General features: G+C 44.1%; 3 protein-coding genes, 1 long non-coding RNA gene and 1 other non-coding gene across 10 annotated transcripts; 4 read left to right on the forward strand and 1 right to left on the reverse strand.

The window, feature by feature from the left end:
• Window positions 1-2276: 2276 nt before the first annotated feature.
• Window positions 2277-24232, reverse strand: C4H7orf57 (chromosome 4 C7orf57 homolog). Of its 3 annotated transcripts, none has more exons than XM_060414934.1 (9): window positions 24161-24232; window positions 23766-23927; window positions 15689-15874; window positions 13776-13884; window positions 13183-13339; window positions 8411-8508; window positions 6696-6895; window positions 5335-5349; window positions 2277-3137 (listed from the first exon to the last, which is right to left on the reverse strand). In XM_060414934.1, the coding sequence occupies exons 2-9, from the start codon at window positions 23818-23820 to the stop codon at window positions 3091-3093; spliced, it is 867 nt and encodes a 288-aa protein (XP_060270917.1). In that variant the 5' UTR covers window positions 23821-23927; window positions 24161-24232; the 3' UTR covers window positions 2277-3090. The 3 variants fall into 3 exon arrangements, with proteins under 3 accessions (XP_060270917.1, XP_004007747.2, XP_060270916.1); XM_004007698.4 differs by having other exon boundaries at window positions 24153-24232; XM_060414933.1 differs by having other exon boundaries at window positions 23766-24232.
• A 179-nt stretch (window positions 24233-24411) lies between these two features.
• Window positions 24412-27105, forward strand: LOC121819381 (uncharacterized). Its single transcript, XR_006059586.2, has 2 exons — window positions 24412-24570; window positions 26777-27105. It is a non-coding gene; the product is annotated as an uncharacterized LOC121819381 (long non-coding RNA).
• A 2869-nt stretch (window positions 27106-29974) lies between these two features.
• Window positions 29975-78948, forward strand: SUN3 (Sad1 and UNC84 domain containing 3). Its single transcript, XM_004007699.6, has 10 exons — window positions 29975-32332; window positions 40671-40732; window positions 50318-50421; window positions 63837-63877; window positions 65392-65563; window positions 66851-66935; window positions 69389-69504; window positions 72546-72713; window positions 77535-77627; window positions 78636-78948. The coding sequence occupies exons 1-10, from the start codon at window positions 32211-32213 to the stop codon at window positions 78753-78755; spliced, it is 1083 nt and encodes a 360-aa protein (XP_004007748.2). The 5' UTR covers window positions 29975-32210; the 3' UTR covers window positions 78756-78948.
• Window positions 60986-61089, forward strand: LOC114114636 (U6 spliceosomal RNA). Its single transcript, XR_003589257.1, has one exon. It is a non-coding gene; the product is annotated as a U6 spliceosomal RNA (small nuclear RNA).
• Window positions 78949-88255: 9307 nt separating the features above from the next.
• CLDN12 (claudin 12) lies at window positions 88256-102152 on the forward strand. Of its 4 annotated transcripts, none has more exons than XM_012176286.4 (3): window positions 88256-88345; window positions 89774-89855; window positions 98806-102152. In XM_012176286.4, exon 3 carries the CDS (start codon window positions 98843-98845, stop codon window positions 99575-99577), a length of 735 nt encoding a protein of 244 aa, XP_012031676.1. In that variant the 5' UTR covers window positions 88256-88345; window positions 89774-89855; window positions 98806-98842; the 3' UTR covers window positions 99578-102152. The 4 variants fall into 4 exon arrangements, with proteins under 4 accessions (XP_012031676.1, XP_004007749.1, XP_012031674.1 ...); XM_004007700.5 differs by having other exon boundaries at window positions 89794-89855; XM_012176284.4 differs by having other exon boundaries at window positions 89815-89855.
• The last annotated feature ends 22449 nt before the right edge of the window (window positions 102153-124601 follow it).

A 124601-nucleotide genomic window follows, 5' to 3' on the forward strand; every position in this document is an offset into this window, starting at 1 on the left:
TTTGGAAAACTCAGCAGTGGCCACAGGACTGGAAAAGGTCCATTTTCATTCCAATCCCAAAGAAAGGCAATGCCAAAGAATGCTCAAACCACTGCACAATTGCACTCATCTCACACACTAGTAAAGTAATGCTCAAAATTCTCCAAGCCAGGCTTCAACAGTACCTGAACCGTGAACTTCCAGATGTTCAAGCTGAATTTAGAAAAGGCAGAGGGACCAGAGCTCAAATTGCCAGCATCTGCTGGATCACATGAGATCTTTCGCTGTGGCATATGAACTCTTAGTTGCAGCGGGCAGCATCTGGGCTGTGGTTCCCTTACCAGAGACCTAACCTGAGTCCCCGCATTGGGAACATGGAGTCTTAGCCACTGGGTCACCAGGGAAGTCTCATTTTAGGATTTAACCAGCTAATATTTTGTTAGAGATTTTTGCATCTATGTTCATGAGAGATGTTTTAATTTGCATCCATAATTTTCTTGTAATGTCTGTCTGAATTTAGTATCCAGATAATGATGATCTTGTGAATGATTTAGGACTTACTCTTTCTGCTTCTATCTTCTGGAAGAGATTTTAGAATTAGTATAATTATAATTAATTCATATAACTATAGATTATAATTATATATTTATAATTATAAAGAATTATATTTGTATTATATATTAATCATGTTTTAATTATAATTATTTATAATTATAAACAATTACATACATACTTATTTTATATATTATATAATTATAATTAAATTATACTATAATTTCTTCAATGCTTGGTACAATTCGCCAATGAATCCATCTGGACTTTCTTTTGCTTTTTAAGGTACAGTCTGGCCAATTTTTAAAACTGTTTTTTGGACTCGAGTTAAGCCCATTGAGGGGTTCGAAGAGCCTCATTCCCCTCCATCATCATGCCTGGTCTAACTCCTGACATTCACTTCTGCTTTCTCTCCATGCTGCCACACGGTGGCTTTCTTCTGCATTCTCCTCCTTGAAGCGCTTCTCTGGTCTTTTCACTTTTCCACTAATTTCTGCTTTGCGTCTCACAGCCCTATTTCAGGCAGTTCTCAAGGCTATGTATAAACAGAAAGGAAATCAGTTGACAGAGGTAGGAATCACAGCTTTTTCCAGGGATGCTGGTTTTCCTTTGTGAGTCTGGGGCTCCCTTCATGGGTAAGCTGACCACCAAACTGAGCACTGGATTTCTGAAAGCTGAGAGAATGATTGGGTACTGTGTCAGATGTTGTGTCCAGAACCTTGTTGAACCTTATTTTGGTTAATCCTCACAACAGCCTTTGGGTAGGAAGTATCTCTTTCTGATAAAGAAGGAAACCGAGGCTCAGAGCTAAGCTCTGAGAGCACTCTGTGGTGAGCTGAGGTTGCCAGATGCTTATCACAGAAGCATCAGGACCCTGGAAGCGTGCGTTTGCCCATGCCTGCATGCACATGTGTATAAAAGAAGTATTTCACTAAGCACTTTTTTTGCCGGTTGAAGCTGACAATTTTTATTTAGAATGATTTTGCTGTATTTTCTATCTTTTGGCGAAAGCCCTTTGCTTCAAAATAATTTGGATGGAATGTGCAAAACTTCTGTTTTCATCAAGTCTGTTGTTTATTACCAAGCAGGAAGTTCACTGCAGGGTTGTTTTTTACCAGTAACAGACACCAGAAGCCCTGCATGGAACCAAGGTCTGGTCACAGGTCCCCGTTCCAAACTCTCTCCTCTCCCTAAACCACAGGTTCCGTACTCTAATACCCTCAAAAGAGAATTAAACATCATAAGCTACTGTATGGGGCTTCCCTGGTGGCTCAGACGGTAAAGAATCCGCCAGCAATGCAGGATACCCGGGTTCGATCCCTGGATCGGGAAGATCCCCTGGAGAAGGGTTCTTCTCCCACTCCAGTGTTCCTGCCTGGAGAATCCCCAGGAGGAGCCTGGTGGCTCCTGGTGGAGCCAGGTGGAGCCACCTCCAGCCTGGAGCCAAGTGGGCATCAGTCATAGGGCCACAAAGAGTTGGACACGATGGAGCGACTAACACTAAGTAAGCTACTGTATCTGTTGCTGATGGTTTTTTCTTGGGGAGGGAAGGGTGAGGATGGGGTAGGTTTTAAAGAAGAGGAAGGAAAAGATGACAAAGGAAAGAAAGTTGGCACCTTCCCCTAAAGCGAAGTCTCTCTGTTCAGCACACACACCACTCACGTTCTCCCTATGGCTGAGTCAAGGATACAGATTCATGTGCTCAACTCAGTATCTTTAAATGAAGAATTAACTGAAAACTTCAATTTGAAGTGAGCAAGTACATGATAAGTTTATTCTGGGAAAGAAGCTAAAATATCTCTGACTTTACGTGGCTGTCTGAAAATCTTCCAGCAGAAAATTATTATTTTATTAATGAATTAAACGTACAAAATATAAAACTACATTTTATGCTAATTACTTACATTTAAATAGCAATGAAATTTATAAAATGAGAGAACTGTCTCTGTATTAAAACATTTTTGTTAAGACTACTAAATTAAGTATTTAAACATTTTTACTTAATGCAAAACAATAAATGTTCACTACTATGAATTTTGGTTGATGCAAAAAATATTATCAAACATTTAAAACTAGAAAATGTCTAAAACTTCAAGGTATAACAAATCAATCTTTTTCTTCATATAAAGTGTATCACAATATTCTGGAATTAAATGCTGGTTTGTAACAGAAAAATTATTTCTACAAAAATTTCAAGATCAAAACAGTGAAAAAGCTTTTGGGTGAGTTTTTTCCAGTTAAGCATCTAAACTGCCGATTTCAATAGAGTTAGAGCCCACAGAGGCTCACACAGCAGGAGGTGACGTGATATCTGCTGAGGATGGGGAGGACACGGCCCTGGGACATCCCAGGTCAGCAAGGCACAGCGGGGCAAAGGCCACTTGCCTGCCATCCCAGAGAGACGCAGAAACAAAACCCAACACCAGCACCGCCACGCAGCAGGGGGTTCACATCTGTTCTAAGACGGATCACTCTGTAAGAATTTGTGTTAATAAACCATAACAGGGGACTTGTGACTATAGCCGTAACAGAGATCCAGGATGCCCTTTATGTCCGGGTTTATTTGAGCTCCACGGGCGTTGAGTCAGGTGGAGGTGCTGCTGAACCTGCAATGTAAAACAAACAGTTGATGAGTAAAGATATTAAGATGGCCTGCTTTGTAAACTTAAAAATCTAACCTATTAATTGTATTTTATTTGCAAGCTAATTTTTTTAATGTGTACCATCTTTTTTTTTTTTTTTGATAGGTAAGAAGTGGGTTTATTTAGAGAGAAACAGGCTCCCCAGAGTGTGGGCCATCTCAGAAGGCTGAGAGGCCCATGTGTACCATTTTTAAAGTCTTTACTGAATTTGTTACAATATTGTTTCTGTTTTATGTTTTTTTTCCTTTTTGGCCAGGAGGAAGGTGGCATCTTAGCTTCCTGATCAGAGATCAAACTTGCAACCCCTGCACAGGAAGGGGAAGTTGACCACTGGACGGTCAGGGAAGTCCCTAACCTATTAATTTATTTTAAATAGAAGAAATCTCTCTGTACTGATTTACTAAAGTAGTAATCCTATTTACCGGATTATAACTGTAGTCTACATAAAATTCTAGTGTACTGCCCTATCCACAAGGACTAATCACATGTCAGAAACATCGGCTTCCAACTCGCAGGCAGCTGGTGGTCCCTGAGTCAGTCCCACATGTGCTGAGAAGACTCTGCTGACCAAAAAATGCTGAACACAGCGCCACTCATCTAAAGGCAGCTGTCTGGCAGTGTCAGAAACACCTACAGTGGCAGCAAAAATTGCAGTGAAAAACAATAATTCTGGTCTAGTTGAAGGAGAACACATTCAAGAAGCCTTGATATGGTCTAGGCTTGCACAGCTGGCAGCGGTGGAGGGCAGGTGGTACTTTCCATGGAAAGAAAAGGCGTGCTTTGGGTGGGCGACTGCTGTTTATCAAGTGAAAAGCCAGGATGGCCAGGAGAACCAGGACACCTTGGGCAGTGTGGCCGAGGTCAGCCGCAGCGCCCGGCAGATCAGAAGTCTTGGTGAGGGAGGATCGGCACCAGGTAAGGATGCTCAGCGACCCAGAAAATGTGCAGAAGCCAGTTGGCTCAACTGCATGGTGATTCTGCCAAGTTACAGGGCCTTTCCTGCCAACTCAGTCTTCCACTAATTTTGAACTGTGAAAAATTTCCTCTGAGGTTCAGAGGGTCTTGCTGCAAATTCAAACACATGGATATTATATAACACGTGCAATGATTTCTTTCCCAGTAGGAAGTATATATATAGGGAGAAGGCAATGGCAGCCCACTCCAGCACTCTTGCCTGGAAAAATCCCATGGATGGAGGAGCCTGGTGGGCTGCAGTCCATGGGGTCGCTAAGAGTCGGACACGACTGAGCGACTTCACTTTCACTTTTCACTTTCATGCAGTGGAGACGGAAATGGCACCCCACTCCAGTGTTCTAGCCTGGAGAATCCCAGGAATGGTGGAGCTTGGTGGACTGCCGTCTATGGGGTCGCACAGAGTCAGACACAACTGAAGCGACTCAGCAGCAGCAGCAGCAGGAAGTATATAACCTTAGGCTAATGTTCTTTAACCAGATAAGATATTTTGGTGGTGGTGAAGAAAATTCTATCTACTTAAGACCATGCAGAAAAACAATAATAAAACCCCTCGGAGACCCTCCATAGGTGGGCCTTGGTGCTTGCCACATCTCTATTGGGGTCCTCTCGTGGCCTTTCATTGTTTGTGCTCAGTTGCTAAGTCGTATCTTTTGCAACCCCATGGACTGTAGCCCTCCAGACTCCTCTGTCCATGGGATTCTCAGACAAGAATACTGGAGTGGGTTGCCAGTCCCTTCTCCAGGGGATCTTCCCGACCCAGAGGTTGAATCTGTGTCTCCAGACTGGCAGGCGGATTCTTTACTGCTGAGTCATCTTGGAAGCCCCTTTCACTTCTTTACCATTATTTAAACCCACATCTCTCACACGGTGCCTAATAAAATGTACGTCTCTAAAGTGAACTGAACTAGGCTTTATCTTGTGTGATCTGCATAAAAGACTAATCTTCTTGTAATAATGTAACTGGTCCTTCTTTTGCTGTCCCCAGACTGTGTTGCTAGAACTCGACTTTTTAAAGGGGTAGATGAAACCAGCTTTCGTAGTTAGGGCGCCAGCAGTTTGGAGAGGGATCTCACAGGCTTCTGAGATACATCAGCTTCAGGTTCAAGAACTATGTCCATCGACTGTTCCGTGTGTCTGAGACACGTTTTATATTTGGACGCAGGTCAGTTTCTCTAAAAATACTCACTCGGAGGAGAAGACTCTGGAATAAAGAACAAATACATTCATTTTTCAATTCAACGAAACAGGATAATTTTAAAAGAATTACTTTTAATAATTACTTAAAAATTAGTGAAAGGTTGTATGACTTAAGACGGCACCATGGTGACAGCGGAGGCAGGGTGTTATTAAGACAGTGGCTGGGACAGTGAGGCGCCCCCTGGATGGGAAGGTGCACAGAGATCACACTTACACATAACACATCACATAAAACACTCGAGATGCTTGAAGGGACATAACACAGCTCCTGCCTCCTTAATCGGAGAACTGAAGCCTCAGGGTGAAAAATACATCTACAGGTAAACGGTCAGTAATTCCTAGAGCTACATACTCTGGGAGATAGTGATGGACAGGCAAGCCTCGGCTACTGTAGTCCATGGAGTCGCAGAGTCGGACGTGACTTGGCGACTGAATAACAGAAACGAAACATAGGACTCGACAGACTTGAAGATGGATGCGGCCAAAACATAAGACCCACTGTCCCTGTGACTGCGATTGTTAAAAGCCAGATAGAGTCTCCGGATAGCAGACTTCAGGGAAAGGACTGGACTGTTGATGTTTAAAGCTTAATGACAACGTGTAGGGAGCACTGACAGTGGCGTGACTTCCATGTGAGCTGCTGGTGCTTTTCAGAAGCCAGGGCTTTTTCTGAAGCTGCCCCAGAGAAGACCAATCATTGCGTGGGTCAGGACCTTTTGGATCCAGGAGACTAAAATCGATATTATGCGTGTGGTACAACACAAGAAGCATCGGAATTTTCAACAACTAAGTCTTCACTTTCTCTTTTCACCTTCATGCATTGGAGAAGGCAATGGCAACCCACTCCAGTGTTCTTGCCTGGAGAATCCCAGGGACGGGGGAGCCTGGTGGGCTGCCGTCTATGGGGATGCACAGAGTCGGACACGACTGAAGCGACTTAGCAGCAGCAGCAGCAGCAAAGGAAAACGTAAAGCTACAGAAATAATGACTTTTGCTATTCATCCGAATAAAGAGGAAAAAAAAATATACATATTATCCTCATGTGTGCCTGTAACCTCAATACTTCTGTTTTTCATGTGGCTTTCGGATCACTCATTATGATACAGTTCCCTGGTGGCTCAGACAGTAAAGCGTCTGTCTACAACACGGGAGCCCTGGGTTTGATCCCTGGGTCAGGAAGATTCCCTGGAGAAGGAATGGCAAGCCACTCCACTACTCTTGCCTAGAAAATCCCATGGATGGAGGAGCTTGGTGCAGGCTGCTGTCCATGGGGTCTCAAAGAGTCAGGCACAACTGAGCGACTTCACTTCTTCTAATGAGACAAGGGCCCTTGGTGGCCGTGCTGCTCACCTGTGGCTTCCTTGGCGTCTCCGGGAGCCTCTGGGTCTGCGGGCGGCTCAGCGTCCGGTGGGGACGGAGATGAGACAGAGGACTGAGGGGTCTGCGGAGCCCTCTTGTCTGAGTCCGCTTGCTGCTGTAACCACTCATCCTTATATCCATTGCTAATCAGTTTGGAAAAGTTTGTAGGTGAACTGGGTCTTTGACCAGGTCTCAAAAAGAGAAAAATTAAGTACTTAAGTACAAAGGTGAATGAAAAACCAGGAGCAAACATATTCATGGTAAATTACATGTGTTGTTGTTCGTAAAGACATAACAGAGATGGTTCTCTTCTCTCCCTGCCTCTCTCCACCTCTTTCTCAATCTCTCCACTTTTAAACATAAAGTGACCAGCAAGCATGCCCTGGACGCTTATACTTAGCTCAGCTCACACTTAGTTCAGCTCCCAAAAGCCTTTCTTCAGAACAGCCAATGAGAAGAAGCCGAATTCCAGCATTCTCCAGAGGGCTTTCTCCTGAAAGCACTGCCCCGTCCCTGGGGGGTGATGAGTGACTCAGACTCTACCGCTTTGCAACAAGTTATTATTTTCTTAATGAGTTTTGCCCAGCGCACATTACTGATTATCTTCTGCTTCTTTGCACGGCTTTGCCTTCTCTCCATTTACCTCTGTGGCTGTCTTTACAGACCTTATCACAACCTACGTTCAGACAGGCAAGGAGATCGACATGGCCAAAGCAGCACGCTCAGGTGTCGAGCAGGGCGCCTACATCACCTGTTCCCGCTGAGCCTCGGGCTCGGGCTTGCGAACCACTCTGTCGTTACTAGGGGTCTTCCTAATGGCTCTGAATGGCTCTCCCTGTTTGTGTGTATAGACAGAGAGATAGACCTGGAAATACAGATATAGATAGATAACAGACAGATGGGGGTATGCGTGGGCAGAGAGGACAGAGAGATGGATAACAGACAGACGATAGATGATAGGGGGACAGACAGAAGGACGAATGGACAGACAGAGAGATGATGATAGAATTCTTTGCCCTCATAGTCTGAGTGCGGCGCTCCCATGACACTCGTCACGCCCACTGTGACTGATTGATTGCTCCCTTCCCCTCTGCCCACTAGCGGAGAAGCCATTTGAAGGATTAGTCAGACAATTAACGGCAGTAGTTCTGGCACTAAAATGGGGTTCTGGGAAAGTGAAGAGAAACAGAGGCATCAGGGGCCCTCTCTCCAGCCGGGCAACTACCCACACGTCAGGGCACCTGATGGATGGGAACACAGAGTCCGGGGCTCAGTTGGCATGGACCCCGGGGGCCCGGACCCAGGGACAGAAGGCGGCAGGACTGAGCAGCGCACACATATTAGGCCGAGTGGTCCCAGGTTGACAGGGTGAGCCTGGGTGAGGGGGTTCCTGAGAGGGGAAGGCAGCACTCGGGCTGATGGAGGAGAGAACTCAGCCCGCACTCACAGGCACATGAGACGACAAGGGGACAGAGGGGGCCACAGGGGCCAGGGGTGTCAGGAGGGAAGGGGAGATGGGAGAAGAGGCCAGGGGGCAGGCCAGGCCGCGTGAGGTGTGCAACTGCAGGGACGCCCCCGATGCCTGCTGCTGGGAGGTGAATAGCCTTAGGCAGCATCCATCTCTGATGTGGGAGGGTGGCTGTCACCTGGACCAAAGGCCAAAACCACACCGAATCCAGACTGCGCTGCCCAGCCCATGCACTTACATGGGTGGAAAGGACAGTTTGCTTCCTGCAGGCTCTCTGTGGCCAAGAGGGGTCCCCACTTTGCTTGGATACTTGGACTTGATGGCTGGCAGCCTCACCTGTGGAGAAGGGAATGGCAAACCACTTCAGTATTCTTGCCTTGAGAACCCCATGAACAGTATGAAAAGGCAAAAAGATAGGACACTGAAAGATGAATTCCCCAGGTTGGTAGATGCCCAGCATGCTATTGGAGATCAGTGGAGAAATAACTCCCGAAAGAGTGAAGAGACAGAGGTGGATGAAACTGGAGCCTATTATATAGAGTGAAGTAACTCAGAAAGAAAAACACCAATACAGTATACTAATGCATATATATGGAATTTAGAAAGATGGTAACGATAACCCTGTATGCGAGACAGCAAAAGGGTCACAGATGTACTGAACAGTCTTTTGGACTCTGTGGGAGAGGGCGAGGGCAGGATGACATGGGAGAATGGCACTGAAACATGTAAAATATCATATGTGAAACGAATTGCCAGTCCAGGTTTGATGCATGAGACAGGGTGCTCGGGGCTGAAACACTGGGATGACCCAGAGGGATGGGATGGGGAGGGAGGTGGGGGGGACAGGGTTCAGGATGGGGAACACATGTACACCCATGGCAGATTCAAGTCAATGTATGGCAAAACCAATACAATATTGTAAAGTTAAATAAATAAATAAATAAAACTTAAGAAAAAAAGAAGGAAGAGATGGAGCCAAAGCAAAAACAACGCCCAGCTGAGGATGTGACTGGTGAATTAGAAGTGGCCACATAAGAGATGGCAAGAGTGAACACTGATATTTTAGAATCAGTGAACTAAAATGGACTGGAATGGGCAAACTTAATTCAGATGACCATTATATCTACTACTGTGGGCAGGAATCCCTTAGAAGAAATGGAGTAGCCATCATAGTCAACAAAGAGTCCAAAATGCAGTACTTGGGTGCAATCTCAAAAATGACAGAATGATCTCTGTTTGTTTCCAAGGCAAACCAATATCACAGTAACCCAAGTCTATGCCCCAACCAGTAATGATGAAGAAGCTGAAGTTGAACGGTTCTAAGGAGACCTACAAGACATTCTAGAACTAACACCCCCAAACCCCCCCAAAAATGTCCTTTTCATCATAAGGGGACTGAAATGCAAAAGTAGGAAGTCAAGAGATACCTGGAGTAACAGGCAAATTTGGACTTGGAGTACAAAATGAAGCAGGGCAAAGGCTAACAGAGTTTTGCCTAGAGAATGCACTGGTCATAGCAAACACCCTCTTCCAATAACACAGGACACAACTCTACACATGGACGTCACCAGATGGTCAACACCAAAATCAGATTGATTATATTCTTTGTAGCCGAAGATGGAGAAGCTCTATACAGTCTACAAAAACAAGACTGGGAGCTGACTGTGGCTCAGATCATGAACTCCTTATTGCCAAATTCAGGCTTAAATTGAAGAAAGCAGGGAAAACCACTAGACCACTCAGGTATGACCTAAATCAAATCCTTCATGATTATACAGTGGAAGTGACAAATAGGCTCAAGGGATTAGATCTGATAGAATGCCTGATGAATTATGGACAGGTTTGTGGCATTGTACAGGAGGAAGGGATCAAGACCATCCCCAAGAAAAAGAAATGGAAAAGGGCAAAAAGGTTGTCTGAGGAGGCCTTACAAATAGCTGAGAAAGGAAGAGAAGCTAAAGGCAAAGGAGAAAAGAAAAGATATACCTATTTGAATGCAGAGTTCCAAAGTAGGAAAGGAAAGAAAAGAAAGCCTTCCTCAGTGATCCATGCCAAAAAAAAAAGAAAAGAAAAAAAAAATAGAGGAAAACAATAGAATGGGAAAGACTAGAGATCTTTTCCAGAAAATTCGAGATACCAAGAGAACATTTCATGCAAAGACGGGCTCAGTAAAGGACCTAAGTATGGACCTAACAAAAGAAGAAGATATTAAGAAGAGGTGGCAAGAATACACAGAAGAACTATACAAAAAAGATCTTCACAACCCAGATAATCACAATGGTACGATCACTCATCTAAAGCCACACATCCTGGAATGCAAAGTCAAGTGGGCCTTAGAAAGCATCACTACAAACAAAGCTAGTGGAAGTGATGGAATTCTAGTTGAGCTATTTCAAATCCTAAAAGATGATGCTGTGAAAGTGGTGCACTCAATATGCCAGCAAATCTGAAAAACTCAGCAGTGGCCACAGGACTGGAAAAGGCCAGTTTTCATTCCAATCCCAAAGAAAGGCAATGTCAAAGAATGTTCAAACTACCACATGATTGCACTCATTTCACACGCTAGTAATGTTCAAAATTATCCAAGCCAGGCTTCAACAGTACATGAACTGTGAACTTCCAGATGTTTGAGCTGGATTTAGAAAAAGCATAGGAACCAGAGATCAAATTGCCAACATCTGTTAAATCACAGAAAAAGCAAAGAAGCAAAAAAAAAGAAAAAGCTTGGAAAGAGATGGGAATACCAGACCACCTGACCTGCCTCCTGAGAAACCTGAATGCAGGTCAAGAAGCAACAGTTGGAACCAAACATGGAACAGACTAGTTCCAAATTGGGAAAGGAGTACATCAATGTTGTATACTGTCACCCTGCTTATTTAGCTTATATGCAGAGTACATCATGTGAAATGCTGGGCTGGATGAAGCACAAGCTGGGATCAAGACTGCCGGGAGAAATATCAATAACCTGAGATACACAGATGACACTACCCTTCTGGCAAAAAGTGAAGAGAAACAAAAGAGCCTCTTGATGAAAGTGAAAGAGGAGTGAAAAAGCTGACTTTAACTCAACATTCAGAAAACCAAGGTCATGGGATCTAGTCCCATCACTCCATGGCAAATAGATGGAGAAACAATGGAAATAGTGAGAGACTTTATTTTCTTGGGCTCCAAAATCACTGCAGATGGTGACTGCAGACATGAAATTAAAAGACGTTTGCTCCTCAGAAGAAAAGCTATGACCAATCTAGACAGCATATTTAAAAGCAGAGACACTACTTTGTCAACAAAGGCCCGCCTAGTCAAAGGCATCATTTTTCCAGTAGTCATGTATGGATGTGAGAGTTGGACTATAAAGAAAGCTGAGTGCCAAAGAACGATGTTTTTGAACTGTGGTGTTGGAGAAGTCTCTTGAGAGTCCCTTGGACTGCAAGGAGATCCAACCAGTCAGTCCTAAAGGAAATCAGTCCTGAATATTCATTGGAAGGACTGATGCTAAAGCTGAAAATCCAATACTTTGGCCACCTGATGCAAAGAACTGACTCATTTGGAAAGACCCTGATGCTGGGAAAGATTGAAGGCAGGAGGAGAAGAGGATGACAGAGGACGAGATGGTTGGATGACATCATCGATGGACATGAGTTTGAGCAAGCTCCAGGAGTTGGTGATGGACAGGGAAGCCTGAGGTGCTGCAGTCCATGGGGTCACAAAGAGTCGGACATGACAGCAAATGAACTGAACTGAGCTGAGCCTCACCTGTGCAGAGAAACACAGGACAGAATGGGCTTGCTCCCCACACTTTCTCAGCCCCTGCATGACTCTGTCCATGGTTTGGGGGCAATGCAGCAACCTGTGCACCAACCCTGTTTACCATCTATCTGAAGGCTCTGGGTATTGCTGGGAGGTGTTGCCAGGAACATGCGTGTTCCTGACAGCAGCTCATTCAGTGATCGTGCAAACGCCAAGACCCAGGTTCAGGGCTGGGGTGTCTTGGGGGCAAACAGCCACCTAAATATAGGTAGCTGACCGTGCACATGGGGCTCAATTTTCTGAGCCCCAAAATAAACTTCCAAGGTTTCTCCTCCAACTAGACAGTGGGAAGTGGGCCTCAAGGCTCACTTGGGGTGTGTGTGTGTGTGTGTGTGTGTGTGTGTGTGTGTGTGTGTGTGTTTGAGTGTGAGTGTGAGGGTGGCAAGGCTGGCTCATTGCCGGGACATGGATGCTAGTTTTAACATGAACATCACCAGCTCACCCACAGATCCCCACGTCCCGGGAGCCATGCCAGCCGTGACCAATGGCCTCTGAACTGAGACACCACCATAAAGCCACCAACCAGGGATGGCCTTCCACGCTCCCTTGACACAGAAATGCCTTGAAAGTGTGTCACACTGGAGCCAGCACTCCTTCAAGGTCAAATACACCTGCGGGGTTTGTGCAGCGGCGAAGCACTGTCTCCTCTTCCCTTCCTGCCCACACAGAGTATTCTGGGGAACTTTACCTTAAACCCTCAAACAGAAAGTGCTCGTTCAGAAACTGGATAATGTCCTTCCTATCTGGGCAGATAGGAAGTGGTGTCCAACTTTCCCCATGTCAGCTCCTAAAACAAAAGGCAGTCTCACCTCACAGGTTTGATGTTCATAAGGAGAAAAGAAAGCTAATTTATTTGGCCTCTGATCTTTGTATTTTCCAATACTTCGGCTATCTGATGCGAAGAGCCAACTCATTGGAAAAGACTCTGATGCTGGGAAAGTTTGAAGGCAGGAGGAGGGGACGACAGAGGATCAGATGGTTGGATGGCATCACCGACTCAATGGACATGAGTGTGAGCAAGCTCTGGGAGATGGTGATGGACAGGGAAGGTTAGCGTGCTGCAGTCCATGGGGCTGCAAAGAGTGGGACATGACTGAGCGACTGAACAACTGGCCTTTGAAAAAATCAAACGTAAAAGGCAGATTCCGGGGTCACGAGACACACACAGCTGAAAAGCAATGCCATGCTATCTATCTAGGGCACCTTTTTTTTCTCCTTTTCAAGCTCCTCGGCCTCTCTTTGCCAAACCGTCTTCATGTCAAAGTCAAAGGGGCCCATTCTGGACTCAAAGTTGCCAGTGGCCTGATCAGGGTTAAACTCTTCATAAACCATGTAGTCAGGTATGGACACAGCAGGGACCCTGCAGAAACAGAGGGAAGGGCCCCGGCCCAGCTGCTTAAGGCCACCTCCGGATTCCCCCTCCCCCATTCCCCGACTCCAGCACCCGGTACTGACCTCCTCCAGGCCCCGCCCACCCCCAGCCCCACTCCCACCCCCACCGCTCATTTTCTCGGCTCCTCATTCAGCGAGGATAAACTTCCAACTCTCAGCTGGGGGAAAGGAGGAAGGGGAGGGGAAGAGTTGAGAGGGGAAGGAAAGGGAGGAAAAAGACAGCAGCGGAGGGGGGAAGCCTCCGGGATGCAGGGCCCAGGAGAAGCTGGGCAGTCTGCAGAGCGCCAGGAGGGGTGGGAGAGAAAAGGGCTGCAGGGGGCTGCAGGCGGAGCGGCTGGAGCGAAGTCAGAGGCTGGGGGTGCTGGGCTGGGCGGTGGCTGCAACGCGGGGGTCAGGACACTCACTGTCTCTGGTCTGCCGTCGGCGGCTTGCTGTGGTGGATGTACCAGTCTGGCAAGGAGTAGGCCACCGGGGAGCCCTTCGTGGTCCCGGGGGCAAAGTGCTTCAACAGATCTCGAAGGCAAAAAGACGCAGCGGTGAGCATCACCACCCCCATCCGAGCCTGAGCATCACCAGCCAGCAGGTCGCTGCTGACAAGGGAACTGGGCTTCCTCCTGGGCTTCTCTGGGGTCGGGGGTGGGGGCCGGGGCGGACGTCGGGGTGTCCCTGGTTCTCACCTGCCAGTGCTGCCTGGTGCCAGAGAACACCCCCACCCTCTGCCCCCCACCCCTCCTCCCATCCAAGCGTCCCTGGAGGCGGTGGGGGGTGTCGTTGCTCCAGGCCAACGACTGTGGAGACAAAACTCATCATGGGGCCCGGGGGCCTGGGCCGGGGGGCGGCTTGCTGTCTCCTCTCTCAGCCCAGGAGGGTCCGTTCTCCGTCCCTACTCCTTCACACCCGGGGCATTTCTGGGGTAAGCTCCAGGTTTCTGGTGGGAAGCGGGCACCAGCCCCTCTAAATCATGAGAGTAGGGCTCCTGTTAACCCGCGTCCCCTTCAGAGCCAGGCAGAGAGGCACAGACTCCAGCTCCCGGGCCACCCACTGGCTGCCGGGTCTTCGTCCCCTTCCCCCAGGCCCGAGGCGGTTCACAGGGGGCGCTGAGGCAGGGGGTCGACAGGCCCCAGCTGGGAGGGACTGGTTCGCCTGCTAAGCAGGTTTTGCCTGCTAAGCGGGGCAGTGGCCAATACTATTACTACTAGTATTAGACATTTGAAACTTTTTTACTTTTCGAATTTTCCATTTTTTAAATATTTCAAATGTAGACAAAAGTTCCCTCAAATGGTCTGAATTCCGCTATACCCTTCACCCAGATTCCCCAAACACCATGCTTCCTTTCCAATGTGCTTGTTCTTTCTCTCTCTCCCCCATTAGTATTGTCACTGTCTGTTGCTCTTTGGGGGACCACGTGGGGTGTTTCCAGTGACAGTTATGACATAATCACAGTGCAGTGATCAAAATCAGGAAGTCAGTGTGATGCAATCCTTTTATCCAGTTACAGGTATTATTCAGATTTTGCCAGCTGCCCCACTGATGTTCTTTTAGCCCGAGGCTCAGAGTGAGGAGGGGACCCTGCTTCTGCGCTTCACATGCAATGAGTCACACAGTCTGTGCCAGGCTTTGTAGCATCACAGCCCAGATACCACCATCTGCCACATAGCCCACCTTCTCCGTGACAACCTTCACGGAAGGCACAGCGGCCAGAAAGAGAAAGGTCAGCGTTTCTCAGGGTCGCTCTCCCCAAAGGCCCGGCAGAAGGTGTTCCAGACGTGACTCCTAACCTGAGCAGCAACTTGAGTTAGCACAACTGAGCAAGACTTTCTCAGTGAAATCATGGATAAAGGTCGGATGTTCAACGTCACCACTGACACTCATCCCAGCCTCTGTCATGCAGAAGATATTAATATACCCCTGAGGGATGAGGAGACAGAGCAACAGAAAACAAAGATGCTTCACGGGCAAGTGCAGAAGGGGCAACCCCTTCTTACCCCCTAGAAGGGTGACTGCAGTGCAGACCGCGACTCTGCAGTTACACAGTGAGGCTGGCGTGGGAGTCACCCCAGGGTGTTGCTCAGGAGAAATCCAGAGAAAATCCCAATCTGCTGAATGCACAGTCTATTCAGTCTTTCCCATAAATGGCAGCACATCCCTGAAGAGTCTGCACCCTGGGCTGTATCAGGCAACCTTGGACGTCCTATGACGTTGAGCAAAATTCCTACACTTGACAGTAACATGTCCAGATCACAGATGGCATCTGGACGTCCAGATGACAAGGTCACACCACCTGCCCACCCCCCCACACACACATAAAAGCACTCACCAGGGCGGCCACCTTGCTTGGCCAGCTTCACGTACTCCGAGTCCGTCTCCTTCACCCAGTACCTCCGCAGCCCGAGCGTGTGCCCGCTGGGGGCTTCCCTCGGGTCACTGAGGCCGGGAATCTGTGATGCTGGTGGGGCATCCACAGCTTTCTCTGACTGCTTCACAGGAAGGTGGTAATACCAGTCTAGGGAAGAGGAGGCCCAGGGTCGGGATGTTACTCATGGAGCCCAGGCTGGTTTGGTCCCCTGCCCAGGAGACATCAAGGAGGGTGTCTCACCCTCCCCAGGACACCAGCAAAGGAAAAACTGCCCTCTTCTGAACACCTGTTACCTGACGCATCTCCCTGTGGTCATGTAGTCGGCAGATCCTAAAGGCCACCAGCAGCAGCCACAGTGCCCACCAGGAGAACACCCTTGGGGGGGCCGGCTGCCCTCTGCACCCAGCTGCCCCGCTGTCCCAAAGCAGTGAGACCAGAGCCCTTCCCTGGGGGTCTTAGCCTCCCAGTGAGATTTCCAAATTCCCTAATTGTCTATCTCTCTTCTCCTTCAATCCTCCCTGAATTGGGACTTGACTGCATTTCTGGATATGTTGGGGAGTACACATTCCTGATGGAGCAAGAAATGGCAACCCTCTCCAGTATTCTTGCCTGTAAATCCCATGGACCCAGATGGGCTATACAGGCTATGGGGTCGCAAAGAGTCAGACACGACTGAGCATGCATCATATACCCACACATTCCTGAAGGATCCAAAATCACTTAAAACATGGGCAAGTCTCTGGACTATGTGGCCAAAAGCTGGCCAAGATTTGATCAACTTAGACTCTTAAAACACTGAGATTTCATGAAAAAAAAAACTCTCACCAGAGTGGGCATAGAGGGATCTATTTCAACATAATAAAAAGCTACTATGACAAACCCACAGCCAGCATAATACTCAACGGTAAAAAGCTGAAAGCCTCCCCACTAAACTCTGGAACAAGACAGTGATGCCCATTCTTACCACTTCTACTCAACATAGTACTGGAATCCTAGGCAGAGCAGTCAAAAAAGAAAAATAAATCAAAAGTATTCAAATTGGTCAGAAAGAGGCTAAATTGTTATATACAGGTGACATGATACTATATATAGAAAACCCTAAAGACTCCACACAGAAACTACTAAAAATGATAAATGAATTAAACCACATAGCAGGATACAAGATTAACATACAGAAGTCTGTTGCATTTCTTTATACTAATAATGAAATATCATAAAGGAAAAGTTAAAAAAAATCCCTTTAAAATAGCATCAAAAATAAATAAATAAAATACTTAGGAATAAACCTGATCAAGGAGACAAAAGACACATATGCTGCTGATTGTAAGGGAAATTGAAGATGATTTAAAGAAATGGAAAGATATCCCATGCTCTTGCTGCTGCTGCTAAGGTGCTAAGTCACTTCAGTTGTGTCCGACTCTGTGTGACCCCCATAGACGGCAGCCCACCAGGCTCCCCCATCCCTGGGATTCTCCAGGCAAAAACACTGGAGTGGGTTGCCATTTCCTTCTCCAATGTATGACAGTGAAAAGTGAAAGTGAAGTCGCTCAGTCGTGCCCGACTCTTAGCGACCGCATGGACTACAGCCTACCAGGCTCCTCCATCCATGGGATTTTCCAGGCAAGGGTACTGGAGTGGGGTGCCATTGCCTTCTCCACCCATGCTCTTAGGTTGGAAGAATTAATACTGTTAAAAAGACCATACTACCCAAAGCAATTTACAGCTGTAACTTGATCCCTGTCAAATTACCCATGACATTTTTCAGAGAACTAGAACAAATAATCCTAAAATTTATATGGAATATTTAAAGATCCAGAATTTTCAACCTATCTTGAGGAAAAAGAAAAAGCTGGAGACCTAATTCTCCCAGACTTCCAACAATACTACAAACCTATAGTAATCAAAACAGTGTGGTATTGGCATAAAAACAGACAAACCAATCAAAGGGCTAGAATAAAGAGCCCCGAAATAAACCCACACACCTGTGGTCAACTAACCTTTGATGAAGGAGGCAAGACTATACAATGGGGAAAAGACAGTCTCTTCAGCAAGGGTATTGGGAAAGCTGGTCAGTCACGTTTAAATCAATGAAGCTAGAACACACTTGCTTACCACACACAAAAGTAAACTCAGAACGGCTGAGAGAAAAATATGACATGACACCATAAAGCTCCTAGAAGACAGCAAGCCAAAACATTCTCTGACATAAATCATAACAATGTTTTCTTAGGTCAGTTTCCAAAGGCAATAGAAATAAAAACAAAGAGAAGCAAAGGGGACTAATCAAACTTACAAGCTTTTGCACAGCAAAGGAAACCTGAGCAAAGTGAAAAGACGAAGTATGGACTGGGACAAAATACTTGCAAACTGTGTGATGGACAAAGGTTTATGTCCAAAACACACAAACAGCTCATATAATGCAGTAACAGCAGCATAAAAACCCCCCAAACAGCCCAATCAAAACTGGTCAGAAAAGCCAGATAGACAAGTCTCCAAAGGAGACATACAGATGGCCAACAGGCACGTGGAAATACGCTCAACATCACCAATCTCGCTAAGCCATATCCGACTCTACCCCCATGGACTGCAGCAGGCCATACTCCCCTGTCCTCCTTCACTGTCTCCCAGAGGTTGCTCAAGTTCACGTTCATTGAATTGGTGATGCCATCCAACCACCTCATCCTCTGTCACACCCTTCTCCTCCTGCCTTCAATCTTTCCCAGCATCAGCGTCTTTTCCAATGAATCAGCTCTTTGAATCAAGTAGCCAAAGTACTGAAGCTTTAGCTTCAGCACCAGTCCTCCCAATGAATATTCAGGGTTGATTTCATTTAGGACTGACTGCTTTGATCTCCTTGCTGTCCAGGGGATTCTCAAGAGTCTCCTCCAGCACCACAGTTTGAAAGCAACAATTCTTTGGTGCTCAGCCTTCTTTATGGTCCAACTCTCACATCTGTACATGACTCCTGGAAACACCATAGCTTTGACTATTTTGGCCTTTGTCAGCAAAGTAATGTCTCTGCTTTTGAATATGCTGTCTACATCTGTCATAGCTTTCTTTCCAAGGATCAAGTGTCTTTGAATTTCATGGCTGCAGTCACCATCTGCAGTGATTTTGGAGACCAAGAAAATAAAACCTGTCACTACTTACACTTTTTCTCCTTCTATTTGCCATGGAGTGATGGGACTGGATTCCATGATTTTAGTTTGTTGAATGTTGAGTTTTAAGCCAGCTTTTTCACCTTCATCAAGAGGCTCTTTAGTTCCTCTTCACTTTCTGCCATTACAGTGGTATTATCTGAGGTTACTGATATTTCTCCCGGCAATCTTGATTCCAGCTTGTGCTTCATCCAGCCTAGCATTTACCATGATGTACTCTGCATATAAATCAAATAAGCAGAGTGACAATATACAGCCTGACATACTTCTTTCTCAACTTTGAACCAGTCTGCTGTTCCATGTCCAGTTCTGACTGTTGCTTCTTGACCTGCATACAGGTTTCTCAGGAGGCAAGTCAGATGGTCCGGTATTCCCATCTCTTTAAGAATTTTCCACAGTTTGTTGTGATCCACACAGTCAAAGCCGTTAGCATCATCAATGAAACAGAAGTAGATGTTTTTTTGAATTCTCTTGCTTTTTCTATGATCCAACGAAGCATCTGATCTCTGATCTTTTGCCTTTTCTAAATCCAGCTTGTACATCTGGAAGTTCTCAGTTCATATTTTCAGCATAACCTTTCTAGCGGGTAAAATGAGCACAACTGCACTCCAGTTTGAGCATTCTTTGGCATTGCCTTTCTTTGGGATTGGAATGATAATTGACCTTTTCCAGTTTTGTGGCCACTGCTGAGTTTTCCAAATGTGCTGGCATATTGAGTGCACCAGACAGATGCACATCAAAACTACAATGAGGTCATTGTAGTTTTGTAGAATGGTCATCATCAAAAAGTCTACAAACAAAAAATGCTGTGGGTGGGGAGGAAAGGGAACCCTCCTACACTACTGGCAGGAATGTAAATTGGCGCAGCCATTATGGAGAATACTACGGTGCTTTCTTATGAAACTAAAATAGAACTTCCATACAGTCCTACAATCCCAGTCTTGGGTGTATATCTAGAAAAGAAGAAAACTCTAATTCAAAAAGATACATGCACCCCAGTGTTCAGAGCAGCACTATTTACAATAGTCAGGATATGAAGACAAGCTAAATGTCCATCAACAGATGAATGGATAAAGAAGACGTGGTGCATATAATGGAATACTACGGAGCCATAAGAAGAATGAACTAATGCCATTGCGGCAACAGGGATGGACCCAGAGATGATCACACTAGGTGAAGTAATCAGACAGAGACAGACAAATATCATGTATCGCTTATAAATGGAATCTTAAAAAATGACACAAATAAACTTGATTACAAAACGGAAATAGACTCACAGACATAGAAAACAGACTTAATGCTCACCAAAGGGGAAAGGAGAGGGGAGGCATAAATTAGAAGGTTGTGATTCACATGTACACACTGCTATATATAAAACAGATAATCAATAAGGACCCACTGTATAGCACAGGGAATTGTACTCAGTATCTTTTAATAACCTAGAATGGGAAGGATTTGAAAAAGAATGTATACATATATGTGTAACTGAATAACTTTGCTGCACGTTGAAACCAGCACAAACCACACTGCAAATCAGCCATACACTTCAATGAAAACACACGCACCGAGACAGAACTCACAGCTTTAGCGAACATGTTTGCTAATTTGACAGGAGCGGGACCGAGTGCCACCTCAGGAAGGCTGGATGGCGAACAACCTGACCTGACACCCACCCCCCGGGGGGCATCCTGGCAGGCGCATCCTCTCCACACAAGCCCCTCAGCTTTCCTTTTGCTCGAGGCAGGAAGCAGGACATCCTGAGAGGTCAGACAGGAAAGGGGAGAAGCACCCTGAAGGGTTGCTGAACAGAGAGGCAGGGGCTTTGCCCTGGGCAACCTCACACTGCGGGAACCCTCTCAGGCTGCAGACTGGTTGGGGGCTGAGTGTGGCTCCCGTGGAAACATCCAGTTGGATCCCACAAAACTGACGTGCGGTGAGTACAGATATAGGGTGTGTCCAGTGGTTAACAATCCGTCTGCCAATGCAGGGGATGTGAGTTGGATCCCTGGCCTGGAAAGATCCCTTGTGCAATCTTGGAGCAACTAAGACCATGCGCCACACTACCAAGGCCACGTGCTGCGACTCCTGAAGCCTGTGTGTCCTGGAGCCTGCGCTCTGCCAGCAAGAGAAGCCACGCAGGGAGATGCCTGCTCGCCACAACTGGGGAAGGTCCGTGCAAGCAGAGAAGAGACAGTGCAGCCAAAATAAACAAATACATTTTAAACAGTGTATGAGATTTCTAGGATCTGAGATCTGATAAAGATGGGGTGGGAGGGCAAAGGGGGATAAGAGAAGGCCAGCTTACTCTCTCACCTCCCTCCCCATTGATCTGTTGACCCCTACCTCCCCCAGAGAGTGGTCACGGGTGGTGAGCGGAACGGGCCTTGGCAGAGCCCTGAGGCCCCTCAGTGGGCACCTAGGACAGAACCTTGCAGGTGGCTTTTTTTTTTTTTTTTTTAGAACCTTGCAGGTGGCTTTGGTGACCACCTGTGAGGGTCCCCGCCAGGAGCAAGAGGTGTTGGCAGAAGCCCAGGGACCTGCAATAATAATCCCACAAAGAGAAGACACTCAGGCTGTTGGTGTTCCGTTGACACTTTGCATCTGAAACTGATGAACCCACGTGTCCAAATATAAGAACAGACATCACAGCTGACTGAGAGCTAGGGGAACAAAATCTAGGAGGGATGTGAAATTTAAAAGATGTCTCTAGAATTTAAGAGCTTACTGGAACCAGCTGTCCAAAATGCATGGCAGTCAGGGTCTAACACAGGACCAGCTCCTGGGAGGCGCAATGGGTGATTTCCTGTGTCCACTTGGCTAGGCCACAGTTCCCAGGCTGAGGTCTCCTGAGAAGGAAGAAATTCTGCCCCCAGATGGCCTTCCAACCCAGGACTGTAGCATCAGCTCCTTCTCGGCCTGCTCCACAACTGTGTGAGCCAGTTCCTTAAAATAAATCGATGTCTCAGTCAATCTCTCTTTCTCTTTCTACACACACACACACACACAGAGGCACAAATGTTGTTGGGCTCTGGAGAATTCTGAGTGATACAGCAGGATCACAGGAAAACAGGCTGAATAGATGGCTTTACACAAGCACACACGGATCCCAGGAACAAGAAGTCGCCTTCCTCCACAGCTAAAAGTTAGCCACGCAATTTCTACTTAGAACTAAAGGTGAGTCCACTGTGTAAAACATGAATGTTCATGAAAAAAATCTTTAAAACATCTAAACAACAGTAATGAGATGGACTCTATAGTGAAAACACAATAGAGAAAAGAGAAAGAGGCGGGTGGGGGGGGGGGAACCCCGACGGGAAAGCTTTCACGAAGTTTGCCTGAGCTCACAGAGTTAGTTTTAGAACCAGGAGGAAGGGCTTAGGAGCATCATATCTGATCATCTTCAGCTCAAATACTTTCTTTCAGAGGGAAAGCATTCAGTTCTTGCTTTATTTTTCCTCTCTGTGTTTTGATTACTAATTAATCCATAGAGAACAGAGTAGTTTCTACATCTCATTACTGGAAGCTTCGGGCAGGAACTGAGCTCTAATTTGGTTGGCCGTTTATGATGGTGTGCCCTGCAGAGAGTCAGCACATGAGTGACTGTGAACCAACCATCTCACACACGCACACACACGCGCACACACACATACACACATGGTTGAAGGAGTGAAGGAGTGAGAATTGTCTTGTCCTCAACCGTGATTAGTACTTGTCTGGCACCAGATCACTCACAACTGGGTAGATTTCTTTACCGGCTCCCCTGTCTCCTCCTGGCTTCCTTTATCTACAAGGAGCCCGGCTCAGAGATGACCGTAGGGTGACTCAGTCCTGCAGTTCTCTGGTCTTTGAGCCATGAGAGGCAACCCAAAGGCAGGGTCCTGGCAACCAGCCTCAGCCTTGGAGAATAGGGCAGCTTTTTGAAACTCTAAGCCTCAGGTTTCTCAGCTGCAAACCAGAGCTAACAACCCCTCAGCAGGTTGTCCTGAAGTTCAATGTTAGTGTGACAGTGTTTAGCACACAGAGGGAGGCTACACAGTAGGGCACTGAGACACCAGAAAACCAGGCTGAGAGCCTACAGTGGAGACTGGGACCCAGGCCTCCTGTGCCCCTTCCCCTCCATTCCAGCACAGCCACAGCCTCATCAACAGAGGTCACAGCAGAGCTCTGGGCAGGAAGCACGGGGAGACTGTGAAGGCCACACTCAGTCCCGCTGCCTGCAGTCCACTTGCCAACCCCTACCCTGCCTCTTCCAACAGAGCTTCGGGACCCTCTTCTCCATCCTCCTACTCCAGCCCTTCATGAGATGCGGAAGAATAACAACAAAGTTAAAATCAGACCACAGCAGCTAGGTCTTCTTTCCCTTCTTCCAACTTCACAATGAGAAGCCCACTGCAGTGCCAACCTCCACAGGAGGCCTACTTCCTGTGTTCATGAGCTTAAAGCAGAAGACACAGTTACCCTGGTTGGAGTCTAAATCAGGAGCAAGAGATAGGTGATCAATGAAATACACAAGGATGCAGCTGAAAATGAAAGTGTCCAAGTCAACACAGGGTTACTGTTACAGAGAAATTTTCAGAGATGCTATTGCTCCAAGAACTGAGTAGCTCTAACAGCCGCGGGTAGCCTGGCTTTCTTTTGTTGAAAATAGCGAAACAAACGAAAAAACCCCAGAAGTCAAGTTCCCCTCCACCCCTAGATCCCCACCTTACTTTTAAGCCTTACTTCCACCCTGGGGCACAGGGGCGGTGTGTAGCTTTCTTTGATGGTACCCCGTGTTAGTCCTGTCCCCTCCCCACCGCCTTCTCCACACACGCATGCAGGACACAGGTGAGCCTGTCCAGCAGCAGAGCAAAGGCGGATCCTCTCCTCGGGTCACTCACCGCAGGGAGCGTAGCGGCTCGCGGCCCCGTGCAGCTCCTTGCTGGTACTCCTCATGCCCTGAGACACGCTGGGCCAGGTGTTCACGGGTGAGCCAGGAACCGTTGCCGGGGCTGAGCTGCAGAGGCTGGGTCCGCACCCCTACTCGGTCCGTCCTCCTCCACCTGACAGGTATGCAGGAGTCTCACCATTCAGGTAGTGCGCGCACGCCCAGGCAAGGCATCAGCAGGGGCGCGTCCAGCCAGGGTATATGCATCAGGGGCACACACGCAGAGTAGCCGGCAGGAGACAGCAGGTTCCGAAGTCCCGCCCCTGCCCGGTGCTCCTCCATTTCAGGAGACAGGGGTCCCTCCCGGTCCCGACCCCACTGGCCGTCTGACCCCGCTCACCTGCCGACCTGGGGTCTGGGTGGGTGCCACCTGCAAAGTCCGAGACCAGTCTGTTCTCGCTGGCGGCTGAGACCAATCCCAAACTCCAGGAGAGGCGCGGAACTACAGTAACCCGCGTCGCCAGGGCAACGGCCGGCCTGGGCCAACCGGCGGCCGCGGAAGGAGCACAGGCAGCCAATCGGCGCAGTGTGAGGGCAGGCCAATCGGGTCAGGGGCGTGGCTTGGGTGCCTACAGTCAACTGCCCCGGGCTTGGGCGTTGTCTAGGTGGTGGCGCCGGCGTGGCAGCGCGGCTGCTGGGGCGTGCCAACCTCAGAGTTCTCCTGGTGAGACCTCCGCCCTCCTGACGTCCTGGAAAACTCAACAGCGGTTTTCTTGTCCATCTCGGGTTTATTTAATACATTGTTGAAAAGAGGACGAGTAAGTACCTGGGAAAACTCAAAAGACAGCCATTTCTGCCAGTTGTGTATTAGTAGTAAAATTACTAGGCACACGTCTTTCCTCATACGTTATTTTTTCAATATTTCTGGTTTGGAAACTTGGTTTGTAGTTCTCCTGTGATTCCACCAGCCCAGGCAGCAGTTGGAGCTAAGGTTGCTGCTAAGTCGCTTCAGTCGTGTCCGACTCTGTGCGAACCCATAGACAGCACTAGGCTCTGCCGTCCCTGGGATTCTCCAGGCAAGAGCGCTGGAGTGGGTTGCCATTGCCTTCTCCAATGCATGAAAGTGAAAAGTGAAAGTGAAGTCGCTCAGTCGTGTCCGACCCTCAGCGACCCCATGGACTGCAGCCTATCAGCCTCCTCCATCCATGGGATTTTCCAGGCAAGAGTACTGGAGTGGGGTGCCATTGCCCTCTCCAGCTAAGGTTGTCTTTTGCTAAAATAGAAAAATCACGATGTCTTAACGGTGGTCATTTGGCAACTTTAAACAAGGCTCTGCTTTTGCTACTACACAAGTTAAGCATTAGAAATCTAGCAGAAGAGAGGTGATGTAACCATTTGATAGGGAGAAGCGAATTCTTGTGATGGGAATTTACTCTCACTGTGGGTTATCCAGCTCTCATATAATATTTTCAGGATCCTCAGCTGACCCAGTTTTGAAAGTAAGCAAGACGTCACTTTTCAATGTCAAATGTTTGTCCCATTGCAGGTTGACATGTAGACTCTCACTAAGTATAACAGGGTTTCCTGTTGCATAAATCAGGGCATTGTTTACCCAGGGAATTGCGCTCCAAGAGAAGGTGATTTTTTAAAACAGTGTATCCTACTGATTGAAGCCTCAGCTTGGTTAACAGAAGAGAAGGAAACTTCCTCAAGTTGACAGCCCTCTTTACTAGTTGAAATCATGATTTGAGTTATAATGAAGAGTGATCATTCCTCAGGATAAAGTTCTGACTTTTGGAATGTGACTGAAATCACAAGTATTTGCAGATGCCAAATCAAATAAGAACGCAAGTGAGCTGCTACACAAATGAAACCATGGCACAAGAAAAATCTATTATGAAGATTTCTCAGTGTTTATTTCCTATACCTTAACACATATGATCTTTCTTTCATACAATGGCCCAGAGTTTTTAGAAGGATCCAGCCTTTTCTCATATACAATCTCACTTCATGTACACATTTAGTCAGCAGTTTATGGAAAAAAAATAAATTATTCAGTTATGTGTAGATGTTTGTTTAAAGTGTATCTGTGTTTTATATGTGGATAAATTCTTAGAGATTTATATCTTACAAAGATATTGTAAATGATTATAAACTGTTTATGAGTTTGGGGGAAGAGGAAAACATGTATTTGAGTATAAATTCCGATTTTTTTACAGCCCTTGGACCCTTCCTTCTTGCCTGCTCTTGGTTTGCTCATGTTGTTGACTGAAGCTAATATTTCTAAACTCCTGAGACACATCTTCAGGCTCAAGCCCATCCTTGTTTCATCTTCCAACCCAATAGATAAATTCCTTTCCCTAAACATCACACTCAGGAGACTCAATCTTCCATAATGCGCAGCATATTCCTTAGACTAGGGTTTCATACAATGGGGGGATTTCCAAATTTGGTGTTTTCTGTTTGATGATAATCTAATCCTTTCAAGACAAATGCTTCCTTTTCGACACATTTATTTCAGTATTAGGTAGTAGTTTGGGTTTTCAGTCCATTTGAAAAATAAGATTATCATCTGTGGAAACAAGATTATCACCTGTGGCTGGCTCAGAATGAGAAAGGATTTCTTTGTGTCCTTATCAGCATCTCCCCTCCATTGTGTGTTAAAGTGATAATGATCTTTCTCTTTGGTAGAAAAACTTCACATTTTACAATAAATTTAAACAGATTACCTTTCTTAAGACGTAACAGTAAAATGTTTTGGAAAAGTGACAGAGTAAAAACAAAATATACGAAAGTAACAGAACAATTTAAATCATTTTAATTTAAATTCCTATAATGCAACAATTTATATATAATGCTAAGGTAATTGTATTAGTTTTGAAGAAATACAAAATAAATACTTTGTATCTGAAAAATAGTAAGACCATTTATCATGTATGATTTATTATTGATAAAGCTAAGTTGTTACAGGCTATCAGAAACCAATGTTTTTTTAATTTGTTTGGCCATGCCCTTGGCTTTCAGGAGGAGCTCCCTGACCAGGGGTCGAGCCCACAGCCCCTGCAGTGGAAGTGCAGCCTTAATCACTGGAACGTTAGGGATGTCCTGGACATCTGTCTCCGTGTGCTGCCTGCATTCACTGCCAGCCCTGCTGTATGTGACAACTCCCAGTTTTTTCTGCCAGTCACAATGGGTTTGATCACTGGTGGGAGAACTAAGGTCACAAGTGGAGCAACTGAGCCTACATGCTGCAGCTGCTGACCTGTAGACCTGCACAGTGTGATGAAGGTCCTGCATGCTGTGACCAAGGCCAGCCAAACAGATAAAGAAATAAACATCTTAAAAATAAATAATTGCAAATAGGTTGGGGTCTTCTGCCAAATAAAAGCTTTGGGGTTGTGGTCTCAGTTCAGTTCAGTCGCTCAGTCGTGTCCGACTCTTTGCAACCCCATGAATCGCACCATGCCAGGCCTCCCTGTCCATCACCAACTCCTGGAGTTCACCCAAACTCATGTCCATCGAGTCGGTGATACCATCCAGCCGTCTCATCCTCTGTCGTCCCCTTCTCCTCCTGCCCCCAATCTCTCCCAGCATCAGAGTCTTTTCCAATGAGTCAACTCTGTGCATGAGGTGGCCAAAGTATTGGAGTTTCAGCTTCAACATCAGTCCTTCCAGTGAACACCCAGGACTGATCTCCTTTAGAATGGACTGGTTGGATCTCCTTGCAGTCCAAGGGACTCTCAAGAGTCTTCTCCAACACCACAGTTCAAAAGCATCAATTCTTCAGCACTCAGCTTTCTTCACAGTCCAACTCTCACATCCATACATGACCATGGGAAAAACCATAGCCTTGACTAGACAGACCTTTGTTGACAAGTAATGTCTCTGCTTTTGAATATACTCTCTAGGTTGGTCATAACTTTCCTTCCAAGGTCTCAAGTACCTCCTGTTTCCAAACTTATAATGGCAGTAGATGAAATGCAAATAGAAAATAATTTACAACACTGGAAGTCATGCTGCTGCTGCTAAGTCACTTCTGTTGTGTCTGACTCTGTGTGACCCCGTGGACTGCAGATACCCAGGTTCCTCCATCCATGGGATTTTCCAGGCAAGAGTACTGGAGTGGGTTGCCATTGCATGGGATCCCAATAAACACAGAGGATCAGAGAGAAACAAGAGTGAAAATAGGAAACTCCACTCAAAATAAAGTCTGCCGTGCACAACCCTAAGTCACTGTGGAAACAAGCCAAGGAAAGATGGTGACTCATCAGAAAATGAGTAATCTCCAGACAGATTTTATTTTTAATTCTGTTGCTTGAAAAGGGCTTTTAAAATAAGTACATACTTAAAGAAATAAGTATACACTTAAAGACATAAATGAGGGCTTCCCTGGAGGTTCAGTGGTTGGGAGACCACCTACCAACACAGGGGACATGGGTTTGACCCCTGGTCTGGGAGTATCCCACATGCAGCGAAGCAACTAAGCTTGTGCACCACAAATGCTGATCCTGAGTGCCACAGCTGCTGGGGTCCATGGGCCTTGGAGCCCATGCTGTACAGCAGGAGAAGCCACTACAATGAGAGGCCCACACGCTGCCCCTGGAGAGCGGCCACCCCCCACCCTGACTCCCGGCAATGAGAGAAAGCCCACACACAGCAATGAAGACCCAGCACTGCCAAAAATAACATAAATAAAAATTAAAAAAATAAAGACCTAAATGAAAGAAGGATAATGAATTTAAAAGTAAATTTCCAAGCCAAAGAAACAAAGCAAAAACAGGTAAACAGGAAAAGCAGAACCCAGGAGAATGTGGGTCTTAACCACGTGGGGAAAAAAGCTCAAACTCACTCATCAGAATGCAAAAAGAAACTCTCCTGAGGTACCGTTTTTAAAAAGCTATTCAATTGGCAAAGATTAAAAGGTTGATAATACACCAGGTTGGTGACTAAGAGGAAAATATCATAAATTCCAGTGGAAACTTAGCTGGCAGAGTCTCTGGAAAGGACAAAGGCAACGTTTATCAACATGACAGACACAGAGAGACGTGGGCCCAGCAGTTCTGCCTCTGGCTGTGCATTCTTGCGCATGCACTCGAACACGCAGAGTGACTGCAGCATGCGGTTAGGATTGCACACTTTGCAATACAAAAACGCTCCTCAGCGTAAACACATTGGTGCACATTCGTACACTGAAACCCTTGGCAGCCATGAAAGAAGGAGAAAGATCAACTCAGAGTGAGTCAGAGAAACTTCCAAGGACCTTCTTTGGGGGCCCAGTGGCTAGGGCTCCATGCTTCCAGTGCAGGGGCCCAGGTTCGATCCTTGGTCAGGGAACTAGATTCCACTTGCCGAAACGGAAGATCTGTGTCTATGCCACAGCAAAGACCTAGTATGGCCAAACAAAGCATAACAAAACCCAAGATATATTTTTTCCTAGTATGAATTAATTTATTTTGCTTGGCAGATTTTACAATATGTTTTTAAAAGGTTAAAAACTCTTTGGAACTTTCATGAAACATTTACTGAGAGAGAAAAGTTACTACCGTAAAATCAGAGGTATTTGATCAAACAGCTTTGATAATCAAATGATTTAAAACTTGTTTTTTCATCGCCACCACCACCACCATCTTGGTCACCAAGATATATTTTTACCTGAAAACAGCAAGGGGTGGAACATGGTTTCTAGCAGGCTTCCTTTTACTTTCAACAAAGAAGAGATGGATATATAGAGATAGACAGAGGCACACATATATATGTACATAAGTATAGTATTTTAGAGAAGGCAATGGCACCCCACTCCTGTACTCTTGCCTGGAAAATCCCATGGGTGGAGGAGCCTGGTGGGCTGCAGTCCATGGGGTTGCTAAGAGTTGGACACAACTGAGCGACTTCACTTTTCACTTTTCACTTTCATGCATTGGAGAAGGCAATGGCAACCCACTCCAGTGTTCTTGCCTGGAGAATCCCAGGGACGGCGGAGCCTGGTGGGCTGCCGTCTCTGGGGTCGCATAGAGTCAGACACAACTGAAGCGACTTAGCAGCAGCAGCATATGTATTTTACATATATATATATATATATATATATATATATATATATGTATTTGTACATATGTATCCATATAGTGAAAGCCTGGTTTTTTCCTAGTAGTCATGTATGGATGTGAGAGTTGGACCATAAAGAAGGCTGAGCATTGAAGAATTGATTCTTTCAAATTATGGAGCTGGAGAAGACTCTTGAGATTCCCTTGGACTGCAAGGAGATGAAACCAGTCAATCCTAGAGGAAGTCAACCCTGAATAGCCACTGGAAGAACCGCTGCTGAGGCTGAAGCTCCGATATTTTGGCCACCTGTTGTGAAGAGCCGACTCATTGGAAAAGACCCTGATGTGGGGAAAGATTGAGGGCAGGAGGAGAAGAGGGTGACAGAGGATGAGATGGTTGGATGACATCATCCACTTAATGAACTTCAGTTTGACTCTGGGAGATAGTGAAGGACAGGGAAGCCTGCAGTCCAAAGAGTCAGACACGACTTAGCGACTAAACAACAAATCATATCTTTGAAAAAAAATAAAACAAAATAGCACCATGGATGCAAGTAGAGTGGAGAAGTGATAGCTACCAGGCAGCAGTGGGTACGTACTTTGCTATGTATCATTTTGCATCTTTTGAATTTTGGATCATTAGGTAAAAAAATCAGAAATCTCGGGACTTCTTGGGATAGATCTAGACTTTGGCAAGTTAAAAAGAGAAGTAGTGTATTATAAAAATAGCTCTTACAAATTTACCCTGAAATCAGCATTAAAAAAAGAAAGAAAGAAAAACATCAAAAACAGATTTAAAGGGGCAGTTTAGCGCTATCTTACTAATGTCAGCAGGTGGGCCATCGTGAGAAAAGAATGACGGGGGTAGAGATGCAGCATTTAAAGAACTGACAGCCCAAATAAAAATCCCAGAATTGAAGAAATACACGAGCATGAAACAGCGTATGCTTTTTTTTCCTCCAAAAAGGAGAAAAGATTAAAGAGCATGATCACAATGTGGAACATTGGTGAAACTGAAGAACATCAAAGATGAACAGAAAACCTTGAAAATGACCAAAGGGAAAAAGAAAAACCAAGTTGCCACACAGTCACACAAAAAAGGAATAAGGAGAGATCAAGATTAAGGCAGGATTTTTATCCCCAACAGCCAAGTCCAAGACTATGGAATAGCATCTCCAAAGGACTCAGAGGAAAATAACTGTCAGCCTGCAGTTTTATGCCCCAAATAAGCATGCTCATCATTCCAGCAGTTCCATTCCGGAGGTTCACCCAGGGAAGCCCTTGTGGTGTGCACGAAACAAAGGCAGGCATTGAACTTTGATCGTGTTGCTAAAAAACCAAAAGCAACTGATAAAAGACTGGGAGAGTGAATTGTGATGTGTTGCCTGCTATTCCAGTAAAGAAGGAATGCTGCCCAACCATCAGGCCATCGGTCACTGCCAACAGGACTCACGGTGGAGAAAAGCAGGATGCTAGCTCTATAGAGTTAAGGTGAGGTGAAGTCGCTCAGTCGTGTCCAACTCTTTGCGACCCCGTGGACTGTAACCTACTAGGCTTCTCCGTCCATGGGATTCTCCAGGCAAGAATACTGGAGTGGATTGCCATTTCCTTCTCCAGGGGATCTTCCCGACCCAGAGATCAAACCCATTTCTCCTGTGTCTCCAGCATTGCAGGCTGACTCTTTACCACTGAGCCACCGGGAAAGCCCCGCCCTCAATAAGGCCGCCGGAAAATAACTCAACTTTCAGATTGTGAACTTGTCTGTCATCGACAGATGTACATATGATAAAATACTAGACAGCAGTTAAAATGAGGAAGCTGAAGTGAGTGTTTCTCAAGACCAGTAATCTAAGCTGAGAGTGGCTGATCATTTGAATTCACAGCGTGAAAACATTTATGGTCCCATATTTATGTGGTAAAATATAAAAAACATTGTGGGAATTTTGTATATCAATTTTCATTTTTCTGCGGGAAAGAAAGGAGGGGAGTGGTGTTCTGGGGTCTTCCATTATGTTCGTGATATTTAATTTTTTGAAAAGTACTGGAGCAAGCACAGTGAAACAGATTTCTTGTGGCAGAAGTGTGGGGCCTGGGGGACCCTGGCGTTTCGCAGTGTCTGGGAGCCGCTGCTGCGAAGCCTTGTGATACACGCTCGGGCTGGGCGCTGGCTGGCGGCGAGGCCGCGTGCCCCCTGCCTGGGCGTCCAGCCATTGTGATGTGTCATAGAAGGTGATGCAACAGAAGAGCCGGGGTGCCTCCTCCAGGGTTAGTTCACTCACAGTTTCCCCCTCGAAGGAGAAACAGCCGAGAAGGAAGAAGGCAAAACCCCAAGCCAATCCCAAACCATTTTGTATAGCCTCATGTTTTCCATCAAGTAGCAAGGAGGCCGCCAGCAATCAGCTACTCGGCTGGGGGAGATGAGTGGGAGACCCACGTCGAGGGGGAGCACCAGGCTCTTCAGGGCTCCCTCTGAGGACGCCAGCAGCAGCTCTAGCGGGAGCGCTGTGCTCCCCCAGCAGGAAAACCCCGACGCCAGCGGGTACGTAACTGCAGGGTGATCTCCTTAAGATTAGAAGGCAATGGCAGCCCACTCTAGTACTCTTGCCTGGAGAATCCCATGGATGGAGGAGCCTGGTGGGCTGCAGTCCATGGGGTTGCTGGGAGTCGGACACGACTGAGCGACTTCACTTTCACTTTTCACTTTCATGCACTGGAAAGGGAAATGGCACCCCACTCCAGTGTTCTTGCCTGGAGAATCCCAGGGACGGGGGAGCCTGGTGGGCTGCCGTCTATGGGGTCACACGGAGTCGGACACGACTGAAGCGACTTAGCAGCAGCAGCGTGTCATGTACCACCCGTGTTCTGTCCCCCTGGAAAATAACCTTCCTTTACAGAGAGAACCTCTGAAGACTTCTCTGGATCCCAATACTTTCTGACCTGTTGTCTCCTTCTGTGGTAGGGGTTAATGTTAATTACAGCAAGTGGGATGGGAAGATCCCCCGGAGGAGGGCATGGCAACCCACTCTAGTATTCTTGCCTGGAGAATCCCCATGGACAAAGGAGCCTCGCGGGCTACAGTCCACAGGATCACAAAGAGTCAGACATGACTGAGCGACTAGGCACAGCACACACAGCAAGTGGGGGACAAGGTCTGTGAAAGAGAAGATTTTTTTTTTTTTAAGGAATGAGTTTCACCAGCAGTGTGAAGTTATGACTGCAGCCTGCAGCCTCACAGGTCAATCATTTGTCAGTGGCCTCCTGCTCAGTCTCTGCCAGGTGCAAGGTCCAGCACCAGGCTTTACAACTCTGTACACGGAGGGCACTTGTTACATCCCTGGGTGAGAACTGGCTACACGGGTTGTTAGTGGGTGTACGTTTTGAGCTAAAAACTGTGCCTCCTCTAACTGGAAGAAGGGGAGAGAGCAGGAAATCTTGGACCACTTGGATGGGCCCCAAACCCAAGCCTCATCAACTGTGCCCTTGGCACTGCCTGCTGGTAAAACAAAACAGAGAGTAATGAAATAAACACCCCATGGATAACAGCTAAGGTTTAATGAAAAAGCTTAGTGAACCTTTGGTTAATGTTCATTTAAGCCAGTTCCTTGGGAGGGTCTTATGACCTTTGAGTAACTCTCTTTACTCAGTGGATCCCTCATGTGACCAGTGAGATGTGAAGGATGGTGGTTTCGAGATTTCATGTCCCTTCAGAGGAGACTTTTGGGAAGACCTTCTTCTCTGTTGCTTTTAGCACGTCTACGACAAACCAAGACAGTGTATTAAAAAGCAGAGATATCATTTTACCGACGAAGCCCATATAGTCAAAGCTATGTGTTGAAGCAATCCGAGCTGGGATAGGAAAAGGATTTCCAGACAGAGTATTGCAGAAAGGAGAGTTTATTAAGAACAAAGGACAGAGATAACGTGGGCTCTGCAAGTGCAGCGGGCCAACCTCCTGACAGACCAGGGAGGGTCGACAGTTTTTGTGGGTTAGTAGCCAATTTTTTTAGCCTCAAGGCAAAGAAAATTCCTACAGGAAGGCTGACACTAGTTGATTGGCTGGGCATCTTTGCCTAATTGGGAATCAGGAAGCTTGTTAGTGATTATTAGGGGCCTTTTGGCAACGGTTACAAAGGGGCTCAGTCAGCTTCGGAGGTGACCTTGATTCTGGGCTCTGCTTCTGTGGTCTTGGTGCAAAGCCTCCCACCTATGGCCTGGGGGACAGGACTCAACACTATGGTTTTTCCACTAGTCATGTACAGAAGTGAGAGTTGGACCATAGAGAAGGCCAAGTGCGGAAGAATTGGTGTTTTCGAACTGTGGTGCTGGAGAAGACTCTTGAGAGCCCCTTGGACTACAAGATCAGACTACTCAATCCTAAATGAAATCAACCCTGAATATTCACTGGAGGGACTGATGCTGAAGCTGAAGCTCCAATACTTTGCCCACCTCATTGAGCAAAGTGAGGAGCCAACTCATTGGAAAAGACCCTGATGCTGGGAAAGATTGAAGGCAGAAGAAGGGAACGACAGAGGATGAGATGGTTGGATGGCATCACTGACTCAATGGACATGAGTTTGAGCAAACTCAGAGATGGAGAGGACAGGAAATCCTGGCGTGCTGCAGTTCATGAAGTCACAGAGTCAGACACAACTTAGCAACTGAACAACAATAAAACAACACATTGGACAGACAATGGGCACTATTGCTTTTTTTAAGTGGGTGAGCTACTTAGAGATTCTGTATTGGGTGAAATTAGGTGGCTTGTGCTTCAGTTCAGTTCAGTCACTCAGTCCTGTCCGACTCTTTGCGACCCCATGAACTGCAGCACGGCAGGCCTCCCTGTCCATCACAAACTCCCAGAGTCCACTCAAACCCATGTCCATTCAGTAGGTGATGCCATCCAGCCATCTCATCCTCTGTCATCCCCTTCTCTTCCTACCCTCGATCTTTCCCAGCATCTGAGTCTTTTCAAATGAGTCAGCTCTTCGCATCAGGTGGCCAAAGTATTGGAGTTTCAGCTTCAACATCAGTCCTTCCAATGAACATCCATGACTGATCTCCTTTAGGATGGATTGGTTGGATCTGCTTGCAGTCCAAGGGACTCTCAAGAGTCTTCTCCAACACCACAGTTCAAAAGCATCAATTCTTCGGTGCTCAGGTTTCTTTATAGTCCAACTCTCACATCCATACATGACCACTGGAAAAACCATAGCCTTGACTAGATGGACCTTTGCTGACCAAGTAATGTCTCTGCTTTTTAATATGCTGTCTAGGTTGGTCATAACTTTCCTTCCAAGGAGTAAGCATCTTTTAATTTCATGGCTGCAATCACCATCTGCATTGATTTTGGAGCCCCCCAAAAGAAAATCTGCCACTGTTTCCACTGTTTCTCCATCTATTTCCCATGAAGTGATGGGACTGGATGCCATGATCTTCATTTTCTGAATGTTGAGCTTTAAGCCAACTTTTTCACTCCTCTTTCACTTTCATCAAGAGGCTCTTTAGTTCTTCACTTTCTGCCATCAGGGTGGTGTCATCTACATATCTGAGGTTATTGATATTTCTCCCGGCAATCTTGATTACAGCTTGTGCTTCATCCAGCCCAGCGTTTCTCATGATGTACTCTGCATAGAAGTTAAATAAGCAGGGTGACAATATACAGCCTTGACATACTCCTTTCCTTATTTGGAACCAGTCTGTTGTTCCATGTCCAGTTCTAACTGTTGCTTCTTGACTTGCACACAGGTTTCTCAAGAGGCAAGTCAGGTTCTCTGGTATTCCCATCTCTTTCAGAATTTTCTGCAGTTTATTGTGATCCACAGAGTCAAAGGCTTTGGCATAGTCAATAAAGCAGAAGTAGATGTTTTTCTGGAACTCTCTTGGTTTTTCGATGGTCCAGTGGATGTTGGCAATTTGATCTCTGGTTCTTCTGCCTTTTCTAAAACCAGCTTGAACATTTGGAAATTAAAAGTTCACGTATTGCTGAAGCCTGGCTTGGAGAATTTTAAGCATCACTTTACTAGCGTGTGAGGTGAGTGCAGTTGTGTGGTAGTTTGAGCATTCTTTGGCATTGCCTTTCTTTGGGATTGAAATGAAAACTGACCTTTTCCAGTCCTGTGGCCACTGCTGAGTTGTCCATATTTGCTGGCATATTGAGTATAGCACTTTCACAGCATCATCTTTCAGGATATGAAATAGCTCAACTGGAATTCCATCACCTCCACAAGCTTTGTTCGTAGTGATGCTTCCTAACAAAATTTGCCCCCCACCCTGTGTCTCTTTGGCCTGAGGGTTAATTTAGGCTGATTTTTTTTTTTCTGGTTTTTGGCCTCACCAAAGAATAAGAATAGAAAGCTAGCTCCCTGCACTGGAAATTCAGAATCCTAATCACTGGACTACCCATGAAGCCCCTAGGCTGATTATTTTGAAGAAATGGAAGATTCAGGAGGCCCTCTTTTTGTCTTCCTCTTAGCTGCCTAAAGAACTGGGATAAAGGAATTGTCTCTGGATCTGAGTGGGGTGGAGGAACCAGCAGGGCCCAGATATCAGAGTCCACTCTGTGTCCCTCTGTCTCTGCTTTTATTTACCATGCACTTGATTTCCATCCCCATGTGACTTGCCTTTCTCCCCTTTGAAGTCCCAACCCCTACACCCTCTTCCCGTCTTTAGCTGAAGATGGTACTTGAAGTGAGGGTTTCAGAGAGTGACTTAGTTTTCCTGGCCTCTCTCACCATACCTCCTAAAAGTTGTGTTTGGTTAAGCTGTATCCTGTCACTTTAATTCTAGACCAGCCAGAGAACCAAGAAGGAGAGAGGAAAATGTTTTCTTCCCAACAGTCCTGTGTTGGTCTCTACTCCCAGGGTGTTGAGCCACTTCCCCAGCGTGGGGTTACAAGCCAGTTTGACAGCACGGCTCAGGAGCAAGTCACTGAGGGCGTCATCTGTCCATTTGCTCAACCAACTCAAACAAACCGATGCAGGAAATGTTTCCTTTCACACGTGCATAATGTTAAACAGCAAAATATAAAGAAACACACACAGGTAAACATGATCAAAGCAGCTCCCAGACCTGAGGTCACTTTCTTAGCCATTCTGCATGCACCTGGAGCAGGGAATTCTGGCTTCCCATTGATGGACACTAGTTCATAAACAACAGGTCAAAACTCCAAACTCAAACTGATCAAGGGACTTGCTGAAATGCAGTTGTTCAGCTGCTCAGTCATGTCTGACTCTTTGCAACGGCATGGACTGCAGCACCCCATGGACTGCACGAAGCCAGGCTTCCCTGTTCTTCACAAGCAGCTGGAGCTTGCTCAAACTCACGTCCATTGAGTCCGAGATGCCATCCAACCATCTCATCCTCTGTTGTCCCCTTCTCCTGCCTTCAATCTTTCCCAGCATCAGGGTCTTTTCTAATGAGTCAGCTCTTCGAATCAGGTGGCCGAAGTATTGGAGCTTCAGCTTGGCCCAGCTTTGTCATAGGCAGGCTCAAAGCCATTATCGCAAGACTATGAGTGTGAGTCTCCAAGACACTGACCCCTGTTTGTGTGGCCTTGTGGAGCCTGAAGGCCGGTTGGGTGTTGGGCATCTAGCTCCTTCAGTGATGACAGCTGGGCATGGTCTGGGTACCTGGCCCTGAGGGTATCACCAGCTGAGATGTGCCTCCTCAGCCTGTCCTGGGCACTGGCCAGAAGTCCCAGATAGGGTGCTGGATGATAGCTCCTAGGCAGGGTGACCAGCCTGCACAGGAACCCCATCCCCTTGTTAGCCAGGGCCTGGACCTCAGAGTACAAAAGCCAACCCTTGGGACCTTGAATAAATAACATGAGAGGTGACATCGTTTAGCTTATAGATTTGTTAAAAGCCACAAAGAGGCTTGGAGACAGAACTTAATGCCTCCCCTTCCCTTTCTTGTCCATGACCATTAAGAGTCATGTATACCTTTATATATATACCTTTGTATAAAAAGTTTTAGAACAGAGAATAAAGTTTGTTTTGATGGAAGTTTAAAGGAACTTACGACCTGACTATTCTGACCCTTGTGGAGAGCTGCACAGAGGACCCAACACCAAGAAGTTTGCAATAACTATCCATGCCCCTCCTCCCCTTTCCTATGAAAAGGCTTTGCTGAAAGCCTTAGAAAAGCCCAGAGTTTTTTAAAGACAAGAGCCACCTGTCTCCTTGCATGACCCTGCAATAAAACTTTCTCTGCTCCAAACTCCACATTTCTGTATTGTCTGGCCTCACACAGTCGGTGACAGCTTCACCCCCTTTACTGAGCTGTGACCCAGTGCTTCTGCTGCTACATCAAGGTGCCTTCTGTAATTAATGAATGACTCATCGTCAACTGGTTTTTTATGTTTTAAATCAAAATTTCGATTTGCTGTCTTAGAATATTTTGTCCCAAAGCTCCTAGCCTTCTGTTTCAGTGAGATTAGTCTATTTTAGCCATTTTCTTTCTTTTTTTTTTCTCCTTCTTTTAAAAAAAAACTTTAAAGTTGGATGTGGAAAGGTCACTGCAATCACTTTGTAAAACTCTTTGGAAAGATCTGCTGAGATCAGATAGGCACAAACCCAGCAATTTCTGGTCCAACAGAGCAGGACCCCATGGTGCTGTCCCAACGCCCCTTGCCCTCCGCCTGCCTTTCGTCTGTGGAAAACTTGAGTCAAAGAATAAGTTTAATCAGGGAAATGAGAAATTTAGAAACAAAGGAAAACGAAGGAGACCGGATAATAATAATGTAGTCATTAAGCATAGTCAGGGACCTTTTAGTTCCTTCTCTTTTAGTTCCTAATATTCTGAGCCATATCCTGTGAGCTGTCTTATCATGAAACCTCAGATAGAAGGAGTTTAACTGCATAATGACCAGACTGACTTTCCAAGGTGAACCCACGACTTAAACTGCCGAAATTCTGAGAACTGACCTCAAAGACATGGGGAAGAACGGACCCTGAAACTGAAGATTAACTGTACCTAAAACAATCAAGATGATGCTGGTCAGACCACCTATGGCCAATTTGAAGACAACTGTCAGAGCCGACTGTGCTGTTTCTGCATGGAGCTGCCTCCTTCTGTCTGCAAAGCTCTTGTCTCACTGGTTGCCAGTGGGAGGGTGGAGTTGGCCTTTGGATCCACTGAGCTGTGCAATGTCTGTGGTTTTTTCTTTATGTATGTTATATTTCAATAAAAAGTGAGGGAAAGGGTTAGGATTGCTTTAGAGAATTTTCTCAGATAGTTGTTCATTGGCTTAGTTCTTTGGGCTTCTCAGATGGCTCGGCAGTAGAGAATCAGCCTGCCGGAACAGGAGACACATTTTCGATCCCTGGGTGGGGAAGATCCCGTGGAGGAGGAAATGGCCACCCATTTCAGTATTCTCGCCTGGAGAATTCCATAGACGGAGGAGCCTGGTGGGCTCAGTCCAGACTCTTTTTTCTTTTTTCTTCTGGACTGATGATACATTGCAGACCTGTAGGATAACCTCCTTTGCTTTCTTCTTCATGAGCATTTATAGGCATAAAAACATGCACCAACAGGGCAGTAATGTGTGTGAAAGAGAGGGATGTGTATGGTGTATGTATATGTGAATATGTATATATACTACTCTGAATACTGTTTTCACTCAGTTTCACAGATAGTGGATTCAGTTCAGTTCAGTCGCTCAGTCGTGTCCGACTCTTTGCAACCCCATGAATCGCAGCACGCCAGGCCTCCCTGTCCATCACCAACTCCCGGAGTTCACTCAGATTCAGGTCCATCGAGTCAGTGATGCCATCCAGCCATCTCATCCTCTGTCATCCCCTTCTCCTCCTGCCCCCAATCCCTCCCAGCATCAGGGTCTTTTCCAATGAGTCAACTCTTCACATGAGGTGGCCAAAATATTGGAGTTTCAGCTTTAGCATCATTCCCTCCAAAGAAATCCCAGGGCTGATCTCCTTCAGAATGGACTGGTTGGATCTCCTTGCAGTCCAAGGGACTCTCAAGAGTCTTCTCCAACACCACAGTTCAAAAACATCAATTCTTTGGCACTCAGCTTTCTTTACAGTCCAACTCTCACATCCATACGTGACCACAGGAAAAATCATAGCCTTGACTAGACGGACCTTTGTTGGCAAAGTAATGTCTCTGCTTTTGAATATGCTATCTATGTTGGTCATAACTTTTCTTCCAAGGAGTAAGCGTCTTTTAATTTCATGGCTGCAGTCACCATCTGCAGTGATTTTGGAGCCCCCCAAAATAAAGTATGGCACTGTTTCCACTCTTTCCTCATCTATTTCCCATGAAGTGATGGGACCAGATGCCATAATATTCATTTTCTGAATGTTGAGCTTTAAGCCAACTTTTTCACTCTCCTCTTTCACTTTCATCAAGAGGCTTTTTAGTTCTTCTTCACTTTCTGCCATAAGGGTGGTGTCATCTGCATATCTGAGGTTATTGGTATTTCTCCCGGCAATCTTGATTCCAGCTTGTGCTTCTTCCAGCCCAGCGTTTCTCATGATGTACTCTGCATATAAGTTAAATAAGCAGAGTGACAATATACAGCCTTGACAGACTCCTTTTCCTATTTGGAACCAGTCTGTTGTTCCATGTCCAGTTCTAACTGTTGCTTCCTGACCTGCATATAGGTTTCTCAAGAGGCAGGTCAGGTGTTCTGGTATTCCCATCTCTTTCAGAATTTTCCACAGTTTATTGTGATCTGCACAGTCAAAGGCATTGGCATAGTCAATAAAGTAGGAATAGATGTGTGTTTTTTTTTTAATTAACTCACATGCTCAGCCTAGTCATGTCTGTCAACTTGGTTGTAGAGGTTAAAGTTCAAATTAAAGGTTAAGAGTGGTGTATTGCTAAATTCTTTTTGCTGTTATTTTTCTTCTTTTTAGATTAACTCGATCATGGAAGACTGTCATGGGTATGGTGTTTATACTGACTTTACTTCTTCTAGGTGAGTCTTACTAAGTAATGATCCTTGAAGCCATTTCACAGGGTGTGTGTATGATGAGAGAGGTGGCAGGGGAATGACTCACATTTGCAACAAATGCCCCAGAAACGTAGAAGTGACTGCATGCTCTTGAACCGTTTCTTCCCCCCCCCCCCCCAATATTTATTTATTAATTTGTTTGGCTGCATCAGATCTTAGCTGCAGAACGAGGAGTCTTTGTTGCATCATGCAGGATCTTCCTTGTGGCTTGTGGGCTCAGTAGTTACAACACTCAGGTTCTCTTGTAAAAGTAATATGGGTTTCTTTGTTGAAAACTTAGTGAGAACTTTATTTCTGTTACCAGGTCTAAGCTCGTTCCGTTTGACACAGGACAGGTCAGGAGGCACGGTGTCGAGGCAAGAAATAGAGACTTTATTCAGAAAGCTGGGCATCCGAGAAGATGGTGGATGCGAGTCCTGGGGTACTTTATTATGGGGTCTGGATGCCAGTTGCTTTTATAGAGCAGAGAGGAGGAGGAGAAAAAGAAGTAAAAAGACCATGAAGCGAAAGTGTCAGTCACTCAGTAAGTCCTGCAATGCCCGAGGAGTAGTAGTAGTGGTAGTGATAGTCGCTCCGTCGTGTTCAACTCTTTGAGACCCTATGGACAGTAGCCCACCAGCCTCCTCTGTCCATAGAATTCTCCAGGCAGGAATACTGGAGTGGGTTGCCAATCCCTTCTTTCTCCAGGGGATCTTCCCAACCCAGGGACTGAATCCAGGTCTCCTGCATTGCAGTCTACTCCAGTATTCGTGCCTGGAGAATCCCATGGACAGAGGAGCCTGGCAGGCCACAGTCCATGGGGTCGCAAAGAGTCCAACACAACTGAGCGACTGACACTACCACTACTGCTGCTACTCCCGCTTTGCAGGCAAATTCTTTACCGTCCGAGCCATCTGGGAAATCAAAAGGCCATCCTGGTTTGGCCATCCTCAGGGAAGGGATGCACTCATTTCTTTTTCCTGCTGTCATTCACAAGTGGACAGGGTCAGAATGTCTCCCAGTGAGCTGAACAAAGACACTTCAGTTTACCATTCATGCAGAACAGAAGGGTTCCCCAAGGCAGACCATTATGTATAGACAATATCTTTTTAATGGACAAAAGCCATGGGAAGCAATGATTAAAGTAAAAGAGACGGATCCAATATGGAGTCAGATTTTTTTCTTCCCTGTTACAGAATCATGGTTCAAAATAAGAGAAGTTGCTTTGAAGTTAGGAATCCTTGATATTTTTATTGCAAACACATAGAATTGATCTTTTCTAAATCTGGGTGACTCATCTTGAAGGATTTTGACAACCAGAGACTGACTCATCACGGAGTTCTTGAGGAAATGCTGCTGCTGCTGCTGCTGCTAAGTCGTCGCTTCAGTCGTGTCCGACTCTGTGCGACCCCATAGACGGCAGCCCACCAAGCTCCCCCGTCCCTGAGATTCTCCAGGCAAGAACACTGGAGTGGGCTGCCATTTCCTTCTCCAATGCATGAAAGTGAAAAGTGAAAGTGAAGCCGTTCAGTCGTGTCCGACTCTTCCCGACCCCATGGACTGCAGCCCACCAGGCTCCTCCATCCACGGGATCCTCCTAGAAAACATGGCTTGCCATTTTTTGAATGTAAATATCACACACCATGAATCCTAGTACAACGAGGAATTGTTCTGTGGTACGTGGACACCTTGAATTGCAGAGTGTCCAGGGAAGTCAGAATTTCACCCAGTTATCGCCACAATGCTGTTTTCCACAGCAACGGGAGCAGTTCAGTCGGGCTTGCGCATGGATACCTGTACTGCAGGCTCTCTGAAGTCTGTACCGGCCTTCCTTCAGCTGCATGTTAGTGCCCTGAGCACCCATCCCATCTCAGCAGACCTCTAAACTTCATCTTGAAGATTCCAGTTCTACTGAGAACTGCATGCTGTCTGGCTCTGTTGCTTCCAGCTGTCTGGTCTTCACCTCTGCTGATTTCAGCCTGTGAGCCTCAGCAGCCCTCCCATGACCCCGTTGCTGCTGCCTGCTCCCGACTGAGCCCTCTGCCCTTGAGATTTCCCGCAGCCCTACCCCAGCCCTGTGTCCAGTGATGCATGCCTGCTCTTCTGAGGCTCCACCTCCCTGCCTCTGTCAGGAACACGCCCCCCAGTAGAACTGTTTGTGCTCAGAATTTTCCTTGTTTTGGAAACGAATGCCCTATATCCCTTAGACATTTTTTAATGATTTTTTTTGATGTGAACCATTTTTAAAGTCTTTATTGAATTTGTTACAATATTGCTTCTGTTTTACTTTTTTTTTTCTTTTTTTGGTTGAAAAGCATGTGGGATCTTATTTTCTAACCAGGAACTGAACCTGCAATCCCTTCATTGGAAGGGGAAGTTTTAACCACCGGACTGCCAGCAAAGGTCTCTCCTTTGACCTCTTTTAAGATTGAAGTATATACATCTTCTTAGTGCATGCAAACTGCTTCTTTGTCTTTGCCCACAGTAACGCTGCCCATTTGCCCACAAAGGTGCCAGATCCTTTTTAGCCTCCACTGATGTGTTAATGATTTCAATGGAATTAAACTGAACTTGCATCCATTTTTATTCGCTAGGGTGAAACCCACATAATATAAAACGAACCATTTTGACATGAACAACTCAGTGGCATTTAGTGCATTCACAGTGCTGTGCAACTACTACTTCTATTTCCAAAATATTTTCATCAACCCCAAAAGAAACCCCACACCCCTTAGTCAATCCCCAGCCCCGACCTTCCCCCACCCCCTGGCAACAACCGCCAATATGCTTTCTGTTTCTAAGGACACACATGTTCTGAATGTGTCTATAAATGGAATCATACAACGTATGGCTGTTTTGGTCAGGCTTCTTTCACTAAGCTCGTTTTTGAGGCTCATCCCTGCTGTAGATGAATCATTCCTTTTTGTAGCTGAAAAACGTTGCACTGTATGGATAGACCACAGTTCGTTTATCTGTTCAGCTGTGGATGAACATCCGCTGTGTCCATCCTTTGGGTGTGGTGGATAGTGCTGCCATGAACATGTGTGTACATGTATTTGCTTCAGTCAGATCAGTTCACTCGCTCTGTTGTATCTGACTCTTTGTGACCCCATGAACCACAACACGCCAGGCCTCCTTGTCCATCACCAAACTCATGTCTATCAAGTCGGTGATGCCATCCAACAATCTCCTCTTGCCCTCAATATTTCCTAGCATCAGGGTCTTTGCAAATGAGTCAGCTCTTCGCATCAGGTGGCCACAGTATTGGAGTTTCAGCATCAGCATCAGTCCTTCCAATGAATATTCAGGACTGATTTCCTTTAGGATGGACTGGTTGGATCTGCTTGCAGTCCAAGGGACTCTCAAGAGTCTTCTCCAACACCACAGTTCAAAAGCATCAGTTCTTCGGTGCTCAGCTTTCTTTATAGTTCAACTCTCACACCCATACATGACTACTCGAAAAACCATAGCCTTGACTAGACGGACCTTTGTTGGCAAAGTAATGTCTCTGCTTTTTAATATGCTATCTAGGCTGGTCATAACTTTTCTTCCAAGGAGTAAGTGTCTTTTAATTTCATGGCTGCAGTCACCATCTGCAGTGAGTTTGGAGCCCAAAAAAATAAAGTCAGCCACTGTTTCTATGGTTTCCCCATCTATTTCCCATGAAGTGATGAGACTGGATACCATGATCTTAGTTTTCTGAATGTTGAGCTTTAAGCCAACTTTTTCACTCTCCTCTTTCACTTTCATCAAGAGGCTTTTTAGTTCTTCTTCACTTTCTGCCATAAGGGTGGTATCATCTGCATATCTGAGGTTATTGATATTTCTCCCAGCAATCTTGATTCCAGCTTGTGCTTCTTCCAGCCCAGTGTTTCTCATGATGTACTCTGCATATATATTAAATAAGCAGGGTGACAATATATAGACTAGATGTACTCCTTTTCCTATTTGGAACCAGTCTGTTGTTCCGTGGCCAGTTCTAACTGTTGCTTTCTGACCTGCATATAGGTTTCTCAAGAGGCAGGTCAGGTGGTCTGTATTCCCATCTCTTTCAGAAGAGATGGTTTCCATGGTTTATTGTGATCCACACAGTCAAAGAATTTGGCATAGTCAATAAAGCAGAAGTAGATGTTCTTCTGGAACTCTCTTGCTTTTTCAATGATCCAACAGATGTTGGCAATTTGATCTCTGTTCCTCTGCCTTTTCTAAAACCAGCTTGGACATCTGGAAGTTCACCGTTCACATATTGCTGAAGCCTGGCTTGGAGAATTTTGAGCATTACTCTACTAGCATGTGAGATGAGTGCAGTTGTGCGGTAGTTTGAGCATTCTTTGGCATTGCCTTTCTTTGGGACTGGAATGAAAACTGACCTTTTCCAGTCCTGTGGCCACTGCTGAGTTTTCCAAATTTGCTGGCAGATTGAGTGAAGCACTTTCACAGCATCATCTTTCAGGATTTGAAATAGCTCAACTGGAATTCCATCACCTCCACTAGCTTTGTTCATAGTGATGCTTCCTAAGGCCCACTTGACTTCACACTCCAGGATGTCTGGCTCTAGGTGAGTGATCACAGCATCGTGATTATCTGGGTCGTGAAGATCTTTTGTGTACAGTTCTGTATATTCTTGCCTTCTCTTCTTAACATCTTCTGCTTCTGTTAGGTCCATGCCATTTCTGTCCTTTATTGAGCCCATCTTTGCATGAAATGTTCCCTTGGTATCTCTTAATTTTCTTGAAGAGATCTCTAGTCTTTCCCATTCTGTTGTTTTCCTCTATTTTTTTTTGTACTGATCGCTGAGGAAGGCTGTCTTATCTCTTCTTGCTATTCTTTGGAACTCTGCATTCAGATGCTTGTATCTTTCCTTTTCTCCTTTGCTTTTCACTTCTCTTCTTTTCACAGCTGTTTGTAAGACCTCCTCAGACAGCCATTTTGCTTTTTTGCATTTCTTTTTCTTGGGGATGTTCTTGATCCCTGTCTCCTGTACAATGCCACAAACCTCTGTCCACAGTTCATCAGGCACTTTGTCAGATCTAGTTCCTTAAATCTACTTCACACTTCCACTGTATAGTCATAAAGGATTTGATTTAGGTCATACCTGAATAGTCTAGTGGTTTACCCCACTTTCTTCAATTTCAGTCTGAATTTGTCAATAAGGAGTTCGTGATCTGAGCCACAGTCAGCTCCCAGTCTTTTTGCTGGATGTATAGCGCTTCTCCATTTTTGGCTGCAAAGAATATAATCAATCTGATTTCAGTGTTGACCATCTGGTGATGTCCATGCGTAGAGTCTTCTCTTGTGTTGTTGGAAGAGGGTGTTTGCTATGACCAGTGCATTCTTTTGGCAGAACTCTATTAACCTTTGCCCTGCTTCATTCTGTACTCCCAGGCCAAATTTGCCTGTTACTCCAGGTGTTTCTTGACTTCCTACATTTGTATTCCAGTCCCCTGTAATGAGAAGGACATCTTTTGGGGTTGTTATTTTAGAAAGTCTTGTAGGTCTTCATAGAACCATTCAACTTCAGCTTCTTCAGCGTTACTGGTTGGGGCATAGACTTGGATTACTGTGATATTGAATGGTTTGCCTTGGAAACGAACAGAGATCATTCTGTCGTTTTTGAGATTGCATCCAAATACTGCATTTTGGACTCTCTTGTTGACTATGATGGCTACTCTGTTTCTTGTAAGGGATTCTTGCCCACAGTAGTAGATATAATGGTCATCTGAGTTAAATTCACCCATTCCAGTCCGTTTTAGTTCGCTGATTCATAGAATGTCACTGTTCACTCTTGCCACCTCCTGTTTGACCACTTCCAATTTGCCTTTATTCATGGACCTAATATCCCAGGTTCCTATGCAACAGTCCTCTTTACAGCATCGGACCTTACTTCCATCACCAGTCCCATCCACAACTTTGTATTGTTTTTGCTTTGGCTCCATCCCTTCCTTCTTTCTGGAGTTATTTCTCCACTGATCTCCAGTAGCATATTGGGCACCTACCGACCTGGGGAGCTCATCTTTCAGTGTCCTATCTTTTTGCCTTTTCATACTGTTCATGGGGTTCTCAAGGCAAGAATACTGAAGTGGTTTGCCATTCCCTTCTCCAGTGGACCACATTCTGTCAGACCTCTCCACCATGACCCGTCCATTTGGGTGGCCCCACACAGCATGGCTTAGTTTCATTGAGTTAAACAAGCTGTGGTCCATGTGATCAGATTAGCTAGTTGTCTGTGATTATGGTTTCAGTCTGTCTGACCTGATACCCTCTCTCAGCACCCACTGTCTTACTTGGGTTTCTGTTACTTTGGATGTGGGGTATCTCTCACGGCTGCTCCAGCAAAGCACAGCTGCCACCCCGACCTTGGACGTGGGGTAGCTCCACTCGGCCACCACCCCTGACCTTGGACGTGGGGTAGCTCCTCTCGGCCGCTCCTGCACCATCGCAGCCGCTGCTCCTTTGTTTGAATACCTGTTTTCAATTCTATGCGTTATACACCTACTAGTAAATTGCTAGGGAGGAATTGCCACTGTTTTTCTGAGAAACTGCACCATATCACTTTCCCACTAGCAGTGTGTGATGGTCCCCGTTTGCCCACATCCTCACCAACACTTGCTATTCTTTTTTTACAACTGTAGCCATCCTGGTAGATGTGAAGTGCTTTTGTATTTTTTATTCTGTATTTTTATTTTGTCCTTTATATTTCCCTAATGACTGATATCTAGAGAAGGACATAGCAGCCCACTCCAGTGTTCTTGCCAGGGAAATTCTGTGGACAGAGGAGCCTGGCAGGCTACAGTCCATGGGGTTGCAAGAGTCGGACACGAGTTAGTGACTAAACCGCCACCACCACCAATGAATCATATAAACTAATATTGAGCAACTTTTTACATACTTGTTTGCCATTTATACCTCTTCTTTGGAGAAAATGTCTTCTAATCTTTTGCCCATTTAATTGGGTTTTTGTCTTTTTGTTGTTGACTTGTAAGAGTTTTTTAAAAATATATTCTGGATACTAGACTCTTCTCAGATATATAATATTTTCCTTCATTCAATACATTGTCCTTTCACTTTTTAAGTAATGTCCTTTGATTCATAAAAGGTTTCAATTTTAATAATGTCATATCTATGAATCCATTACTAAATTCTAGGTCATGACAGCTTACGCCTGTGTTTTTTCTGAGAACTTTATGATTTTTACTCTTATCTTTAGCTAATCGGTCCATTTTGAGTTGTTTTTTATAGATAATATGATTTTTTTCATTTCATATTCAGTTTTTGGCAGGTGAATTAAAAATGAACCACATTCATTTTTTAGCAAATGGATATCTTGTTGTCTCAGCATCATTTGCTGGAAAGATATTTTTCCCCATTTAATGGTCTTGTTACCCTTGTCAAAAAATTCAGTCAGCCGTAGATGTATAGGCCTAGCTCTGGATTTGCAGTTCTCCTCCTCCTCATCACACTTGATCATCTCAGTTGTTCTGTTTTCGAGTTCACTGGATCTCTCCTTTGCCCGCTAACATCTGCTGTTGAGCCTATTTGGGGACTGTTTTCATTTCAGCTATGCAAAGTACTTTGCATCTCCAGAGTTTGTACTTGTTTCCTTTCGTAATTTTTCAGTTGCTATTCTCCTTTCATTGCTACTTCATTTCTTTGGTTCTCTTTAGCTCTTTGTCTATGGTCTCCTTTAGTTTCTGAGCCTATTTAAGACAGTTGATTTGTAAAGTTTTTGTTCAGTGAATTCAAAGTTTGAGCTTCCTCAGAGATGTCAGTCAAATTTTTTTCCCTTTAATGAGCTGTACTTTCCTGTTTCTGTGTGTGCTTTGTAATTTTGTGTTGTGAACCAGACATTTCAGTTTTATAATGCAGTAACTCCAGGAATTGGCTTTTCCCCTTTTCCAAAGGTTGCTTTATTGCTTGTTGAGGGCTGCAGTCATTTGTTTGTTTAGTGATGGTCACTTTTCTGATATCACAGTGGTCAACCAGTGACCTGACAGGTTTCCTAGAATCAGTGAATAAGAAAGAGAGAGCAAGGATGTGAGAACCACTCTTCCAGTCTGGGTCACCATTTCAAGGCCAAACTGGGCCACCCACAGCTCTGTCATAATCTCCACCTCCTGCTTGCATGCAGCCCACAGATCCACCCAAGGTGCAAGCCTGGGGTCTTCCCTGGGATCTTTCTTGAGGATGCGTCCAGTGCTGGACACTCACACCGCGCTCTCCCTTCCTTTCCAAGCCCTTGTTCCCACATGAGCCTCCATCCTCTGCCTTCTCTCCCATGATGTTGGATCTGTCTGCCACTTTCTCCATCCACAGTCCCCTGCCCAGAGGGTCAGGGCCAGTCTGTGTCTTTAATTCTTCCAACAGTCATTATACCCTCCCAGTGCATGGGAGTGGATAGACACAAAGATTGACCTCTGCACTGGACAATCAGGGCAGCACCAGGCAGATAAGCACATGGAGTCAAGTCAGTTGAAGAACAAGGTCTGTGTTAGCTCCCTGGCACAAGCAAGCTGCACCAGAAATATTGGCTGCCACCCACACAGCCACTGCCACCATTCTGGTAGATGGTATGCAAGTGAGTGATAATGCCACACTGCTCTCTTGCCGAAAATAATCTGCCCTTTCCTTCAGTCCTCTGGTTGATGCAAGCTTGTGATTAGATTTTGGAATTCCAATAAAGTTGATCTTGTTAGTCTTTGCCAGCTGATGACTGTTTCAGTGGAGGAGCAATTTTTTGAGCACCTTTTGCTGCCACTGAAAATTATTGTCACTCAAGAACCTAATATAGGACTTCCCTGATGGTCCAGTGATAAACAGTCTGCCTGCCACTGCAGGGGACATGGGCGTGATCCCTGGTCCGGGAAGATCCCACATGCTGGGGAGCAACTAAGCCTCCACTACTGAAGCGCATGCACCGCAGAGCCTATGGTCTGCAGCAACAGGTGTCACTGCTGCAAGAAGCCTGAGCACTGCAACTGGAGGGGAGCCCCCTCGGTCTCAACTAGAGAAAATCCCCCACAGCACCGAAGACCAACTAGAGAAAATCCCCCACAGCACCGAAGACCCAACACAGTGAAAACTTAAAAAAAATAAGTAACTTACTAAAAAAAAAAAAAAAAGTAACTTGCCATAGCTTCCCTCCTTAGAGAAATTTCTATTTATATATCTTGTCAACAAAAATTCAACTAACAATCAAGAAGAAAATAGAGGAATTTTATCCAAGCTAAACTGAGGATTATATCCCACAAGACAGACTCTCAGAAGCTCTGAGACCTGTTCCACGTGTTAGAAGTTGAAGGCACAGTCATATACATTTTTGAGACAAAGGCTCATATGTCAAAATGACACACTGATATTTATGTAAAGTTCATCCCCATCTTTGAGGAGCTCTGGTTAATTAATGTACATGCGCACCACACATCAAGGAGGGAGGGAAGAGGCCCAAATGGACGCAGAGAAAGAGCTTTTATTTTTTCTTGTGCTGCCTGAAAATATAAATTGTTTCATCAATGTAAAATATAAGTATTTCCAGATAAACTCTTTAATCAAAGTTGATCTTTTCTTTAACAGGATTTGTACATCACATGAAGCATAAAGAGAAAGAGTTTCCTCAGAAATCCAGACAAATTTATGCTCTAATTGCAGAATATGGTTCACGGCTTTACAATTACCAGGTGATGTTTCCCTGAATCATTTTGTCTGTTACTCATTTAAAATCTAATGTGCTACAAAGAGAGTCCAACTAGACATGTGTTATATTGGTTTTGCATGTGAATATCTAATAGAACATCTAATAGGTGTTCAAGCTGGATTAAGAAAAGGCAGAGGAACCAGAGATCAAATTGCCAACGTCCACTGGATCATTGAAAAAGCAAGAGAGTTCTAAAAAAATGTCTACTTCTGCTTTATTGACTATGCCGAAGGCTTTGACTGTGTGAATCACAACAAACTGGAAAAATCTTCAATTGATGGGAATGTCGGACCACCTGACTTGCTTCCTGAGAAATCTGTATGCAGGCCAAGAAGCAAAAGTTAGAACTGGACAGGGAACAACAGACTGGTTCCAAATCAGGGAACAAGTACATCAAGGCTGTATATTGTCACCATGCTTATGTAACTTATATGCAGAGTACATCATGAGAAACACTTGGCTGGAGGAAGCACAAGCTGGAATCAAGATTGCTGGGAGAAATATCAGTAACCTCAGATATGCAAATGACACCACCCTTATGGCAGAAAGCAAAGAAGAACTAAGGTGCCTCTTGATGAAAGTGAAAGAGGAGAGTGAAAAAGCTGGGTTAAAACTCAACATTTGGAAAACAGATCATGCATCTGGTTCCACCTCATCATGGCAAATAGATAGGGAAACAATGGAAACAGTGAGAGACTTTTTTTTTTCTGGGCTCCAAAATCACTGCAGATGGTGACTGCAGCCATGAAATTAAAAGATGCTTGCTCCTTGGAAGAAAGTTATGACCAACCTAGACAGCATTTTAAAAAGCAGAGACGTTGCTTTGCCAATGAAGTTCCATCTAGTCAAAGCTATGGTTTTTCCAGTAGTCATGTATGGTTGTGAGAGTTGGACTATAAAGAAAGCTGAGCACCAAAGAATTGATGCTTTTGAAGTGTGGTGTTGGAGAAGAGTCTTGAGAGTCCCTTGGACTGCAAGGAGATCCAACCAGTCCATCCTAAAGGAATCAGTCTTCAATATTCATTGGAAGGACTGATGCTGAAGCTAAAACTCCAATGTTTTGGCCACCTGATGCGAAGAATGACTCATTTGAAAAGACCCTGATGCTGGGAAAGATGGAAGGCAGGAGGAGAAAGGGACAACAAGATGAGATTGCTGGATGATATCACCAACTTGATGGGCGTGAGTTTGAACAAGCTCTGTGAGTTGCTGAAGGACAGGGAAGCCTGGCGTGCTGCAGTCCATGGGGTTGCAAAGAATCGTACACAACTGAGCAACTGAAGTGACTGAGTGGCAAAGAATCCAGCTGCCAATGCAGGAAGTGTAAGAGATGCCAGTTCGATCCCTGGGTTGGGACAATCCCCTGTAGGAGGACATGGCAACCCACTCCAGTATTCTTGCCTGGAAAATCCCATGGACAGAGGAGCCTGGCAGGCTACAGTCCATAGGGTCTCAACTGAAGTGACTTAGCATGCAGGGTATGTATAACTGCTTCACTTTGCTGTACTCCAGAAACTAATATAGCATTGTAAATCATCTATACTCCAATAATTTTTTTTTTTTTAAAGAAATAATGTTGGGACCGGAGATCTACTAAGTGGTTTTACGACTGCTGCTGCTGCTAAGTCACTTCAGGAGTGTCCGACTCTGTGCGACCCCATAGACGGCAGCCCACCAGGCTCCCCTGTCCCTGGGGTTCTCCAGGCAAGAACACCAGAGTGGGTGGGCATTTCCTTCTCCAATGCAGGAAAGTGAAAAGTGAAAGTGAAGTCACTCAGTTGTGTCCAAATCTTCGAAATTCCATGGACTGAAGCCTACCAGGCCCCTCCGCCCATGGGATTTTCCAGGCAAGAGTACTGGAGTGGGTTGCCATTGCCTTCTCCAGTTTTATGACTAAGAGACCCTAAAAATTCTCCACAGTCTCCAATCCCTGGAAATTCCTGCCACAGATTGGATGTTTCTGATTCATCAAATTTTTCTGCTTCCTAGTTTCTCCCTTTTGCGATGGGCATGTCTATGGTATGCTGATCCCACTACTGTGTTTTGAAAGTACACAATTTGTTTGATTTCACAGCATCTTAGCTGGAGGGGCGGTTGCTTTGGAGGGATTGTACGTGGGGTCTCATCCATATCTGACTTGGATGATATTTAGTTGAGGCATTGAACTTTAGACATAAGTTGATGCTGGAATGAATGAAGGCTTTGGGGTCTGTTGGGATAAAAGGATGCATTTTGCATGCAAGAACATTAATTTGGGGGGCCAGAGTTAGAATGTCATAGACTGATTGCTGTGTCCCCTCCAAAATTCATATGTTGAAACCTAATCCAAGTATTAAGGCTTCCCTATTGGCTCAGTGGTAAAGAGTTCGCCCACCAATGCAGGAGACTCAGATTCGATCTCTGGGTCAGGAAGATCCCCTGAAAAGCAACCCACTCTATATCCTGCAACTTTACTATATTCATTGATTAGCTCTAGTAATTTTCTGGTGGAGTCTTTAGGATTTTCTATGTAGAGGATTATGTCATCTGCAAACAGTGAGAGTTTTACTTCTTCTTTTCCAATTTGGATTCCGTTTATTTCTTTTTCTGCTCTGATTTCTGTGGCCAAAACTTCCAGAACTATGTTGAATAGTAGCGGTGAAAGTGGACACCCTTGTCTTGTTCCTGACTTTAGGGGAAATGCTTTCAATTTTTCACCATTGAGGATAATGTTTGCTGTGGGTTTGTCATAGATAGCTTTTATTATGTTGAGGTATGTTCCTTCTATTCCTGCTTTCTGGAGAGTTTTTATCATAAATGGATATTGAATTTTGTCAAAGGCCTTCTCTGCACCTATTGAGATAATGATATGGCTTTTATTTTTCAATTTGTTAATGTGGTGAATTACATTGATTGATTTGTGGATATTGAAGAATCCTTGCATCCCTGGGATAAAGCCCACTTGGTCATGGTGTATGATCTTTTTAATGTGTTGTTGGATTCTGATTGCTACAATTTTGTTGAGGATTTTTGCATCTATGTTCATCAGTGATATTGGCCTGTAGTTTTCTTTTTTTGTAGCATCTTTGTCAGGTTTTGGTATTAGGGTGATGGTGGCCTCATAGAATGAGTTTGGAAGTTTACCTTCCTCTGCAATTTTCTGAAACAGTTTGAGTAGGATAGGTGTTAGCTCTTCTCGAAATTTTCGGTAGAATTCAGCTGTGAAGCCGTCTGGACCTGGGCTTTTGTTTGCTGGAAGATTTCTGATTACAGTTTCAATTTCCATGCTTGTGATGGGTCTGTTAAGATTTTCTATTTCTTTCTGGTTCAGTTTTGGAAAGTCGTACTTTTCTAAGAATTTGTCCATTTCTTCCACGTTGTCCATTTTATTGGCATATGATTGCTGATAGTAGTCTCTTATGATCATTTGTATTTCTGTGTTGTCTGTTGTGATCTCTCCATTTTCATTTCTAATTTTATTGATTTGATTTTTCTCTCTTTGTTTCTTGATGAGTCTAGCTAATGGTTTGTCAATTTTATTTATCCTTTCAAAGAACCAGCTTTTGGCTTTGTTGATTTTTGCTATGGTCTCTTTTGTTTCTTTTGCATTTATTTCTGCCCTAATTTTTAAGATTTCTTTCCTTCTACTAACTCTGAGGTTCTCCATTTCTTCCTTTTCTAGTTGCTTTAGGTGTAGAGTTAGGTTATTTATTTGACTTTTTCTTGTTTCTTGAGGTATGCCTGTAATGCTATGAACTTTCCTCTCAGCACTGCTTTTATAGTGTCCCGCAGGTTTTGGGTTGTTGTGTTTTCATTTTCATTAGTTTCTATGCATAATTTGATTTCTTTTTTGATGTCTTCTGTGATTTGTTGGTTATTCAGAAGCGTGTTGTTCAGCCTCCATATGTTGGGGTTTTTAATAGTTTTTCTTCTGTAATTGAGATCTAATCTTAATGCACTATGGTCAGAAAAGATGCTTGGAATGATTTCGATTTTTTTGAATTTATCAAGGTTAGATTTATGGCCCAGGATGTGATCTATCCTGGAAAAGGTTCCATGAGCACTTGAGAAAAGGTGAAATTCATTGTTTTGGGGTGAAATGTCCTATAGATATCAGTTAGGTCTAACTGGTCTATTGTATCATTTAAAGTTTGCGTTTCTTTGTTAATTTTCTGTTTAGTTGATCTGTCCATAGTTGTGAGTGGGGTATTAAAGTCTCCCACTATTATTGTGTTATTGTTAATTTCCCCTTTCATACTTGTTAGCATTTGTCTTACATATTGCGGTGCTCCTATGTTGGGTGCATATATATTTATAATTGTTATATCTTCTTCTTGGATTGATCCTTTGATCATTATGTAGTGGCCTTCTTTGTCTCTTTTCACAGCCTTTGTTTTAAAGTCTATTTTATCGGAGATGAGTATTGCTACTCCTGCTTTCTTTTGGTCTCTATTTGCGTGGAATATCTTTTCCAGCCCTTCACTTTCAGTCTGTATGTGTCCGTTGTTTTGAGGTGGGTCTCTTGTAGTCAACATATATAGGGATCTTGTTTTGTATCCATTCAGCCAGGCTTTGCCTTTTGGTTGGGACATTCAACCCATTTATGTTTAAGGTAATTATTGATATGTATGATCCCGTTGCCATTTACTTTATTGTTTTGGGTTCGGGTTTATACACCCTTTTGTGTTTCCTGTCTAGAGAATATCCTTTAGAATTGTTGGAGAGCTGGTTTGGTGGTGCTGAATTCTCTCAGCTTTTGCTTGTCTGTAAAGCTTTTTATTTCTCCTTCGTATTTGAATGAGATCCTTGCTAGGTACAGTAATCTGGGCTGTAGGTTATTTTCTTTCATCACCTTAAGTATGTCTTGCCATTCCCTCCTGGCCTGAAGAGTTTCTATTGAAAGATCAGCTGTTATCCTTATGGGAATCCCCTTGTGTGTTATTTGTTGCTTTTCCCTTGCTGCTTTTAATATTTGTTCTTTGTGTTTGATCTTTGTTAATTTGATTAATATATGTCTTGGGGTGTTTCACCTTGGGTTTATCCTGTTTGGAACTCTCTGGGTTTCTTGGACTTGGGTGATTATTTCCTTCCCCATTTTAGGGAAGTTTTCAACTATTATCTCCTCAAGAATTTTCTCATGGTCTTTCTTTTTGTCTTCTTCTTCTGGGACTCCTATAATTCGAATGTTGGAGTGTTTCATATTGTCCTGGAGGTCTCTGAGGTTGTCCTCATTTCTTTTAATTCATTTTTCTTTTTTCCTCTCTGATTCATTTATTTCTACCATTCTATCTTCTATTTCACTAATCCTATCTTCTGCCTCCGTTATTCTGCTATTTGTTGCCTCCAGAGTGTTTCTGATCTCATTTATTGCATTATTCATTATATTTTGACTCTTTTTTATTTCTTCTAGGTCCTTGTTAAACCTTTCTTGCATCTTCTCAATCCTTGTCTCCAGGCTATTTATCTGTGATTCCATTTTGATTTCAAGATTTTGGATCATTTTCACTATCAATATTCGGAATTCTTTCTCAGGTAGATTCCCTATCTCCTCCTCTTTGGTTTGGTTTGGAAGGCATTTCTCCTGTTCCTTTACCTGCTGGGTATTCCTCTGTCTCTTCATCTTGGTTATATTGCTGCGTTTGGGGTGGCCTTTCTATATTCTGGGAATTTGTGGAGTTCTCTTTATTATGGAGTTTCCTCACTGTGGGTGGGGTTGTATCAGTGGCTTGTCAAGGTTTCTTGGTTAGGGAGGCTTGTGTTGGAGTTCTGGTGGGTGGAGCTGGGTTTCTTCTCTCTGGAGTGCTATGAATTGTCCAGTAATGGGTTGTGAGATGTCAGTGGTTTGGGAGTAGTTTTGAGCTGCTTGTATATGGAAGCTTAGGGGTGTGTTCCTGTGTTGCTGGAGAATTGTGGCAACCCACTCTAGTCTAGTATTCTTGCTTGGAGAATTTCATGGACAGAGGAGCTGGCGGGCTACAGTCCATCGGGGTCGAAAAAGAGTTGGACATGACTTAGCAGCTAACCAACAACAGCAAACTCCAGGTATTAGGAGGTGGGTCCTTTGGAAAGTTATTAGGTCATGAGGGTGGAGCCCCTTGACTGGGATTAGTACTATTAAGAAAGAGACCCCAGGACTTCCCTGGTGGTCTGGTGGTTAAAAATCTACCTGCCAGTGCAGGGAACGTGGGTTTGATCCCTGGTCTGGGAGGATTCCACATGCCAAGGAGCAACTAAGCCCGTGAGCCACAACTACTGAAGCCCATAGCAAGAGAAGCCAGCACAGTCAAGCCAGCCGCTGCTCTGCTGGAAGAAGGGACAGATCAGCGAGCTCACCCAGTCAGCAAATTTGACCTGAGTTCCCTTGGGGCTTCTGAAGTTCTCTGTTCCCCAGTTCATCCAGCAACTTCTGAATCTCAGGGTGCTTGTCGTGAGGAGCCCCTAAAGGGGACGATGGAGCTCGTGTGGTCCCTGCAGCTTTCCAGCCTAGTGAGGATCATTCCCCGGGGAGTTCACCGGTCACGCCGGAAGTACCCGCTGGCTCAAGGATGCTGCTCATTTTGCCCACACTGAGAATCTGTAAGAATCAGGTCCCAGATGGAAGGGCGTCTCCTTGTGGGTTTGTGGAAACCCGAGATAACTCCTGCACCACGAGGTCCCCACATCAAAGCCAAGGCCCACAGGAGGAGCCAGAGAGAGCTCCTCACCAGAAAAACAGATGAGACGTGGACAGCGGCGACCTCCAGTGATTGCCAAATTGTGATCAACTGTATTGTGATGCCTAATTGTATGGGACATTTTTGCTAGGCTATGGTGCTCAGATGTTTGGTCAAACACTAGCCTAGATGTTACACAGAAGGTATATTTAAAGTAAGTTTAACATTTAAATTCATAGACTTTGAATAAAACAGATTATCCTCCATATGGTGGGTGGGCCTCGTCTAATCAGTCAAAGGTTTTAGGAGAAAAAGACCAAGTTCTCCTAAAAACGAAGACATTCCGCCTCCAGATGCCTTCAGACCTGAGCTGCAACATCAGCTCTCCTCTGAGTCATGGACCTGCTGGGCTGCCCCACGGATTTTAGACTCCCAGCCTCCACAGTCACACAAGCCAGTTCCTTAAAATAAGTCTCTCTGTGTAAATACCACATCCTACTCTGTTTTCCTAAAGAACCCTATCCTCCCTCTGCTTATGATATTCTGCCCCAGATCTTTGCAGGAGTAACTCCTCCCTGGCATTTCAGCCCAGCTCAAATGTCATCTGGGAGGCTTCTGTGGCCAGCCGCCTACTAGTGACAGTCCCCGTACATCACACGTCGCCTCTACTTCACTGTGGGCTCGTTGAAATGAGCAGAGATCTTGTCCAAGCCTGACGCCGTTCCTGGAACACAGAGGCTCCGCAGACACCGGCGCGAGTGGATGAAGGGATGAGTGAGCGTGCTGTCATTTTGAAAGGCCAGCTTCCTCTCCACTTCGAGGGTTTAGGTGGATCAGCACACTCGACACTGCCTTCTCCTTAAACATTTCTAAGGCTGAGCATCTAAAGCCGGTATTTTTTCATGAGGTAGCATTTTACTGGGTCTCCCTGGTGGCTCAATGGTATAGAATCCGCCTTCCAATACAGGAGACACAGGTTCCATCCCCTGCTGGGGAAGATCCCCTGGAGAAGGAAATGGCAACCCACTCCTGGAAAATTTACCTGGAAAATCCCATGGACAGAGGATACCTGGCAGGCTTGGGGTCTCAAAACAGGCAGACTTGACTTAGCAACTAAACAACAACATCAGCGTGTTACTATGATCAATGACCAATGGTTAACCTGTTTTTCACACAGAAGAGAGTTCTGTTAGAAACCATATGAATCTGTGACTCATTTCCATGTGACTTCTTTATAGATCCCAAGCTACATGCAATAGAAGCTGTTTCTTGGCCTTTTTTTAAAATTCAACTAACAATAGATTTTAAGATGTTGCCTTGTCTTTAGACATTACTATTTTTAAAAATATTTGTTTATTTATTTGGCTGTGCTGGGTCTTAGTTGTAGCATGTAAGATCTAGTTCCCTGACCAGAGATAGAACCAGGGCCCCTTCATTAGAGGCATGGCGTCTTGGCTACTAAGCCCCCAGGGAAGTCCTTAGATATTATTTTTAACAGCATTTGATCACTAACCAATATTCTTATGGATAAATAATATATTCAACAAATACTTATTTCTCAACAATCGAATTGTTTTCAACTTTTCAATATTATAAACATCATTGTTGCTGAATCTTTTCACTCATTCTTGATTTTTCTACTTAGGATAAACTAAAAGAAGGATACAGGAAGGATATTTACAATTCTTAGGTGACCGTTTAATAGTGAATCTTAATTAATACCGCTGTAAAAAAAAATTTTGGCCACAATGCATATAGTATTTTAGTTCCCTGACAAGAGATTGAATGCATGCCTCCTGCAGTGGAAGCATGGAGTCCAACCACTGAACTGCCAGGAAAGTCCCAATATTGCTTTTCAGAAAGTTAGATGTGCCCCACCCCCCAATCTCCCACCATGGAGAATGGGAGGATAATGCACCAGAAGTTATTTGTAAGTACATTAAATACAGGTATCACTTTGTCCTCCAATGGGAGTGAATCTATTTATAGATCAGAATGCTGGATCAGAACACTTAAGGGAATTTCTGTGTGTGCCTAAAGCAACACAGCTATAAATTCCGGAGATGAAATACAAACTCCAGCTTTGCTGCACATGGCCATTGGCCTATCCTGTTTACTTACGCTAAGGACACAGTTCAGCTGTCATACACAGTACAGTCTCAGTGACCATATACTCACCATCACAAGGAAGGGCTTAAGACCAATGATTGCAAATTACTTGCTCCGAATATTTAATTGGTTTAGATCTAAAACTCTACGTAAAGCAGCAAGCTTAATGATCTAACCATAGGTGCAATCTGCAATCAGTGTATTACGTTAGTCAAAAAGTTCCTTTGATTTTTCAGGTAAGAATAAAAGACACATTTTTCATTCTCACCAAGAACTTTATTGAAACATATTCATCATTTTTGTTCTATTATCTTTTGGCATTTTTCAGGCAACTTCATAATTCCATCTTCCCAAAATGTTTTATCTTTTTGAGCAAAGAACTGTTTCATGTACCTTTTACAGTTTTGAAACTTTTTCCATTAAGAGAATTTTATAATGACTGAAATAAATAGAAATCCAAAGATGCAATGTTTGGTGAATAGAGCAGATGAATCAGAACTTCCCAGCCAAGCTGCAACAGTTTTTGCCTGGTTATCAAAGAAACATGCAGTCTTGCATTATCCTGATGGAAGATTATGTGTTTTCTGTTGACTAATTCTGGACACTATTTATTGAGTACTAACTTCAGTTGGTCTAATTGAGAGCAGAACATATTCATTTGGTGTGGCTGGTGGTGGTTCATTTCACTTGCCCTACAGTCTCTTCAGCTTTTCATTGTTCATCACAATTTGTTTTTAAAATAGATCATTTTCATTATGTTTCAGTAGAGAATCACAGGTGGAAATATGGTCAAGAAGGCTTTATGTGGAACCCTAACATCAAAGCGATTAACGTAACCAAGCTGGTGCAAATGATTTTCAACTCTTGATTCGGATATTTTGAGTGTGGTGGCTATCTCCCACGTGGTGTAACATTGAGTAATCTCACTTCATGTCTCGATTTGATCCCTGTCAACTGGTCTACCCGAACATGGAGCATCGTTCAGCCAGAAATCTCTAGCACCAAACTTCACAGACCACTTTTTACATGTTTGGTCACTCACAGCAGCTTCTCCACAAATCTTTGCTTGTGTTTCAGCTGCATTTTTATCTTTCTTGATATATTAAATATGCCAAAAATGGGATATGCATATTATGCCAAACATAATATGCCAAAAATGTTCCTTTTTTCTTTTGTCTTCAGTATTAAAATGGCCACACAAAAATTCACGTTTAATACGTTTTTTAAAAATGCACACTGATATGTCAGCAGTCACAATGCAATCTAACAAAATTGTTTCAAACGAAGTTAAAGACAGCTAAGCACTACCAGAGCCATTTTACAGGAAAAAACCTGAACGAACTTTTGGCCAATCTGACAGCTTCCAGGATTCACCTGGAAGTTGCAGGGTTTAAGATTAGATAACTTGCATGCATGCTGAGTTGTTCAATCCTGTCTGACTCTGCGACGTAAGGACTGTAGCCTGCCAGGCCTCTCTGTCCATGGGATTCTCCAGAGGAGAATATTAGAGTGGGTTGCCATGTCCTCCTCCAGGGGATCTTCCTGATCCAGGGATCCAATCTGCGTCTCTTCTGTCATCTGCATTGGCAGGTGGATTCACTGGGTGGCGGATTCTTTACCACTAGAGCCACCTGGGAAGCCCTAACTTGTGATAGTTTTGTTTAAAAGAGAGAGAAGAAAAGTACTGGCCACCTGAGGCATTTGTGAGCTCTTGCATCCAATCTGTCCCAGCTCGAAGTATTGGAGCCACATTCTAAGACATACAGTTTTGGATCTCAGTCAACCTTACCTGAAAAAAACAAAACCGCGCTCACCTTGGCAGCTCATATACAAAAACTGGAACAATGCAGAGATCAGCACAGCCCCCATACAAGGACGACTTGCAGATTTGTGAAGGCTTCCATATTTTAAAAAATATTTATTTATGTTTAATTGATAAGTCTTCCATATTTTTAAGGGTCAAACAATGAAACAACAAGAAGAAGCAAGGCTGTGGCCCTGCCCACAGCTGTTTCTTTGCGTTCTCTCCTTCACCTTGTCATTTACCAGGAGGCCGCCAATTCTACACCCATTCAACTGACTGCAGATGCCCACTGGTCTTCCTTTAATGGGCATGGTTAGGGTTGGGCAGCAGGTGCTTTGTTGGAGCTGCTGCAAAGTCTTAATGAAGGCTTTGGACGGCTGTCCTAACCTTCCATGGGGCTCTGCCCCCCTGCCAGGAAGGAAGCCCTGGGAAAGTTCTCAGGAGACCCAGCACGTTCTTATCACAGGAGCCTCATGGAAGGGATGGGTTACCAGCCATATGCAAAGCAGCCTCTGCCACGTCGTCGAGGTTTCTTTTTTCCCTGTGGACCACTGTCAACTCTTGTCTTCCCCACTCCCTCCCACCCACACTCAATTCCGATGTTACCACGTTAGGAACAAATGAAGGGCCAGCACTGAGAACTCCAGGAACTGACGTCACACCCATCTTTCACATGTTTCCTCCTTTTCCAGTCCTTGTTTTCTATTCACTTCCATTGCCTCACTCTTTCGTTCAATGACTTTTTAATCTATGTTTGTTCCTAAAGTGGAAGCCACCTGAAGTCCTTTTGGGAATGAGGCGAATGCTTTCAAAATTAGGAAAATGTTAAGCTGTCAGTTCAGTTCAGTTCAGTTCAGTCGCTCAGTCGTGTGCGACTCTTTGCGACCCCATGAATTGCAGCATGCCAAGCCTCCCTGTCCATCACCAACTCCCGGAGTTCACTCAGACTCACGTCCATCGAGTCCGTGACGCCATCCAGCCATCTCATCCTCGGTCGTCCCCTTCTCCTCCTGCCCCCAATCTCTCCCAGCATCAGAGTCTTTTCCAATGAGTCAGCTCTTCGCATGAGGTGGCCAAAGTACTGGAGCTTCAGCTTCAGCATCATTCCTTCCAAAGAAATCCCAGGCTTGATCTCCTTCAGAATGGACTGGGTGGATCTTCTTGCAGTCCAAGGGACTCTCAAGAGTCTTCTCCAACACCACAGTTCAAAAGCATCAATTCTTCGGGGTTCAGCTTTCTTCACAGTCCAGCTCTCACATCCATACGTGACCACAGGAAAAACCATAGCCTTGACTAGACGGACCTTAGTCGGCAAAGTAAAGGATTCATTTATCAGCAAATTAGTGAAGACATACTTTCTATATGTTTTTTTAAGGGTAAAACAGAAAACAGTAACAGAAATGCAAAACACTGCCCCTAGCAAGAGGAAACCTATTCAAACAGCAATTGAAACACTGGAAATAAGAATTTCTCCCTACCAAAAATCAGCTCGCAACTCCACATCTCTGTACAAAGAAAAATATTGAGGAGAGCCTGTAATAAGTTACATTGCTCACTAGTGAGAACCTACTGTATGGAACAGGGAAGTCTACTCAACACCCTGTGGTGACCTAAATGGGAAGGAAATCCAAAAAGGAGGAGATACGTGTAGACAGGTAGCTGATTCACTTTGCTGTACAGCAGAAACTAACACGTCATGAAGCAACGATACTCCAATAAAAATTTTAAAAATGAAATTAAAATGCTCAGCAGAAAAAAAAAAAAAAGCGAGGTAATTGTTTTCTGCGCAGTGTGCAGTGGCGTGGATAAGACGCCCCTCGTGCCTTGAGCCATTTTAACAGCAAACTGATGGGAAGCCAGAGTCTGAACCATGAAAGCACAGATGTCGGCTGGGAGGATGGGCCTTGTCTGTCAGAGAGCACACCGAGGGCTCCTGCGGTGAAAGCGATCCGAGGAGCCATTTCATGGCCCAGCCCCCGGAACTGCCCACGGGGTCATTACTTGGAGAAAGAGTCTGCAGACGCAATTGGGGATCCTGAGATGAAGTCGTCTTGCATCTCCCAGACGGTCTCTCGAGCGCACTGAGACGTGTCCCCATGAGAGACACACGAGCAGAAGCACCGGGGGCGAAGGGCCTGTGGGGACGAGGCAGGGGCCTGGGTGGTGCCGCCCCAGCCGGGAAGCCCAGGGCCGCCAGAAGGTGGAAGGAGCAAGGAACAGACTCTCTCTGGAGCCTCAGAGCAAAGTATGGCCCTGCCCACACCCTGCCTTTGGACTTTCGGCCTTCAGGCCCGTGAGAGAATTCACTGCTAGCTTTTCAGCCATTCCCAGGGGGATCCAGGAACCCGAGTGGCACGCGGCGCCTCCCACACAGAGGAGCTGGTGGGGGGAACTGGGGTGGGGGCGGGCCCGGCAGCCTGAGTGCCTGTGTGGACCGCCTCCACCCAGGCCGTGCACATCCTCGACCTCGATAGCATCGTCAGCCTGGCCGGGGCACCACCGGTTCAAATACAAGATGGTCCTTCTGAGACACGCTGGTGGTGTTAGATAAAGCGTCTGTGAGCCTCCTGATGTCACGGCTAATGGAAGCCAGCAGTCAGCTTCCTCATGTAGAAAGGGGATGCTCCTCACTGTTTACAGGGACAAGCCTCGGGGCTGGACGTCTCTGCGTCTCCTCTAAATATCACTGTCTGCAGGAAGATGCAGGTGTCTTAGAGACTGTGAGTCCTACTGGCCAAGGGTGTCTATCCAGGGTGGTCCTTGATTTCCTTCCCCTCCACAAATAGGAAAAACAGCTCCACCCAAGTAGGCAGGATTTGAAATGATCTGGCTTTGCTCTGTTTTATTTTTCAGGCCAGGCTTCGAATGCCAAAAGAGCAACTGGAACTTTTAAAGTGAGTGAGATATTCTCATGTGTGTGACTTTCTGGTGTGTGACCAAACACTGGAATGCTTTTGTAAAATTATAAAACGAATTTCCACTTCTGTGGATGCTTCTTGAAGGGAACATACACTGGAAGCTACTTCCAGTATTATTTTTTTAATGGGATAAAATTAGAAGAATAGACCAGGATTTAATTATGAAGCCATTAAAAATAGTTTTAAAATATATTTGGTTATTTGAGAAGTGTAGTGGGACACAAAGTTATTTTGTTATTTAATACAACTTTTTTGCATGGGATAAAGACTTTTACAAAAACTATTAACAGTTTCTATTTCTTCAGCAGTTTTGCATTTTCCAAATTGTGAACACAGATTGATTCATAAGTTTTTGTTCTTTTGTTTGTTGTTTTTAGTCACTAAGTCATGTCTGACTCTTTGCAACCCCATGGACTGTAGCCCACCAGGCTCCTCTGTCCATGGGATTTCCCAGGCAAAAATGCTAGAACGAATTGTCTCTTCCTTCTCCAGGGGATCTTCCCGACCTAAGGATTGAACCTGCGTCCCCTGCATTGGCAGGCAGATTCTTTACCACTGAGCCATGAGGGAAGTCCATTTCATAAATTGGGGGGAAAGAAGTGGCTTCCCTGGTAAAGGGAAGGCCAGCGGTAAAGAATCTGCCTGCTAATGCAGGAGACACGAATTCAGTCCCTGGATGGAGAAGATCCCCTGGAGGAGGAAAGGACAACCCACTCTAGTAGTCTTGCCTGGAAACTCCCACGGACAGAAGAGCCTGGCGGGCTACAGTCCGTGGTCAGAAAGAGTCAGGCACGACTTAGTGACTAAACACACACACACACACACACACACACACAATAAGTATTAACAGTACTTACATTTTTTCAACATAAAGAAATACCCATTTGTTTGACATTTTCTTATTCTCTCTACCAGTAACTTTCAAACTGTACAAGTAGCAGAGCCGATTCCTGGGAAGTGAAATCTTGCACCCTTGAGCTGGTGAAAGGCAGCTGCCCCACCCCCACCCCACTCCCCTAAGCCCAGACTCCTGGGCCCCTGAATCTTTCAGTCACTCGTCTCTAAAGGCTGGTTCACAGAATATCAGGGCTTTGGTTGGCATCCCCACTCAAAGTGCAAGGTGTCCGGCGGGCCCTAAGGCGGTGAGAGGGGGTTTGGGGCACTGTGAAGTTGCCCAGCTCAAGTCAGCATGGCCTCGATCCCCGAGGGAGGAATGGGATGAGTGAAGTCCTTTGAGCCCCCCTTCCCTGCACAGAGCACAGCCCACGCCTGCAATGGATGCCTCAGGAGTGCTTCCTGGAATGTCTTTGCTTCTCATGCACAGCGAAGGGTAGTTCTCTAGAAAAGGGGGCATCGCCTGGGCACCCCTCACTCAGGGTTCTCTTCTGAAATGTTAAGCACCCCTGGGTTTTGCTGGCCCTGAAGCCCAGCATGGGGCTGGCAGGGAGCCCACTGCTTCCTCCTTTCACCGTGAAGGTCTCCATTCACAGGCAGGAGAGCCAGACTTTGGAAAACAACTTCCGGGAAATTCTCTTTTTAATTGAACAAATAGATGTTCTGAAGGCATTGCTTAGAGACATGCAGGATGGTCTGCACAATTACAGCTGGAATGCCGACATAGACCCCACTGAAGGCTGGAACCACACCGAGGTCATCGACGAGGTAAGTGAGCCTGGGAGGGAGGCAGGGGCGTGTCCACTTTCAGAAAGTGGACAACATATGTGATGGGGAAATGTAATGATGGCTGGGATGTGTGGTCTGTCTTCTTTCTTCTTGAAAATTCCTTTTCTACATTAGCTTGTAAAGTGAAGTGTTACTTGTTCAGTCATGTCCGACTCTTGCAACCCCTTGGACTGCAACCCACAAGACTCCTCTGTCCTTGGAACTCTCCAGGCAAGAATACTGGAGTGGCTAGCCATTCCCTTCACCACAAGATCTTCCCTACCCAGGGATCGAACCTGAGTCTCCTACATTGCAGGCAAACTCTTTACCATCTGAGCCACCAGGGAAGCCCCTACTTTACTTGTACTAAAGCTCACCCCTAGAAGCACACTTTTTCATATTGGCTGTGTCACAGGGAAGATTTTTTATTGCAGTAAGACTGACTTTCCACCCAAATAAGTAACTGACTGTTTTATTTTGCAGTAGAAAGAAAAAAAAGACTGCTCATTCACAAATGGCAGTCTCTGAACGTTTATACACAAATACTTAAATAGTAAAATATTTTTATTCAGAGACCTAATGCTAGTGTATCTAACCGAATGAGCACCAGAGCAGGCAACATGATGATGAAGACCAAGAGCTCGGTTTTACGTCTTCTCCTTTTGTTAGCACTAGCTTCGTTTCTTTTTCCTGAGATTCTGTTTTTTGAAGCACACATTCTGTTGACCCTGACCACCACTGCCTCCAAGCCCCCATCCTCATGGCCCTGGGACAAAGTGCTTTTGTCATTTAGAACTCAGACCATTACATTCTCTCAGGATGCTTGGTTTCTTAGACTCAGAACATCCTTATAACCCAATATTGATTTAAGAGATGAATAATTTCTAACACAAGCAATCATGTGTTCTGTGTAAACTGCCTCGATTCCCAAACACCTACAGAACGCTCCAGTCTTCATTGCTAAGCAGGACACTGAAAGGGGGGCCCAGCAGGTCGCACGTACAACCTCGCTGGGCTGTTCCACTGTGCTAGCATTTTGGGGTGCTCCTCAGGGGACTGACATGCTGCCTTCCTCCACGACCTTGGCGAGGGGCTCAGCACCTCTCAGCTCCCTGACACCTCAGCTGCCTGTGAAACACGGATCCCACTGATCTGCGGAGGCGAGAGAAAAACCTGTGTGTGTTTGGCTGATTAGCAAACGTAGGTGCGAATCAATATAGTAAATTGTCAAGACTCAAGAAGTTGACGGAAATTGTTAACAGGAAACTCTTTTTACAATTTGTACAGGAAATGTCCACCTTGGTGAATTACATACTGAAAAAGCTGAGAGAAGATCAAGTCCAGATGGCTGATTATGCCCTTAAGTCAGCAGGTGAGTAAAGAAACGTTAAGCTCCGTGTAAAAAGTCAGGACTTCAGAACGATCTCCGTTCACTAGCGTCTGTGAAGAGGACCACAGAGAAAGCCTGCCTGCCACAGCAAGTTTGCATAAGCATCACAAACTTCATTGCATTTTGTCTTCTACATACAAAAATGACTGCTATTGACTAGTCTCAATGCACCGTTAGTGATAAGCAAGCGATAGTGTCTCAACTGTATGTCATGCCCTTTTAAAAAAAAAATTTTTTTTTTTTAAATTTTGGTCTGCACCGGGTCTGTTGCTGCGCCAAGTTTTCTCCAGTTGCGGTGGACGGGGACTACTCTCTGTTGCGGTGCACGGGCTTCTCATTCCGCTGGCTTCGCTTGCGGAGCCCAGGCTCTAGCCTGCCGGCTTCCGTAGTCGCAGCACGTGCGCTTCGGTAATTGCAGCACGTGGGCTGGTAGTTGTGGTGCGCAGGCTTAGTTGCTCCCTGACTTGCGAAGCTGGACCCCCTGTCTTAAGAGTGCAGAGGCTTAGCTGCTGGACTGCCAGGGAAGTCCCTGATGGGGCTTAATACATGTAGATGTGACAAGTCGTGAGGGAAGGTCAATGGGTGAGGTTAAAGTGACCTCTATGCTTATACAATTTTGAATTTTACACACATTGGTAAGATATTACCTGTAAATTGACTTTGAAAAGTTAGTGATGCGTATTAATATTGCCAGAGCAATCACTAAAAAGAACACAAAGTGTGTATAGAGGGAACCTACCTCAACATAGTAAAGGCATCTCTGACAAGCCCACAGCTAACATCGTACTCTGTGTGAAAAGCTGAACGCTTTTCCTCTAAGATCGGGATCTGGACAAGGATGCCTGTTCTCACTGCTTTTGTTCAGCATCGTATTGGAAATCACAGCCATAGCAATCAGAGAGGAAAAGGAGTAAAAGGCAGCCAAGTGGGAGAAAAAGAAATAAAACTATCACATTTGCAGATGACACGATACCATTTATAGCCATAAAGACTCTGCCAAATAATTATTACTTACATAGAGATTTACATAGAGATCATCAAAACTCTATTAGAATAAGTGAAATTAGTAAATTCAACTGTATATATTTCATTTTTAAATGCTTATGATCAGAAATTGGAAAAAGACAAAAACAGTCCTATTCACAATGACAGTGAAAGACATGAAATTATTGGGTATAAATTTAATAAAATTTTCATAGGATCTGTGTGCTAAAAACTGGACAAATGAACAAACAAAACCCACAAATGAAAGAAATAACAGAAGACCTGGACAGATCTTCCATGTTTGTGGATTAAAAGTTACAATATTTTTAAGATGGCAATTCTCTCTAGTTTGTTGGTTCAGTACAATCCCGATCAAAATCCCAGCACAACTGTTTGTAGAAGTCTATGGACTCTCTCTAAAATAGCTGAAGCAGTTTTGAAAGAAGAACAAATTTGGAGGACTCCCTGATGTTAAGCTACGATAGTATAAAGCTACAGTAATGAGAGTGTGAAATCAATGGAACATAATAGAAAGTCCAGAAATAATCCCACACTAATTAACTTTTGACAGTGGGGAAAAAGCAAGCTGATGGTGCTCAATGAGTTGGACATACAGTTCCAAAAGGAAAAGAATGGATAATTTGGGCTTCATCCAAATTTAAAACTTCTGCTTGGCAAGAAGATATTGAAAAGAATGAAAAGACAAGTCATGGACTGGGAAACAGTATTACAAACCACATAGCTGACAAAGGACTTTCATCCAGAATTTATAAACACTCTCAAACTTCACTATTGCAAATCCTACCTTCTCAGAAAAGGCACTGGTGATTTGATATTCACTCATACTTGTGTTTTTTTAATGCTGTATTTTGATACCCAGATGGAATTTAAGGAAGTGATTTGCATTTTATTTCTTATGTATAAAACACCTTTTACTTCTAGAATGAATTTGAAAGGATAATATTTGATGAGTATATTTTTTATATCCTTGATTAAAATTAAAGCTCAATGAATCTGAAGAAAGGCTATTATAAATACAACTTGTTAGTATATTTATGACACTTGGTTTTTCTGCTTTTGTTTTTGAGTAAATCGGGCTTATTTATCACAAAAGCTGTTAAAATGTGGGAATCCATATGTTTCTTTAGGTAATAAACGCAATCCACCTATTAGTTCCATGTCTAAATCAGTGGCTCCAGATTTCATTTTTTTATCATAATGTCAGTTCTAGAAATTTTGTGAAACCCCAGAACAAACATGATTTTCTCAAAGTGACAAGATTTCAGTGGTAATGAAAGCTGAAAATCATACTTTTACCACCAATTTCCTGGTATGAGTTTCACCTCATTTGTAAGTTGCCCAGTAATAGTTTTCCAGCAACATTAAAATCTAAATGGTGTTTTGAATTGTGTGATTTTTTTTTAATTTTGAAAATTATTTTATCATATCAGGAGCCTCTGTTGTTGAAGCTGGGACCTCAGAAAGTTACAAAAATAATAAAGCAAAACTGTACTGGCATGGGATTGGCTTCTTAAATTATGAAATGCCTCCAGACATCATTCTCCAGGTAAAAGTTAGATTAAAAATAACCTGTTTATATTTTAGGATCTTGTTCCTATTATTTATCATGAAAACATTAATGTCTGAAAGAGATGCTGCTCTGAACTTGCCAGAGAACCTGAAACCATCTGCTTGCATTTTTATAGTCATCAAAATACATTATTTCTTATTTTATGGGCAGAAAACTATGATTAGCTAATTGATTCTTATTTTAAGGTCAGTGAACTAGACTATGTACTTCTCAACTAGGACATACACATTCCATGTCTTCTGTTAAAGCTGATTCTGTAGTCTTCCTTTTCCAGCAAAAACTTCAATCCCTTGACAAATATTTGTTGAAGGTGCATGACCCCTGAGTGCAAGTACTGTGCTTTGTGCTATTCAGGTCACCACATTTTTATAAAGCCCAATTTTAACAGCAGAAATTTCCAAGTAAGATTTTCATTAACATTTCAGTTCGATTCAAAAGGCCCTTGATACCAACTGACAGTAGAGCTCTCAACCATAATTACACACCTGAATTTATTTCTAATTTAGAAATACCTTCAGGGGCAAACCTATAAATCTCAGTCCAGAGTACAGTCTAGATCTAGAAAATGGTGAACATCATTTATCATCCTTAGCACTGGTCCCAGCATCACTGTCACCACCATTATCATCTCTATTATCTCTATTATCATTATCACCACCATCACCACCATTGCCACCATCATCAACAACCACCACCACCATCATCATCACCCATCACCACCACCAGCACCACTACTGTTATCACCACTACCACCTACCATCACCAGCAGCAGCACCACCACCATCACCACCACCATCATCAGCAACCATCACCATCATCATCATCACCACCATCAAAACCACCATCACCACCATCACCACCACCATCACCAACCACCGCCACCATCATCATCACAGATCACCACCGCGAACACCACTACTGTTATCACCACTACCACCTACCATCACCACCATCACCAGCACCACCACCATCACCACCACCATCAGCAGCAACCATCACCATCATCATCATCACCACCATCAAAACCACCATCACCACCATCATCACCAACCACCACCGCCATCACAACCACCATCACAACCACCATCATCATCACTCATCACCATTGCCAGCACCACTAATGTTATCACCACTACCACCTACCATCACCACCAGCACCAGCACCACCACCATCATCACCAACCATCACCATCATCATCATCACCACCATCACAACCACCATCACCACCATCGCCACCATCATCACCAACCACCGCCACCATCATCATCACCCATCACCACCGTCAGCACCACTACTCTTATCACCACTATCACGTACCATCACCACCACCACCACCATCATCACCAACCATCACCATCATCACCACATCACCACCATCATCACCAACCACCACAACCATCATCATCACCATTATCACCACTATCACCTACCATCACCACCATCACCACCACCATCATCACCAACCATCACCATCATCACCACCATCATCACCACCACCATCACCATCACCAGCACCACCACTGTTATCACCACTATCACTTACCATCACCACCACCATCATCACCATCATCATCATCACCAACCACCACTACCACCATCATCACCACCATCACTACCACCATCATCACCACCATCACTACCACCACCACCAACCACCACCACCATCATCATCACCTATCATCACCACCACCATCATCACCACCATCACCATCATCACCAACCACCATCATCACCAACCACCACCACCATCATCATCACCATCACCAGCACCACCACCACCATCACCACCATCACTACCACCACCACCAACCACCACCACCATCATCACCACCACCATCACCATCACCAGCACCACCACTGTTATCACCACTATCACCTACCATCACCACCACCATCATCACCATCACCATCATCATCATCTCCATCACAACTACCACCATCATCATCATCACCACCATCACCACTGCCACCATCATCACCAACCACCACCACCACCATCATCACCACCATCACCACCATCACCATCACCACCACTGTTATCACCACTATCACCTACCATCACCATCACCATCATCACCATCATCATCATCATCATCATCACCATCACAACTACCACCACCACCATCATCACCACCATCACCACCACCATCACCACCATCGCCACCATCATCACCAACCACCACCACCAGCATCACCAACCACCACCACCATCATCATCACCACCATCACCATCACCAGCACCACCACTGTTATCACCACTATCACCTACCATCACCACCACCATCACCATCATCATCATCACCATCACAACTACCACCACCACCATCATCACCACAAGCACCAGCACCAGCACCACCATCGCCACCATCATCACCAACCACCGCCACCATCATCACCAACCACCGCCACCATCATCACCAGCCACCACCACCATCATCACCACCATCACCACTACTGTTATCTCCACTATCACCTACCATCACCACAAGCACCAGCACCAGCACCACTATCACCACCATCATCTTCACCAACCATCACCACCATCGTCACCAACCATCACCACCATCATCATCACCCATCACCAGCACCATCACTAGCACCACCATCACCACCACCATCACATTAACCACCATCATCATCACCCATCACCACCACCAGCACCATCCCATTAACCATCGTCACCATCACCTGCCATCACTGTCACCACTCTCTTCATTACCACCACCAGCACTATCTTCACCAGTGCTATCGCCACTCATACCAACCAGCTGCATCTAGCAGCTTACAGTCTTAATTAGAGCAACAAAAGAAAACATATGCCTGAATAACGGTTCTGATTGACATCAGCAATCAGAACTGTGGGGATCTGGAAGCTTTGCTGTTTGATACGTCTCACACAGAGCCCTCATATTATAGGCATAAGCAAGATCTACAGTCCGTAGTGATTAGCTGGCCAGCCCTGTAGGGGTGGATTTATATAAGCAAGTCAGGGATTGATGCAGTGCTTTCTTTCCAGCCGGATGTCCACCCTGGGAAGTGCTGGGCCTTTCCAGGCTCCCAGGGTCATGCCCTAATCAAGCTTGCCAGGAGGATCATACCAACTGCTGTTACCATGGAGCACATCTCAGAGAAGGTGTCCCCCTCAGGAAACACCTCCAGCGCACCCAAGGAATTTTCTGTCTATGTGAGGAGCTGTCTAAATCTTCCTTCAGAAGGGGCTGTAGGAGGTGATCAGCTAGGAACTGGGAGCTGAGGTCTCATCTGAGCTGTGCAGCTAAGCATTTCTATTTCTGTGTATTACTTCCAGTATCTCAGCTTTGTCATCTACAAAGTGAGAGGGTTGGACCAGATGATTACTACTACTTAATGCTACTGTTAAAAATTTTATCCAAGTTATTCGTGTACGATTCCCATAGATGAAAATGAAACAAGATTTTCCCTTGTCCCACTTCTCGCACTGATTTTTAATCCCTGGCCAGAGGGATTAAAAGATTTTCACTTGCCAGAGCTCGGGCTGCTCATGTGGTTACTGCCTTCATATCAGCTTTTACTGTTATTCCTTGATTTTTCAGTTTTGATTGTTACTATTGACTTCCTTGAATGGAAAATGGAGATTAGTTCTCTTCCACACCTCTCCCAATTCTCCCAAAATGTTTATGTCTTACAAGAAAAAAAAATAGGTTTATTGAGATATAATTCACACATCAGCAATTCAGACAGGTAAAGTGTACACTTAGTAACTTTTGGTATATTCACAGAGTCGTGTAACCATGATCATGATCAATTTTAGAGTATTTTTACTATTCTTCAGAGAAACCCTGCACCCCTTAGCTGTCACTTCTCATCCCCCACTCACTGCCCCAGCCACTGCAACCACTAATCTCTTTTGTATCTATAGATGTGCCTCTTTCAAATGTTGTCACTGTTGTTTAGCCACTAAGTCATGTCTGACCCTTTGCAGCCCTTTGGACTACAGCCTGCCAGGCTTCTCTGTCCATGGGATTTTCCAGGCAAAAATACTGCTCCAGTACGGGTTGCCATTTCCTTCTCCAGGGGATCGTCCCAGTTCAGGGATAGACCCCATGTCTTCTGCTTAGCAGGCGGATTCTTTTCCACTGAGCCACCTGGGAAGCCCTATTTTGGATAGTTCCTATAAAATGGAATCATATTATATGTGAATGGTTTTTGTGAATGGCTTGTTTCCCTCAGCATAATGTTTGCAAGGTCTACATAGGCTAAAATGTGTTACTATTTCATTTTCAATTGCTGAATAATATTTCATTCTATGGATAGACCCCTTTTTATTTATCCGTTCAGCTGGACATCTGAGTGGATCCCACCCTTCTGACTGCTATGAACAATGAACAGTGCTGCTGTGAGGCACTAGGTACAGAGTTTTCTGTGGACCTTGGTTTTCGTTTCTCTTGGGTTTGTGCCTCGGAGCAGAGTTTCTAGACCACGGGATAAATCTGTGTTTCATCTGTGAGACACTGGCAGATGGCATATCTCAGCTTCAGTACACATCCAATGTGTTCATTGTGACTCTGTGAACAGTATTGGTCTTAGCTGAGTCATGCAATCCCTTGAACACAGTTTCTTTTTTAAAACCTTTTTATTTTGTATTGGGGTATGGCCTGTTAATAATGTGATAGTTTCAAGTGAGCAGCAAAGGGACTCAGCCATACATATACACTTATCCATTCTCCCCAAACTCCCCTCCCAACCAGGCTGCCACATAACACTGAGCAGAGTTCTATGTGCTCTACAGTAGATCCTTGTTGGTTATCCACTTTAAATATATCAGTGTGTACGTATCCATCCCAAACTCCATAACTATCCCTTCCCTGCATCCTTCCCAGGGATCAAACCCATGTCCCCTGCATTGCAACGCAGATTCTTCACCACTAGACCACCAGGGAAGTTCCTTTATTTTTCAAAGATATCCCTCAGGAGCACTCTGCTCACATCTCTTCCGACCTGGTGGCTGGTCAGGCCTGATGCACAGCTGTTAGGGGATTTCAGCTCTACTCTCTGAGGATTTGACTTGTTTTAAATCTATTGTTTTGAAAATGTTTTTAATCTTATGTTTCTTCTTTGGTTTTCTGTTTTACTGTTTGGAATATCTAATCAATTTATATTTTAAATATAATTTTGAATATTTAAATTCTGCTGTCATGATTATTCTAAGAAATTTTTTTTTTTTTTGGAAATTCTCCCTTTTCTAGAATCTAAATATATTCCTTCATGGTTGCAATACCTTCCCTCCAACGTCTGAAGATATGAGCAGATGTAGTTTTGTTCCATGTTTTCAGCTCCTTCACATACTCCTAAGTACCTCCCTTGCTATTTATAATATGGGCTCCATCTTCCTTGTTAAGTGCTTTCCTCCTGTGTTTGGTGATGCTTGTCTGTCTCATTTAAGAGCTGAACAGTCCAAAGCTGGCTTTTTCTGCACACATCATGGGCAAGTTGACAGCAAGCTTCACAGCTAGATGGTCTGGTTGGAGACCCCAGAATGTGGTTTCTAGAAGGTTGACCCCAGGAATCCTACAACCTTGTGCCCAGGGGTTTTCAGTTTAGCCCACACCCTGGGTGTGGCAGTGCACAGCCCATCATTCTTGATAGGATCTACCTTCCCCTGTTATTTCTGCAGGATGCTCTCGAGGTCAGTTGTCCTGGAGGTGGGAAGAAAACGGCAATTCTTTTCTGGACCAGGACAGGAGTGATGGCTAGGCTCTAAATGCTTCTTAAAAAGACCATCAGAGGAACCTCCCTGGTAGTACAGCGGATGGGAGTCTGCCTGCCAATGCAAGGGACACAGATTCAATACCTGGTCTGGGAAGATTCCACTTGCCGAGGGCAACTAAAGCCCACACGCCACAGGTACTGAGCCCACCCTGCAACTACTGAAGCCTGTGTGCCTAGAGCGCCCTACAGCGAGACGCCACCGGCGTGAGAAGCCCGTGCACGAAACTAGAGAGAAACTAGAGAGTCGCTCCGCTCACCGCAACTAGAGAAAGCTCGCACACAGCGAAGACCCGGTGCGACGAAAACTTCATTAATCGATTTTTTAAAAGATCGTCAGCCCACCCTCAGATGAAGCCCACTCCCGGCTTCATGCGTAGCCTCCGCACCGTGGCCCCACCTCTGGCCCTTTCTGAGGAGTCATCACTAGCTCCAGCGTGCTGGAGCACGCTGCAGCCGGAGCGACTTGAGTTTCCTCTGGGCCAGTGCACCAGCCACCATTTGGCCGTCTCCAGATGCTTTTCTCTTCGGGTCTGCGCCTGTGTTTCCCTCAGAGGTTTATGCCTCACTCCATCCCCTCGGGGTCCCTCTCTGAAGGGGGCTCAGCGTTAAACACGGTGCTTATTCCCCGCCTTGTGTGTCGCTGGAACACCTTTAGATGCTGTGGGTCTCGAGTTATAAAACAGACTGCCGTCCTTTGATGGGAGCCTGCTGCCAGTCACAGTCAGTGTCTGCAGACACTTGTAGTTGAGTTATACTGGACTGGAGCAGAAGAGTGCACACAGTTGCTCATTAGAGAGGAATTATGAGTGAATCCTTCAGGCAAGAATCCTTTAAGAAATAGACCATATTTTAAAAGTTAAAAAAAAAAATCCTTTTAGTAAGACAAAATACTTCTCATTGTTTTTCTCAATATTAGCACATGAACCAAGAAAATTAAAACAGGATCATAAAGAAGGTTCAAAATAAAACTAGCATGCCTCTCTGAACAGGCTAAAGGAACTATATGAGATGATATATAAATATATATACATATATATGTCAAATATGAAATATGTATGTTTATGTCAATATATTGGAGAAGGAAATGGCAACCCACTCCAGTGTTCTTGCCTGGAGAATCCCAGGGACAGTGGAGCCTGGTGGGCTGCTGTCTATGGGGTCACACAGAGTCGGACGCGACTGAAGCGACTTAGCAGCAGCAGCAGCAGCAGCAGCAGCAGCAGCAGCAGCAGCAGCATGCCAATATATAGATTAGAAGTATATATAACTGTGGGGCATTATTTAATCATGATGTATCCAATTCTTTTAGTTATCCATTTATTTTTGGTTGCGCTGGGTCTTCCCTGCTGCGTGTGAGCTTTCTCTAGTTGCAATAAGCAGGAGCTACTCTGTTGCGGACAGTGGGCTCTGGGCTCGTGGGCTTCAGTAGCTGTGCACATAGGCTTAGTAGCTGCAGCTTGCAAGCTCTGGAGGGAGGGCTCAGTAGTTGTGGCCCACAGGCTTCGTTGCCCTGTGGCGTGTGGGGTCTTCTCAGATCAGGAATCAAACCCACATCCCCTGCATTGGCAGAAAGATTCTTAACCACGGGATAACCAGGGAAGTCCCAATTCTTTTACAAAATTGACTCATAGTTTAAATATTACGATTTTCATGACAAAATGATTGAACTCATGAAACTTTATTTTTTGTTGTGGTGCTACGATTCAAAGACACTAACCATAAACTTTAGATTTACAAGATTAATTAATTTCCACCAGTGTGCTCTCTCTCTCTCCTCAAAAATCTTCAGCTTTAAAGGGTAGGGAAGGAAGGTCAAAAGCACAAGGGAAATTGCATACACATATCATCAACAAAAGCTTACTTTTGGGATGGAGCTATTTGTGTGATCAAAGTTCAGCAAATTGGTGAAGTTTAACGCATTTTGGGCCGATGTGGGGGCTCATTTCTTGGTTTATTTTACCCAAAGCATAGTAAATACAGTTAGGAGGTGAAAGTCAATGCTGACATGTGCTGTCATCTGTCTCTTCATCCTGTCTGTCTGTCTCTCCATCCTAGTCTGTTCAGCCCTTTGATTAGGCTGGTTCTTGCCTCACAATCCTCCCCCCAACCCGTGCCCAGTGCTGACATGCAGCACAGCAGTGTGTCCCTGTGGACACCCAAAGATGTCTGGGGAGTTGTTACTTAAACAGACGATTGACTCCGTTTATTTTAACCGAACACACATTCATTACAACCGGGTCTGTTGCTTTCTTTATAGGGCATCTCGAAACAATGTGAAGGAGAAGAAATTTTTCTAGGTCAGTTTGTATATAACAAAACAGGGACCACCGTTCAAACATTTGCACTCCAGGTAATGAGAGCCTTGGGAGAAGGTACGGTATCTGTGGCTCCATGCCCAGGAGGGATTTGGGGGGTTGCTTGATGTAAAGTGGTGTGTGAGAATAACTGTGACGAAAGTGTGAGATAAGCAAGCCTTGTCTGAATTCCAGTTCTTAGCTCCAATCATGTTCATAAGTTTTAATGCAAAAAAACAGGCAAATATAATACAAAGTTGTTTCCGAGACAATTTTTTTATTATTTGCTATTACTTTTACACACACACACACACACACACACACACACACACACACACTCACTCACTCTTCCTCAGTCCTTATTTATCAGATTCCCTTGATAATATCTAATCCGACAGTCACTATCTTCTTCCTTGGGTGAAGGGGGTGGGGATGACGGTACAAAACGAGATGATTGGAGGCAGAGAGGAACTCAGAGAGAATAAATATTTCATACCAGATAAGAAAAACTCAGCCTAACTCAAAGGGGAAAGAACACCAGTTGGTAACTTATAAATCCCTAAAAGTCAGTAAGCCATAAGAAATGTATTGCATTCATTCTCATTAGTCACGGGAACGAATGAAAAGACGTAGAAGGCATCTCAAGCCATGTAAACAGAAGTGTGTTATACTTCTTGGCCTGTGCTGAGAAAATCTAAGCTGAAAACAATTCATGTGTCAGAAATGAACGCCCTTACAGAGTTTCACATTCAACGGTACATCCACGTCCCTCCCTGCCCCCTCCCTGGGGCAGCCAGTCGGGACCACCATGGAGACAGGAGAAGGCGGTGAGAGGTCCCCGGGGTCCAGACCACCATGCTATTTGCCTTCCCGTGTCTGCCTTTTTATCAGCTCTTTCCTTACGGTAGACCAGGATGCCATCCATTAGACTGGTGCTTGAAAGTACTTGAGTTAAGAAGGAAAGAAAGTGTTCTAATTTTTTTCATTTATATCAGCATTACTTGAGATTCTTTGAGATAGTTCATTTGATAAGACATTAATTTTACTCTTTTCTCTTTTTTCAGCGTGAAGTTCCTGAATTCTTGTTATGTGTGAAACTTAAAATTCTCAGCAACTGGGGACACCCAAACTATACTTGTTTATATAGATTCAGGGTTCATGGCACCCCAAGAGATGACAGCTAGAAGAACTGGTGCAGAAGGCCATGACCACAAGTCCCAAATATTCAAGTACTCCAGTTCCCTCTGATTATATCACATCCATAGGAATCAAAAATCAGAAGTGGGAGAGAAACCTTAAAGTGGTTCTTACCTGCAGTAAAACGTGAATGAATTGTACTATTAAAAATATGAAAATAAATTCAATCTCTGCATTAGTGTGGCCTCTGAGGATGAATCATGTTGCTGAAGCACTGAAAAATGAGTTTGCATTTACAAGAAGATGGTAATTCTCAACACTCTTTCTCATAATAGCATATTAGTTCATCCATACCAGGCGTGGATATCTGCTGTTACCACTATTCGTTAACACTGATCTGGACACATCTGTAATTAGAGAAGCTAAAGAAATTAGGGGTACAATTTAGGAAGGCCAACCATAATTCATTTGCAGATGACTTGATGAATTCCTTCAAAAGCAATTGAATCAGTGAAAATATACATTATAAACAAAGATGGATACAAAATTATCGTATATAAGTCAAATCAAAAATATAAACCACAACCAGTAAGAGAATATAATTTACAAAAGCCTCAATGGAAAATTTTTAAAAATCAAATGAAAGAATTAAACTGTTTGAAGAGCCAATAAAACAGCAGTGGATAATGAAAAGACCTAAAAAAAAAAAAAATGGAAAGACATAACCTGTCTATGGATACAAAAACTTCACTGTCAAGAAGTCGATTCTGTCTAAACTAATCTACAAATTCAGTTAAATCTTAATTAAAACCCAGAAAAAAAATTATGGTATTTTGGCCATGTGTGAGGGCTTGTAGACTGCCTCAAATAGTGACAGGATTTCAGAGGCCTGTTTAATATCTTTATTGTTTGAGGTTAGAAGCCACCTTTCTTTCCAGATTGCCGGGTGAACCTGCCCCATGGAGAATGCATAGTGGGAGCCCGTGTATATATCAGCCAGGAGCTGGGCTCTTATCAGAGCAGTGATTTCTGCCTTCTGGGCTAAGCTCCCTGGGGACAGGGCTTTTTCTTTAATAATCCCTTTAAGTGTTACCACTGCATACTCAGGGGCTTCCCTGGTAGCTCAGCTGGTGAAGAATAAGCCTGCCATGCAGGAGATCACAGTTCGATCCCTGGTTGGGAAGATCCCCTGGAGGAGGACATGAGCTTGAATTAACAGCCCAAGGCTTATACCCTATCTCTCATGTGTATACCATTTGACATGCTTTTTAAAGTCTGGGAATGCCAAAGCTGGGATTGAGACTAACTTTACTAACATTTTTATTGTTTCACAGACCGTTTGGCACTCTTTAGTCCCCATCAGGGATTCAAGATTACGTCCCTTCAGTGTCCCCTTAGAGGGGTTTTTGCTATGAGCCCGTAGTTTGGGATCTAAATCCCATAGAACCCTGCCATTTCCAGAAACCCTCTCAGTTGGCTGTGGGTCTTGCTGCAGCTGCTGCTAAGTCGCTTCAGTCGTGTCCGACTCTGTGCCCCCCGACAGGTGCTCCCAATTCTGCAATTGTTTGCTTCCTGTGAGGCCAAAGATCCCCGCTGTCCTTGAGAGAGAGCAAAACCTAGATACTTGCTCTTTGCATATCTGGGCCTTTTTCTGGGAGGCCTTATATCCACAATTGGCCAAATAGTTCAGCGTCTTGATGGTATTTTGTACACATTTGTCAGCTGTAGGACTTGCTGTGAGCAAGTCATGCACATATTGGAGTAAGAGTCCTTCATCCCATCTTAAATTTCTAAAGTCTCTAGCTGGCATCTCCCCAAACAAGGCAAGGGAATTCTTAAATCCTTGAGGCAGGACTGTCCAACAATACTGTGGGACTACCTGTGTTTCTGGGTCCTGCTATTCAAACGTAAATAGATGGTTGTGGTTTTTCTGTAATTGGAATGTAGAAGAAAGCATCTTTTCAGTCCAGGACTGAGAACCAGCCATATTCTCCTGGAATCGTTGTACATAGGGCTTCCCTTGTAGCTCGTTCGATAAAGAATCTGTCTGCAATGCAGGAGATCTGGGTTTGATTCCTGGGGCGGGAAGATCCCCTGGAGACGAAAATGGCAACCCACTCCTGTATTCTTGCCTGGAGAATCCCATGGACAGAGGAGCCTGGCAGGCTACAGTCCATGGGGTCGCAAGAGTCAGACACAACTTAGTGACCAGACCACCATGGATTAGGTCCCACAGGGTTTAAGACTTCATTAACAGCCCTCAAGTCCTGGACAGACTGATACTCTGTCGCGTCTGGCTTCTTGACCAGGAGGATTAGGAGTGTTATATGCAGACCTGCAAGGTTTAATCTGTCGTATTTTCAAAAATTTTTCCAGAGTTGGCTGTATTCCCTTTTGGTCTTCTTGTCTCAGAGGATATTGTTTTAGATTAGGTGTCCCAGCATCCCTTTTTGATGGGATTTGTACTGGTCTTGCTTTTTTGGCCTTCCCCAGAGTTCTCATCAGTAGGTAAGAATCTGCCTACAATGCAGGAGACACAGGAGATGCAGGTCCGGTCCATGAGTTGAGAAGATCTCCTGGAGAAGAAAATGGCAACCCACTCAAGTATTTTTGCCTGAAAATCCCATGGACAGAGGAGCCCGGCAGGCTCCAGTCTAAAAGGGTCGCAAAGACTCGGAAACGACTGAGAGACTAAGCGTACACACAGACAGTGCTGTCAGCCCACACTTCTGGCCTCACCTTTTCATAGACCTCGGTGGGGAAGAACTCTGTCTCCTTCTCTGGGGGTTTCATGAGCATCATTTGTAGGCTCAGCACATGCTCCAGTGGGACCCTGGTGTCAAGACGTTCTGGTGGAAAAGTTACTTGAGCGTTTAATTTACAAAGGAGATCTCATCCCCAAGGTGGGGCTAGGACGCTCTGACACATAAAAGTTGTGTTTCAGGCTGAGATCCCCTAATTGGCATTGCAGAGGTTGTTAAAATGGATGGTTTAGTACTTGTCCAGAACTCCCATGACTGGGATACACTGGGATGTTTTCTGTGCCACCGTGGTGTTCACTGCAGAATATGAGGCACCTGTATCTATTAGAAAGTCCATCAATTTTTTCCCCACTGGCAAAGTCACCCAGGGCTCCTGTGGGGAAATTAGAATCAGATGCCTGAAGTCTAAGGGAGCCCCTAGGACTCTTCATTCATCATCAGAACATTCCCCTCTTTCTACCATATGAGAGGTTCCTGTCCTCCTGATATACTTTGGTTTAGGGCAACCATTTTTCCAATGCCCATCCTCCTTGCAGTGAGCACACTGCTCCTCCCCCAGTGGTGGCAGCTTGCCTCCTTTTAGGTTATTCGGCTTCTGGGAATCCAATACTGCTGCCAGAAAAGGTGGCTTCTGTTTTCCATCTTTCTTGCTTTTGCTGTTGTTCCCTGTTGAATGCTTTAAAAGCAACATCTACTGATTGAGAAGAGCTCATTCTACATGATCTAATTTTTGTAAATTTCTTCTTATGTCTGAAGCACTTTGCCCAATAAAGGTCATATTTACCATCCTTACATTCTCAGGGGCCTCAGGGTCTGTATCCAACACCATGCACGTCTTGATATGATGCAATGAGAAGGTCAGATCATTGCTTTTGTGGTAGTTCCACTAAAAACATCGCTTGAGACTCATCTTGAATAAACATGTGGCTTATCAGTTGTGCTTTTCGTTTTGCTTCCTTGTCTACCTCTCCTGATCTTACATTTAGGCAGCAGTGCCTCTAAGTTTGGTAAATCCTTTCTAGAAATTCTGATGGATCTTCATTTGGTTTCTGATTTATCTCCTGGATTTTGTTTAAGCTCCTTTGTCCAGGTATCCCCTTTTGAAGGCCCACTAAGATACATCTCATGCAGTGTTCTAAAAGGGGCATGCCTCCAATATTAGGATCCCAGTAAGGCTCCGCAATAGGGACTGCCAGATTTTGCTTCTGGAGTTCCATTTGGATCCACTAGATGGTGGTGTTGCACTTTCACTCCAGCCTTGTTAGAGACCATCCTCCTTTCATCCCTAGTAAGCATTATATTTATAAAGGGGTCAATGTCTGCCCAAGTGGAATCAGTTCAGTTCAGTTTAGTCGCTCAGCCGTGTCTGACTCTTTGCAACCCTATGGACTGTAGCTCGCCAGGCCTCCCTGTCCATCACCAATTCCCGGAGTTTACTCAAACTCATCCCCATGGGATGCCATCCAACCATCTCATCCTCTGTCGTCCCCTTCTCCTCCTGCCTTCCATCTTTCCCAGCATCAGGGTCTTTTCAAATGAGTCAGCTCTTCGCATGAGGTGGCCAAAGTATTGGAGTTTCAGCTGCAACATCAGTCTTTCCAGTGAATATTCAGGATCAATTTCCTTTAGGACGGACTGGTTGGATCTCCTTGCAGTCCAAGGGACTCTCAAGAGTCTTCTCCAACACCACAGTTCAAAAACATCAGTTCTTTGCTGCTCAGCTTTCTTTATAGTCCAACTGGAAAAATCATAGCTTTGACTAGATGGACCTTTGTTGACAAAGTAATGTCTCTGCTTTTTAATATGCTGTCTAGGTTGGTCATAACTTTTCTTCCAAGGAGTAAGCATCTTTAAATTTCATGGCTGCAGTCACCATCTGCTGTGATTTTGGAGCCCGAGAAAATAAAGTCAGCCACTGTTTGATGGGACCAGATGCCATGATCTTTGCTTTCTGAATGTTGAGCTTTAAGTCAACTTTTTCACTCTCCACTTTCATCAAGGGGCTCTTTAGTTCTTCTTCACTTTCTGCCATAAGGATGGTGTCATCTGCATATCTGAGGTTATTGATATTTCTCCCGGCAATCTTGATTCCAGCTTGTGCTTCTTCCAGTCCAGCGTTTCTCATGATGTACTCTGCATAGAAGTTAAATAAGCAGGATGACAATATACAGCCTTGATGTACTCCTTTTCCTATTTGGAACCAATCTGTTGTTCCATGTCCAGTTCTAACTGTTGCTTCCAGACCTGCATACAGATTTCTCAAGAGGCAGGTCAGGTGGTCTTGTATTCCCAAGTGAGACGGTGGCTGGCGAATACGGTGGTGAAGAGTTTAATCCTACAGAGTGGGTCTTCTTGGCAAGCAGTGTTATGGTTTCCCCTGGGTTTCCTTTCAGACGGTTGCACCACACGGTGGCAGTCCTCTGATTCCTTTTCCTCCTGATGTAAGAGCAGAAATGCTTCTGCATACGAAATCTTATCTTTTTTCTCTGCTCTTTTGCAAAACACTTCCAACTGCAAGATCGTAAAATAACTGAAAGCGCCATTCAGGGGCCATCAGTCTTCTGATCCTAATACACATTGTGTACAAATTCCATTATAATAGTACATCCTGTCTTTCTTAGTCATAGGCTTATGGGTCAGACTGGCTCCAAATAGGGAAAGGAGTACGTCAAGGCTGCATATTGTCACCCTGCTTATTTAACTTATATGCAGAGTACATCATGAGAAATGCTGGGCTGGAAGAAGCACGAGCTGGAATAAAGATTGCCGGGAGAAATATCAATAACCTCAGATATGCAGATGACACCACCCTTATGGCAGAAAGCGAAGAACTAAAGAGCCTCTTGATAAAAGTGAAAGAGGAGAGTGAAAAAGTTGGCTTAAAACTCAACATTCAGAAAACGAAGATCATGGCATCTGGTCCCATCACTTCATGGCAAATAGATGGGGAAACAGTGGAAACAGTGACACACTTTAATTTTTTGGGCTCCAAAATCACTGCAGATGGTGACTGCAGCCATGAAATTAAAAGACGCTTACTCCTTGGAAGAAAAGCTATGACCAACCTAGACAGCATACTGAAAAGCAGAGACATTACCTTGCCGACAAAGGTCCATCTAGTCAAGGCTATGGTTTTCCAGTGGTCCTGTATGAATGTGAGAGTTGGACTGTGAAGAAGGCTGATGCCGAAGAATTGATGCCTTTGAACTGTGGTGTTGGAGAAGACTCTTGGGAGTCCCTTGGACTGCAAGATCAAACTGAATATTCATTGGAAGGACTGATGCTGAAACTCCAATACTTTGGCTACCTGATGCAACTGACCCATTGGAAAAGACCCTGATGCTGGGAAAGATTGAAGGCGGGAGGAGAAGGGGACGACAGAGGATGAGTTGTTTGGATGGCATCACTGACTCAGTGGACTTGAGTTTGAGCGAGCTCTGGGAGTTGGTGATGGACAAGGAAGCCTGGCGTGCTGCAGTCCATGGGGTCACAAAGAGTCCGACACAACTGAGCGACTTCACTTTCACTTTTCCCTTTCATGCATTGGAGAAGGAAATGGCAACCCACGCCAGTGTTCTTGCCTGGAGAATCCCAGGGACGGGGGAGCCTCATGGGCTGCCGTCAGTGGGGTCGCACAGAGTCGGACACGACTGAAGCGACTCAGCAGCAGCAGCAGCAGCAGCAGCAGCAGCAGCAGCAGCAGCAGCAGCAGCAGCAGCAGAGGGACTGACTGAACTGAGCTGAACGTAGTATAATTCTCAAAAGACGTTCACTCGTGCCACCTCTGCAGTGTGCTTTTCCTCATTTTACAGTTTTCTCATGTAACAGGAAACAATAAAGACAAATGCTGCCCTTGCCACAGTTCCTCTCAGCTATGTCAGTCTTTCCCCTTGGGTAATTTTTCCGACATTAACTGGTAACTGCAGGTCTGCAAACAGCCTTCCTCGGGGGACTGGGGGCTGACGTGGGGGAGCAGGCGCCTGACAGACACTGGTAGACACAGCTTTGGGTAAGAGCTAATAAATACATGGGTTTCCCTGGTGGCTCAGATGGTAAAGAATCCACCTTCAATGCAGGAGACCCAGGTTTGATCCCTCAGTAGGGAAGATCCCTTGAAGAAGGGAATGACAACCCACTCTAGTATTCTTTCCTGGAGAATTCCATGGACAGAGGAGCCTGGTGGGCTACAGTCCGGGGGTCGCAAAGAGTCAGATGCAACTGATCGCAAAGCATGCACAGAGTAAATAGTTATCCAGGTAGAGTTTACCATCTCTGCAATTATGAAGAGGTTAGTTCCTTACTTCCAACTCCACACCCTGACTGATGTTTTGTATGGTTCCGATGAGGGTATTTCCTTGCACAATAAACAAACATAATGAATAGCGTCCACACTGTTCCCCAGCTCATTTAATCATCTACACTGGAAAACTATGTAATAGATAGACCAGCAGCAGTGTGAATATGTTGTAGGAGGGGGGCCCCTTCCAGGGCCTGAGAGTGGGTTCTTATCTAACACTCAGAAATGAATTGTCTGAGGAGACACCTGTGCTGACAAAGCAAGAGACTTTATTGGAAAGGGGTGCCAGGGTGGAGGTGGCAGGGCAAGGGAACCCGGAGGAACTCTCTGCCACATGGCTCCCAGTCTCGGGTTTTACAGTGGGTGATGGGACGAGTTTCTGGCTGTCTCTGGCCAATGATTCTGACTCAGGGTCCTTCCTGTGCTACACGCATTGCTCAGCCAAGATGGATTTCAGCAAGGAGGATTCCGGGAGGTGGTAGGACATGTGGCATCTCCTTCCATTATTTACCTAATTCTTCTGGTTGGTGGTGGCTGATTAGTTCTGTATTCCTTACCAGGACCTCCTGTCATAAAATAACTTATGCAAATATTCACTATAGTGCCTAGTCAGTGTGTTTCCTGTAACACTTGGGTATGTAAGTATTTCATCTTTTCTGTACCAAAGGCAAGCTAACCATAGACCCGAACTTGATTAATAAGTCTAGAAACAGAGTTGTCTTCCCTTCTGTTTGTAGCTTTAAAAAAAAAAAACCTGTTATCAGCTACATATACATCCCAGCTAATGTCTGCTAACCGGATTTAACTAATCATCAATGATTGGGAAACAAATATCAGGTGATTTTGTACACAGTTATCTCATTCAATTCCATTTTCTACATTAGAGAACTGAAGTTCAGAGCAAAGAATCCTGTGTCCTATTGTTTTTGCCCGTCTGCTATTACCAGAGCTGGCCTGCAGCCCAGAGACTTTCTGTTCCCAGAGTTTCTTTACTATCTAATGCTGCCCTCTTTCTCACTGCTACATCTCTTGGCCTGGCTTTGGGATCAGATTGCTTCTGGCTTTAAATTATCTTGCATTCTCTGAAGCAGTGTGGCAGATGAGAAAGTGGTAGCAGTGCTCAGAGAGTAGCTTTTCCCATAACTAATAAATAGTCCTGTTGTTCCTAAAGCAACGGAAAAATGGAAATAGCAAACACGTACAGTCCTTATTGTGTGTTAGACACTATTGCAAACTTTTCTGTGTTATAGCAACTCATTTAATCCTCACTGAAATTTTTAATATATATACATTATTATTACAGATGCGATCCTGAGTTGCAAACAGGTTCCTTACTTTGCCCAAGATCATACAGCGGCAAAGTGGGACAGGAACGGATGCCATCCTTTCCTTTTATTTACAACTATGATGCAACTCAAAAGTTTTCTCAAACTTTTTCTTTTGAAACATTTCAAAAGCACAGAGAATTTTAATAGCACAGTGAACACCCGCATATGTAACTCTGTCTAGAGTTTGCAGTTACCAACATTTGCCACACTTACTCCATCTGCATGTATGTGTGTGATCATGACACCACAACATCTGTCCTGGGCAGGTCACCCCCAAACATGCCTCAATGGCGTTCCCATTGTGTTGAAGTAAATTTACTTGAGAAACAGCAGGTGGGAAAAAAAGGATATGAATGGGATGGACATGTACACCCTGCTATAATTAAAATGAACAATCAACAAGAACCTACTCTACAGTACGTGGAACTCTGCTCAATGTTATGTGGCAGCCTGGATGGGAGGGGAGTTTGGGGGAGAATGGATCCGCATATACGCATGGCTGAGTCCCTTGCTGCTTATCTGAAACTATCACAGCATTGTTAATGGGCCACGAACGTGAAAGTGTTAGTGCTCAGTCCAGTGGGGCTCTTTGTGATCCCATAGACTCGTGGCCCACCTGCCAGGATCCTCTGTCCATGGGATTTCCCAGGCAGGAATACTGGAGTGGGTTGCCATTCTCTTCTCCAGGGGATCTTCCCAGTCCAGGGATCGCACCCAAGATTCCTGCCTTGCAGGTGGATTCTTTAAGGTCTCAGCTACGAGGGAAGCCCAATAATGGGCTATACGTCAATACAAAATAAAAAGTTTAAAAGCAAATAAATAACACTCTGACCACTCCCCCAACCCACCCCCGCCCCACTGAAAGTGGTAAATAAATTACTTAGTGGGAAATATTTATTTGGGGACCCAACTCAAAATTATTTTTAGCTCTGTTTCCTCTAACTGTTTTGTAGACCTATAACCCAAATCTAAACGGAAGTTAAGGTGTTAAAGGAATGGGGGAGGTGGGAAGCAGAGCAGAAAGGCGGGAGGCGTTCGCAGGATATTGCCTGGGACTGCCAGCTCAGTGGATTTTGGGAATTGTAGTCTGCCAGTCATCCAGGGCATTCCTGTTTCGGGAACCTGACTACGAGTCCCAGAAGCCTTCGGAGCGGCTCTCTGGGAACGCACTTCCTGGGACGCCGAGAGGGAGACGCTCTGAGAGGCTCCTCAGTGTGGGCGAGGGAAAATGCCCTGGATGTGAGAAACAGGTAGGTGTCGGCAAGAATGTTCTGGTTTCTGGGTCTTTTGCGTAAGTAGTTGAGGATTTTGTGTAAGGTTGCTTAAACGAGGAGAGTCACTCAGCATTGGAAAGTGCTGACCACCTTTGTGGACATGAATGCTTGGAGGTGTTTGATGAAGCTCTCAAAATTACTTTGGACCCAGTAGTATGAAAATGTCGACGTGTCTGGCCAGGGCTAGGGACTTGGCTGGCCAGGTGTGTGCTGTGGAGGTGCAGGTTGCTATTTTTGAATCACTAGCTCATGCTGGTTGTGTAATGATGACCTGCTCTCCATTCAAACCCACTTAGTGGTGCAGGGATGAGTTTGTTCTGAGAGCATTCATAGCCACTGTGGCGGTTTCTTTGCAGTTGGCTCTAACCAGGAAAGCTCTCTCTCTCTCTCTCTCTCTTTTTTTTTTTTTTTTAACTTTCTATGTCTTTCTGCCAACTCTGATGCTCCTAAGGGCACAGCTTAAAGGGAGTGCAGAGAGGGTAGGCGGGAGGCAGGCTTCTCTGAAGCCCAAGTTCTGTGTTACAGGCTTTGCAAGGGGCCAGTCGTGACATTAGAAGGCCAGACTTGGGGACCTGACTTTTAAAAGATTGCTCAGAGATCCTATTGTGTGTTTCATATTGTAAAAACTTAACTTTGGAGTAAGTAAGCAACTGTGATTGAAACCAACCAGACATATATTTAGAAAAGAAAAAAAAAAAAAATCTGGTTGAAATCCCTTTCCTGCAGACTGTTGGGAACATCATTCTACTTTATGATCATTGTAGGGCTAGCAGTATATATGTATATAGACACGCCTTAAACCAGGAAGTTCGTAGGCGTTACAAGTTTTCCTTCTTTCCTTCTACTTGAGGTAAATAGTGTTTGAAGAGGAAGTTGTTGATGCTTAAGAAAGATATATGAAAACATTTAAATGGTGGGTTGAGCTGTTGGTGGAACTATAAACTGAAAAGAAATTCTAGTTGCAAGTTTTAGGGGGCACGGTACAAAGCAACTTTGACTAGCTTTGTTGTCAGTATCCTTTTAAAAGAAATAAAAGAAACCTCAGGAATGTGTTTTATGCCAAGACAACTAATTACATAGTGCTTCATCAGCCCTCCTTATTCTTTCACTGTAGTTATGAAAAGATTTCCAAAACAGCGAAGTGATTTCCATCCTTGTTTTTCCTGTCTTCTTAAGTCACAAAATGAGAGTTAATTTTTTCTTCTGTAGCTCACAAATAGATATTGTGTGAATTTAAGAATAAACTACTTTTGTTTTTAACATACTGCCCACCTTTTTTGGCTTAAGATTTCTTTGGTTTTAGATGGTTGATAATTATTTTTCCTAGTTCCATATGAATTCACATTGAGTTTTTAAAGAAGTGCTGTATTAATTTGGAGAACTTTTCCTGTTCTTTACGTCCAGGTCATCTTGACTGTGTTCAGATGTGTATATATTTCTTCTAGGGTGATTAAAGTTGTTTTGGAACTATCAAGTACCTCAAAGAGTAAGTACATCCCTTGATTTTATTTCTTCATTTTACTTCCATATGTATGACACTGTTTTCTCTTAACAAAATAAAGTTATAGGGTAGATCTCCATTCCAGGTGCTATGTTGATGATCTGCATCTTCTAAGAAAACCCTTCTAAGGGAGACAGTACCTTCTAAGGTAGAAGGGACTGCTAGTGTTACTACCGAGGAATAACGTAGCTGCTGTTACAGATGTGTTCTCATGTAGCTATTCCTTAGAATTGTCTCTGAAAAAAATACAGTAATGGATCTGAGAATTCTTAAAGCTCTTGGCCCTTATTCCTGCTCCAAACTTCTTTGAACTCTATTCAAAACCACAGGAAAGATATTCTTTTGAAAAATATTTTTACTTGAAATATCTTTGATAACCTTCAATTGTGTACCATCTCCTCTGCAAGTCATTGTGGAACAGTCAGATATGAAGTGGGTGTTTCGAACAGAGGCCTAATCTGATTTGGTCAGTGGCTATTCTCAAAGAGAGTGCTCTCAAATAAACCTACCAATAATCGTCACAGACTTAAATTTCCGACCCTATTCTGTTTTACGAAGGGTTTTACTGTTTATGATCTCACAACTATCTCGGGAGAAATTTGAGATGCAGAGGGCATAGCACTTGCCCAGTTTGCACATGGTGGTTTATGACTGGCGCTTCAATCTTGGGTTGCCTGGGCTACAATACCATGCTGCCTCCCAGATGGAAACTGCAAGCCCACACATCTGTATATACAGCTTAGCTCAGGACCAGCTAGTGTTCGTGGGTGCTCCTCAGATTGTTAAAGTGTATTCTTAGCCTTGCACATCTGCCACAGTTACTAATAAGGGGTTTTCATATGGCGAAAAGATGGGTTTTTTTTTTTTCCTCATTGGGAGAAATATTTTAAAAAGGAGATAGAAATATAAGTATAAAAAATTGTTTAACTTAGATAAGCAAATATTACTTTGATATATGAACCACTCTTAATGGCAAGAGGCACATCCTGTATGTAACATACCTATTAAGTTGAAAACATGGGCATCAACTATCATAATTGATTGTCTACCCATGGTGGGAATTAATCAGTGTTGCTAAACTTATATATGTGTTTCTAGAAGCAGAGGCTGCATATAAATAACCTGGGAATGGCCTCATCTTTCTTAGGAAATTTCTGGGGGAAGAAAATGAACTTCCTTTTTAACAATGAGAGAGACTTTGGCCAGTAAAGAGTGGAAAGCAGGGGCACATTTTAGAAGCAGTTTGGGGGCTTCAGAACACAGAGTATGGATGAATGTAATGAGTGAGCTGATCCTGGAGCAAATTTATAACGCTCTGTGTCCTCACCATACTCATATGAACCTTCCATTTGTTTTTTTGTTCATTCATTAAACAGATAATTGAGTACCTTCTATGTGCCAGTGTTGGGCACAGTGAATAAAACAGAAGGCTCTCTGTGCTCCTGGAATTTACAGTCTGGTGAGAAGGATAAACACTGAACAGAGAGTATAAGCAAGTTCACTGCTATCAAAGAAAAATTGCAAAGGTGCAACCAGGGCGTGTAATTAGGGACGGGGGAAGGTGAAGGGTCGGAGAGGAGAGGGGAGGTTTAGATCCAGGGCTCCCTGGAAACTAGAAAGATAAATACATGTCAGTTAAGCAAAGAATAGGATGGGATTAAGAAAGTTCTAGGAGGAAACAGCATGAGCAAAAGCCCACATTGAAAAACAAAATTTGAAAAGTTAAAAGCATTATGTCTACATAGACTAATATGTGAGGTAGGAAACTGACTCAGAAAGGAAACTAAGAATCTGTCAGGAACCAGATGGTGGGAAGTAAAACTTTGGAAATTATGGGAAAGATTTGAAACTTTGAAAACTTTATTCTGAGGAAACTATTCAATAGAAAGCTATTGAATGGTAAAAAATGCAGTGAAATGATCAGATTTTCAATTGAAAAAATAATGCATGGTTTCAAATTAATTGGTAGAGCTCCAAGAGTCAGCATATCTTTCAGTTTTAAATCACTGAACATATTCCTTCTCTCACTGTCCCTATAAGATGTTACTTTTTCCCTCTATGGGATATACTGCTGCTGCTGCTGCTGCTGCTGCTAAGTCTCTTGAGTCGTGTCCGACTCTGTGCTTTCTATCAATCATACACATGTAGAGTTATGAGCAGGGTATAAAATGTAAAGCAGCCAAAGAAAGTTACAAAGAGTGGGGACATTAATTCTAGCACCGAGACTGAAATTCAGTTAAATTAAGGTTCATAATATTTCCCTCCTGAAAAATGCCATATACTCGTTCAGTTCAGTCGCTCAGTCGTGTCTGTCTCTTTGTGATGCAATGGACTGCAGCCACGCCAGGCCTCCCTGTCCATCATCAACTCCCAGAGTTTATCCAAACTCATGTCCATTGAGTCGGTGATGCCATCCAACCATCTCTTCCTCTGTTGTCCCCTTCTCCTCCTGCCTTCAGTCTTTCCCAGCATCAGGGTCTTTTAAAATGAGTCAGATCTTCGCATCAGGTGGCCAAAGTGTTGGAGTTTCAGCTGCAACATCAGTCCTTCCAATGAACATTAAGGACTGATCTCCTTTAGGATGGACTGGTTGGATCTCCTTGCTGTCCAAGAAACTCTCAAGAGTCATCTCCAACACCACAGTTCAAAAGCATCAATACTTTGGTGCTCAGTTTTCTTTAAAGTCCAGCTGTCACATCCATACATGACCACAGGAAAAACCATAGCCTTGACTAGATGGACCTTTGTTGACAAACTAATATCTCTGCTTTTTAATGTGCTGTCTAGGTTGGTCATAACTTTCCATCCAAGGAGTAAGTGTCTTTTAATTTCATGGCTGCAGTCATCATCTGCAGTGATTTTGGAGCCCCCCAAAATAAAGTCTGACACTGTTTCCAGTGTTTCCCATCTATTTGCCATGAAGTGATGGGACCAGATGCCATGATCTTAGTTTTCTGAATGGTGAGTTTTAAGCCAATTTTTTCACTCTCCACTTTCACTTTCATCAAGAGGCTCCTTAGTTCTTCACTTTCTGCCATAAGCATGGTGTCATCTATGTATCTGAGGTTATTGATATTTCTCCTGGCAGTCTTGATTACAGCTTGTGCTTCATCCAGCCCAGCATTTCTCATGATGTACTCTGCATATTAAGTTAAATAAGCAGGGTGACAATATACAGCCTTGACATACTCCTTTTCCTATTTGGAACCAGTCTGTTGTTCCCATGTCCAGTTCTAACTGTTGCTTCTTGATTTGCATACAGGTTTCTCAAGAGGCAGGTCAGGTGCTCTGGTATTCCCATCTCTTTCGGAATTTTCCACAGTTTATTGTGATCCACACAGTCAAAGGCTTTGACATAGTCAATAAAGCAGAAATAGATGTTTTTCTGGAACTCTCTTGCTTTTTTGATGATCCAGCAGATGCTGACAATTTGATCTCTGGTTCCTCTGCCTTTTCTAAAACCAGCTTGAACATCTGGAAGTCCACAGAAGCCTGGCTTGGAGAATTTTGAGCATTACTTTGCTAGCCTGTGAGATGAGTGCAATTGTGTGATAGGTTGAGCATTCTTTGGCATTGTCTTTCTTTGGAATTGGAATGAAAACTGGCCTTTTCCAGTCCTGTGGCCACTGCTGAGTTTTCCAAATTTGCTGGCATATTGAGTGCAGCACTTTCACAGCATCATCTTTCAGGATTTGAAAGAGCTCCACTGGAATTCCATCACCTCCACTAGCTTTGTTCGTAGTGATGCTTCTTAAGGCCCACTTGATTTCACATTCCAAAATATCTGGCTCTAGGTGAGTGATCACACCATCGTGATTACCTGAGTCATGAAGATCTTTTTTGTACAGTTCTTCTGTGTATTCCTGCCACCTCTTCTTGGTATCTTCTGCTTCTGTTAGGTCCATACCATTCTGTCCTTCAGTGAGCCCATCTTCGCATGAAATGTTTCCTTGATATCTCTAATTTTCTTGAAGAAACCTTTAGTCTTCCCATTCCATTGTTTTCTCTGTTTCTTTGCATTGATCCCTGAGGAAGGCTTTCTTATCTGTCCTTGCTATTCTTTGGAAGTCTACATTCTAATGGGTGTATCTTTCCTTTTCTCCTTTGCTTTTCGATTTTCTATTTCACAGCTATTTGTAAGGCTTCTTCAGACAACCATTTTGCTATTTTACATTTTTTTTTCTTGGGGATGGTCTTGATCCCTGTCTGCTGTACAATATCATGAACCTCTGTCCATAGTTCATCAGGTAGATCTAGTCCCTTAAATCTATTTCTCACTTCCACTCTATAATCATAAAGGATTTGATTTAGGTCATAGCTGTATAGTCTAGTGGTTTTCCCTACTTTCTTCAATTTAAGTCTGATTTTGGCAATAAGGAGTTCATGATCTGAGCCACAGTCAGCTCCTGGTCTTATTTTTGCTGACTGTATAGAGCTTCTCCATCTTTGGCTGGAAAGAATATAATCAATCTGATTTCAGATTATATCAATCTGATTATTTCAAAGATATAATCAATTTGGCCATCTGGTGATGTCCATGTGTAGAGTCTTCTCTTGTGTTGTTGGAAGAGAGTGTTTGCTATGACCAGTGCATTCTCTTGGGAAAACTCTATGAGCCTTTGCCCTGCTTCATTCTGTACTCCAAGGCCAAATTTGCCTGTTACTCCAGGTGTATCTTAACTTCCTACATTTGCATTCCAGTCCCCTATAATGAAAAGGATATCTTTTTGGGGTGTTAGTTCTAAAAGGTCTTGTAGGTCTTCATAGACCCATTTAACTTCAGCTTCTTCAGCATTACTGGTTGGGGCATAGGCTTGGATTACCATGATATTGAATGGTTTGCCTTGGAAACAAACAGAGATCATTCTGTTGTTTTTGAGATTGCATCCAAATACTGCATTTTGGACTCTCTTGTTGACTATGATGGCTACTCCATTTCTTCTAAGGGATTCCTGCCCACAGTGGTAGATATAATGGTCATCTGAGTTAAATTCACCCATTTCGGTCCATTTTAGTTTGCTGATTCCTAGAATGTCGACGTTTACTCTTGCCATCTCCTGTTTGACCACTTCCAATTTGCCTTGATTCATGGACCTGACATTCCACGTTCCTACGCAGTATTGCTCTTTACAGCATTGGACCTTGCTTCCATCACCAGTCCCATCCCCAACTGGGTGTTGTTTTTGCTTTGGGTCCGTCTCTTCCTTCTTTCTGGAGTTATTTCTCTACTGATCTCCAGTAGCATATTGGCCTGGGGAGTTCCTCTTTCAGTATTCTATCATTTTGCCTTTTCATACTGTTCATGGGGTTCTCAAGGCATGAATACTGAAGTGGTTTGCCATTCCCTCCCTTTAGTGGACCACATTCTGTCAGAACTCTTCACCATGACCCACCCATCTTGGGTGGCCCTACACGCATGGCTTAGTTTCATTGAGTTAGACCAGGCTGTGGTCCATGTGATCAGATTGGCTAGTTTTCTCTGATTGTGGTTTCAGTCTGTCTGCTCTCTGATGCCCTCTCTCAGTGCCTGCTGTCTTACTGGGGTTTCTCTTACTTTGGACATGGGGTATGTCTTCACGGCTGCACCAGCGAAATGCAGCCGCCGCTCCTGACCTTGGATGTGGGACAGCTTCTCTTGGCTGCTTGCCACGCAGCCGCTGCTCCAGGTATACTTGTTGGCTCTCTAAAAATATGACTTTTAGTTAGTTTCTGGGATCTGAGCCAAGCATAGTTGAGCAGAAGCCAATTCATGGGACTGATACAACACCTGGATTGATATGATGCGGGATAAATTTGAACACACTTAAAACTGAAATAGATGTTAAATATTGATCCGGCTCTGTTTATTAGTGTCATTTGATAACCTATAGGCTAAGAACTACAGAAATTTATTTATTAGTAATAAAATTCATTCTGATCTTGTTTCTCATTTCGTCTGTAGGAATCAGGGGCACAGGGGAGCTTGAATGAAGGAAACTCAATTATACTGATACTCCAAGTGTTTGTCCCCTACCTCTGAAAACAGAAAGGAATTGTGATTGGGTTAGGACTTAGCCGTGGTCATCTGAAGGCGTTCTGAAGCTTTGAAAGGAATTGAGGGGAACTTTTTTTTACATCTTCCCAATGTTGATTAAGTCTTCTTTCTTTTCATTGCTCAGTTTTTCTCTAACCTTGAATTATTCATTTTTATGAACTTGTATATCTTATTTGGTTGATACCTAACAGTGATCACTTGATATGTAGTAATCAGACGCCTTTTTCGTTATCAGCACTTTGAGTTTTGATAAAACAGCGTATTCTTTCCCTCGGTCTGACAGTTAACATGTTGGGGCAAAGTCCAGATCTTTATGGCCTTGGTGTGCCTCTAGGACCTAACAGAGTGTCTTGCATGTGCTGAATAGTAAATCCCTGCTGAATGAATGACTGCTTAGTAATGGCTACTTCCTTGTCCAGTTCTATATCATTAAGAGTCTACCTTTTTAAGCTACTGTGGTCTTGGGTCAGAGCCTAGTATTTATTTATTCAAATGTTCCTAAAATGACTTGTGTACCAGGCACTGTGCAAGTTGCTCTCAGTATACTAGGGAGAAGATAAATGAGCAGAAACCAACAGGAAGCTGGATTCTAGAGACTGACAAAACCAGTGGCATTTTCCACTGTAAATGTCCTCAAACCTGCACCAGAGTTTCCATTGTTGGACTCAGGTGGTTGGTTGGTTGCTAAAATCAGGCATTTAAAATTTGCTAGAAAAAAAATAATGACCATAATTCCTCCAAGTATTTTCATCCATAACTTTTTTTTAAAACAATTACTACTTTTGGTAATATTGACAGAAGACGACATGATAAATAGTAAACTAAGAACAGAAAAACTTAACAACTAGTTATTCTTGAGGACTTTAAGAAATAGTCACTTTTATATTTTACAATATAAAAATCACTTAAACCGATTTTTATATTGTACACTTATGTATGTGCGTGTGTATAAGTATGTTCAGTTCAGTCGCTCAGTCATGTCCGACTCTTTGCAACCTCATGAATCGCAGTGTGCCAGCCCTCCCTGCCCATCACCAACTCCCGGAGTTCACCCAAACTCATGTGCATCGAGTTGGTGATGCCATCCAGCCATTTCATCCTTTGTCGTCCCCTTCTCCTCCTGTCCCTAGTCCCTCCCAGCATCAGGGTCTTTTCCAGTGAGTCAGCTCTTTGCATAAAGTGGCCAAAGTACTGGAGTTTCAGCCTCAGCATCAGTCCTTCCAATGAACATCCAGGACTGATCTCCTTTAGGATTGCCTGGTTGGATGTCCTTGCAGTCCAAGGGACTCTCAAGAGTCTTCTCCAACACCACAGTTCAAAAGCATCAATTCTTTGGTGCTCAGCTTTCTTCACAGTCCAACTCTCACATCCATACATGACCACTGGAAAAAACCATAGCCTTGACTAAAAATTATTCCCAGTTTTTGTGATTGGACTAAATATATAGTAAATTAAAGCAGTCTGTTCTGTTGCCTTGCAGGAGACATGGTAGAAAGTAGAAAAAATATATTTGAGTGGTATTTGGAGAGTGAGTTTCAAACTCCTGAAGAAATAAAGCTGAATAACATACTGGTTTTTATAATATGTCATATACAGATAAACATCTATTTCTGCTTTATTGACTATGCCAAAGCCTTTGACTGTGTGGATCACAATAAACTGTGGAAAATTCTGAAAGAGATGGGAATACCAGACTACCTGACCTGCCTCTTGAGAAACCTATATACAGGTCAGGAAGCAACAGTTAGAACTGGACATGGAACAACAGACTGGTTCCATATAGGAAAAGGAGTACGTCAAGGCTGTATATTTTCACCCTGCTTATTAAACTTATTAACACTGGGCTGGATGAAGCACAAGCTGGAATCAAGATTGCCAGGAGAAATATCAATAACCTCAGATACGCAGATGACACCACTCTTATGGTGGAAAGTGAAGAAGAACTAAAAAGCCTCTTGATGAAAGTGAAAATGGAGAGTGAAAAAGCTAGCTTAAAGCTCAACATTCAGAAAACGAATATCATGGCATCCGGTCCCATCACTTCATGGCAAATAGATGGGGAAACAGTGGAAACAGTGTCAGACTTTATTTTCTGGGGCTCCAAAATCACTGCAGATGGTGATTGCAGCCCTGAAATTAAAAGACACTTACTCCTTGGAAGGAAAGTGATGACCAACCTAGACAGCATATTCAAAAGCAGAGATATTACTTTGCCAACAAAAAGTCCGTCTAGTCAAGGCTATGGTTTTTAGGCACTGTTACTTTCCCCATTTTGCAGATGAGGAAAATGAGGTGCACAGATGTAGTGTTGCTGATCCAAAGTCACTTGGGTCACTTGGCTAGTAACTGAGGAAGCAGGGATTTGAATTCACGCCATCTAGCTCAGTGTCGGCCTTCAGCTACTCCGCTGCCCTCCTCACACCTTTGCCTGTTTTGCTAGTCTGTTTTTACATCTGCATGAGCATCGGAGGCCGAATTTGTGTTTGGAGTTGATGGTTTGTGGATGGTGCTGTGACCCTGCATATTTGAGTGTCTGACACATCCAAGATGCTTGAACGTGGGTGTCGAATGAGTGATTTTTGAAAACAGAATTTCAGATATGATGTTAAGCGAATTTGGAATTCTGTTGGTTGTTCCTCTGATTCACCAGGTAGAAAAATGCTCGTGTGTCAAGACTTTGGTTGCGGTATGAGCAGTCATTGGTGAGCGAGGGTGTGCATGTATGCCTGTGCTCCGCGGTCACGGGCACATGTGCTCATACCTGTTTCTATTGCACATGGAGGCAAGGGACAGAATTCCCCTGTCTGATTCCACGTCCCTGGTTGTGTTTCCGGACAGCCCCACCCTTCCTACACTGCTCCCCCGGGGTCCCCTCATGATCTGTCTTCTTTGTCCCCCCAGTCTGACTGGCAGTACTGTGCACACCTGCCTGCCTGCCATGGGCTGTCGGGATGTCCACGCGGCCACCGTGCTCTCCTTCCTGTGTGGAATCGCCTCCGTAGCAGGCCTCTTTGCGGGCACGCTGCTTCCCAACTGGAGGAAGTTGCGACTGATCACGTTCAACAGAAACGAGAAGAACCTGACCGTCTACACAGGCCTGTGGGTGAAGTGTGCCCGTTATGACGGGGGCAATGACTGCCTGATGTACGACGCTGCCTGGTACTCCTCCGTGGACCAGCTGGACCTGCGGGTCCTCCAGTTTGCCCTGCCCCTCAGCATCCTGATCGCGATGGGCGCCCTGCTGCTCTGCCTGATCGGAATGTGTAACACTGCCTTCAGGTCCTCCGTGCCCAACATCAAACTGGCTAAGTGCCTGGTCAATAGTGCGGGCTGCCATCTGGTGGCTGGGCTGCTGTTTTTCCTGGCGGGTACTGTGAGCCTCTCCCCGTCCATCTGGGTCATCTTTTACAACATCCACCTGAACAGGAAGTTCGAGCCAGTCTTTGCGTTTGACTATGCTGTGTATGTCACTGTGGCTAGTGCTGGGGGCTTGTTTATGACGGCCCTGCTACTATTTATTTGGTACTGTGCATGCAAGTCCTTGCCCTCTCCTTTCTGGCAGCCGCTGTACTCCCACCCTCCCGGTATGCACACATACTCACAGCCCTATTCAGCCCGTTCCCGCCTCTCTGCCATTGAAATCGACATTCCAGTAGTTTCCCACACCACCTAATGGGGAAATCATTGTTCAAGAAACCTTGTAGCCTCACATTTCCCTCCTGAAAGAGCTGTTTTGGACCTATATCCATTTTCCTCTGTTCCTGATCAATCAGTGAAGCCAAATCTGTATGTTTTGGTAGGATGAAGTGCTGCTAGTTTTTATGAAAAGTACAATATTTTAAATGTGAATCATTCCTTTTATCTTGCTTCTTGTGCTCAAAGCATTTTTAACCTCCATATTGATATCTGATCAGTTATTTAGGTAGAAAGGACCTGTGTCTCAATTGAGGTGATTTAGAGCCACATAGTAAAAAATGATTAAGAGGAGCTGTTGTATGCGATCCTTAGAAATATTGCAGAATGTCAGAATGTGTATCACCCTTTTTCTATAATACCTTAAATTGGTGGGAAAAAATGGACAATTTCAAATTAAGATTTTTTTTTTTCAGGTAAGGGTAATAGTTTATCAGTAGCCAGACCACCAGCTTAGGCTGTAACTTTTCTTACTTCTTTCTCGGGGCTAATTGTATTGAATAGAGTTTGGTATTTTGAAGATGACTTTCTTTTGTGAGTTCTTATCTTCTACCTCATGCCTATGTTTAAAAATAAAATGTATTTTAAGTGATGTCAGAGAGAATAAGCCTAACCTTTAAAATATCTATTAGTATGGATAACAATTAACCTAATTATAAAAGTTAATGGTTCTATAAGTTGTATTATTAGAGTTAAACTGTGCCATGTGATGGATTGGTGCTTCCTTTGAGGCAAAAAAAAAAAAAACACCTTTTTTTTCCAGATATCATCGACCAGGTGGCACTCAGGCCTACATGTAATCTCTTAGTGACCAAGAGAAGGAAAGAAAGAGGCCTGAGTGGTTAGTCCTCCTTCAGATAGTGGCAGGGGACAAGCATCTGTTCTTCGGTGACAGCTGCAGAGACTCATCGGGGTGACTGCCTTTTGGGTGATGGGTGGAGTGAGGCATGGCCTCCCCATGACCAGGTTCCCTCTTGATTCAGTTCCCGCCCCATCACCGATTATTTCCGTGAGCTAATATCTTTGCCCAGCATGTTACTAGATGCTGTAGAGGATACATGGAAAGTATGAGATCTCATCCCATCTACTAAGAAATTTTACTTCAAGATAGAAGATCAAATGGTTAATTGACCTCAGTGGCAGCTGGTCTTCACTTCTCAATCATTGTTCCTGGAGTACATTTCACCCAAAGACATGGCTTTCTGGCAGTCAGGCTTATTGTAAATACCAGCAATATTTGGATCCAGAAATTCAGTTTGTTGGATCCTTTAGAGCACCTACCTTAGTCTTGATGCTGTGATAACAGGGTATCAGATTCATGAGAACTGGATGGGCCACAGTGGTAAAAAAACAAACAAACAAAATCCACCAATTGTTCCCTTTTCACCTCTAAAAATATGATGGCATATCAAAGAGGGAGAAGTATTTAAAATCTCTCTTGTAATGAGATAGTGCTTAGAGGAAACCGTGTTAACACCGAGATGAATGCTTACAGATTCAGGGATATTGGGTCTTTACCCTTAGGAATTTGAGCTGCTTACTTATTTGATGTAATTTGCTCCACATCTGTACTGTGTTCATGGGGAATTTGTTCTATTACCCATTACAAATTTCACATACAACTAGTTGCATGATTGACAGGTTATTGTGCCTCTTTTGCAAATCTGAGTATGCTTCTGGTACTTCTGTGTATAAAGCAGTACTTTTGTTTCTAATTCCAAACACTGGTTTATGTAAATAGCAAGTAAATCCAGTTGTATAATTTTTAAATGCCTTCAGTTGAGAGCATGCAAAACTCTGGTTTTTAAGCAATAGCATCTGATTTCCTTCTGTATTTTGTTTACTCTTCTTGGATGTAGCTGAGTTTTGATCATTCTAAGACAACAGCAGGTAAAATTTTGAGATTAATATTAATTTTCCTTTTACTAATTAATTTCTGTCCCCATTTTCACTGACTTTGTCCAGAAGTGTCAAGAATTCCACCATTCTTTGTATAAGCAGACTCAGCCATTAATATTCTAGACAGTTTTTAGTCCATGGGACCATATATATAAAATGTTGAACTTTTACTACAAGCATTTTTTTAATTCTTTTCATAAACTGTAGCCTCAAATTAGTGTTTATTATGGATTCACATGGCAAAAGAAACAGCTGTTTCCCTTATTGTCATTAATATTTCAGATTTGCTGTCAGAAACTCTTCTTATTCTTCAAAGCCATCAAAGGAATCCATATATTTATAATTTTTTTAAATAACTTCTGAGCATTCATCAGGCTATCATTGTGTTGGGGGATATCTTTCTTTTGTTGTTACAAGTCTCTTCATGTTAAAGGCCTTTTACAGAAGCTTGGAAAACAGTTTGGAAGACCTTAAATGTAGTATGATGCACCAGTTTTGGTTTATCCAACCATGGGAGGAAAAAACGCCTGAATTTACTTTACTTGTAAATAAATATACACTATAATAGATAATATGTTTGCTGTAAACTGCAGTGTAAAACTTCGATAAAACTGCACTGTACTTCTTGATGTTTATTAAAAGATGTATTTTTACAAGTTTCTGTTTCTGTCCTCATTTTTATCAGTGTTTTAAGGTGAAATATTTTGAGAAATGTTTCTCAAATATATGCAAATTGTAAAAGACACAGCCCCTTTTAAACCCCTGTAGAGTAGCAGTTGGAATCAGAAAACCTGGCATTATTGTTTCAAAAGCATCAAGACCCTTCATTTCTAAGAATGGTCTTAGGAGTTCCCTGGACTATTTCAACATTCCACAGAAAAACAACAAATAAAGTCAAATGGGCTAGACTTGCCTCATCAGTGGAGTTTTTCCAGTCATCTGTGCTCTTTGAGATTGCGAGCTCTCAGATGGTTAAATGGGAGGACATTTCTTCATTCTTCAGAACTCAAGGTTGCCAGGAAAAGTGGTCCTAATAGGTAAGTCACCTCAAAATTTCCGGGACCTGGAATGAGCTTTTAGTTTTTGGCCTCCCAGGGATAGCATTCACAAGCACCCCTCACTGAACCCATGGCTCTGATGGGACATTCATGCCCGAACTGTATGTTGCACTGGAAGTGTGAAGCCATTCCAGGCTGGCCATCCCCATAGCTGATTATGCTAACACACTACAGTCTGGGGTCTGCCCCCAAGTTGCACAAGCTCCCTGAGGGTGGCTGAAAGGCTGGAGAAACTCTTCATGCTAACCAAATTCACAAGATTTACCAACCAGAAGGGAAAAATATAGATGGCTTGCAATCACTATCCAAGACCAATTTTTAAAAATATACCCTACACAGAGCTCTTTGGAGAAAAAGACTGATTCCAGTCCCAGGGTAGGAAAAGTGAAAGATGAGCCCAGCACATCACCTTCTGCAAAAAGAAACACTCGAAGAAGGATAGAAACTTAACAAATTACACAGGAGCTGGCTTAAAGAGGTTCCTACTAGTTGAATCTGGGACAATCTAAGCCTCAAAATAACATGGAATCTATTGAATAAAGCAAAAAGCCATGCATCCCTACTGATAGAAACGGGAAGAAAGAAAAGTTGCTTCTTCAGTAAAATACCAAATGATCAGTATAGAAAAATAGATGGAGTTGGGAAAACATCAATGGAATTAAAACTGATCGGTGAAAGTTTGACAAAAAACAGGATATTTACATAGTCTCAAAATACTGCTCCACAAATTACTAATTTCAGAGGGGAAAATAGTAATAGTGGATCAACTTGGCAGTCGCAGCTTTAACCAGGTGAATAAATTTATCACCAATGTTAAACCAACACCATGCTCCTCATGATATGATGCAATGAGGTCAGATCATTGCTTTTGTGGTAGTTCCACTAAGACCATCGCTTAAGACTCATCTTGAGGAAATGTAGCTTGTCCGTTCCTCTTTTGCTTTTTGCTCCCTTCTCTACCCCTCCTGATCTCACACCTCTTCATTTTTATAAGAAAGCATAAAAACAGTCAAAATTACCTCTCAAATATTTCACGTTTAGGAGAGAATTTGAAGAGCTTGCATCAGGTTTCTCTGGAAAAAATAAAAAAGGAAAGGTCCTTGCAGACGAGATATAAAGAACCACAGGACTCAAGGGATCTGAATTAGCTGTCCCATTTCACTGATTAGCAAGAACTTCAATCCTGAAGCATACTGACAGGTTAGCCCAAGGGCTATCCCCTTTCCTTCCCCTCCCCAACACTGGAAAACTTTTCTAGGAGACGGTCATTCTCCCTGTCCCTGCTAAGCTTTTCTAGGAGAAAGTCATTCTCCCTGTCCCTGCTGGGTATCTCACCACCCTCCAGCCAGGAAGGTTCTGTGCCAGTGCCATGGTGTGCCAGAGCCCTTTAAAACCTCACGGTGGGACTGTGGAACTCTGGAGAAAAAGCACAACTATGGCCTGCCTAATATTCTTATACAAATCTGCGATTAACAGGGAATTTAGGGTTTTTTCACTTTGTTTGGAAATGGGCCAGCTTCCCACACTGTTCTGTGAAAGAAATGCTTCAGCAAATTTTGATGAAGACAATGAGATGGTAGATGAGGAAAGAAATTTTTTATTTTCACATTTTGTGAAAAACCCAATGTGACTGGGTCCTGTTAATAATAATGTGGTAACCATGATTTTGAGTGGTCCTTGTTCACTTAAATCCTCTATAGAAAAAAATATATATGTAGATTCATGTCTCCAGAGTTATGCTTTATAGAAAAAGGTAACTGCTTCTCATTAAGAGAAAAGGTATAGTAATACTTTAACTGCATTATATATCTGGTGGCATTGCTCCATAATTCACTCTTAATACTTTGAAAGGCTGTGTGTGCTGTGCTTAGTTGCTCAATCGTGTCTGACTCTTTGCGATCACATGGACTGTAGCCTGCCAGGCTCTACCTGTCCATGGGGATTCTCCAGGCAAGAATACTGGAGTGGGTTACCATGCCCTCCTCCAAGGGATCTTCCCAACCCAGGGATTGAACCCAGGTCTCCTTCATTGCAGGTGGATTCTTTCCCATCTGAGCCACCAGGGAAGACCATGAACACTAGAGTGGGATCCCTTCTGCAGGGGATCTTCCTGACCCAGGAATCAAGCTGGGGTAGCCTGCATTGCAGGCAGATTCTTTGCCAGTTGAGCTACCAGTAAATGAATACAGATAATTCTCTTAAATTTAAAAATACTTTTTGCCGCTATGCCCATGTCCTTTTTCTTGTCCTTACTCTTAGGCCAATTCTGTGGTCTGGATAGTCCAGGTTGGGAGTTGAATACCAGGATGTTTCTGTGGAGAGTGAGGACCCTGGCTCCTGACTGATCCCCTCTGGGGTGAGCAGGTGCCTAAGAAGTCTGTCTTCCCCCTTGCTGGCCGTGTGAGTGAGGACTTTGGGTCATGTTCTGACCTGCTGACCTGCTCCTGGCTGCTTCTTCTTAAAGAGCTTGAAGGTAGCATTGGGTGCTGGAGCCTGGTGGTATCAGCCAAGTGTACACATCTCTTCCCAGCTCCTTGTCCAGTGAGATCATGTTTGTAGTTTGAAATTGGCCATGGTGAAAGTATTGATGCCACAGAAATTAGCAGATACTGCTGCTGCTGCTGCTAAGTCACTTCAGTCGTGTCCGACTCTGTGCAACTCCATAGACGGCAGCCCATCAGGCTCCTCCAGCCCTTGGATTCTCCAGGCAAGAACACTGGAGTAGGTAGCAGGTACTACAGAGTTTTATCTTTTCCCTTTTTTCCTCTCCTCCCCTCCCTCCCTCTTCCCTTCCTTCTTTCCTTCTTCTCGTTCCCCACCCTCCTCAGCTGTTATTAAACACTAAATCAGCACATACCATTGCTCAGCTGAGATTAATTTGCTGAGCTTCAAATTAGTTAATGAAGGAACTGAGAATTATAACGTGTAAAACTTTATCTGTGGTAAAGGGACTCTCTGAAACAGACTTTTAATGAGCCTATTTCCAGTATTGCTCTTTCTTCCTCCCCACCACCAACCCATCCTGTATACTGACAACAGAAGGAACCTAATAAAATCCAAATATGACCTTGTCTCTCCTCAGGTTTATTCAGCAGTTAGTTACCTTTCAGAACAGAATCTAAATTCTTGCTCTGAGTGGTAGGTCTTGTGCAGCAGTAGATAGAGGAGTACATCAAAGACATGGAGCCAGGAAAAGCACACTGCCTGGCACAGCACAGCCACACAAATTATCTAGAGACTTTTTTTTCCCATTGTGCCCATCATTGATCAGACTGTTAGCAATTATTGACACTATCTTAAAAATTAATGTGGAACAGAATGCAAATTCAATAACAAATAATAGGGAATATCCCTTCTCAAGGACCTTTGGATTGGTCACATACCAACCCAAATTGGTCACAAGAGAGAGAGGCCTCACTCTCTCTTGGATCGCTTCTCTGGGGCAAAGCTAGCTTCCATGTTGTAAGGACGTACACAACCCTATAGTTTAGGAAGAACTGAGGCCCCCTACCAATTTTCCAACCATGTAGGAAAGCCACGTGGGAAACAAGGAATTTCTGTTTCCTATGTGATGGAAAGAGTGGCCTAATGAATGCGATAGCTAGCCTTTAAGATGGCCTGCAATGATCCTTGCCTCCTGGGATTCATATCCTTTTGCAGTCCTGTTAACATACTGAATACATTACAGTCCAGGCTCTCTCTGCTCACAGCGTGACAGGCCAATAAACTTGGAGATGAGGTGTTGAAACAAGGAATATGACTTCATCCGGAAAACCAACTGACAGAGAAGATGGCAGACTAATGTCTCAAAATAACCATCTTACCTGGATCTAGATGTTAGGAGGTGAGGAAGTAAAGTAGGAAGGCCATTTATCGTGCAACATAGGAGCAGATGTGTTAATTTCTCTCCTGCAGCCATTCCCAGGTGGGCTGGGTCAAGTTGTCTCTCTGTGAGCTGAACAAAGGCACTTAGAGTCAGGCAGAGGGGCAGGGGTCCCCAAAGTAGGCCATTACGTATGATTATAATAATAGAGTAACGAAAAGCAAATCAAAGAAACAGATCCAACTAGGAGTCACAATTGGCTCTTCCCTACAGCAGGGCTGACCTGTGTTACCAGTAAGACTTTGCAGAAATGATAGCTTGTGACTTCTGAAGTTATAGGTCATAAAAGATGTAGCTTTTGCCTCTCTCTCTTGGATCACTTCCACTGGGGTGAAGTCAGCTTCCATGTTGTAAGGACATACACAGCCCCTACAGTTAATTTAGGAAGAACTGAGGCCCCTACCAATTTGCCAGCCATGTTGGAAACAGGTATCAGATTACTGCAGCCTTGGCCAACGTCTCAATTGCAACCTGACTGAAAGGTCCCAAGCCAGAATCTCCTGGCTAAGCTGCCTCAAGTTCCTGACCCACACATCCTGTGTGAAATAGTGCTTACTGTTGTTTCAAGATGCTATGTGTGGAGCTGTCAACTTAAAAATTAATCACAACCTAAAAGTTGAGGGTTGTGTTTTATTCAGTGGGAATTTTCAGGACTTCAAGCCCAAGAGGCAGCATCTCAAGTAATCCTGAGAGAACTGCTCTGAGGAGACACTGGGAGGAGGCAGCTTATATAGAAGTTTGCAACAAGGGGCAGGTAGTCTGAACATCATAGATATCTTGTGAATTAAAGAAAACCAGACATCTCAGGTTAAGGAATTTAGTGCTTTTCTGTATATGGGAAGATTCGAGAGTCTGAGCTCACTGGCTTCATTCCTTTGACATGCAGCTAAGCTATCTGGGGGCCAGTATCCTGCTTTTTTCACATCCTTAGTTCTCATTGATCACTGTAGGGAGTGGCTGCGACCTGGTGGCTGCCAATGATACAGGCATCGTTCTGCCTCCTGAGTGCCTCTAGGGCTCAGGAATTCACGTTTGGAGAGCCAGAATCACTGATGACTGTGACATCCTTGTTTACTGATATGGCAGGAAATACTCCATTTCTCAGGGACAGTTTGTTATATGGCAGTAGATGACTGATACAAAGAGCATAAAGCAAACGCTGGGGAGGAATATTTGTCTTTATGCTATGAAGAGGTATTATGAGCTTTCCTGGCTCCATGTCAGAAAAAAATCTCTCTCATGATCCCAGATTCCCTTAGAAAATGCTGAATATTTACTACCAAAATGTGGTAAAACAGCCTAATCTGGGTGGGAGGTGAGAAATATCTGGGTTTAGGTTGGGAGCAGAGTCCTCTCTAATTCTGGTTAGGTTATAAGTGACTGCCTCTGTTACCAGGGAAATAAACTGAAGAATAAACACTCATGGGGTTTGGAATAGATGTTAAATCATGCATTTACAGTCAAACTACTATGATATATAAGAAGTGGACTATTTCCTGCCATATCAGTAAACAAAGGAGGTCACAGTTATCAGCAATTGCAGCCACCACAGTGGAGAGCTGCTGAGCCCTGAGGAAACTCAGGAAGGAAGGAATACCTGCCCTCTATCACAGCAGCCATCAGACTACAGTCACCTCCTGCGGTGAGCCCTGAGGAAACTCAGGATGTGAAAACCCAGGATACAGGCCCCAGACAGCTGAGGTGCATACCTAAGGAATGATTTCAGTGAGCCCGGACTCTTGCATCTACCCATACAGCCATCCAGTGCAAACCACCACCATGGTTCACTGGTGGTGCAGTAGCTTATCAGTGGTCTCCAGGATTCCACCATTTTCCTGTATCGTTAATTCTCCGCCCAGCAGTCAGTGGTGGGGGTGGTTTAGCTGCTAAGCTGTGTCCGACTCTGTGCAACCCAGTGGACTGTAGATAACCAGGCTCCTCTGTCCATGGCATTTCCCAGACAAGAATACTGGAGTGGGTTGCTATTTTCTTCTCCAGGGCATCTTCCTGACCCAGGGATAGAACCCTGTTCTCCTGCTTTGCAGGCGGATTCTTTACTGACCGGATTCTTTACTTCCCTGAGCCACCAGGGAAGCCCTCTCATATATAGAAGAGCGCTAAATTCCTTAACTTGGGTTATCTGGTTTTCTCTAATTAACAATAATCTGTTGATGTTCAGCTTACCTGAACTTTTTCTGCAAAACTTCTATATAATCTGGCTCTTCCCCTCGCCTCTTATGAACAGTTCTCTCAGGGTCACTTGAGATACTGTCTCCTGGGTTTGAAGTCCTAAAAATCACTGCCGAATAAAATGTAGCTCTCAACTTTCAGGCCATTAGTTTAAGTCCACATATACATAGTGGTTGGGTCTGAAATGCAGTACTTGGATGCAGTCTCAAAAACAACAGAATGATCTCTGTTCGTCTCCAAGGCAAACCATTCAAAATCACTGTTATCCAAGTCTATGCCCCAGCCAGTAATTCTGAAGAAGCTGAAGATGAACACTTTTATGAAGACCTACAAGACCTTTTAGAACTAACACCCAAAAAAGATGTCCTTCTCATTATAGGGGACTGGAATGCAAAAGTAGGAAGTCAAGAAACACCTGGAGTAACAGGCAAATTTGGCCTTGGAATGTGGAATGAAGCAGGGCAAAGACTAATAGCGTTTTGCCAAGAAAATGCACTGGTCATAGCAAACACCCTCTTCCAACAACACAAGAGAAGACTATACATGGACATCACCAGATGGTCAACACCAAAATCAGATTGATTATATTCTTTGCAGCCAAAGATGGAGAAGCTCTATACACTCAGCAAAAACAAGACCAGGAGCTGACTGTGGCTCAGATCATGAACTCCTTATTACCAAATTCAGACTGAAATTGAAGAAAGTAGGGAAAACCACTAGACCATTCAGGTATGACCTAAATCAAATCCCTTATGATTATACAGTGGAAGTGAGAAATAAATTTAAGGGCCTAGATCTGATAGATAGAGTGCCTGATGAACTATGGAATGAGGTTCGTGACATTGTACAGGAGACAGGGATGAAGACCATCCCTATGGAAAAGAAATGCAAAAAAGCAAAATGGCTGTCTGGGGAGGCCTTACAAATAGCTGTGAAAAGAAGAGAGGCAAAAAGCAAAGGAGAAAAGGAAAGATATAAGCATCTGAATGCAGAGTTCCAAAGAATAGCAAGGAGAGACAAGAAAGCCTTCTTCAGCAATCAATGCAAAGAAATGAAAACAACAGAATGGGAAAGACTAGAGATCTCTTCAAGAAAATTAGAGATACCAAGGGAACATTTCAGGCAAAGATGGGCTCGATAAAGGACAGAAATGTTATGGACCTAACAGAAGCAGAAGATATTAAGAAGAGGTGGCAAGAATACATGGAAGAACTGTACAAAAAGATCTTCACAACCCAGATAATCATGATGATGTGATCACTAATCTAGAGCCAGACATCCTGGAATGTGAAGTCAAGTGGGCCTTAGAAAGCATCACTACGAACAGAGCTAGTGGAGGTGATGGAATTCCAGTTGAGCTATTTCAAATCCTGGAAGATGATGCTGTGAAAGTGCTTCACTCAATCTGCCAGCAAATTTGGAAAACTCAGCAGTGGCCACAGGACTGGAAAAGGTCAGTTTTCATTCCAATTCCAAAGAAAGGCAATGCCAAAGAATGCTCAAACTACCGCACAATTGCACTCATCTCACATGCTAGTAAAGTAATGCTCAAAATTCTCCAAGCCAGGCTTCAGCAATATGTGAACCATGAACTCCCTGATGTTCAAGCTGGTTTTAGAAAAGGCAGAGGCACCAGAGATCAAATTGCCAACATCCGCTGGATCATGGAAAAAGCAAGAGAGTTCCAGAAAAACATCTATTTCTGCTTTATTGACTATGCCAAAGCCTTTGACTGTGTGAATCACAATAAACTGTGGAAAATTCTGAAAGAGATGGGAATACCAGACCACCTAACCTGCCTCTTGATAAATCTGTATGCAGGTCAGGAAGCAACAGTTAGAACTGGGCATGGAACAACAGACTGGTTCCAAATAGGAAAAGGAGTACGTCAAGGCTGTATATTGTCACCCATTGCTTATTTAACTTCTATGCAGAGTACATCATGAGAAACGCTGGACTGGAAGAAACACAAGCTGGAATCAAGATTGCCGGGAGAAATATCAATAACCTCAGAAATGCAGATGACACCATCCTTATGGCAGAAAGTGAAGAGGAATTAAAAAGCCTCTTGATGAAACTGAAAGGGGAGAGTGAAAAAGTTGGCTTAAAGCTCAACATTGAGAAAACGAAGATCATGGCATCTGGTCCCATCACTTCATGGGAAATAAACGGGGAAACAGTAGAAACAGTGTCAGACTTTATTTTGGGGGGCTCCAAAATCACTGCAGATGGTGATTGCAGCCATGAAATTAAAAGACGCTTACTCCTTGGAAGAAAAGTTATGACCAACCTAGATAGCATATTCAAAAGCAGAGACATTACTTTGCCGACTAAGGTCCGTCTAGTCAAGGCTATGGTTTTTCCTGTGGTCAGGTATGGATGTGAGAGTTGGACTGTGAAGAAGGCTGAGAGCCGAAGAATTGATGCTTTTGAACTGTGGTGTTGGAGAAGACTCTTGAGAGTCCCTTGGACTGCAAGGAGATCCAACCAGTCCATTCTGAAGGAGATCAACCCTGGGATTTCTTTGGAAGGAATGATGCTAAAGCTGAAACTCCAGTACTTTGGCCACCTCATGCGAAGAGTTGACTCACTGGAAAAGACTGATGCTGGAAGGGGTTGGGGGCAGGAGGAGAAGGCGGACGACAGAGGATGAGATGGCTGGATGGCATCACGGACTCAATGGACGTGAGTCTGAGTGAACTCCAGGAGTTGGTGATGGACAGGGAGGCCTGGCATGCTGCAAGTCATGGAGTCGCAAAGAGTCGGACACGACTGAGCGACTGAATTGAACTGAACTGAACTGGGGCTTCCCAGGTCACACTAGTAGTAAAGAATCCACCTGCCAATACTGGAGAAGTAGGAGACTCAGGTTCTATCCTTCAGGAAGATCCCCTGGAGTAGGATATGGCAACCCACTCCAGTATTCTTCCCTGCAGAATCCCGTGGACAGAGGAGCCTGGTGGGATATAGTCCATAGTGTTGCAAAGAAACGGACACAACTGAAGCGACTTAGCACAGCACACATACATAGTGGTCATGTTGGTCCATGGTTATCAGGAACAAATAAACCATACCTTCAAAAAATGTATCGTTTGTTTTTATCTAATGGTCAATTATTTCTGGGCTCAGCCTTTCAGGAAGAAAAACAAAACTGATATTTTCCTAGGTAGAGGAGGAAATAGCTGATTTTAAGATTCACTAGGCAGTTGAGTTGACAAGCAAAACCTCCCTTTGGTAGAACAAACAGCAAGATAGAGACTTCCCTGACAGTCCGGTGGATAAGACTCCGCACTTCCAGTTCAGGGAGGTGGGGGTTTGATCCCTGGCTAGGGAACTAAGATCCATATGCTATGCACCCAAAAGAAAAATAAAAAACTTGATGGCAGTAATTGTGAGATCAGCATTAGGAGCGGGAAGCTGAATTGTATTGGTATTTCAGTACAGCAAAGTTAATCTGATTGCTTTCCTAATACTTGGTCTGAAAAGGGCAGAAGCTAGATAGCTTAGGACTCCCAGAGCGGGGCAGCCTAACGACACTGAATTCCTCAGTTGGGGAATAAAAGAACTTAAAGAAAATGGGACCTGGGAGGTGGGGGTGGGGGAGAATGGCTCAGCTACAGAACGGAAAGCATCAAAAGTCCCTACCCTTCTTAGACTGCTTCTCTCTCCACCAGCCGGTACAGCTTTGTCAGGTACAGAGGTAGAAAAAGCCATTAATACTAACGTAGAGTTAAGCAGTGTATGTTTGCAGGTGTTCAGTTGCTCAGTCGTGTCTGACTCTTTCAACCCCATGGACTGTAGCCCGCCAGGCTCCTCTGTCCATGGAATTCTCCAGGCAAGAATACTAGAGTGAGTTGCCATTTCCTACTTCAGGGGATCTTCCGGACCCAGGAATGGAGCCCCGTCTCTTGCGTCTCCTGCACTGGCAGGCAGATTCTTTACTACTGGGAAGCCTGGAGTTAGGGAGGGACTGATAAATTTCCCATAAGGCCAAACCGCAATGCCAGTGGAATTAGCTTTGACCGGGAACAGAGCAAGCATTAAGGAAGACCTAACACTGCTGCTGCTGCTGCTAAGTCGCTTCAGTCGTGTCCGACTCTGTGTGACCCCACAGACGGCCTCCCACCAGGCTCCCATGTCCCTGGGATTCTCTGGGCAAGAACACTGGAGTGGGTTGCCATTGCCTTCTCCAATGCGTGAAAGTGAAGTTGCACAGGCGTGTCTGACTCTTAGCGACCCCATGGACTGCAGCCCACCAGGCTCCTCCATCCATGGGATTTTCCAGGCAAGAGCACTGGAGTGGGGTGCCATTGCCTTCTCCAAGACCTAACACTGGAAAGTGGAAATAATCTAAAGTTCTAAAGTTCAACTCAAGTGAAATTCTTGCTTTTAGAAGTGGTACCATGAAAGGATGATGAATAGAAATTCAGTTTATTCAAAGGACAAAAGTATGATTGTTAAGGAAGGAATCAAAATTTAGGATGCTCCAATGAGAAAAATGCAAAGAAAAAAGAAAATCATCTTACCCTGATGTTTTACTTAGGAGCCTCTGCTATTGGCAGTCACCCTTCCGGGGGCTGGCAGCCTTTTGTCCTGTGTTTATGTATTTGTTTTAGTTTCTACAGATGCCTCTCAATTTTTTGTTAGAAGTAAAGTCACTCTCCCTGCCAAGAGAAATTAGCAATTCTTTTACTGTGGCATAAGCGCAAGCTGTACCATGGACACATAAGAAGCACTCCCCGGTTCCCCCCAGACCCAGCTGGATCTGTGCTTTGGGAAGGTACTGTGTCTTGAGAGCAGGGCTTTGTGGGGCCCGTGCAGGCACGTGAGGTCCTGGGTTCAGAAGGGCTCTGCCCGTGGTTTAACAGTCTGGATGCCGTCTGGAAATTCTTTCTTTCCGCATTCTTTGCTGGCTGTGCTGGCTCTTCATTGCTGTGCGGGCTTCCCTCTAGTCATGGGGAGCAGGGCACGCTCCCCAGCCTCCGTGCTCGTGCTTCTCATTGCCGTGGCTTCTCTTGTTGCGGAGCCCTGGCTCCAGGTTGTGCAGGCTTCTGTGGCTCAGCTCAGGGGCTCAGCTACTGGGGCACATGGGCTGAGTTGCCCCGCGGCATGTGGAATGTTTCCAGGCCAGGGATGGAGCCCGTATCCCCTGCACTGCCAAGGCAGATTCTTAACCACGGGACCACTAGGGAAACCCTGCCTTGAATTTCTTAATTTGCTTCAGTGGGAGGCAGCAGAGGAGCCCTGGGTGTGGAGTAAGAGCACTGAGATCTCTGTAGCTCTGGGTCTCCTCTCACTTAGCAGGTAACCTTGGGCAGGTGTCTGAGAATCCCAGCTCCTGTTTCTCAGTTTCTACATCTGTGCATTGACACAAGTATTAACCACTTTAGTAGTAGTCTCAGTCATTCAGTTGTGCCCTACTCTTTGCAACCCCATGGACTAGAGCCCACCAGGCTCCTCTGTTCATGGAATTCTCCAGAATACTGGAGTCGGTAGCCATTTCCTTCTCCAGGGAATCTTCCAGACCCAGGGCTCAAACCCCGGTCTCCTCCATTGCAGGCAGATTGTTGTCCTAGCCACCAAGGAAGGCTAATAGCTACCACGCTTCTTTTCAAAGATGGTTGTGAGGGTGCAATGGACTTTTCTTAAGTTCTGTTTGTGTGTGTGTGTTGGGTCACTAAGTCATATCCGATTAATCCAACTATCCCATCCTCTCCTGGCCCCCTCTGCTTTTGCCCTCAATCTTTCCCAGTTTCAGGGTCTTTTCCGATGAGTCAGCTCTTTGCATCAGATGGCCAAAGTATTGGAGCTTCAGCTTCAGCATCAGTCCTTCCAGTGAATATTCTGGGTTGATTTCCTTTAGGATCAACTGGTTTGACCTCCATGTTATCCAAGGGACTCTCAAGAGTCTTCTCCAGCACCACAATTTGAAAGCATCCATTCCTCGGCACTCAGCCTTCTTCATGGTCCAACTCTCACATCTATCTGTACATGACTACTGGAAAAACTATAGCCTTGACTATATGGATCTTTGTCGACACAGTGATGTCGCTGTTTTTATAATATGCTGTCTAGGTTTGCCACAGCTTTCCTTCTAAGGAGCAAGCATCTTTTAATTTCATAGTTGCAGTCAGTGTCTTCAGTGATTTTGGAGCCCAAGAAAATCTGTCACTGCTTCCACTTTTCCCCCTTCTATTTGCCATGACGTGATGGGACCAGATACCACAATCCTAGTTTTTTAAATACTGAGTTTTAAGCCAGCTCCTTTCCCTCTCCTCTTTTACCCTCATTAAGAGGCTCTTTAGGTCCTCTCACTTTCTGCCACGAGAGTGGTATCATCTGCATATCTGAGGTTGTTGGCATTTGTCTTGGTAATCTTGTTTCCAGCTTGTTTCCAGATTCATCCAGCCCAGCATTTCGCATGGCGCACTCTGCATAGAAGTTAAATGAACAGGATAACAATATACAGCCTTGACCGACTCCTTTCCCAATTGTGAACCAGTCTGTTGTTCCCTATCTAACTGTTGCTTCCTGACCCACATACAGGTTTCTCAGGCAGGTAACGCGGTCTGGTATTCCCATCTCTTTCAGAATTGTTGACAGTTTGTTGTGATCCTCAGAATCAAAGATGTTAGTGTAGTCGGTGAAGCAGATGTTTTTCTGGAATTCCCTTGCATTTTCTATGATCCAGCGAATGTTGTCAATTTGATCTCTGGTTCTTCTACCTTTTCTAAACCCAGGTAGTACATTTAGAAGTTCTCAGTTCATGTACTCTTGAGGCCTAACTAGAAGGACTTTGATCATAACTTTGCTAGCATGTACAATGAGTGCAGTTGTACAGTAGTTTGAACATTCTTTGGCATTGTCCTTCTTTGGGATTGGAATGAAAATTGACCATTCCCAGTCCTATGGCCACCACTGAGTTTTCCAGGTTTGCTGACATATTAAGTACAGAACTTTTAACGGCATCATCTTTGAGAATTTTAAATAGCCCAGCTGGAATTCCATCCCGTCCACTAGCTTTGTTTGTAGGAATGCTTCCTAAAGCCCACTTGACTCCACACTCTAGGATATCTGGCTCTAGATGAGTGACCACACCTAGTACTTGAACTGAGGATGAAAAAGGTGACGTAAGGTAGCATGTTGTATATCAGAATCTTCTTTTGTAGATTCTTGTCCAGAAAGAAATGGTAGTGCGGTCCATGATGATATTTGAATTTAGACGATGAGTATCGTACATGTTCAGTCACTTCAGTCACGTCCAACTCTTTGTGACCCCACAGCCCCCCAGGTCCCTCTGTCCATGGGAGTTTGCCAGCAAGAATGCTGGAGTGGGTAGCCATTTCCTATTCCAGGGGCTCTTCCTGACCCAGAGATTGAACCCGTGTCTTCTGCATTGCGGGTGAATTCTTTACCGTGAGCCATGAGGGAAGCCCAGATGAGTATGACCCTATTCAAAAGGCATTACAGGGACTTCCCCGCTGGTCCAATGGTTAAGAATCCCCCTTGCAGGAAACATGGGTTTGATCCCTGGTCTGGGAAGATTCCACTTGCCACTGGGCAACGGAGCCCGTGTGCCACAACCACTGAGCTCACGTGCCTAGGGCCTGTGCTCTGCAAGAAGAGATGCCACCACCGTAGAAGCCTGTGGACCACAAGCAGAGAAGAGCCCCGCTCACCACAGCTAGGGCGAGCCCACGTGCAGCAGCGGAGACCCAGTGCCGCCGTAAATAAATACACAGCATTTTAAAAATGACCTCAAAACAAAGCAAGAAAACCCAAAATGCATTACAAGTTTAAAGAAACACAGTCTCACGCTTAAGCTTTTTCTCGTTAAACTAGCCTTCTTAAATAAGACAAAGTGATTGAGCCAAGAGTTATGAGACCCATCTCTCCCCTTTTACTGTAATTTTTAGGGGGGGAATACAGGAATGAGAAACTAATTAACTCGGGGAAGGGCCCAGTGGAAAGTTAATGCTGCTATTATGGACAGGAGTTTGAGTGGGTGGAGGAGGCACTATAAAAGATTGAGTTGTTGGTGCTGGTTACGCAGCATTCAGAATGTATTTAATACCACTGTACACTTAAACGTGATTTAGAGAGTAAATTTTATGTTGTGTGTATTTTATCTCAATAAAAATTGTTAAGAAGAGATAAACAAGTGGTGGGCTGGGTCTGGCTGGGTTGGATTTTGTGGATTGCTGCCCTGATGGATCATCATGGGTGAATCCATGCTTAGAAGACGCCTGGTCTACAAAACTGTGTGTTTGCACGGTTCTCCAATAATATGACCTAAGGTAAACTGGGTGGGGGAAAAGACCCAGCCCTTAACCAGTTTAGAGCTACCACACTGTTATTCCATCACGTTAGGATAAAGATATAACCCTTACCGTTTAGTTCAAGGATAAGAAAAAATGGATGATGGCACAGTGCAGGAAAAGGTATTACTATTTATTCAGTTACAAGCCGTGGAGAAGGGAATGGCAGCCCCCTCCAGTATTCGTGCCTGGAGAATTCCATGGATAGAGGAGTCTGGCAGGCTGCAGTCCATGGGTCGCAGAGTTGGACACGACTGAACAACTGACACCATAAACCATGTCCATTTGAAAAAGACACGAATGAGCTAGAGCTGTGAGGCCAGGGGAGGTGGCTAGGGGACTGAGTGCTGATGTCATCTCTAGCTTTAAAAAATTTGGTCCACAGGCAATCAGTTCAGTTTAGTTCAGTCACTCAGTCATGTCCGACTCTCTGCAATCCCATGAATTCAGCACGCCAGGCCTCCCCGTCCATCATCAACTCCTGGAGTTCACTCAAACTCATGTCCATCGAGTGGGTGATGCCATCCAGCCATCTCATCTTCTGTCGTCCCCTTCTCCTGCCCCCAGTCCCTCCCAGGATCAGGGTCTTTTCCAATGAGTCAACTCTTCTCATGAGGTGGCCACAAGCAATAGGCAGACTTATTTTCCTCTTTTTGAAATGCCTAAGGTTAAAGATATTTAATTCAGTTGGACCTATAGATTGGATGGAGAAAATTAATTATAGGCTGATAGTATTTTTCATATCAATCCAAAAAAGTGATTCTATAGGAGAAAATCAACGAAAGTATGAAAATCTGCTTTGAAAATTGTAGACAGTACCATGGACTAAAGGTATTAATATGGAGCTAACTAATATCTAACACTAAATATACTTACATATATCACTTTGTTAATGTAATTCGTTACAAATGAAAAACTTTCAAAAAGCAACTGAATCTTCAGGTTTGATATTCCATGTTTTGCTTTGCTAAAGTGAGACCTCCTCAGCCCTTTCATTACTGATTGTATTTTATATCTGATATAAAACTAATGAGCAACTATTTGTAAAAGTTATCACCTAACACTATTGATTTGCTTTCCTATTCAATTTGCACCTCCTGCTTCTGTATTTGATGAAGAAATTCTTATTTTAAAGCCAAACATTTATTTAGCTCTATATCTATGTGCAGTTGCTTTTATTTGGAACTTCTTAATCGAAAACTAAATATGGGTTTGGTTTCAATATTTGCTTTGAATATTAGTTTATGAGTACAGAAATAAATACATGATATATGTTTCCTAATATATTTGTGCATATTTACTTTAGATCAGCATCAAATATGCAGCTTGATATAAGGGAAATAAGGGTGACATTAGGAAATCGTTGTGACAATACAGATTTTGATAAGCCAAATGTTATCTAGGGTCTTAGGTTCCCCAAAGTATTCTCATTTCTCAGAAGTAAGATCTCCCTGAATTGTGTCATGTGCAGCATAAAGGACGATCAGGTAGGTTTGCAAAGCCCAGCCTGAGCCATGCTTTCCACATGCTGCCACCCGCCCCATCTCTTTTCCTAGGCACTCACTTTATGTTTCTTTCACAGTGGGCTTTGTTCTCGTTTAAAGCTCAATAAATCTGTAACACTATCCAGTAATAGTGCTCAAAGGGTCACCTCATTCAGAGATATTTCACAGTTAACACTTCTAAAGATTGGGAACTCTTAAACGCCTCAACATTCATCTTCCATAGTGAAATTTTAGGAAGTATACATGTTTGTGGTGAGATTCTTTGAAGCCTGAGTTCCTCCTGGAAGCTCTCAAATCACACCACAAAAGCCTACTCCATTTTAGTGCATTTTAGAATAAAGTTTTATAAAAGGATATAGAAACTCACCGAGACTTCTTTGTGATAAAATTTTTTTTATTTTTTCTTATTTTTAGTTGAAGGATAATTGCAGTATTGTGCCGGTTTCCGCCACACGTCATCGTGGATCGGTCATAGCTATGTATGCATACGCCCCCTCCCTCTAGAGCATCCGTCTCACCTCCCTCCCCATCCCACCCCTCTAGATGGCCACCGAGCCCTGGTTTGAGTTCCTTGATATGGGAAAAACACTTTATAAAAAGACAATTTGAAGATCACTTTGTGAAATGCTGTTTTACAAAGTACTTTGTGATGTACATTGTCCTTGTGGAAGAGTTGCACTGGGTGGCCTGGATATAGCCTTAAAGTGAAAGTCTATCTGGGGACTTTCCAGGTGGCTCAGCGGTAAAGAATCCACCTGCTAACGCAGGAAGCACAGGAGACGTGGGTTCCGTCCCTGGGTTGGGAAGATTCCCCTGGAGGAGGAAACGGCAACCTACTCCAGGACTCTTGCCTGGAAAATTACATGGACAGAGGAGCCTGACAGGCCACAGTCCATGGTGTTGCGGAGTCTGACATGACTGAGCACGCACTCACGAAGGACTATGTATACAAAGTTCTTTATTGCCTTTAAATTTGATTGACCTTGGCTATTGCTATATTTTTGTGGAACAATTGTGACATCTAGTGGTTATTCTCAGTAATTCTAAGGAATGGTTTCACGTGTTTTCATTTGAGAACTTGCTATGTAAACAACACCATAACAAATATCCTTACAGACACCCTTTTACATACTTAATTATATGGGATAGAGACCAAGGAGCAAAGATGGTGGTAGTGGTGGTTTAGTCTCTAAGTCGTGTCTAACTCTTTGTGACCCTATGGACTAGAGCCTGGTAGGCTCCAGTCCATGGGATGCTCCAAGCAAGAATACTGGAGTGGGTCCAAGGGATGCTCCAAGCAAGAATACTGGAGTGGGTTGCCATTTCCTTCTCCAGAGGATCTTCCTGACCCAGGAATCAAACCTGGGTCTCCTGCATTGCAGGCAGATTCTTTACCAGCTGAGCTATGAGGGAAACCTAGTGGAGGTGACGAAATTCCAGCTGAGTTATTTAAAATCCTAAAAGATGGAGCTGTTAAAGTGCTGCATTCAATATGCCAGCAAATTTGGAAAACTCAGCAGTGGCCACAGGACTGGAAAAGGTCAGTTTTCATTCCAATCCTAAAGAAGGGTGATACCAAAGAAGGTTCAAACTGCCATATAGTTGTGATCACCTCACGTACTAACTAAGTTATGCTCAAAATCCTTCAAGCTAGGCTTTGACAGTACGTGAACTGAGAACTTCAAATGTACAGTCTGGGTTAAGGAAGAGCAGAGGAACCAGAAATCAAATTACCAACATTTATTTGATCACGGAGAAAGCAAAGGAGTTCCAGGAAAACATCTACTTGTGCTTCAGTGACGATGCTAAAACCTTTGACTGTGTGGATGACAACAGACTGTGGAAAATTATTAGAGATGAGAATACCAAACCACCTTGCTTGTCTCCTGAGAAACCTGTGCGTGGATCAAGAAGCCACAGTTGGAACCGTATATGGAACAACAGACTAATTCCAAATCGGGAAAGGAGTATGTCAAGGCTGTATATTGTCATTCTGCTCATCTAACTTATATACAGAGTACATCATGCAAAATGCCAGGCTGGATGACTCACAAGCTGTAGTCAAGATTGCCAGGAGAAATATCAATCACCTCAGATATGCAGATGACACCACTCTAAGGTCAGAAAGTAAAGAGCCTCCGGATGAGGGTGAAAGAGGAGATAGAAAAAGCTGGCTTAAAACTCAACATTCATAAAACTAAGGTCATGGCATCTGGTTCGATCACTTCATGGCAAATAGGAGAAAAAACAGAAGCAGTGACAGATTTTATTTCCTTGGGCTCCAAAATCACCAACGATGCTGACTGCAGCCGTGAAAGTGAAAGATGCTTGCTCCTTGGAAAAAAAGCTGTAACAACTAGACAATATATTTAAAACCAGAGACATCACTTTGCTGACAGAGGTCCATATAGTCAAAGTCATGGTTTTTCTAGTAGTCACAAATGGATGTGAGAGTGAGACCATAAAGAAGGCTGAGCGCCAAAGAGTAGATGCTTTCGAACTGTGGTGTTGCAGAAGACTCTTAGAGTCCCTTGAACTGCAAGACCATCAAACCAGTCAATTCTAAAGGAAATCAACCCTAAATACTCACTGGAAGGTCTGGTGCTGAAACTGAAACTCCAATACTTTGGCCACCTGATGGGAAGGGTCGGCTGATTGGAAAAGACCCTGATGCTGGGAAAGATTGAGGGCAAGCGGAGAAGTGGGTGACAGAGGATGAGATGGTTGGATGGTATCACCGACTCAATGGACATGAATTTGAGCAAACTCTGGGAGATAGTGAAGGACAGGGAAACCTGGTATGCTACAGTCCATGGGGTCACAAAGAGTTGGACATCACTTAGAGACAAATTATAAAAACAAAACCGAGGAGTGGAATTCCTGAGTGGAAAGATGTATTTAGAATGTTGGTATTGTCAATTCACCCTCCAAAGAAGATCGCACCCGTTTATACTTCTGCAACCACAAGCACAGAGTTCTTCACATCTAACCAACGACGACAGTTACCAAATGCATTCACCTTTATTTGATTTTCATTTCTTTATGAATGGGCATTTCACCTTTTTATGGCTGTTTTTCCTTTTTCTTTCCTTTGTTTTTATTTTGTTTGGCCACTTGTTTTTCTTTATCCCTGAAGTGCCAACACTCTCTAAGGAAATTAGTCATTTATCTATAATCTGCCCTGAAAATATCTTTCTCAGTTTGTCATTTATTATTTATACCTAGTGATTTTTTGATTGTATTTGTTTGTTTCACTTTGCAAAAGTTTGAGATTTATGTAGTCAGGGATATCAGATTTTTCCTTTATAATTTTTATTTTATGTCATATTTCAAAAGGCTATCTCCCAGAGGATAAAAATTAAAAGTTATATATCTTTATTTATGTAACGTAATCATGTAAGTCATTTATAGTGTTTTAGTATTTTGGTTTGTTTTTTTTTTTTTTTTTTGCATTTACTCTTTTATCTATTTGGTATTCTAATAAAATAGGTAACTTTGTTTTCCCCTAGCAATGTAAAGGAGGTTGGTAAATGGAACCAAAGCTCTTAAGAAGACTGAGGTAGGTATCCATCCTGATGAGAAAAGATGTCAAAAATATGTAAAAGGTAGAATAATATTGATAGTATGATTCTTTTTATGTAGAAAAATTATTTCCCTGCAAAGGCACAGAAAATATCTGAAAGGGTGTATACACACAGGCACACGCATGCACACGCTGAGCTACTGCAGCGGGCACGTCTAGGGGCCCGGGAGACGCTGGCGGGACAAGCGGGATTTTGCTTTTGTCTCCATTCGGCTATCTACTATTTGACTATATTACCAGGAATGTGTATTATATATGTTACAAAAATCATTTTAAAGTGATAGTTAATAATATGGGAAGATGTTTAGGATCTGTAGTTACCTGAAAAAGCAAGTTATAAACAGTAAGTAAAATATGATCCCATTTTAGAACACAGCAGACCGTCCGTGTAAAGAGAAAAGACTGCATGGATATACACCAAAATGTTAACAATGATCTCAAATCTGGGTCATGTTTATTGTTTTCTTTTGTGCTAACCTCTATTTCCCAAATACTTTACAGTGGACACACATTTCATTGTGATTATAAAAAGTAAATATATATACACACACACACACACACACACACACACACACACACACACACATATATACTGCTGCTGCTGCTGGTGCTGCTAAGTCGCTTCAGTCGTGCCTGACTCTGTACGACCCCATAGACGGCAGCCCACCAGGCTCCCCCATCTCTGGGATTCTCCAGGCAAGAACACTGGAGTGGGTTGCCATTTCCTTCTCCAATGCGTGAAAGTGAAAAGTGAAAGGGAAGTCGTATGTATGCTAGAACTGATGAATTCTTGTAAGATGCATCAACTGTAGTTTCATATAGCTCTGGTTTACGTGGACTTCCCGAGTGGCGATAGTGGTAGAGAACCCGCCTGCCAATGCAGGAGATGCAGTTTTGACCCCTGAGTCAGGAAGATCCCCTGGAGCAGGAAATGGCACCCCACTCGAGTATTCTTGCCTGGAGAATCCCATGGACGGAGGAGCCTGGCGGGCTGCAGTCCACGGGGTCATAAAACGTCTGACTCAGCTGCGTGACTGCGCACACACAGCACGCTTTACTTACCTAAAGCCTTAGCACTGTCCGCTCTTTCTTCCCCACTCCAGTAACCTAGTTGATCATTAAGAAGTTTGATTTGACATTTGATCAGACATTTCTTATAAAATAAGATGATATGCTCTTTGATACTTTTAAAGGGAGAAGTTTCTGGTTCATGGAGCCAGAAGATAATTGAATACAAAAATATCTGACATGAGGTTATTTCTTCCACCAAATTTCAGTCATGCAAGACTGCTTAATCCTAGGGTTTCTCCTCCACACTTGACTGATTTCGTCTATATTTTATGTGGAGCAAGTAGCAAATACTTCTGACGTTCTTCGAATTCTTTTAAAATTATTTATATAATTTTACTCAGTCTTGTTCCAGAAAGGATTTAAAATCCTTACTAAAAAAATACACAAGTATTAAAAATAAGTGAAGTGTAACCAGAGAAAGGAAGATGTAAAATAAGTGGGTGGAGAAATCAAGATAAAACAGGACAGAAGGAAAGAGAAAATGAAATCGCAAGATGAAATCTATCCTGTTAAGAGCCATTTTTCTTTTGAGGGTCATTTGACTCTTCTAAGTAGCTCCCTCACCCTAAAAGAAAGAGATCCGAGTTGGGGAGGCTCAAACTGTTCGAGATTGAGGCCAAAGGGAAATGAGTCAGTGCATGAGGTTGATATAGGACAGTAACAGCGGCCGCAGCTTCTACTCAGGCTTCCTGTGGGTCAGAAACCAGGCTAAGCTCTGCAACTCATTTTCTTTTAATTGATGTGTTGGTTTGTGCAATACATCAATCCGAATCAGCCACAGGTAAACACACGTCCCCCTCTCTTGAACCTCCTTCCCAATCTCCCACCCCATCCCACCCCTCTAGGTCATCACAGAGCACCAGGCTGAGCACCCTGTGCTATGCAGCGCTTCCCATGAGCTTTCTCTTTTACACATGGTTATGCGTATATTTCGATGCTACTCTCTCAGTCTGTCCCTTAGGGGTATATGCCAGTAGTGGGATTGCTGGGTCGTGGGCAGTTTTATTTCCAGTTTTAAAAGAAATGTCTGCACTGTTCTCCATAGTGGCTCTATCAACTTACATTCCCACTAACAGTGCAAGAGGCTTCCTTTTTCTCTGCACCCTTTCCAGCATCTATTGTTTGTAGATTTTTTGATGATGGTCATTCTCACTGTTGTGAGGTGATACCTCACTGTAGTTTTGGTTTACATTTCTCTAATAGTAAGCGACGCTGAGAATTTTTTCTTGTGCTTATTAGCCATCTGGATGTCTTCTTTGGAGAAATGTCTGTTTAGGTCTTCTGCCCATTTTTTGATTGGGTGGTTTGGTTTTCTAATGTTGAGCTCCATGAGCTGCTTGTATATTTTGGAGATTAATCTTTTGTCAGTTGCTTCAATTTGCTATTTTAGTTATTAGTTATTATTAATAATTATTATTAATAATTATTAGTTATTTTCTCCCATTCTGAAGGTTGTCTTTTCATCTTGTTTATGGTTTCCTTAGCTGTGCAAAAGCT

Source organism: Ovis aries, chromosome 4, assembly GCF_016772045.2.
Source record: "Ovis aries strain OAR_USU_Benz2616 breed Rambouillet chromosome 4, ARS-UI_Ramb_v3.0, whole genome shotgun sequence".
Taxonomy (NCBI): Eukaryota; Metazoa; Chordata; class Mammalia; order Artiodactyla; family Bovidae; genus Ovis; species Ovis aries.

Excerpts from the sequence above, each read along its gene's own strand:
- C4H7orf57 (XM_060414934.1), bottom strand. The coding sequence starts at position 23,820 with ATGAGGAGTACCAGCAAGGAGCTGCACGGGGCCGCGAGCCGCTACGCT. Across the intron at positions 8,509-13,182 it reads TTGAAAAGGAGAAAAAAAAG|GTGAGGCTGCCAGCCATCAA; the intron begins GTGCCCTAGATA and ends CCTTCTCCACAG. Across the intron at positions 6,896-8,410 it reads AAACTGTCCTTTCCACCCAT|ACCTGGTCAAAGACCCAGTT; the intron begins GTAAGTGCATGG and ends TCTCTTTTTGAG.
- SUN3 (XM_004007699.6), top strand. The coding sequence starts at position 32,211 with ATGAGTGGGAGACCCACGTCGAGGGGGAGCACCAGGCTCTTCAGGGCT. Across the intron at positions 32,333-40,670 it reads GAAAACCCCGACGCCAGCGG|ATTAACTCGATCATGGAAGA; the intron begins GTACGTAACTGC and ends TCTTCTTTTTAG. Across the intron at positions 40,733-50,317 it reads ACTGACTTTACTTCTTCTAG|GATTTGTACATCACATGAAG; the intron begins GTGAGTCTTACT and ends TTTCTTTAACAG.
- CLDN12 (XM_012176286.4), top strand. The coding sequence starts at position 98,843 with ATGGGCTGTCGGGATGTCCACGCGGCCACCGTGCTCTCCTTCCTGTGT.